At 43.2% G+C, this 144,079-nt stretch overlaps 4 protein-coding genes and 1 long non-coding RNA gene across 11 annotated transcripts; 3 read left to right on the top strand and 2 right to left on the bottom strand.

Moving 5' to 3' along the window:
• Positions 1–1,276: 1,276 nt before the first annotated feature.
• LOC111849523 (CMP-N-acetylneuraminate-beta-galactosamide-alpha-2,3-sialyltransferase 4-like) lies at positions 1,277–37,919 on the top strand. Of its 2 annotated transcripts, XM_023822456.2 has the most exons (13): positions 1,277–1,412; positions 1,547–1,628; positions 30,265–30,340; positions 32,724–32,799; positions 32,894–32,983; positions 33,190–33,287; positions 33,529–33,592; positions 33,711–33,806; positions 34,441–34,630; positions 34,946–35,083; positions 36,550–36,702; positions 37,037–37,148; positions 37,265–37,919. In XM_023822456.2, exons 3-12 carry the CDS (start codon positions 30,319–30,321, stop codon positions 37,124–37,126), a joined length of 1,017 nt encoding a protein of 338 aa, XP_023678224.1. In that variant the 5' UTR covers positions 1,277–1,412; positions 1,547–1,628; positions 30,265–30,318; the 3' UTR covers positions 37,127–37,148; positions 37,265–37,919. The 2 variants fall into 2 exon arrangements, with proteins under 2 accessions (XP_023678224.1, XP_023678230.1); XM_023822462.2 differs by lacking the exons at positions 36,550–36,702; positions 37,037–37,148; positions 37,265–37,919 and adding an exon at positions 35,837–36,501.
• A 4,239-nt stretch (positions 37,920–42,158) lies between these two features.
• Positions 42,159–56,188, top strand: LOC111849079 (uncharacterized). Its single transcript, XR_002839454.2, has 3 exons — positions 42,159–42,599; positions 43,883–44,291; positions 51,487–56,188. It is a non-coding gene; the product is annotated as an uncharacterized lncRNA (long non-coding RNA).
• Positions 56,189–67,611: 11,423 nt separating this feature from the next.
• Positions 67,612–86,667, bottom strand: kcnj5 (potassium inwardly rectifying channel subfamily J member 5). Its single transcript, XM_023821203.2, has 4 exons — positions 86,499–86,667; positions 78,037–78,119; positions 75,275–76,148; positions 67,612–69,979 (listed from the first exon to the last, which is right to left on the bottom strand). Exons 2-4 carry the CDS (start codon positions 78,097–78,099, stop codon positions 69,633–69,635), a joined length of 1,284 nt encoding a protein of 427 aa, XP_023676971.1. The 5' UTR covers positions 78,100–78,119; positions 86,499–86,667; the 3' UTR covers positions 67,612–69,632.
• Positions 86,668–95,907: 9,240 nt separating this feature from the next.
• Positions 95,908–99,759, top strand: LOC111849825 (ATP-sensitive inward rectifier potassium channel 1-like). 2 transcript variants are annotated; one of them, XM_072701451.1, is made up of 2 exons: positions 95,908–96,000; positions 98,321–99,759. In XM_072701451.1, the coding sequence occupies exon 2, from the start codon at positions 98,342–98,344 to the stop codon at positions 99,452–99,454; it is 1,113 nt and encodes a 370-aa protein (XP_072557552.1). In that variant the 5' UTR covers positions 95,908–96,000; positions 98,321–98,341; the 3' UTR covers positions 99,455–99,759. The 2 variants fall into 2 exon arrangements, with proteins under 2 accessions (XP_072557552.1, XP_072557551.1); XM_072701450.1 differs by having other exon boundaries at positions 95,939–96,000; positions 98,325–99,759.
• A 3,751-nt stretch (positions 99,760–103,510) lies between these two features.
• Positions 103,511–132,850, bottom strand: fli1 (Fli-1 proto-oncogene, ETS transcription factor). 5 transcript variants are annotated; one of them, XM_023822288.2, is made up of 10 exons: positions 132,705–132,850; positions 129,963–130,045; positions 117,683–117,894; positions 117,391–117,542; positions 116,583–116,786; positions 112,328–112,396; positions 107,565–107,624; positions 107,031–107,090; positions 106,881–106,928; positions 103,511–106,114 (listed from the first exon to the last, which is right to left on the bottom strand). In XM_023822288.2, exons 2-10 carry the CDS (start codon positions 129,999–130,001, stop codon positions 105,585–105,587), a joined length of 1,374 nt encoding a protein of 457 aa, XP_023678056.1. In that variant the 5' UTR covers positions 130,002–130,045; positions 132,705–132,850; the 3' UTR covers positions 103,511–105,584. The 5 variants fall into 5 exon arrangements, with proteins under 5 accessions (XP_023678056.1, XP_023678048.1, XP_023678085.1 ...); XM_023822280.2 differs by having other exon boundaries at positions 129,936–130,045; XM_023822317.2 differs by lacking the exons at positions 129,963–130,045; positions 132,705–132,850 and adding an exon at positions 125,771–126,226.
• Between the last annotated feature and the right edge of the window lie 11,229 nt (positions 132,851–144,079).

Here is a 144,079-nt window from a genome sequence, read left to right on the forward strand (position 1 = left end):
AGAAGCACGAAAGGAAGACTGAAATTTTTACATTTTTAAAACACGATAAACGACAAGGGTATGGTATGGTCGCTCAGCTGCTAGCACTGTGCATAACACTCCGAGCTGGCAGACTGAATCCTGTCCTGGCTCAGCGTGTGTTGAGAGTCTGCACATTCTCCCCTGTTTTTTGCAGGATTCCTTTGGGTACCTAGATTTCCTCTAAAATTCCAAAGAGATGCAGTTCATTTATGTCAGCATGTATACAGAAGAATTTTGTCTACGTAGGCATCAGTAACAGTACTTTAATAACAGGTCTAATAATAACTAGCTGTATGCATTTATTATTAGCAATGACTAAGTGACAATTAATATTTCTATTTATAAACGTGTTACTCGATTTGTCGGCACGATTTAAAAAACTTATATAGGTGCTTCGTATGTCCAGGAGGAAATTGTGAAACCGACTTTATTCATTTCTTTGAGATAAATGCATTGTCACTCAGCACAAAAGTTTGATTTGTTTGTGAATTAGTTATCGATAAATAGCGAACAAGATAGGGTCATTACTTTTGTTTCCATTTGGTACGTGGCTAATCATGTTAGTTCTTTTAAGCTGACTTTTAAACGCCTTGAAAAGAAAACGTGGGATTTAGGGTTAATTGTACAGTTGCTGTTGGAACCGCACCCGTCAGAATCTGTAAACGTAGACCTGCTATAAGAACAATGAAAATCCATACTGTAAGTTAGCATGTATACCTCCATTACCTTCCATAATCCACTAAACACGTGACACAAGTTTCATTGCATTAAATGTATGCATCCTGTAATATAGGCCTATACATATGTTGTAGAGAAGAAACCTTCATGATCACAGAGCAAGATCACCCAAAAACTACACTTTTACAGCAAATTAACGACCACATCAGTATCATCCACCCCTGACCTATAGGAAAATAATAAGACTCCATACATCCTGTAATAACAGTAGCGGTGCAAATCAGATTTTAACAACTTCCTTCAAAATTCCCATCCAGCCCATTTTGTAAGTAGGCGAAAGAATTGAGTTTTAAGCCACTATTTGGCCCCATCCAGAGTTGGGTTTTAATCCAGTGACCCGTCCCATTCATTCGGAAAGACCGAAAACATTGTCTTGACAATTTGTTGCGTGTTAATTAAAATGCTGTTGAAATCGCACAAAGAAGCTTTCAATTAACCGTAATATTTCCTCCTACATATTTTTATTATGAGTAAGGCACGTTTTCGGAACCACACCACCAGTACTTCATCACTCACATCGCATAAAGGCATTTCAGTTGTGCGTTTTAAATTTAGGTTCCCTGGCATCTGCGCATGCGCCAGAACATGTTCCGAAGGAGTGTGTCGTATGTGAAGCATATGGCACATTTATTTAATTGCAAGTATTTGTGATCGTAAGTATTTTTTTAAGTTGTTGCATAGTCGAATAACGTTGCGTTTTAACACGAACAGAGGTGAGGTTCCGAAGTTCAGCGTTGCGTTTGAACAAGCAAACATATCAAAGTATTCTCCTCCTCCTTCTTCTCAGTCTGGGGGACACTATGCACCAACTTTCTTCAAAGTAATACTTCAGCTGCGGCTCCCCTTCCATGCAAAGATGTGCATCGCCGGTGAGTTTGCTCAATCAGTGGAAGACACTGTCTTTTTTTTTGTTAAATAACGTGTTTTCCCGCGGACCGCCTTTAAACAGTAAGGAAACAAAGATGCGATGCCTTGTTACTCCTTGGCTCCGGCGCCTCTTGTGTGTTTCAGCTTGTAAGCGGATCATCCGTGTCTGTACGAGCAATTTCCGAAGAAAACGAGCGTCAAGCCCCTTATATATCGTTATATATATGTATTTTTGCGACGAAAAGGGTCCATTTTGGGATTTGGGATTTCGTTATATAACAGGCGATGCAGTTTTTGCAGTTAAACTGAGTCAGGTTTTCGTATTACGTGTCTATTGTGAAACGCTTTAGAAGTCATTTATAATCTTTTTTTTTGTAGTTTAAAAAGAACAACAGGCCGGGCATTCGTGCTGTATGTAGCCTTGTATATTCGGGTTTTTATTTTTTATGAGAAGTAACTTTTGCGGATGCAGGCTATAAGTTTACAGTAGTAAAGTAATTTGACATACCGCTTCTATGAACAGCACATTTAAACTTAAAAGGATACTTGTGTTTATGATGAGAGGGTTTAAGGGATTTCAATATATCTTTAACAATCGTGCTTTACCACAAGTTATTAGCGGATACCTTCACGCGTGCCTGAGTGCATTTTTATGTAACACTATCAGCTTTGAACACATGCTGCGCAGTGAGTGTTGCTTCACAGTCAGATGTTTACACACAAAATCAACTTTTTTGAACAGGACAGGACATTTCGTAGGACGGAGGCGTTTTAGACGCATGAAATACATGCCCCGATCAGCAATTTTGTGTTCCGGAGACCATATGTCGTTTATGCCGAACCCGACAAGTTGTAACTGGTAATTGTTTGTTTTCTTAAAAAAAAAAAACACAGCGTCGTGTACATCTGATGGCACCAAAATGGACACGCCGCTTAGACACGACCATGTCGTAGCAGAAACACACCTTATTCGTGGTTTTAATGAAAGATGAACACAGATTCATGACGTATTTATAAACTGGTTGAGGTAGGCTTATAACAAGATGGTGATAACGTTTTCATTTTTTAATTTAAAATGTATGGATTTAAAATGTACATATGCCTTGCTCTGAATGAATTCTTGCAAATGTGATTTGATGTTAGAAGTGTGTGTTAGGGAGAGGGAAGAGTGTGTGTTTTGGTCAGACTTATTACCTTGGGAACAATTATGTCAGTAGTTGGCTGGATTTACTAATCTGCCGCTCAGACTGTTTAATGAATATTGCTTATGAAAAGTGGAAAATTAAATGGCTGGTTTTCCTGCACTAATTTAATAGAGCACCCCTCATCATCTATATAAATATTGCCTGTAAAGAGTATGTGTGTGTGTAATATATATATATATATATATATATATATATATATATATATATATATATATTATATGTATTATATATATGTATTTTGAATTCTTTTGGTATTGTGAAAACCTCCTCTGTTTTTATCTTCTTTGTCGTAGTGCAATAACCCTGACTCTTGTGCATCCCCTGAATTTTGTAAGGGCTGACAGTGTTTACAGTAGATAAGTTCCCAAGATGTAAATAGACTGACATACAGGGTTCATGGGATACTCTGATAACAGTGTACTGAGGATCGCCTGCAAATATGTAGATACAGAGACTCTTAAATGACAGTTGAACGTTTCTGAAAGGGGAGCGGAGTGAGTAGCAGTCATTTGTGGTATTAGGAGTGACTTGATAGGGGGTGAAGCCTTCGGAACTACATCTGTTATGACACAGTTTCCTCCACCAGCTCAGCATTTGTTTGATGCCGAAGCTTTTTTTTGTCATTGCAATACATCTGTGTCACTCTATACATCGCCGTGATGTTGGATTGTGTGTCATGTCAGATCAGCAGTACATCGATTGCGCATTTTGAATTCCCCTGGGAATAAGTTCTCATTTCTCCTTTGTTGGAAAAAAAAATGCATGGTTTAAAACTGCAAGGTTATCTACTGCAGTGCACTTTAATGTAAGCGAAAGCAGAAAAGGTAGATATCCTGTTCTTCAGCATGTATAAGTAACAGTATGTATGTGAAGGCCAACATGTTTCAGTTTGTCTGTCAATCATGGTGAGAAGATGCAAGGTATGGTCTGGGTCCCACACTGCGCCCCCCTGATATAATGGTAGGGGAAACACTGAGCGTAGATCAGGGCAAGGCATCCCTGATCCTAGAGTCCCAGCATCCTACCCGGTCTCTGATGACCCTCACCTGATCTCAGGCTCATCTAGTAGGATAAGTTGGATCGAAAACCTCCTGGATTCCAGCAGTCCAGGATCAAGGTAGCCTGCCCCTGGTATTGCATCATAGAACAGCAGGGTCAGTAGACTGACAGACTCAAACAAACAAATGTGAAGTGACCAGTGCCAGGGGGACCTATTTGAATGCTGGGGTAGGTCGTAAGGGGGGCAGCATGGGGGACGTAGCTGTTGCCAAACCTGGCAGAACTGTCTCTGATGCTTCTGCTAGAGAGGAGCAGGAGTCTTCCACGATGCTAGAGGCTTTGTGGGTGCAGAGTTATTATTATTATTAAGTGCTGCATGCACTATCCATTACAGGGACTTGTGTTTTGGTCCTTGCAATCCCCAAACCAAACCATGATGCTGCCGCTCAGAACAGTCTGAAGGCATGTTGTTAGTTATTGGGGGGGGGGGGGGGGGGTGACAATGGGATAAGCTGTGTCTCGTATAGGTTGAAAATGGGACACAGAATTTTATTTATATTTTATTTATACATCCCGCGACATGTTTTTAATTTATTATGTTTGACCAGCAGATCAGTGTTTCGTTTTCCACAAAATATAAAACTATGTAACGTTATTCCAGTAGTCAGCACCAGCAACATAGCCAACACTGGCTATGGTAGACAAAAGTGTATTGGCTATCAGTATCGGTCAGAATTTCCATATCTGCGCACCACAAAAAACAAAATGAAAGCCTGAGCACACAAGAGAAGACCTTTACGTTGAATTCTGGAGATTGAATTTTCCGATGCCAAAATATGGTGATGCAAGCAAAAAAAAATAATTCATTAATGCATTTAGTCTGATTGATACAAAATAATTCCATCCAGCATTTTTTTTCCTCTGCAACTCCTTTTTCTTGTACTTCTGCTTTCAAGTTGGTACTGGGGACATGTGGTCAGTCAGTCAGCAAAGTTTATTGGTATGAGCCCCACCTCTAGTTCCTTTTTGAACAAATAGTTCCTACTATAGAGCAGAACTTGGAGGACCAAAAAAAAAGGACCATTAACTACCTCCTAGGATCTACAATCGGGTTGTGGGAACGATGCTGCAATTTCTGCTGCAATCATACTCATCACTTCTCTCCACCATAAAAGAGCAAACCGATATGAGAAAAGCGCCCATAAAAGAGAGTTTCTTCTGCTCTCTTGCATTTATCTGCCCACATAACTCATTATGCTCGATTTAACTGCTTAAGGATTGTAAACATTAGACTAGCATGATAACCTGTAGGTACAGAACAGATGGTAGGCCGCAGGAACATCTAACTATTTGTTTTCCCTCTTGTAACCAGGCAGGATTCTGTTCTATATATAATAACTTGGATTTACTTGGGAATATTGCATTATCAATGTCTGTAATAGTCTAATTAGTACCGGTACTGAAGAAATGTGGCACTTCAGTGCCTTTTCAGTACTAGTATCCAATGCAATACTACTTCAGACTAATTTTTCTACTGGTAGTACTGGTACTCCTCACTGAAAATTTTAGGAATATCAGCGCAAAGTTTTGGCGCACCACTTAAATCAACATCCAACGCAACACATTCATATTTTTTTCCCATCTTAACTGTATTACTGATAAATGCTTTGACAATGAATATACAATTTATAGAAATAACAATGTGTTATTTTATTTTAAAGCAAAAAGTCACAGAGTGAAGTAGTGCTTAAGAGAAAAAAAAGCATTAAATTAAATGGTGTTTTTTTAAACATCAAATAATACTTTATGTTTACCTTTGTAAATTTATGTGGTCAGCTGCTCTTCCGCCAGTGCATCTGTCACTGCATAGTTTCTGCTATGTAAATTCAGGCTGTTATTGTGCTGTTGAGTGTTTCATGGGGCATTTTTCCACCCAAATTCAGGAACCTAGTTCCTGGTTCTGAGTTCCAGAGCCATTTCGACTGGCAGCTTTTGTAGCTTCTGGCCACTTTCGTTTATTGCTTTTCCACTGTACAACAGGAACTGGGACCTTCAGGCTAAACAAGCATGGGAGACGCAAAAAGGTTGTAGGTTAAACTTCACACGTAATTTCATAGGAAACTACTCCGTCACCCCAAAACAGTGGAGGATGAGCAAGTTGTTTTGTTAGATGTTTATTAGTTACTAGGTCTTTTATTTATATGACCTGCGACATGTGTTTATAATTCATTATTAAATCTGGCCAGCATATCGATCTTTAATTTACCACAGAATAAAAAAAAAACTATGTAATGTTTTGATAATAAGCACTGCGAAGTTTCACTGTCGGCACCATGCGTTATTACGCATAAATATTTTGGTTATCAGTCAAATTTCAGAATCAGAATCAGAATCCTTTTTATTAGCCAAGTATATTTCCATACAAGGAATTTGCCTTGGTGGTGCTTTTAGAAGACATTACAAAAAACAATTATCAAAGGTATGTACAGAAAGTAATAATCACTAGATTGGCAATTGGGTAATGTGATAATTATATGGTAATTTTTAACAATAGCAGTAATGATGATAGTGATATGATTAAACATGTAATATGTATGTGTATGTATGCACATAGTAATAATTGTAGTATAAATATTAAACTATATTTTACAATGCTGTGAAGACAGTTTTAGACTACGCCGTGATTTGCGATTGAGTAAGTGATTACACAATCAGCTGAAATTTCATATCCTGTCTGATGCAAGAACTGTTCAGATCAGCAGTAAAATTGAACCATTTATTTTCGCAAGTATATAAAATGTTTGTATCATAATGTAATCCTGAAGCGTCACGGAGTGGTCAAATCACTCGTAGTTTATCTTGTTTTGACTGCAAAAAAGTTCATATTATGAACACACATTTGAATTTAATAACTGTAGTTTTAACAATTTTTTTTTTACATTTTAGGTATATTTTATGTAACATTACTTGTTACACTGTGGGAATCTGGGGTTTCACTGAGTATGAAGCCAAAATCTATTCTTACCCGTTGTTTAGAATTATTATTAGGCCTATATGGTATGTTTGGTATCTCTATTAAATTGATTAATTATAATCATGTTAATTCATGTATTGAAAGGAGTTTGACAGTAGTCAGTGTTTAGTACTGCTGTAAGGTAAACACTACCAGGTTACAAAATGGTTAACAATTGAGAATATTCATTCATAATTTAGAAAAGTAATCAAAAAGTAATCCAATGTAATTAGTTACATTACTTTCATATAGTAATTGAAATAGTTAAACTACTATTACATTTTAAATAGAGTAACTTGTAATTGTAACGAATTACATTTCCAAAGTAACCTTCCCAACACAGATGTGGTGAGCAGGGTGAGATGGGTCCTCAATGATTTTTTTATGCTCGTTTCCTGGTTCTGGTGATTAATCTTAGTTCAATTGAACCTTTATTTAACCAGGTTTGTCCCTTTGAGATCACAGATCTCTTTTTCAAGGGAGACCTGACCAAGGTAGCAGCAACACAGTGTTAGTGCAGAGTCTTACATAATATTACAAAAACATAATCAGAATATACATTTACATACAGACACCCTAGTCTCCAGAGTCTTTACAAGAGTTTTAAATTCCTTCAGGGGTATTAAGTTGTGCAGACGGAGTTCAGCTTGAAGTCTGTTCCATGTGTCAGGTGCTGAAAACCTGAAGGCTTTCTTTCCCAGTTCAGTTTACTTTAGGAACAACCAGATTTAGAAAGTCCATCGAGCGAAGATTACGACGTCCTTGCTTCCAGGTCAGGAATGATGATAAATAGGAAGGAAATTTACCCAGAGTGGCTTTGTAAATGAACATATAACAGTGAGTGAGGCGACGAGCTTGTAATGAAGACCAATTTACTTTGGCATAAAGCACACAGTGATGAGTTAGAGAACCGCTTTTTGAAATGAACTTCAGTGCTCCATGATACACACTATCTAACATGTGCAAACAATGAGCAGATGCATGCATGTACAGTACATCACAAGTGGATGATAGGTAAAAACGTTGATTCAACTAGTTTTAATTTTACATAGAAAGAAAAGCACAATTTGTTTCTATAATAGAATCCTAAAAGGGATTTCAGCTTTTTTTGTTATATACTTAATATGTTTCTTACAAGACAGGTGGTCGTCAATGAAAAGTCCTAGATATTTTAAATTAGACACCAATTCTATTTGTTGACAATCTCTTGTTAAAATTTTTCCAGCTAATGTTAATCTGTTTTTGAAGTGGTGAAGAACATGTTTTGTTTTGTCAGCATTTAAACTGAGTTGTAGATGACAAAGTTGTTCTTGCATTTTGTCAAAAGCATCTTGAAGATATTTAAAAGCCTTTGCGGGAGTAGGTGCAGAGCAGTAGATGAAAAGTTGAAAAGGTGAAAAGTTGAGTTTGGAATGTTCCGTCCCAGGTTATTTATATATATGCTGAACAATAATGGGGCAAGAATCGAACCTTGTGGGACCCCCTTACGAATATGCAATAAATCTGAGGTAGAACCTTCTGGTTGAACTGCCTGGGTTCTTCCTGTGAGATAGTTTGCAAACCACCCAACTGTTTGTTTGGAAAAACCAATATCTATAAGACAATTAATCAAAATTTTATGATCAACAGTGTCAAAGGCTTTAGATAAGTCTAAAAACAAAGAAAGGCAACATTGTTTGATATCAAGGGCTTTTATGATGTCGTTTATGACCTTCATCACAGCAGTGGTAGTGCTATGATTTTTACGAAAACCTGATTTCGTAATGTAAACTGTGATGTAGAGTGTCTGGAGGGTAGGCAGGTTACAGCCGATCATTCGCTCTGTTGAGTGGATGATGTGTTGCAGTCTGGCCTTGTCTCCTTCAGTGGCTGATCCAAACCAGACTGAGATGGAGGAGGTGAGGATGGACTCGACTGCAGCATAAAACTGGACCATCGTAGACTGAGAGAGATGGTGCATTTTTAACTGCCTCAGAAAGTAAATCCTCTGCTGGGCTCTCTTTGTGATGGAGGTGATGTTGAGCTGCCATTTCAGGTCGTGGGAAATTGTAGGCCCTAGGAATTTAAAAGATTCAACAGTGCTGACAGTTGAGCCTTGTATGGTTATGGGTGGGACACTAGGTGGGGGATTTCGCCTAAAGTCCACCACCATCTCAACAGTTTTTTGGGCATTAAGTTCCCGGTTATTTGAACAACACCATGTTGTCAACTGCTTGATCTCCTCTCTGTATGCTGACTCGTCGCTGTGTTGGTTTGAGAATGAAGCATGGATCCAATTACCTGATCTGTACCACCTGCCCAATTTGCACCTAGCATGTTTGCACCGCATCATATTTTCAGTCTATTTTACTGTCTATATTTACAGCAAACTTCGGGGTCCACTCTATTGTTTAGCGAGAACTGGTATTAATGATTCCACTGCCTGAAAAAAAATCTGTTTTCTTTGCTTGCCATTTTAAGTATTTACCCCCCAGTTGTTTATTTGCAGTTTTTGGATCAACAGGATTACGTAAGCATCCCATACCTGAAACTTTAGTATATATTTTCATTGTTTGAAATTGCTGCTATCCAGCGACATGGCTTTTTGGTATACTAACTTTGGTTCACTCTGAACTGAAGGGACATATACGGGCTCCCCACTGTGACTGGGTTTCTAACGAGACCCATAATCATGCACTCAGACAGAAGTGCAGGCGCTGTGCAGAACTTTTATTAAACAGACAGAGATAACAAAGTATCCAAAATCGGAATATCTGGCTTAATACGCCATTCTGGGCTGGTGGAGATCACTCACAAGCAGCCTGTAAATGACCAGTGAAAAGAAATGTTAATGGGACCGGACTAAGTTATGAAAATGTTGCGAAAGGGAGTGCTACAAATTGGGCAGTCATAAAACATGCTGTGAATGTAATGCTGAGCATCTGCTGATGTTCAAGGTGCAGACTGGGCTTGCAGTGTCAGAGGAACATCCCTACCGAGAACACAGACTGTACTTGTGGTCTTGGCAAGACTGGTCTTGCTAACTTGCCTTCCAAGAACAAACTTGGGGTGCAATGAATCATGGGATTGGTCTTGTTTGGTGGGGATGCAACCGATGTGCCCTTGATATTTAGGATGGATCATGTCCAACAACCAGTGATTTTTACCGTCTTCTGTACTTGTTCATAGTATTGGAACTTGTCTTTGGCAATGGAAGATGATGTAAAAACAGGTAGACGAGAACACAAGTACGGTTAAGTACGCATTGAGATTCGCCAACATATTTCACCTTCGCCACTTCTGGAGGTAACACGACGAATCTATTCAGCTGCCTTAAAAGGAAGTATCCGACAAAACTTTAAAATAAAAGATTAACTCAGGATTTGAAAACAGGTCTTTAATGCAATATTGTGGTTTAAATGGTGTTAGTAGATAAGTCCTTAGGGTGGTTTGAGTCTGGGTATTCTTGACGTTACTTTTCAGAATTGGGAAGAAAGATTGCAATTCAGATTGATTATTGCAGTTGTGTGTTAAAGTTAGCAATTTGATTTCCCATCCCTACTTAAACGTATCCTGTAGACCAGGGGTGCCCAAATCCAGTCCTGGAGGGCCAGAGCCCTGCACATTTTTGGGTTTCCCCTCATTTAACACACCTGATTCAACTGCTTGTGCTAATTACCACACAGCACTTGAGCTGAATCATTTATGGTGGAACAGGGAAAGAACTAAGCTACACTGGGCTCCGGCCCCCCAGGACTGGATTTGGACACCCCTGCTGTAGAATGAATGTGTCCTGCCCGGATCGTCCGCTCCTTCCGTGTGCCACGCCCCCTCGTTAACCCTGTGTGGATTCCCCGTGTTTACCAGCTCTTCCTGATTGCTGTCATTAGTTTCCGTTTGTTTCCCCAGTCCGGTCATTGTAATGTCAGCCTGTGTTTTGCCTGCTCCTTTTGTTACTGCTTCTACTAAACCCCGTGTTTGCCCCGACTCTTGGCTTCCTGCGCCTTTTCTACGCTCCGTGCGCCGTCAAGCGTGACAGAGTTTTTGAAATTTCATTTTCGATCACTCATGATTACTGGAGAATGTACGAGATTTTCTTACAATCATTAATGTATTTTAAAACATTTATATGGTGGTGTCAGCATTTTGTCCAGATTAAAAATGGGGAAAAATACAATTAGCTTGCAAATACTCAGTTCAGGTTTCTGCTGCAGTTCCGATGTAACCCAAAAATAAAAACCATATATTTTGTTAATCAATGTTGTAGATACAGGGGACATCTGTGGTTGTATAAAAATGCTTGATCCTTTGAACTTATACTTCTGTTGATTCCCTAGCAATACCACGAGGATTTTAGAGGTCCTATTTACTAAAAATTAAGGCCACACTCTGAGCTAGACGGTGTCGCTTCTTTTCAGTGAGTGAATTCATGACGTTTATCCTACTTCCTTTGATTCATACTTCCAGTGCTCTTTGGCTGTCAATACCCTTGACAGCATGGTATTGCTGACATGCATCATTTCCAGGTGAAACTCCATGCTGAAGTATGGCATTTAATGGAGGACAGACATTACAAATGAATGTTTGTGCGGTTTTTCGCAGTTGAGTTCATTTATGATAAGATACGTGGCTTTAGTCGGAATGTAGGTATTTAAATCGGCGTATTTGTTTTTGGGATGGTGTGTAAGTCTGGTGCTTTACTGAGTAGCAACCAAAGCCTAGTTTAAGGGTGATGTTTGGAAACCAGACCTTATGAACGTCAGGATCATCCATTTATGAGGCCACAGAGAACTGAGGCCTCTCTTCAGAAAGCACTTATGGTACAGATTTCTCTTTAAAAATCCTGGAGGACACCCCCGTTGCCTTGTTGCGGCAGTTGACAATGTATGTTAGCTCTCAATGTTTTTGCTTTTCATTCAACAAGGTGGAGAAGAGCCTGATGCTTCATGAGATACATAACCCTGTTTGTTGGAATATTTGTTGCATGTGTGGAGAAATATCAGCTTTATGAAGCTACCAGAATATCCAAAATACTGCACCCGATTGTTTATATTCAGGCTGAGGAAGAAGTGTTGAGCAACAGGCTGCAAAATGCTTGGTGGGTTCATGCACCCCTGGGGTCTTATCAGGTCTTCTGGATGCACTCAAAATGGACCCCACAATGACACAGGAAGAACATGCAAACTCCACACACATGATATTTTGGTCGGAGACTCGAATCCAGTTCCCACAAGTGTGAGGTGACAGTGCTAACCACTGCGCCCCCCCCCCCCCCAGCTCTGTGAAATTGTCATCATTATTTGTGTATAAAACTACCATTGGCCCGTTGCCCAGTACCTCCTAAAGGTCTGAAGTCTGTTTAAGAACACATAGTGTTGCGGCGTATATATTTTTTTGTAAGCTTGTACGCTGTAAAATGTCAGCGATATCAAACATTGAGAGCCCTAATGTCACAAGAATAATCACAAGGACTACAGTGAATGGTATGTAATGACAAAAGGACGTCTTGTTCGAAATCTGGTAAACCTGCCCCAGACATTGAAGCTTTTGTGTCAGTAGAAGATGTGATTGGTGTCTGAAGTTCTCAGCTGCAGTGTTAGGGTAAGTGAATCTTTGGTAGATTTAAACTGTGCTCAGAGTTTTAGTATCAGTTTCTGGTAGGCTTTGTCCCTCCCATCGATATTCCTCAGAGGTATCGAGTGGACTTGGTGTTAGATGTTATCTGTCTTTTACTTTAGTAAAACCCCTGGTTACGTTTGATTTGAAATGTTGCCGTTCACATGAGTTTATATGACCAGAGGTGAGAATATCGATTCCTTGAAAGGATAGAGAGCTTAAGTTCTGGATACTTTTTGTGTAGAAAACACAGGAGAGTCTTTGTCAGTGCTTTTTAATAATTAAAGCTTAATTATTTAAGAGCAAAAGTCAAACTCATGCGTGCCAAAGTGAGAGAAATCCACTTAGGATTTGCGTCACAACAAATTGAAAAATGAAGTTCACAGAAACAGAACGTACCTTACCTTGTCCAGGACATTTATTGGCATGTCGTATGACTGAATTAAATATCTGCTTCCACCGTCCTCTTGTTAATGTTGTCTTGCCTTGTTTTTTTTTGTGGGTATTGATCTGTTTAAAACTTCGTGGTGGGAAACTGAGGTTCTCAAAATAGCCCTTTTTGGTGCAGTGCTGGGTCTGCTGGCTCCATTGACCTTCCTGTTTTTGCGACAGTTGGTTTTCTGTTTTATCTAAAGGAAATGGAAAACGTGCAGCAGCTTCGGCATTCACAGATCAAGTCATGTCAAGTGGACTTAATGGTTGTGGCAGCCGCACTCTCAGAGCCACACAGTGGTCTGAGAAACGCCTCCGCAGACCTGCGGTGCGGCGTCAGACACATGGAGGGCTGCAGGGGGTGAGGGGCAGATTAAGTACACAAGTACAAACATGGGATTTGGACAGGGACAACGCATAGCGCAGGTGACACAATAGGAGGGCAAACTCGCAGCATATATATGAATAGCGTGAATGGAATTATGCATGTGGATCAGGGAACACAGCAGCAGTTGGCTTTGCATACTTTAACTCAGTCAGATAAGATTTGAATACTAAAAATGCCTTTTTCAGTTACGACAATGTTAAAAGGAATCCGTAAGAATGATGCTTTGTTGCTATATACAGAAATGGAGAATGAAACTGAAGCACATGATTTTAGACTACAATAATTTATTAGTATGGGGTAGGGCCTCCTTTCACAGCCAATACAGCATCAGTTCGTCTTGGGAATGACAGACACAAATCTTTCACAGTGGCCTGAGGGATTGTTCCTCTTGCAGAACAGTGGTCAGGTCACTATGTGATGCTGGTGGAGGAAAACGTTTCCTGACTCACGCTTCCAAAACACCCCAAAGAGTCTCTGTAATATTCAGATCTGGTGACTGTGCAGGTCATGGGAGATGTTCAATTTTAAGCTTCATTAAACCACTCTGCTACCATTCTTGCTGTGTGTATTTGTGCCTTAACACCCTGATAGATGGCACCACCTTAATGGTACGATGTTTGAACCACTGTGTGAACATGGTCCTCCAGAATGCTTCAGTAGTACTTGACAGGGACATGCCCATCTAGAAGAAGTACAGGGCAGTGTACAAAAACACAAGAATATAAAACAGGTTAAAATTAGACAAAGCAGTTGAATGCACAGCAGCCGTGGAGCTCACAGTGACAGCTTTGGTGGAAACAGAACGAAGGTGCACATTTAATTCTGCAGTGAGTTGGACAGCTGTGGTTTTAAGGTTTTTTGGACACAATCTTGGTTAGTAACCGGACATCCCTTTCAGACAGCTTCCTCTTGCATCCACAGTTACTCCTGTTTGATGTGGTCTGTCCTTCGTGGTGGTATGCTGATATTACCCTGGATACCGTGATATTACCCTGGATACCGTGATATTGCCCTGGATACCGTGCTCCCGATACATTATAAAGAGTTGCAGTCCTGGTCACAGATGTGCCAGCGAGACACACACCAACTGTGATATGTTGTGTGAATTGCTATATTTTACTTACAACTATTGCTTTGTGAATTCAAGCTTCACACTCTGCTCTTCACAATGGAATATGCAAACAGTGAAGATATATAACTGTGAAACCTCAAACACTAGTTTGGCCAGTATTTCAGTTTAATTTTCCATCCCCTCTATAAACATTAGCCTAATTTTCAAGTTCAACCAGCTATCTTAGGTTGTATGTGTTCATTGATGTGACCATCCCTTTCAGCTATCTTCCCTAAATACATCTCAATTACTCAATCTATCACAGACTTAATTACTAATTATTATTATTATTATTATTATTGTTCTTACTGTTAATTTATTATTTGTTATTTGGAATGATGCTGCCAGTGCATGTGTTCTTTTTTTTTTTTTTTAAATATTAATATTAAAGCCTTTTTAAAACCAGTATAAGAGAGGCAAGCTTGACATTTCAAAATTGAACTATTTACAAAAACACATGGTTCGTAACGGCAAGAAGGGACCTGCTTTCATGATTTTGAAGACGATCCTAAACTTCATGTGTATAATACTAATATATATTTATCTGTGCAGTTCAGCAGCATTTTGTCAATTGGGCAGCAACCTTATACACATAAGCAAGGCAAACCTAACAAGCTAGGGTCGTGGACTTGTTGGATTGCAAGTTCCACTCCCAAGAGCAAGAGTCTGAGGAGAAGAAGCCCAGAAACGTGAAGATATCCCCTAGTCCAGTAGTCCTTATGCGGGGCGAGTATGGTGCCGGGGGGGGGGGGGCTTAACGGTCCCAGCTGTCGAAAGATGAGCTGGTGCGTATGATCTGTGTTCCCTCGAGAGGATTCCGAAAGTGAACAAGAAAATAACGCGTATGTAAGCCATGATATTTTCATTGTGTGACAGTCTATAATTTGTGTGTACAGTCAGCAGCTACTGGCTGCGTTTTGCCTGCCTTACCTGTAATTAAACCCCGTGTTCCCCGATAGCCTGACGTCTGCACCTTTGTCCCCGTTCCGTCCCCGCTCCGCACGACAATATTATTATAATTAAATGTATTAATGGTTTATTATTAGTATTAAAATAATTAATATGAAATCTTTATTTTAAAATGCATTTTATTATATAATAATAATTACTGTTACCGTCTATCAATGTCTAATTGTATTTTTACCGTCGAAATATATGTATTCAGCCAGTGTAAACACGCACGATGCTATCACAGCGAATGCGAGGCTGAGACTGAAGCGTTACCCTTTGTTTCCGCTGAGAGACGTGCCGCGTGACTCATTTCCCTGCGCGTACAAGAACTGGTTGGTTCGACTTTTAAGAAATTCGAGTTCTAATGAGTTCGAGAACTGAGGTACCACTGTATGTGTATTTTGCCTGTTTAGCTTGAGTTGGCATAGAGTTAGTGAGCCTATGTTTTTCTAGTTGTCCTATTGTATAGTGGACATTTTACACACCCCTCGTTTTACACACTACAGGAAATGATGTTGTACAAGCATTACGATGAATACAGAGTTTACACAGGAGTGAAAGGAATGGTTGTTTATGGCGTGTTGATCGAATAGTGCTCACAATAATAGACGAAAGCTTCAGTTTGGAGAACGTGAACACTGTGATGAGTAATCACTCACACATGACACACTCTTCTCAAACTGTTGACTGAGTACACAAAACCTTGACTTTTTGCCTGTGGGAATGGAACCTGTTTCGTGGAATCTGTTTCAGATAAGATTCCTTTAATGTCAATGCAGTACCACGAAGTTTTTTAAAATATTTTGCGTGGTTATGTATGTGTATACATAGAATGCATACTATTGTAAACTTTGTAGCAGCTGATATATTGCCCTCCAGGATATTGCACAATGAGACCCGGGTTATTGTCACTATCATAGGAAATCTATATGTACGTCATTACAAGGTGAGTCATTACAAATGAAATGTAAGCATGGACATAGATATGAGAATGAAAGTCAGTGCAGTTTTCTATAGACACAGCTGTTACTGTTGAAATGTTGATGGTTACACGTGTCCCAAAACAGACTGTCGTTGTTTTCATTGTTCAGTTCTTGTTTGGCTGTTTTAAAGCTGTTCTAAAGTCTGTTTGTTAGTGATTTCATAGACCTGGTAGACCTGTAACGTCTTCCAGAAGACAGTGGGTGAAACAGATGATGTCCAGGGTGGGATGGGTCATTGATTTTGTTAGCTGCTCTACTGAGACTGGGGGGCTTGAATAGCACTTCCCCAAAGAGGCCAGTGGGCAGCCTTTGATCTTCTGGGCTGTGTTGATGACTCGCCGAAATGCTCTCCTGTCTGCTGCTGAACAGCTGTCATACCACACGGAGATACAGTACATCAGCACACTGTCCATGGCCCAGCAGTAATAGGGCACCAGCAGCTTCTTGTGCAGGTTTTTCTGAAGATCCTTAGGAAGTTGTGTCACTGCTCTGCCTTCTTGACTACTGTCAAATTGAAATATTTACAGAAACACGTCCAGGAAAGACCTTCAGTGATGGTCAAACCCAGGAAATGGAAAACAGGGACCCTTTCCACACTTCCGATTGTGCTATAGTGGGTTCACATTATTCTTCTGAAAGTCTGTTATTAGTTCTTTTGTTTTTGTGGCGTTCACACCCAAGATTGGTGTTCAGGAAACACATGGTCAGTTTTTGGGTGTCTCCTCCTGAGAAGTCCAACCACAGTCACATCCTCCACAAACTTGTAGGTGTTAGCTGGATGGATGGGGGTGCAGTCGTGTGTAAAGAAGGCATAGAGAAGAGGGCTGAGCACACAGGTCTGGGGGGGTGACAGTGCTGAGTGTAACGGTGGGTGAGAAGTGGGAACCAAGTCTGGCATTCTGGGGGCAGTTAGTTGGAAAGTCCTAAGTCTGTGAATTTAGCGACCAGTCTGCCCGGGATGACAGTGGACAGCAGAGCTGTCTTTGAAAAGCATCCTCACGTAGCTCCCCTGGTGTTCAAGGTGTGTCATTGCAGTGTGAAGAGCAGTGGTAGTGGCTGGCATCGTTTTGTAGGTAAACTGCTTTGGGTTGAAGGTGGATGGGAGGCAGGCATTGATGTGCTGCATAGCCAGTGTGAAAGAAAAATGGTAAATCGACCTCTCTGATAACTCTAGGTAAGTCACTTGGAATAAAACTCCAGACCGCTCCATTGGTTCACCTTGGCAGCACGGTACATCCACCCATTTTGCTCATTTTTCCAAAACATTTCTCAACTTCTAGACTCCTACTTGAGATATGGATATAGGTATTGATTCACTGTAAATACATGGTTAACATATGATTAACATAACTACTTATACATTAGTACTACCACATAACATACTATGTATGGCCTACTGCAACTATTTTATAACTACAACTCTTTGTGCACCAGTTGGGGGAGCTTTGAATTGCTTCCTGCCGGTGGTTTCTCCTCCCACCTTCTCCGCTGCCCGTCTCTCCAAGGTCTTCCGGGTCTGAGGGACTAACCACGTGCAGGCTACCATGAGGCAAGGACACAGAGTTCAAAACAATCCCTCCTTGCCTAAGGCCTAAGACATAACAGACCCAATATGCCTCCCCTCCCAGGCCTACCAATGTCAAATTTTCTTTCCACACCAGTTTCTCAAAGCATTTCATTGTAACTGGTGTTAGTGCGACCGATTGATAATCGTTGGGGCTGCTGATGACATTCTTTTTTGTCGGTGGAATGATTGTGGCAGACTTCAGCCGATGCGGGATGATGGGCTTTGATAGTGACAGGTTGAAGATCTTTGTGAAGATCTCGGAGAGCACAGTCCTTCAGCACCCTTCATGACACACCATCAGGGCCAGCAGCCTTTCCTGGATTCATGGCTCTGAGCACCTGCCTCTCTTCATGTTCCTGCACCATGAGGATGTGGCTGTTGGGGGGTTAAGGTGTCGGGTCTGTTTCCTTTGTTTCCATCTCAAAGCGAGAAAAGAAACAATTAAGTTCCTCTACAAGCAGGATGTCTGCAGGTGGGGGGTGTTCCGTTACTTGAACAGCATTTTGACGTATTTTGTCAAATATAGCAGAGTGTGTTTGATGTGTTAGTTCTCCAAGTCCTGATTTTCATAGATGTTCCAACTTATCCTTTCAAATTTATCCTGCTGTTGCAAGGAAGCTCCTTCAGTCCATGTCTTAACAGTCATTGTGGTGGTTCGAGCTTTTCTCCTCAGGGGAGTCTATGCTGCGGTTAGGACTAGGAGTATGGGTAAGTGGTCTGATCTACCTAAGTGAGGTAGTGGTGGTGACCTGAATCTGTTCTTGACGTTTGAGTAAACTTTAGCTAGTGCATTTGTTTTAAGATGATGTGAGGGGGATATAGGACGCTCCAAGGAACAAACAGGCACACTTAGGTTCGCTTCTAAAAACTATTTATTACAAGCAATACAAAATAACCTTGCATTAAAATCAATACCAAGACATGGGATCAAAGGCAATGCAACATAATCCTGTATCACAAGTTCTATCTAATAATTATGGTTTTATATATCATTAACAAGAATAAAATTGAAAATACAAGAGATTGTAGGTATATATAAAATGTGATATTATAGTTATTGTGATAATTGATTGAATCAAGACATTGACACTGCAAAGCTATTCACACTCGGATGTGCCATCATCACGCACCCTCACTCTTAGACTGGGGAGCCCGTTTCAGTCCTGGCAGGAGACCGACACGTGAGTTCCGAGAAAGTGCCGGACGATGTGCGCTCTATCACAGGGCTGAACTCCGGTCAGTACCGAGATCTCCCCCTTCCCCTCCCCCTTCCTTTATACGTGAATTTTGGGCATTACATGTGGGCAGGGGACGAGCTGGCCAGGCTCACCCCCCCCCCCCCGCCTCCAGGCAATGCGTTCTCAAATTTCCAGTTTTGTCCAAGCAATGCCGCCTGCAGTTTCAATCGGAAAGTTTCTATAATCAATGTATCCCCTCCTCCTAAGGATGGGGGTAAGCATTCTACACACACTGACCAGCTAGGTGCAGTTCCCAAAATAATTAGACGAGTATCCTTGAGCAATGATTTCCCTTCCCATGAAGATAAGGCAGGTGTCTCATACACTGACCAGTGGTGTACAGAACATATTGACCGACACCTTTCCCTGCCCTCAGCAAGCCCCCCCAAAACCCGGGGAGACATGGTAAGCGTTCTTGAGTACATCCCAGAACGAGGATTCTTTCACATAAGATAAGAATACTCTGAAACCAGTCAATTGTGCGAAAACAAGTTATATAAGTGATCAGAGAGGGAAAAAACATGCTTTTGCAGTCTAACCTTAATACAGTAATATTGCTGTAGAGGCTGCTGGGATTGCTGTAGAGGCTGCTGGGATTGCTGTAGAGGCTGCTGGGATTGCTGTAGAGGCTGCTGGGATTGCTGTACTGTTCGGCAGTGGTGTAGTCGCTGTGTGCACTTGTGTTGTGTTGTGCGCCTGTTGAAGCGGTTGATTTGATTTGAATTATCTGTAAAGTATATTTGAGCATTTGTGTGCCAGCACGGTTACGTGGGTGGTTGTTGTTTTCATTTTTTACTCTTATTTTTACGTGTGTACTTGTCTGTCCTTGTGAGTGTTACCGACAGCTGCGGGCGCGAGTGGCGTTTCTGTTTGCGTCCTTCGCATCAAACACCCGCGGGTAATATTATCGAACATCGGTAACATTAACTCTAACAGTATGAGGTGATGAGCTGGGTGGGGATTGGTGTCATTGGCTTTGGATACACTGAGGCGTCAGTGCTGTCACTCTGGCTCTACACTAGAGTGCTGATGTTCAGGGAGTCCCCATGCCTGTGTTCCCGCCTGTCTCTCCCTCTTTCTCATGCTGCTATACTCAGATCTGCCGGAGCCTAGACGAATATTGCACTCGATCATTTTGCTTGCACTGCCTCTGATTTCCTCAACTCTGGCTAATACACAATTTTTCTTACTTCCTCCCTCACCCCTTCTGGGGTGTGCTCCCTGGAGCACAATGTCGTTGAAGAATTTATGCCTCTGCTGCCTGCAAGACAACTACCTCCACCTCCGGCAACTACCCTCCAACCTGCCTGCCCTTGGCTCAACACGATGCCTCGCCATCCATCCTGCGGCTGTGTGTCTATTAATCCTGCCATCGTGCATCAAGCACCACGTGCCTGCACCGGTCGGCCGCTGCATTGAGACATATATTTCAACCCCTGTATTAGCTTAGTCATATCATCTTGTTTGTTTGACTCATCTGCCGGCCCCTGGAGGATGGGCTCCCCCTTTGGGTCTGGTTCCTCCCAAGGTTTCTTCCTCTTAGGGAGTTTTTCCTTGCCACCGTTGCCTTTGGCTTACTCAATGGGGGGTCCTTACGAGGCAGAAATGTAAAGCGCATTGAGACAATGTAATGTTGTGATAATGCGCTATATAAATAAAATTGAATTGAATTGAAAAATAAAAGGTCAGTTGCTCCGGAGCTTTGCTCGGTCGCCGGTCGGGGCCGGGAGGACATTTTCCACTTTTTTCCCCGCTCCGGCAGTAGCCTGCTTTGAGAGGGTTTTTGTGGTTTTTTGGCCTCCCTAGAGCAACTTCGCTTTAGTTTAGCTAAACGTGGTTCAGCAGGAAGTTAATCTCGGGTAAGTAATTGTAAATTTGGTTATTTTAAAAGTTAAATTTAAAGGTTGTTATCGCTGACGTTGCCGGATAATTTATAATAAAGTACCGATTTAACGCAAGTGTTAATTTAGTGTTTTAGTGTACTCGGCACTTTGTTTTAACTATACGTTAATTAGATCAACTAAAAGTTTAAATATTCTCTATTAATATACTGGGCTGGGAGTAAAGGACGGGGACATAGTGAGTTAGGTAATTATGGGGCCAGCTCAGTGTTGTGTTTGCAAGATGTTTGCCCTTCTGGATGCTTGCGTCCAGTCGGACTTCGTCTGCGAGCGATGTGGGTTAGTTGACTCACTCATGGTCCAGGTTCGTGACCTAGAGGAGCGACTGGCTCTCATCCAGCATAGCAATGAGTTAAAGGAGAGAGTTAATACGCCTTCTAGGGAGACTATGTGTACGTCACAAGCGGGGAGGGGGGAGAATGATGAACAGGTAGGTCGAGAGAGCTGGGTGAACGTAGGTCGTAGACGTAGAAAAGGGCGTACACAGTTCACAGAGGCGGCATCACCTGAAGTAATGGTTTCTAACTGCTTTCAGGTGCTTCCGGCTTTAGAGCCGGAAGAGACTGGGGAGGCAGGTGAGCCCTTGGGCACCAAGGAGCCACCTAGCCCCAGTAGGAGGGAGGTTGTGGTAGTAGGTGATTCAATTATAAGAGGTGTAGATAGTTATGTGTGCACCCGTGATAGAGGGTCCCGTACGGTGTCTTGCCTGCCTGGTGCCCAGGTAGGAGACCTTCCAGATCGAGTGGACAGGCTTTTGGCCCCAGCCGGGGTGGATCCAGTGGTCGTGGTGCATGTTGGCACCAATGACATAGGAAAGGGCAGAAGGGCTGTTCTGCAAGATAAATTTATAGAAGTCGCGGATAAGCTTAGAAGCAGAACATCCACGGTGGTATTCTCTGGAATACTTCCCGTGCCACGTGCAAGTCAGGCAAAATTAGCTGAGATAAGGGGATTAAATGCGTGGCTAAAATGGTGGTGTAGGAAAGAGGGGTTCAGGTTTATGGGGCACTGGATGACCTTCTGGAACAGGTGGGACCTGTTCAAGCCGGACGGGTTGCATCTGAACCATAGGGGAACCAGTGTATTGGGGAGGCGTATGTGCAGAATAGTTGAGGAATGTTTAAACTAGGGACTGGGGGGGCAGGGAGGTCACTTAAGAATTTATGTGGGGAGAGACGGAAAGCCCAAATAAATATTAAAAGTAGACACTGTAAAAGGCCTACCATTAGTGGTCTGTATTTCAATGCTAGGAGTATTAGAAACAAAATTAATGACTTAGAGGCTTTAATTTCTTCAGACAATTACGACATTATAGGAATAACTGAAACATGGATGAGTGACAATGATGGTGATGAATATAATATGGATGGTTATACGTTGTTCCGTAGAGACCGGATAGGCAAGAAGGGAGGTGGTGTTGCAGTATACGTAAAAGAAAACTTGCAGGCAAGGGATCTCACTGATAAAAATAAAAATTCAGAAGCTGTATGGATAAAACTTGATGCTAAAGATTCAAATGGCCTTGTTGTCGGGGTTTGTTATAGGGCACCTAATGTAGCTGTAGAGGAAAGCAGAATATTATATGATGATATCAGGATTATGAGTAATAAAAATGATGTGGTGGTTATGGGTGATTTTAATTTACCTGGGATACAGTGGGACACAGTCTCTGGCTCTTCTGTAAATGAACTTGAGATGGTGGAATTAGTACAGGATTGTTTTTTTACTCAGTTTGTTAATACTCCTACCAGGGGAGAAGCCCTTCTTGATCTCGTTTTTTGTAATAACCAGGATAGGATTGGAAAATTAGAGGTTTTAGACCCATTGTACGGTAGTGATCATAACATGGTTAAATTCGAGGTTAATTTTAGTGTCCGAAGAGCAAAGTCTAAATTAAAAGTATACAATGTTAGGAAGGCTAACTTTAATGGTATGAGACGGAAATTAGAAACTGTAAACTGGACAAAGTTAAATAGCAAAACAGTTGAAGAGGCATGGGAATTTTTCAAAAGCACATTGTTGCAAGTGCAAGAGGACTTCATACCTGTTTCCAGCAAAACTAAATCTAGGAAACGACAACCAAGGTGGTTTACTAAGGAAATTAAGAATAAAGTCAGGAGGAAAAGGGCTCTGTTCCACAACTGGAAAATAACTAATGATTTCAAAATCAAGCAGGAGTATCTAAGTCTACAGGCAGAGTTAAAAAATGACATTAGGCTATCAAAGAGGGATGTAGAAAGAAAAATTGCATTGGAGGCTAAGCATGACAGTAAAGGTTTCTTCCAATATTTTAACTCCAAGAGAGCACTAAAAGCTGAAATCACTAATTTGCAGGATAGTAAGGGCCTTATAATTGATAACGAAATTGATATGGTAAACGAGTTTAATGATTATTTTTCAAGGGTGTTCACAATAGAGAACACAAGTAACTTACCACCAATTAATACGAATACGGCATCATCTATGACCAATATATGTATAACTGAGGTTGATGTGATACTAAGCCTAGCTAAACTCAAAATAAATAAATCGCAGGGGCCTGATGGCATCTTACCTTTAGTCTTGAAAGAGATGAGGGATATTATTAGCCAACCTTTGACTTTAATATTCCAGAAATCGTTATCTGCGGGTGTGGTACCATCAGATTGGAAGCATGCTAATATAACACCCATATTCAAAAAAGGGGATAGAAGTAATCCAGCAAACTATAGGCCAATCAGTTTAACTAGCATTACTGGAAAAATAATGGAAGCTATAATTCAAGTGAAAATGGTAGATTACCTAGATGCAAATAACATTATAAAGGATAGCCAACATGGATTTAGGAGAGGTAGATCCTGCTTAACGAATCTGCTTGAGTTCTTTGAGGAAGCTACAAGTGAAATTGATCACAAAAAGGCCTATGATGTGATTTACTTAGATTTCCAGAAAGCCTTTGATGTTGTCCCCCACAAACGGCTCTTGTTAAAGCTTAAAGCTGCAGGAATTTTAGGAACTGTGGCAGCTTGGATCAAAAACTGGCTAACTGATAGGAAGCAGCGAGTAGTTATTAGAGGCACTATGTCACAGTGGGCCTCCGTTTATAGTGGGGTACCGCAGGGTTCAATTTTAGGACCACTATTGTTCCTAATTTACATTAATGATATTGACACGAATACATACAGTAAACTGGTTAAATTTGCAGACGACACTAAGGTGGGCGGGGTAGCAGATACTAATCTAGCAGCAGAGAGGCTTCAACGGGATCTGGATTTAATTAGCGAATGGGCTGATACCTGGCAGATGAAATTTAACACAGATAAATGTAAGGTAATCCATGCAGGGAGCAGAAATATACAGTACAGATATTTTATGGGTTCCACTGAAATAAAGGTAGCTGATTACGAGAAAGATCTCGGTATGTATGTTGATGCTTCCATGTCCCACTCTCGCCAATGTGGGGAAGCAATAAAAAAGGCGAACAGAATGTTGGGTTATATCTCTAGATGTGTGGAGTTTAAGTCAAGGGAGGTGATGTTACACTTATATAATTCCTTGGTAAGACCCCACCTAGAATACTGTGTGCAGGTTTGGTCACCATACCTCAAGAAGGACATTGCTGCCTTAGAAAAGGTGCAACGAAGAGCTACGAGAATGATTCCTGGTCTTAGAGGAATGTCTTACGAGGAGAGGTTAACGGAACTGAATCTGTTCAGCCTTGAGCAAAGGAGAATAAGGGGGGATATGATTCAGGTCTATAAGATTCTAACGGGTCTGGATGCTGTTCAGCCAAATGACTATTTCAATATTAGTCTAAATACTAGAACTCGTGGCCATAAGTGGAAATTAGCGGGAGAACATTTTAAAACAATTTTGAGGAAGCACTTCTTTACACAGCGTGTAGTCAGAGTATGGAATAGTCTTCCTGCTATTGTAGTGGAAGCTAAAACCATGGGTTCCTTTAAATCAGAGCTAGATAAGATTTTAACAACTCTGAGCTATTAGCTAAGTTCTCCCCAAACGAGCTTGATGGGCCGAATGGCCTCCTCTCGTTTGTAAATTTCTTATGTTCTTATGTTCTTATGTTCTTATTATAGGTGAATCATGGACGACATATCTGAATCAGTCCATACATGATCAGAATCAATCCACACCTCAATCACCTCATATGTATGACAGTAACAGGACAATGATTAATTCTAGGCAACGTAGGTGTCCGGAAATTCGTCCTAATACAGTATTTCTCCCCCTGGTAGCACAATTGATGTGTTGAGGAAATTTAGGGAGAACTTCTTTTAAATCTGCATGGTTAATCTCAGCAGCAATAATATGGGCTGCTTCTAGATAGGTGTTCTGTTGGGAATTTGTAGCACTCAGTAGGTAGCCTAAGGTAGCTAGCATTAGCATCCGGTGGAATGTAAACAGCTGTGACTATAACAATGGTAAACTCATGTGGAAGGTAAACAGGCCTGCATTTAACTGTCAGGTACTCCAGACCAAAAGAACAGCGCTTGTCTATGATTTCGGTATTAGTGCACCGGTTGTTATGTATGGAAATGGCCACCCCCAGCTCCAACTCCATCATCAAGTTTGCTGATGACACAGTAGTGCTGGGTCTCATCTCCAGCGACGACAAGACAAGGTGGAGTGTGGATAACCTGACATTGTGGTGCCAGGAGAACTGCCTCCAACTCAACGTCAGCAGGACCAAGACGCTGGTGGTGGACTTCAGGAGGAGTAAGGAGCGCCCCAACTCCCCCCTCTACATCAACGGGACTGCAGTGGAGAGAGTGGGCAGCTTCAAATATCTAGGCGTGTGCATCACTGAGGACCTGACATGGACAGAACACACCCAAGCTCAGTCTAGCAAGGCGAGACAGCGTCTTTACCACCTAAGACAGCTGAAGAAGTTCTGGGTTTCTTCAGCAATTCTTAGGACTTTTTACTCTGGCGCTGTCCTGGAAAATGTCCTGAGCGAGAACATCACATCCTGGTACGGAAACGGCTGTATACAGGACATGAAGAGACCACAGAGAGTGATTCGGGCAGCAGAGCGCTGCACCAGATCTTCTCTACTGTCTCTGCGGGACATTTATACCAGGAGATGCTGGAGCAGAGCAACCAGGATCATCAGAGACTCATCTCATCCCAGCAACTGTCTGCTTGAGCTGCTGAAATCAGGCAGCTGCTTTAGGAGAATTAAAGCAAAAACAGAGAGACTCAGGAGAAGCTTCTATCCCCACGCCATAAGACTTCTGAATCAGGACTCGCCACCACTACATCCTTAATGTACATCCCTGATATACATAACTCACGTCATCTTCTCTTCCTAATTAACCTGCTGTTTTCAATAATCCATAAACTACATTTCCATCCACCCTTGCTGCTTACATTTATATTTCTACTTATGTCACCTGCAACAAGGCACGCTGCACCTTAAATACAACAAAGTGCTGCACCTTAAATACAACAAAGTGCTGCACCTTAAATACAACAAGGTGCTGTACCTTAAATACAACAAGGTGTGCTGCACCTTAAATACAACAAGGTGTGCTGCACCTTAAATACAACAAGGCGCTGCACCTTAAATACAACAAGGCGCGCTGCACCTTAAATACAACAAGGCGCGCTGCACTTTAAATACAAAACTCTAGCATCACATGCACATGTACAGTTTTTAACCTTGATTATTTTCTATATTAGAACAACTTCTGTATTTCTGTATCTTATTCTGTACTGCACTGCATATTATTCTGTACATCTCTATATTATGTATATATTTTACTTAGTTATTGTAACTTTGGTTATTGTAACTTTTGCCTCACTCTAATTCTATTTTTGTCTTTCACAGTCTAAGGGTCGTTCAGGGTACATTTCACTACATGTTGTACTTGTTCAACCATGCATGTGATGAATAAAGTATCTTGTATCTCACTTGTATGTGTGTGTGAGCAAGACCATTGGAATTCGGTCTGATTCAGCTCCTCGGAGGCACTACTGAGGAGGCGCCCCCGGCGATAAACTTGCTGATTGCTTGACCACAACATCGAAGTTATGCGGAAGTGCAGAAAAAAGAGAGTAGAATGAATTGTTTTTTTTAGCACAATAAGACTGAACACCCTTTGCCTGCGTCTTCAGCTGGTGCCGGTGTTCTGACAAGTTGAGCTGCTTTGTCGTCATCTGAAGGTGTGGTACCTTCTGATTGGAAGCACGCCCATTTTCAAAAAAGGGGATAGAAGTAATTTGTCAAACTATAGGCCAATCAGTCTAACTTGTATAACTGGTAAAGTTATGGAGGCTATAGATAGATCCTGTTTAACAAATCTGTTGGAATTTTTTGAGGAAGCTACTCAGGAAGTTGATGATAAGAAAGCCTATGATGTCATCTACTTAGATTTTCAAAAGGCTTTTGATGTTGTCCCCCACAAGAGGCTCTTACTTAAACTCAAAGCGACAGGTATTTTAGGAACTGTAGCGACCTGGATTGATAACAGATAGGAAGCAGTGAGTAGTTATAAGAGGCACAATGTCACAGTGGGCCTGCGTTCATAGTGGGGTACCGCAGGGTTCAATTTTAGGACCACTATTGTTCCTGATTTACATAAATGATATAGACACCAATATATACAGTAAACTGGTGAAATTTGCAGATGACACCAAGGTGGGTGGTGTAGCAGATACTGAACTAGCGGCTCAGCAGCTACAGCGAGATCTTGATTTAATTAGTGACTGGGCCGATACCCGGCAGATGAAATTTAACATAGACAAATGTAAGGTACTCCATGTAGGGAGCAGAAATATAAAGTACAGGTATTTTATGGGACCTACTGAAATAAAGGTAGCTGATTATGAGAAAGACCTTGGTGTGTATGTTGATGCTTCCATGTCTCATTCTCGCCAGTGCGGGGAAGCAATAAAAAAGGCCAATAGGATGTTGGGGTCTATCTCCAGGTGTGTGGAGTTTAAGTCAAGGGAGGTAATGCTAAGATTATACAATTCCTTGGTGAGACCTCACCTAGAATATTGTGTGCTGGTTTGGTCACCATATCTTAAAAAGGACATTGCGGCCTTAGAAAAGGTGCAGCGTAGGGCCACAAGAATGATTCCTGGTCTTAGAGGAATGTCATACGAGGAAAGGTTAGTTGACCTAAATCTGTTCAGCCTCAAGCAAAGGAGACTGAGGGGGGACATGATCCAGGTCTATAAGATTCTAACAGGTTTGGATGCTGTTCAACCGAATAGTTACTTCAGCATTAGTTCAAATACAAGAACTCGTGGCCATAGGTGGAAATTAGCGGGAGAACATTTCAAACTGGATTTAAGGAAGCACTTCTTTACACAGCGTGTAGTCAGAGTATGGAATAGTCTTCCTGTTAAAAGCTAGATAAGATTTTAACAACTCTGAGCTATTAGTTAAGTTCTCCGCAAGCGAGCTTGATAGGCTGAATGGCCTCCTCTCGTTTGTATAGTTCTTATGTTCTTATGTTCTTTGTCGAGTTAGGCTACCGTAGTTCTAATCGATAACCCTAACCCTAACTCTTACCCTAACCCTAACCCTAACCTTAACCCCCCCAAAAACCCCTAAAACCCTTACCTGACCGTGAGACACATGGATTTCAACCAGTTCACACGCCACACCTTCTGTTTCTCACACTGAGAAGTAAGAGATAACATCCAGCAAGGTATCCGTTATATAGCATCATAAGCAGGCATACAGAGTGTCCCCCCCCTACCAGCCAATCAAAAAAATAACGCGTGTTGCTTGTGATTTCGCTGTAAGCACATTATTACATGGGTGTGAAGATATACGGAGTGCGTAATCCGATGAATGCGGTAGACAGGGCTCTAAAAAGAGACACAGGCTTTGGCCCTAACACGTGTAATCTCACTCCAAACCTTGGATGAAACTTGAGAGCCCTGGTAAAATGTAAATAAAAGGCTGTGTCCCGTTATGATCGTGATTAGTAACTAACGAGTAACTAACAAAACGACTTATTCGAATAAGATTAGTGCTGTAATGTTTAATGTATTTTTGTTGTTGTTGTTGTTTCGAAAAATGTATTGTTCAGGAACCGGTATCGAAATCAAGGTATCGTATATATTCCTGCTGTTCGCAGATCTTGGCGGCTGTAGGTGGGATTCGCACGTCTAAACCTAGCGTTGCTGGAAAGTCAAGCTGCTGCATCTGTGCACGCCGCCATCTTGCGATTTGTACATTTGAATGCGATCATTATAAATACTATTTTTAAATTCTACTTCATGTATTCCTGGTAAAATGTGCATCCCATCATTTTCTAAGCTCTTTAACAGTACAAGGTTGTGAGAACATGTCATTTTTACCATATTTAAATGATTCAATGTTTCAGGCTGTGTTTGATATGAAACGTTCAGCCCCCTTACATCTTTTTATTTGAATTCCATTCAATGTAAGTAAAAAAAACAAGACTGTATGATGGAATAGATGCTCACCATGCCAGTTCTAGGCCGGCGGTCATCTCTTGAAAGGGAGCAGTCAGCCTCTCAGTTTACAGGAGATGATTATTTCATAATTGGAGTCAAGCCTGATGTCCAGGAGTGATTGCTCTTTGGTTTGCTGAATGTTTCCTCCTTACACTTCGTAACTTTTCGGTAATCTGCTAAGAATGAAACTGCCAGCAAACCTGTACGGCTGAGAAGGCGGTACGGAGCAATAATCTTTATTAGCTTTTTGGTTTTAGGCTTTGGGTTCCTGTTATCTGAGAAAACAAAATGCTATGTTTTGGTTCTTGTAAGAGGAAATTGGGGAGGAAGGAAATTGACTGGAAAATGATAAACGTTTGCATTGTGTAATGAAATAAAATGTTCACAGTATATTGCAGTTTAGCTGTTTTTCTTTAATTTTTGAGTTCCTCTATACAGTACCTTGGCCTGAATTGTCATGCTCATTACCATGCTATATACAGTCATTAAAAATACAATACAACAAATGTCCAGTATCATGCATTTGTAGAGCCTTACCACCATATGTCACCGCAATTCTAGGCCAGCAGTTTCAGGATGGAAGTTTAGAGACGGAAACAGACCAGAGTCAATGATAGTGGAGTACACGACGCTTGCTTTTTTTTGATGAATAACAGTTTTGAAGTGAATCGATTTAATTCTGGAATTTGCACATGTAAACTTCTTCTTGGACAGGGGGTGGGGCTAACTAATGACTCCCTGTAGGCTGATATCTTGAGCAGCTTATCGCTGGCCCTGGTGGGACTGAGCATGTGGTCTTTCCCTTTTCCTTTACAGGGATGATGGTGATATTTACAGTCCAGAGATGAAAAGACTAAGGCTTATGTGAAGATGTCGATGGCACTTGCAAAAAGTAAGTTTATGTAAATGCTACATTGGCTTATTTACTGTATGTTCTGGATGCTTCACAGCTACAGTGGTACAGTACCTCAGTACTCGAACTTAATCCGTTCAGAACTCAGGTTCAAATCCTAAAAAGTTTGAGTTCTGATCAAATTTTCCCCATAAGAAATAATGGAAAAACAATTAATTGGTTCCCGGCCCCAAAAAATGACACCTAAATATGTTTTTTTAGCATTTAAACACAAAATAAACAGGATAAAACTAGAAGAGCATAAGTAAACACATCTAAGCACATTTATCAAAACAGTCATTTGTAAAGTAAAATAAATGTATCCAAACAATGTGTAAAGTTAAAAAAAAACAATGTGTCCTGCCCCGATCGTCCACTCCTCCTGTATGCCACGCCCCCCTCGTTAACCTCGTGTGGAATCCCCGTGTGATCAGCTGTTTCTGGTTGTTGTCATTAGTCCTATGTATTTTATCCGTGTTTCAGTTTGTTTCCCCAGTCCGGTTATTGTACTGTCCGTCTGCGTTTTGCCTGCCTTACCTGTAATTAAACCCCATATTCCCCGATACCCTGACGTCTGCACCTTTGTCCCCGTTCCGTCCCCGCTCGGCACGACAATATTATTATAATTAAATGTATTAATGGTTTATTATTAATGATATTAAATAATTAATAAGAAATCTTTATTTTAAAATGTATTTTATTATATAATAATAATTACTGTTACTGTCTGTCATTGTCTAAATGTATTTTTACTGTCTAAATATATGTATTCAGCCAGTGTATACATGCACGATGCTATCACAGCAAATGTGAGGCTGATACTGAAGCGTTACCCTTTGTTTCCGCTGAGAGTCGTGCCGCGTGACTCATTTCCCCGCACGTACAAGTTATCTTAGGTTGGCGTTCATGGTTCGACTTCTGAGATTCAGACTGAGTTCTAGGTCATTTTTTTTTCGAACTGTTTTGTTCGACTTTTAAGAAATTTCAGTTCTAATGAGATCGAGAACTGAGGTACCACTGTATCTCATAAGCCAGAATCATTGTTAAGGAAATCACAATAGCCATAAATTATTAATATTATTTATTTATTACTACTTAGTCATAGGCAAAAACTTCAAAATCAGTATCCTATGGCCTGTACTTGAACACAGGGACATTTATCTCTATAATAGTGAATATCTTGAAAAGATGCAGTTGATTAATGTTCTTTTGACTTATTCTGACATTACTTTGAAAGACCACACACATTATGTGCCTATTTGCAGTTAAGGGATTCATATGTTTGAGTCATGCATATATAAAGCAGGAGACTTGCTGAGTCCGTATGTTTAAGGGCCAAGCTGTAACACTGTAAAATCCCAGTGATGATTCAGACGGTAAACAAATGGTTTTTTTAAAGGTTTATCAAAGTCTCACCCTTACTCCTTAATTAAATATAAGCTCTACACAGGCCAAACAACATATACCATTATCTGGGTCCACAGATGCCCTGCTGAAGATTATTTTGCCAGGAGTTCTGGCCAAACGGGAAGTACTTCGGCAAATTTTCCATAAGATCTGAGTCATGTGACAGCGAATATTGAATAATATGGGGCAAAACACAGTTCCTCTGGTTATTCACTGTTTCTTGTGTTGAATCTTATTTCATTCAGAAATGACACAGATGTCGTTACTGGTATCTGTTTGTGTTTTTCACGGTCCCATTTCTGTTTCACAGTGAACACTGGCCGTGCTGTTTATGATTATTGCAGCTGTAATATTAACAGAAACATCAGATATCAGACATAATAACATCAGAATACTTTTCATAGGAAGCAGTTTTACAGGGTTTTTTTTTAATTTGGTGTTTTTGACTTCTGAATAAATATGGAAAAAGAAAATATTTTGGTGTTTCCAGACTACTGCAACAGATTGACCTAGGAAAATGTATTCCAAAAAAATATGAATTTACTTATTTTTTTGATGACATCACTAATGTGCGCTGTTGTTAGCACCAAAATGTGCATAGGATGCACATTGTAGTGCAACATTCCAAACCAATATCTGCGACGTGCACACTTGATTAATCTCCAGCAAGAAATAGTGATTTTGGCTATCATGTACTTTACAACACCCACAATGAGGATTTGCTTGCTAAACCCAAATGTTGTAGGTGGATGGTTAAGGATCCCAAATGTAAAGCAGAATACAAAGTATGTGTGTGTTGTAAGTATGGAATGTTTAAATAGAAATTTTGTAAATACCCTGGTTTTAGGAATGTCGAACCAAAGCTATCGGCTATCAGTCATTTCTATAGCCTTGAGATGCTTGAAGTTCGTTGTTTATAGAGTCTGCACATATTTGGCCTCCTGAAACCTTGCTCCTCTCTTCCTCTTCCCTGCAGCATGGGGTTTCAGACTGTTGCCGGTGGTGCTGTTCGTCATCTCCTACTACTACTATTCATACTTTGTCTTCCAGGGGTAAGGCTCCTACTCAGGCTCTCACCGTGTCCGTGAGCTGAGGTTCTTACCAATATTACGTCAAGTAATTTCATCTGATTGTCTGCCTTTTCAGTGCGGGAGTGACGGCAAAGTCTGTGGCTCTCAGCGTCAACCCATGTGGAAGCAGCCGTTTGTCAAAGAAATGGGTAGGACTTGACTTCAAGTGAGTATTAAAATCTGATTTCAGCAATTAGTTGACTGGATGTTATCATGTGTAACTTTAACAAAGCATAATTCCTACTCCTTTTTTTCTTTAAAAAAAAAAAAACTCATTGTGGATGTTTTACACACATTTCATTCATGAAAATAGCTTGGGTAGAATTTGTATGAATAATTTTTTCCCCCCTTTTATAATTGAATATTAAACAGCATCACCCGCAATAGCACACTGTTTTTGAAACTGGAAGATTACTTTTGGCATGAAAGATCATCGCCTCTGTCGTTACCCTACGGCATGAAGGGCAGTGGTAAGTCCTGTTTATTTTCATTGGATAACGTAAATTCCCAGGTACTGTCTGCAATTTTGTTTGCAATATAATAATAATAATAATAATAATAATATATTATCTCATGAAAATCAATTACTGAAAATCCTTGATCCACCCGAAACATATAATTCCAGAAATTCAGGGTAACAAACGTCATTGCTGATGTTGTCATGAAAGGTTTTGAAATGCCTGAAGCTGCTTATCTGTGTCTCCGCTACAGAGTTCCTACTCCTTAAGGTCTTAGCAGTAACTGCCAGTTATGAAATGCCAGAGAGCATCAGCAAGTGAGTAAAAATGGTGGTTACTGCCATAGGTCAGTTAAGTGAACTCGTAACGAAACAAAATAATTGTTTATTATCTAGCTGAAAATTCTAATGAATGTTTCTGTTGTCCCTTCTTCAGGCTGGACTGCAGGACCTGCATTGTTGTCGGTAATGGATACACGATCAAAAACAGCTCATTTGGATCTATTATAGACACGTATGATGTTGTAATCAGGTACTTTAAATGCTGTTTATGTAAATTGTGCTGTCTGAAAGTTATAGTGAATTCTGTCCCTCCAGTTTGGGCTGAAATGGTGCCTTTCCTTTAGTTGTTGTTTTGGGTGGGGTGCCTGGGACTGGTAATGAGACTTGCTACTGTGAGACTAAATAGCAACCAGATGAAAACACAGTTAAAAAAAAGGAAATGAACATTAAGTGCTTTCTTCCTGGGAATTCTTAAAAAAATTAGGCTGGGAGGAGCACCTCTTTGTACAGTTTCAGGTGCTTCATTAAAATGGCCCATTGAGAGGTACGAGTTGGTTTTGTTAAAGGCTCCTTATTGCCAGTTCACTCAGATTTGGATGCGGTTTGGCATTTGAATTTCTCCTTATCTGGGATTGTGCCTTCGTGCGGTCTCTGAAGGACTTTGACATCCCAATACGTGTTAATTGTAGAAGAGATATGAAGCGTTTACTGTATACTGAAGCTGTCTGGACCGTGTGACCTATTCTCCGTGTAACGGTAATAAAAATGACAGTTCTCTCTGGGCTGGTTATTCAGTTGCTGGGTGTGATGGGGGTTGTGAATCTGCAGCGGTACCAAAATGGCGGCGCTGGCTGACATCCGATCTTTGTCTCGTCCAATCGCAGATTGAACGACGCCCCCGTCAGGGGGTACGAGGCCGACGTGGGCAGTAAGACAACGCTGCGTCTCTTCTACCCCGAGTCGGCCTCCCACGAACCCGCCCTTCACAATAACCCCGATACCCTGATGGTACTTGTTCCTTTCAAGCAGAACGACTTGCGATGGCTCAAGGAGATCCTCTACGACGAGAAGAGGGTATGACACGATGACACGTGCTGCTCCCGTGACGGCTGCCTCCATTCGGGCCCCATGTCCGTGAATAGCTCCTGTTAAAAATTAACGACTGAGAAATCCTTTACCTGGGTCGCATTACAATGCATGGGGCATCTCGCCCGCATGATGTAGTGGGGAGTTTGGGACAGTCTGTGCACGCCTTAAGTTTCACTTGGGCCAAATCCTGCCATTTTCCCCAGTCCCACTAAATAAGAACCTGGCTGCGGAGATCATGTTGCTGTGGAGATGCTTGGGGATGTTCTGTGGTGGGATCTGACGCCCTTCTTATTTTTCCAGGTGAGGAAAGGCTTCTGGAAGCCCCCCCCCCAGATATGGCAAGGCAAAAGCAGCCATATTCGCATCCTGGATCCTTACTTCTTAAAGGAGACAGCAAGCAAGCTGCTGAAGATCCCCCTCCTGCCAAAGTGGAGTCAGGTGGGTGATCCCCTCAGCCCCCCCCCCCCTCAGCCCCCCCCACACCAAACCCTGTGCTTTTGTTGTCAGTCATAACTAATCACCCCACAGACTTGTAGTTCTTCAGGAGACGTAACTTTGGATGCTCCTGACTCTTAAAACATGACGCTGTATTCTGTTGAGGGCAAAGGCCTGCAGCAGAACTGCAATATGCCCCGGTCACTGCACAACGACTATTCTTTTGTTTTACGTGCCTCTTAGCCCGAGTCTGAAAAGAACCAAGACTGGTGACGTGGGCCTTCTGAGCAATTAGCACAGCTGCATGCTGGGAATCTCGCGCTGCTTTTCCCGCCAGATGACTTCAGACTTGGCAGCAGCCCCCTGTTTACCCAGGGAGTCTGGTAGCAGAAGCATGCCGAGTTTCTGTGGTGGGAGGGTCTGATTTCGGGGTTGAGGGGGGGGGGCTCAGAACTGGCATCGGCATGGACCGAGCGGTACCTGGCCTTGCCCCACCTCCTTAGACACAGCAGCCCCTGCTGAAAGGGCCAAACAGGCCCCCACCCCGGCTACAACTCTTACCGCTCCCCCCCATCCAATTAGTGCAGGCCGACCATCAGCCAAAGCTTTAGATTTATCCTGGCAGTGCTGGGGAAAAAATGCCACTTAATGCTGCGTGAGTTAAATGTGAAATTTAAAAGCAAGTAATAGTGGAAAAGGCATTAAGGCTGGCTGGGGTGTTTTTTTTCTCTTCTTCTTCTTCTCTCTGCTCTGTAGCATGAAATTCGGGCCAGACAGCTGACTGAGCCGTCGGGTTCCTCGAGAAACACAAGAGTTTCTTTCCCACACATGGAAGAGAGCTGCTCCGATTCTCCCCACAAAAAAAGGGGGCTGGACGGAGCTGGATGTAATTTTCGCATCTGCTGAGTAGCAGGCTGGTGTTCCGATCAGGCGGGCTAATGGTACCTTGCTGGTATTTCCGTGGCAGGATCCCGCAAAGAACTGGATCATTATTCCACTCCACGTGCTACCTGAGTCTGAGAAACGTGCTGATGCATTTAAATACTTAAAAAAGAGCCCAGAGCTCTCTGACGAATGGACTTTAAGCGTTGCTAAGGCATTCTGAGTCGATGCTGTTTAACTTTTCCAGAGAAAACATTCGCTTCCTGGCATTGCTGGGCTGGTATCGGTAGGCCGTGAGGCACAGAACCAAAGCGTACGGCCTCATGGAAAGCTTGTAAAGTTATTTTTATAAACAGGTGAAGTTCTCAGGCAAACCTAAGGTATTGTCTCATTGACAGATGAACAACGGTGTGGAGGAAAATCTTGCTGCCTCCATTTTTCTCTCTCACTTCATTCCTTTAAGAAGAATGCTGGGAGAGGCCGGCTCTGCGAGGCTCTCGGCGTGTCTGTGGAAGATGTGAGCCGCCACCTGCTGGCGGAAAACGGTATAACATTTTGTCAATGCATCATTCTCTCTCTGCCCACAGAGATCCATCCACCCCACGACAGGGATACTAGCTATATATATGGCGTTGAGCTACTGCGATGTCGTTCACATAACAGGCTTTGGGTATCCCCTCTCCAAGAACCAGAAGCACCCAATACACTACTACGGATCGGACACAATGACAGCCATGAAGGTACAACCGCTGTGTTGATGATTTCATTTAATACTTATTTAATATAAATCTTGGGGGGCTGCTATGGCTTATTAGGGTGTCCTCAACCTCCAAGACCACCCTCATTAAACAGATTGGAATATGACTTTGAGTTCACAACCTTTCGACTGACGTAAACAGAGCAGTGATTTGATTGGTAGATCAGTGTATGTTTGATCTGCTACCAGGTTTCCTCATGATGATGATTAAGTTTATTATTAGTTGTTATTTGTAACACAGTGAAATACAGGTTGTTAAAAAAAAAAAGAAAGTGTAAGTAAAACCGGGGTGAGATTCTGCTGTTTTTGTTATTCAGAATTCCTACCACGATCTGTCTCATGAAGCCCAGGCACTAAAGAGGCTGGAGAAATCTGGTGCTATACAGTATCTGCAGCCTCGCCCTTGACCACCCTGTGTCTACATTCTGTGTATGTGAAATATTTCCTTTTCGTCTCACAGAACTGTTTCATTGTTTAATTGGCACTGGATGATGCTCTGAATAGCTGTGTAAGAATTTATTCCTCTGCACATCGATGTTTTGCAGAGCCTTTGTCTGGTACTCACGTCTGACTTTATCAGACTGCAGAAGATCAAAGAACCTACGTGGGATTGTGGAGCTTGGAAAGCACTGCGATGAGCCTCGTGTTCTGGTCAACAAATCGTCCGAAGGAACATTTCTGCAATCGGACGCTTGCTTTCTTTTGAATGAACGCCAAAGTCACAGTTCCAACTGTGGTCACCAGGGGGCATTGTTAGGGAGGCCTACTCCATTTGGAGTTGCTGTAATACTGCACAGAAAGTCAGAGAAGGTGGGAAAAAAAATATTAAATACAGCAATGTTTGGGAATATAACATCCAGATGATTTTAAATGTGCTACTCGTGATCAACAAAATTGCTGTAATTGTTTAAACACACAATGCACTTAAGCTTTGAATATGAATAATATTTTGCTTGAATTTACTCAGTTCAGCACAGCAATAATATAAAATTGATCATGCAATATTTTTATCAGAAGGAAGTACAATGTCGAAATCATTGGCCTTATGCTAGTTAAGGGTATTACAGTTTAAAAATTACACTTTGAAGTTACACTGATTTTGGACAATGTATCTGGGGGCTGTGAATTATGAGACTGTGCAATTTGTTCCTCCCATAAGGTTAAACTATAATAGAATTTAATAAACAAGAATGGCAGAAATGTTTGCATGTGAGGATTCGATGCAAATTTTTCCTTCAGTTGCAATTTCTCAAGCATACTGCACAAAGATGAATTCTGTCCAGAAACATTTTTCCCCCCACTCCCAAAGGCTTGACTCTGAAGGCACGGTGACTGAATGCCCGAAACTGCAGCGCCAAAAATACTAAACAAAACTCATGCTGTATATCACCATAATATGGCTGCATTAGCCTGATACCCTTTGTATATATTAAACAGGCAGTCAGACAGACTGAATCTTCTTTCGAGCTGGCTTAAGGTTAAGCTTTTCCTTGCATTTGGAAGTGGTCTGATTTAGTGAATCGCAATTCAAATTTGTTCGGCCGGTCATATGGTCATAGTCATGCATAAACTGCATTGGGTCATTGCAGGTCTTAGCAAAAGTGCTATTGCGACATTCAGGAGACGGGGGGGGGTGGTTGACTGGGGGCTCCATGCTTATTACAGCACCAGCAAGTGGCCATATTCCCTTCGTTATATGTTCTGTGAGTTGCGTAACTCGCTGTCCGTCTGAGTGCTGTTTACAATGCGGCAAGTTAGCAAGGTCAAGCCTGCCGTCTCACATGGGGGGGGGGGGGGGGGCTGGTTGAAATATTTTCTTTCCCAGACCAATATATGTGGTGTGGCTGTTCTCTCTTGCTCATCCAACATCCATTCTGGAATAGGTAAGAGAAGAGGAACTTCATTGATCCCTATGGGGGGAAATTCCATTGCCCCGCAGCACAGAATGAACTACAGCAAGGAGCCTTCCAGTAGAAATAAATATAAAAAAGGTAAAATAGGTGAAAAGAATAGGAGAAGGAAAATTAGTAATACAAATAATAAAACAACTGTGCAAACTGTACCACTATAGTGAATGTAGTGTAAAATGGCGTTGTGCAAACGGGATACATTCAGAGTCGGTACAGTACAGATGCCTTTAGATGGCATTGTACATTGGTGTGGTGTTTTGATACACCAGCTATTGGTAGGTGAGAATGTGTGCTTATGCAATCCCTGAAATTACAGAACACGATCCCACTCTGTGTCTGGATAGGTATTTCGGCACGTTCATATTTCAGTTCCGCCGTTTTAATTTAATATCACATTTAAGTGGCTTTACGAGTTCATTATTCAGCTTTCCTTCCCCTAATGGGCCACAGATGTTCGCCTTTTGTTCCAGAACCTTCTTTCTGTGGCTGGATCATTCAAGCGGGGCTCAATTATGGGCGAGTCCCTGCTATCTGCTCCTCCTTTCCAGTGCTGGTGAGTTTTAATTTGCCTCATCGGCAAAAATATAAAAGCCATGCTGAATTGTGACCCGGATGCCCTCACTAGCATTACCCAGAATGAAGGATAGGCTATTAAAAACATTTAGCCGATAGATTTTACGAAGTAACGTAAGAGAGCACAAAATATCAGATGATAAAAGTGTAAGTGACGCGAATGAATGACAGTTACATTTGTACAATGCTTTCCAAGACACCCAAAGTGCTTTACAGAACCAATGGGGAACCACTTAAACCACCACCACTGTGTAGCCCCCACCTGGATGATGGTTAATCAACGGTTAAACGGAAGGAAAAAGGAATAGATTAGCTGAATACAGGCCTGTGAATGATGGGGACTGCTTGTTTTTGCATATTGTATAGAGTGGCACGGCATGGAGGATATTGTTTGGTGAACCGTGCACAGACAAATTTATCCATCTGTTCAGTTTTTGGCTGAAGACTATGGGATTCCAATAGACTACATATGGACACTGGGCCTATGGGGACGTTTAGGATTTCTGCATGCATTTGTTACGCGGGTTTCATAGCAGAATGAGTGGGACCACCAGACTTGGAGTATAAGGAGCTACATAGGAGAGGTGAAACTGTAGACGAGGGGAACGAGACATGGGTGTATAAAATGTATAAACCCAATGATGGAGTTAATGCATGCAGACTTGAATTTTACGGTTGTTACTCGTCCTTCAGAACAGAAGCCAGCTTTTAATAGTAGCATTTTATCATCATCATCATCATTGTCCCATCTAGAGAATACTCTAACTTTGTCCCCCATGCTGCCTGGGATAGGCTCCAGGCCCCCTCATGACCCTGACCGGGATAAACGGTTTGAGATGGGAGGGGTGGGTGTTTAGATGATGCTTAGATGCAAGTGTGGTCCTGCTTTATCACGGAGAACTGGGGTTTCCTGTAATATGAAAGGATGCTGTCTGTTTGCTACTTCCCAGTTATTTAAACCAGTGTTTCTCCAAACCAGTCCTCGGGGAACCCCAGATCTGAAACAGGACTGGTTTGGAGAAACACTGGTTTAGACGTAAAATCAGTATGCAGCTGGTTGCCGTCTTGCGGTTCTGTGGGATCTGTATCGACTGCATGAAATACAGTTCAGCACCTCGGACGGCACCTTCTACCAGCTGGGTCCCTGGTGTGTCTCCACCAGAAGTCTTCTGCTGACGACGGGGTGGTTCTGTACAAAAGGTCACCTCGGTGTACAACCTCCTTCGCAGAATCCCGCACATTAATCTGAGCTAAAGAAATGGGGGGGGTGAGAAAATAAAACAGCCGTGAGCTGGTGGGAGGCTGGAGATCAAAACTCATCACGATCCCTATTCCTGCACATGTGTCAGGGAATGAAGCCCAGCTGACGTGGACTGAACTTTGCCAGCATTTAAACGGGGTCAGCTGGGCAAAATGAAATGGGCTTTAGGTCAGTGCTTCCTAACCCCGGTTTTTGGGGACCCATGGATGGTTCCAGGTTCCTGCCAGCCAGTATACATATGTGCTCCCTCCTTGTCTGGGGTTCCCAGAGGACCGGGTTAGGAAAACTGGTTTAGGTGATAGATGCTTAGTTCCAGCAATTGCTTGACCTGAGTCTAAGTGGTAATGAAATCATAAAAGGCAGGTTTGGTGGTGGGGATACGTGACTGAAAATGGTTTGCTAAGTGGGTGTCAACACTGATTTCTCTAGCCTACTTGAAAACATTGTTTCCTATACTAGCAGCTTGCTGTCATAACACAGATCTGGCAGCTCCCTCCAACCCCATGTGCTAGATAGCTGGCGGACTGGCCATGGTGATGAAGTATTGTTTAAGTATGGCACCGGGCTGTCTGTCTGGCCGTCGTCCGCCCGGGGGAATCCTGCCAAGATATCTCAGACGGACTGGCATGCAGTCCTATCACCGCGACATTCGCTCTGGCTGACCAGATTATAGAGGAGGAGGGCCCAAGCAACAGCCGGGGGCAGGGCCAAGACATCTGATTGGTTGTTCCTGCCTCCTCTTGTTGCTTGGCCCCACCTCCTCTACAATCTGATTTGTTACCTCTCTACTAACCATTCTTCGTTCTGCCCTCAGAACATTTTTGTGTAAATAAAATTCCCATGAGTCAATTTTTTTTCCAAGTAGTTACTGCAGCATTTTATGTAAGGCCCCTAGCCCCATAAATTCTGGCCTGGTTATGACCATATCCATGCTGCTTTAGATGATTGGCAGGACAGGCATAAGCTCGTCCGTTTCAACACCCCCAAACTTACTGAACTTCACTTACAGCCCTCCATCTGCAAATGGACGCCATAATGCCTTGTTTACTCTCGACTGGTGCATTATGTAACCGTTTCCGGTCCAGGGAACCCTGATAATCTTAGTTAATGGCTTCCCAGAGTGGCCTTTGCCATCTGCTGCAGTTCTGTGTCAGTCCTGCATGCCTATGCTGGACATAAACAAATAAGAAAAAGTGCGGAAGATCTAGAAAATCTGTTCATAGAAATCTGTCTCACTCCCATTCATTCTGTGGAATGAATGGACTGTAGAAGTAATATACTTGTATCTAAACTTGAATCTACCTGCTTCAGTTCTCAGGCTCTCGGCATTTGCACATGGCTTTAAGACAAGCTGAACCTTAAATGCCTTCACTGGGTATTATTATTATTACTATCAAGAGCAGTCACACTGAACCTTTGCATCCCATGACTAAATGAAAGGCAACATGGTGTATATCCAGTTTATTAAGTTCTGTGCAGTCTGTTTGCTTGACCAAATCTAATAATGCAAAACTGTTTTTTTGGTATTCAGTAAAAATGCTTTTGTCAGCAAGTGTTGAGTGCCTTCATTTTTTTGTAAAACCGCTGGAGTCGGTGTGATAAGTTAGTCTGTGGTCAAACTTACCAGAATTTATCAAATCATTTTTTTTGTGTAACCAAAATAGCAAAATCCTGATTTAGGAACATTTAATGATTTAAATACATTACTAGAACTAGATAACAAATGGATAACTAATTCATCTATCTTACAAATCAGTTGTTTTGTGAGATTTGATGGTCAAAAGTATAGTCCAAGTTTTATTTGGGATCGGCAAAGACACTGAGTGTTTTGTACTGTGGTCACACACCACCCAGAATAGCTTCTAAGTGGACTCCTGTGACTCTATACTGACATCTAGCGCAGAGCGTAAAGCGCAAGGCGCAACTAACATTTATGGGCGTGTCCAAACCCATTTTGCTATTCGAACGCGGAAAAACAGGCTTTGCGCCAGAAGAAGGCTGTCCTCCCTTAATTAGTCAGAGGCGTGTTTGAGTGTAACCTGCAATGAATCAAACGGAATGGCACGTCACCTCACCTATAAAAGGCAGCGGCCCATGATGTACTGCGGATTGCTATTACAATGGTGTGTTTGCCCGGTAAGCCAGATCGCTTTCGGCTTGTGCGTGAGGTGAGAAAGCGTGAGCACGTCGTCTACGGGAGCACCACTGTTCCACCAAGCCTATCGAGGGAAGCGGGCGTGGGATGAGGTAGCAGCAGGCGACTCCTCGTTTTCTGGCATCAACAGATCAGCCGCGTGTAGCCGAAAGCGGTTTAAAGACGTCAGAAGATGGGGAAGCTCGATCGCTACAGAACGAGCAGGGACTCCGTTATGTGTGTGCGTTTATATTTTAATTTTGGATCTGGAGTTCGCAAAATTTGAAAAAGTGATCTTTGTTCAAACAAAACACAATCTACAGTTTTAAAAATGTTTTAAAATGTTCAAATAATAGGCCTTTATTGCCGGCAATAGGGCTGTTGTTTTTCTACTTTCACTATCGATATCTGAAACACATTTATAGCAATCCAAATGTCCTTTCAATTATAGTACGTGATTAATTCTGATAATGAGTTCGAAAGATTATTTTGATGATATTGTTTATTCATTGCTTATAAATCTACATTGGTGTTTCATTACACAGTATGATTAGGGGAAAGGACCAGATGTACTCTATAATAAAATGTATATAAATGAAATAAAATTAACAAAAAACTATTAGTGTCGCTTTTATACGTTGTCCGTAACGATCGAGCGCCATGCACCCACACGTTCTAAATCGCGCTGCTTAAATACCATTTAACAATGTGTCATTGACGTCATAGCCTACATAGTTTTTGTTGGTCAAAAGCGCAATGTTATTGCGCTGCATTAATATAGCAATGCGCCAAAGTGCCCGGCCACGCCTCATTTAATAAACATTGCTCCTATGAGCAGAAAGCGGGCGCAAAATCTTGCGTTATTTTGATTAGGTCGTGGTCTCTCTGTCCCCCCTATCCTGTGCAAATTGGGATAAGCTTCAGTCTCACTGTGACATTGCATTAGATGAATAGGCACACTGTGAAAAATGAATGCAGGTGGCAACCATGCTTGTCTTCAACCAAACTGCCTGGCTTTGCGCAAGTTTCAGGAAATAACAATATATATTTTCCCTTCTTTCCACACGGAATATTCAGATTTCAATTGAGCCAAAATATGTAGTCTGGGCATTATGGTCATCTGCCAAATCTTTTCTTTCATAGTTTATTCTAGGATTACAATTAGAGACTTATAGGAAGGTGAATGTAGGATTCCAAGTTGAAGAACCTAAGTTTGCTAAAGAGCAAAATAATTATGAGGTTTAGCGGAAGCTGAAGGCTCCATGGTGGCTGTTTTCGTTTCCAGGATCACAAACCACGTTCGGTGAGTCAAGGGAAGAGCACATGGACGTAAGGCGATGCTCCCTGACCATGCAACCTGCAGGGACCAAGCCCCATGATCCAGAGACACTCCGGTCCGCATCTGCTGTAATCCTCAAGAGGGACCGGTGTATTCATCGGTCCCAGGTGTTACTGCTTGGCCGGTTCCTAGGGGTGACCTTCTCTCTGCATGGATGTCATTGCACTTCTGATCCTTTCTACGTTCCCGCTTTTGGTAGAACATTTCCTCTTCCTGCCATTTCATTGACAATTCAGCTGAGAACTGAATGCAGCAGGAGCTGGAATATTCTGCAGGTCTGAAGCGGGTTGTCTAGGGAGTTGCACTGAGCATCTATTATATAAGCCTATCCCAAACTTTTGCTGTGCAGCAATCGGTGAGTGAACTCCGAGTGAATTTTTATGTCAATTTGGAAGGATGCTTCTACTCCACAGCTTTTGTTGTCCATTTTTCTGTCTCCCCTTCATCGTTTATCTCCGTACGTTCATGGCCAGTGTCTGCCGTGAAAAAGGGGCTGTCAAGACACGAGCTGCAGATCAGTGCAGTTTTCGCCGGCTCCCTCCCTGCCCTGACTCAACCCTTCTTAGCAGTGAGGGATTGACGCCGCCGTGCCAGCAAATGGATTTCTTCTCACGTTTTGTGCCGAGTGCCCCCCCCCCCCCCCCCCCCGACCATCACTGTCAGCTTGCTTTTCCTTTCATGTCCTCTCAGCACACGGCCCCTCGGAGCTGTGGTCTGCAGCATGTAGGCCCTGTAAAGTTGACCTCCTTGAGCTGCATTTCACATCAATCCACCCCCTCTTTGACTATCCTGGGGGGGCTGGTGGAATAGCTTATGTCTCCTGCACAGGCAACCGTCCAATGTTATGATCTGCGCCACATAGAATATTTAAGACCGGGTGTCTTGGGCTGTGTTTCACATCACATTTGGGGGGGGGGGGGGGGCGGTCCTCCCATTGACCCCCCCATCCTGTGTCTAGTCGAGTGGAGTGGTGAAGTCGGTGCACAGTACAGTAGAGTCAACGGGGAGGCAGGCAAGGAAGTGAAGAATCAGCAGTTAAGAGATTAACCCCAAGTTAGACTGGGACTGGGACTGAGACTCAACGTAGAGGCAGGATGAGAGGAAACTTAACCCCAAGTTAGACTGGGACTGGGACTGAGACTCAACGTAGAGGCAGGATGAGAGGAAACTTAATCCCAAGTTAGACTGGGACTGGGACTGAGACTCAATGCAGAGGCAGGATGAGAGGAAACATTTTCACTTTGCAACTTGGCTGGTTGATGTATTTGTGTAGATGGTCAAATAGACCAGTGTTTCCCAACCCAGTGTCCAGGTACCCCAGACAGTCCATGTTTTTACTCCCTCCCAGCTCTCGGTAGTAAAAATGTGGACTGTCTGCCAGGGAGCTGGGAGGGAGCAAAAACATGTGCTGTCTGGGGGTCCCCAAGGACCCGTTAGGGAAATACCGAAATAGTCATTTCATTGGTAGTCGAACGGGGAAACTGCAGTAAAAAATGCATAAATCAAAACTGACAAAAAAAATCATATGCATATAATTTTTTTGTTACATTGGTATTACAGATGTCATCTTATTGGGATGATTCCTAATAGGTCAATGACTGTATTTAGTTGACTATGTATTTATGCAATAAAGATACATATATTTCTACTTCTATCCTGAATTGCCTTAAATCACAAATGAATTACTTCTTTATTTCAGTTATTGAGAAAAAGTCACGTCCAACTCTGCTGTAGCAAATTAGAAACGTCTTGGTAGTTTGCATTTTCTCTAGTATTGATCAGGGTACGCTGAATTTGCCAGGGATATGAATGAGTAATAGGGACGCTTGAGTGACCTTAAGATGTGTCACCCTCATGTAACATGGCTCTTGGCTTCTATAACCGTATTCTGACGGTATAGAAACTGGGCCATGATGTGACAGTTAGGAAAGTGTGTTTCTTGGCTGAAGAGCAGCCCAAACAGAGCTGCTGCATAGCGCAGAAAGACTATTTTTAACTTTGCTCTTTTTGAGACCACAGAGATGCTTCTAGAGACTTTGGCCGTAGCCCATTGGCTGCTGACGTTGACGTTAATGACATTTAGATGTACACCTGCTTTTTCGCCTGACTGAAAGTTTTTGGTGATACAAACAAACCAAAACCATAAACAAGGTCTGTCATCAGTGTTCACTTACAAGGAAAACATAGCGCTGAAGATTCCCGATTTAGACATGCAGAATTTTGCCTTGAGATTCTTTATGTTAATATTGTTATTGTCAACAATGTTTCAAACAGTGCTGGAGTTGACCTGCTTGTAGTTATGTATTTTAAAAGTTAGGGCTGATGGCATAGCTGTACTTGCAAAAACATAAAATAATATGGCAAATTTAAGCAAACATCTGTTAAAATGAATATGTGGTTTTTAAAATGAACTAAGTCAACGCAGAGTGAATGTTATTTAGCTGGAATATGATTATGACAAACTGCAAGCCATTTCCCACAGCAGCATCAATTTGTAACCAGACCTATTTACACGGTCTGTATATATCCCCCCCTCCGCCCAGGTTAGTGTAGCGTAAACATCTGCATTGCTCACATCTCCCCATAGTTGTAATATGAATAATTATAAGGTGTGTGGTTATAGGGCTGCCATCCCTCACTGAGTTTTCCAGACAGGTAAACAGCTGGTAGCAGACGTGATTTTATGCTGAAGTTTCATTTTGCTATGGTAGAAATCGATGTTGGGTGGGATGGATTATGAAGACAAAAACAAGGGAATGAAATGAGCTTGAGGTTAAAATGGTCAACTACTGTGATGGGCTTCCATCTAGAATCCTTATGAATCATGAGCAATGAATTATAAACTTTGGAATCTCCTGAGTAAGGAGCTGACTTCCTTCCTTCTGGATAATAAGTCTCCTTATTCTTATTGTACATGACGTTTATATGTACCCCAGCAGTTCATAACAGAGATGTTCCTCCTCCTGTCGGTTCCTCAGAATCTATAAACTAGAGAAACTGACACCTGCATACAAACCTTCCAGCACCAATATATTTATGTGTCAACAAATAGCAATAAAACAGAACTCTGGTGTGACACTGGGGTGGAATCTGCAAGGATACCACTAAAGTATCTCCATCTTCCATATTGGTGGAAACACCGCAAAGGACATGGATTCCTCTTTACCAGGGTTCTTCAAACCTGGACCTAAATTCCAAATCCAGGCCTTGTTTTCAGTGCTCCCATGTACTTAGATTAATAGTTACTGATTCTGATTGGCCAGAGGTTTCACACCTGGCTCACACGTGAAGGAAGGCTGGAAAACCAGCAGGGCTCAGACCTTGAGGACCATGATCTGAAAAACCCTGCTCTGGACTATTTTCACATGGTATATGTCATCTAATCTCATGCTCAGGTCAAGAGCATCAAATTAGACACTGTAAAGCCGAGTTCATTCTACTCCTTTGCGTTATACCTTCCAAGGTATTCCATACTTATACAGCTAGCAATTAAACTTTGCCTAGGGTTTATGGAATTTACCGATGATGAAAAATAATGAACCGCAGATGGGAGGTGTGTAGGCGTAAATAGCCTAGTTGAATATTTGCTCCCCTCTAGGTTTTGTGGAATGAAGTGGAGCTGCAGAAACAGTAATCTGCTCTGCAGGACACTCAGGCGCATGGCGACGGAGGCGTTGCAGAACATGCGATTCTAGAATGCAAGTGTTAATTCGAGCTGGAAATGAACAACTTTCTCTAGTGACATCTCTGATGTCTTTACTTGCAAATCTTGCTTTTCATCAAGTAACTATTGAGCATGGATCTTGATCAGCTGAGAGGGAATGCTGGTTGTATAGTGCTGATATTTCAGCTATTCGTAACGTTTGTCAACTGATAACGTTACACGGTGCATGAGGATTGTACAGTTCCTTAGGAATATCTCACGTGTTCGTTCCCTTTCCTTGTCAAAGATTTCAGACTCTCCTAGATGTCCGCGTCTTTACCACAATCATCAGGACCATCTGCAAGTTGGCTGGCACACATTAGGAGATGATTCAAAGTAGCGTGACACTAAAAGGTCATTCAGCAAGCATCAGGATTGGCTGACCACCTGCCAGGCGTCCAGAAGTGTCCTCCTGTTCCCCTGGGGGTCTGTAAATCCTTCCGTGTGCAGGGCGGCTCATGCGTTAACTCTGACGGTGGCAGTACGTTTATCTGAAGCACCATGCTGTTCACCAGGCTGTCCCCTGTTAACTGAAGCTTGCCAAGAGATCCCTTACTGATTGTTGCAGAATCCTGTCACTAGAACATTCTGGAATGACCAGTGCTTGGGTGGGGAAACATATTCATGGTGAAGGAACACCTCTGTCTCAAGGCACATCAAGTGTAAAGAGAACAATTTGCTTTAACGCATTTATATAGGCTCATATAAAATGCAATGTATAAGTGCAGTGGTGCTGAACGCATATGTAAGAAATTCTGTATATTATATTGTGTCTTGAACCTGTTTAATACACAGTGATCCGTTTCTACATTTTCTCCATTGACAGCAAATCCATACCTCAAGCATTCGTAGCTATGGATTTTACTTGGGAACTTTCCAGCAACACCAGGTGCAGATCTGATCTTTCACATAAAGTACAGAACACATTATTCACCGCAAGGTAAAGTGTATCCATAACACTGCTGGCTTCAAGATTTACTCCATAAACAAGGAAAAAGAAAAATGGAATGGCAATATTCAAAACATACAAGCACAGCACGATTGATAGTTAATATTTACAGTGCAAGTATTTTGTCAACCTTGCGATAACCGTATGAAACATGTATGATTGGACTCATATTGTCAAAAATTTGTAATTGTTTTTTATTGTTCACCTGCAATTATTTCTATTTTTTATGATCACGCTCAGCTTCACTGTACATAGTTTCAGTTCAGAAAGCAAGCAATTTGCAGTGATGAATGGATTCAGAATTTAATGTAGCCTACATATTAGCGACACATTACATAATCTCCTATAGAGAGATGTGAAAGGCCCTCAAAACACAGTGCGGTTAATATTAAGTATGCGTGAAGAATCACCTACAGTAGCGTCTTCCGCATCAGAGCGCAATCCCCAAGTGACAATCGTCGGCCTATTTCACCCGTCTGCTGGGTAAAATGGCACTTTGAAAAGCAGCGTTTTTTTCCCCCGATGCAAATTACATCCTCTTGTTACTGCTAGACGCCCCCCCCCCCCCCCCCCACCCCCGTCTCACAATCAATAGTTCCCAAATGATGGATGCCATCGATGTTCTCGCGTACTGTGATGTTCTTCGATGTAGGCAGAGCCGATGTCACCTGCCTCAGTAACAACGTGCATTTTCATTACGGGAAAAAAATGAGATGTGATCAGGTGAAAAGCACCAATGCAAAGCAAATCATCTTGATTTAAAAGCAGAGCGTTCTGATCTCGCGCAAACACACCAGCTTACAGTTATTTCCCTTAACAGAGGACTAGCTGTGTAAAATAAAATTCCTTATAGATTATATTAATATTCCACTTGCTTAAGAAACTATCAGCAAGCTGTGGTAACTGATGATGCTCTGTATGTCTGTTTGGCAGCAATAAGAGACCTTGTACAGTATGCAGGTCTGAACCCAGGTGCACAGAAAGCAATCTTCACATTAACACCGTATCTGTAAATTCAACAGATCCCTGTATAAAGAGGATTCCGCCTAATATTTTTCTCTGAAATGCAACACCTCAGGAATTACTCCATAGAAACTGCCCTCAGAAATAGAAAAATTACGCATTTTGAAATTGCGTACTAGACAGGAGTCTGAGTTGAAGATTACTGGATATTTCCTATGGTTGGCTAGCGGCAGATTTAAGCAGAGTACAGGGTGTCCTTGTCATCATGTTGAAATTGAAGCAGACACCCCTCCCATACTCTTACAGGATGAGGAAGAAATGAGAGGAAAGACAGGTTTTAGGAGGAAATGCATTATCTTTGAAATGGTCTGGGTAACATTTGTACTTTTCACCTATTCATATCCCATCAGTAACACGGCCAAGCAGAATAATCTGGGAAATTTGAGTAAAATGTGAAAAATTAATGACACTTAGGTAATGGTATATAATATTCTAAATTCAGACTAACCTGATTTACTTTTCTCTCTTTGCCTTTTCACTTTTAAATACTTGCATTTTCCCCCAAGAGATGTCTAATTGCTAGCATAATTTCCCAATCACTGTCAAAATTAATTCCCAAATTAACAATGTGAAAAAAATTAAGATTAATAAATGACACTTCTAGGGAATGGGAAATAATAATAATTGTTCATACGTTTGCTTTGCTGGGTTAATTATTCTCTGCCTTGATTTATATGAAAGTGAAATCACGCCCATCTGTACGCTGGTGTCTGGTGTCCTCTGAAGCATCGAGCTTTGCTGTCTGAGGATGCCTTAGGCCTGTACTCAGAAATGGGAATTAGACTAATCGCAATCCTGAGCATCAGGATGCGAACCAGGTGTTGTTGTCTCGCACAATTTTGTACAGTGATTGTTAGCGCAGTGTCACTTTTGCACTGTGAAACCTGGAAAAAGTCTTGTGTTTCACTGTATACATGTGAAAGCTGAAAGGTATGACTGATCAGCCAGTCTCTGGGCAATCTGGAGCCTAAAGGTGACCAGCAGCATGCTAACAACACTGATCTCCAAGCAGTAAAGAAATCCAGCTCTTTCACATGTGTCACACCCCACCTGCCTTTTCCCCCCGTGTTCCCCGTGGTGTGGCGCTAATGAGCCACACCTGTTCCTCGTTTAACCCTGCCTCTCATTTCAGCCCTCGTGTGGATGATCCCAGGTGCCTCTCATTTCAACCCTCGTGTGGATGATCCCAGGTGCCTCTCATTTCAGCCCTCGTGTGGATGATCCCAGGTGCCTCTCATTTCAGCCCTCGTGTGGATGATCCCAGGTGCCTCTCATTTCAGCCCTCGTGTGGATGATCCCAGGTGCCTCTCATTTCAGCCCTCGTGTGGATGATCCCAGGTGCCTCTCATTTCAGCCCTCGTGTGGATGATCCCAGGTGCCTCTCATTTCAGCCCTCGTGTGGATGATCCCAGGTGCCTCTCATTTCAGCCCTCGTGTGGATGATCCCAGGTGCCTCTCATTTCAGCCCTCGTGTGGATGATCCCAGGTGCCTCTCATTTCAGCCCTCGTGTGGATGATCTCAGGTGCCTCTCGTCTACTCCCTCATCTGTGGTGTATATAGTGCCTCCTCGTCCTGAGCTCCTCAGTCCGATCATTGTATTGTTGCGTGTGTGACACTGCTGCCTACCTGTGCTCGCCAGTTTGTCCTGCACCCTGTCTTCTCTCCCGATTCACCCTAACCCCATTTTGACCTCTCGTGGTCCTTTTCCTTTTGCTCTACTTGTTGTGTTTTGTTTAAATAAAGCCCCCTTCTGCTTTTTCCCACGCCTGCCTTCGTTTCCATCCTTCCCGGTACATGACGACATGTTAACTGAACTGTTATCCCTCAAAGTGGGCTTTTCAGTTTTACACTTTTTTTTTTTTTCTTTTCTCCAGGACACCTTCCAGGAGGACTCCATACCTAAGGGTCCAGCAGGAGAATCGTGGGCTTGTGGAACAGCAACAGAATAGATGGAGGACACACGGGATGCATTTTGTGACCCTAGGGGGCTGCTTGGGACAGATCTACGTCTATGAGTGTGTTACAGGTACCTCTGTGTTCTGCTCCCCACAGCTCACGTGAAGATGAAGCAAGACGAGGGAGTCCCCTCTGATTAATTTGGTCCTTGGAGCGTGTATCTCGTGTCTGACACTGCCTGCGTGACTTTTGCTCTCTTCAGCATTGGAAAGGCTCGTGGGTCGACCCCCGCAGGCCAGTTTAAATCGTTTCCTTCCTTTAATCCTTTGCTCTCTGCGGCAGATCTCATGCTTGGTGTCTAACACGTCTCCTGGATACCCTAAGATCTCAGCTCAGGATTGATTATAGGTCCACAGATCCCACCTTTGACACTGTCGACTTGTCCTCTTTCTGCCTTCATAGGCACGGCAGCAATCAGCCATTCCTCCATGCTGATATAATCCCGGATCTGTTAAAATCCATCCCATTAATTCATGTGACAGCAAAACGATGTCGGCTTTAAGTTACCTTTTCAATTTTAGTTCTAGACAGGGGAAGAAAGAATTGTTAGGATGGGAAACCCTCTGAGATTTACTACATAATAGTAGTGTAAAAGAGTGTCTCTCTTGCCTGGAAGTTGGCCATTAATTATTTGAAGTGTGGCATGTCCGTAGACATAGTACTTTATTGAAGATCCGGGATAAATTCCAAGCCAATTAAAATTTAAAGGCTTGGCTGTAATTTGTATTTGACATTTGGATTCGCCACCCATCTCTTAGTTTTCAATGGCCCTACGTTCATCTGGGTATCCCCTAAAGAAGCGTGATCCACAAAGAGCAGGTGGACGAGTGTAACACCAGCCAGTTCAGCGAGGGCTGTGCCTGGCCAATGACCCAGCGTCTCTCTGTAAGAAGGAATGAATACTTCAGTACTGGATAATTAATTGTTCTTCTTCTGACATTCTCTCCCTCCATTAAAATTTTTTTTGTTACAGTGAACACATGAAGGAAAGCTATGAAGTGGAAAGTAGTAATTAAAGGCCCCTTTTAATTAATTTTTGAAGTGAAGTTACAATATATACTAGCTTCTCATTTGAATCACTGAATGAGCAGATGTAAATTTATATGCGGGGGAGATATGTTATATTACCCTGATATTATCTAGAGTTGAATTTACAGATGCATGACTCCAGTCTCGGTGATGCCAAATGACTGCAGTGTGTATGGGGGCGTAGTGGAAATGTAGATATAAATTATGTAGTAAGTTGTTACAAATATCTCCCAATACACACATCTATGGATGACTAAGTAAGACATTCGGTATAAGTAATAATTAAGTTCCACAGTGCAATTGACCAAAATGATATGACACACACACACACACACACACACACACACACACACACACTGTCCATTCAGCCCTAACCGTTACTAACCAAACAAAATACAGGTCTTTTGGCTTTTAAATTTTTTTTGATTGCAGTCTGAGGACCAGAAAATAGTCCCCACCATGTAAAAATAACATTTTTATTACATTGTGGAGACATACATAACCCACACACGCATACATGTATATCTTTTAGCTTACTGTTAAAATATCCCAGACCTTGACGCTCACTGTTTTTATGAGATAGTCGGCGTCATTTGGCTCACATGGGGATGGTCATAATGTTTTGGCTCATCAGTGTGTGTGTGTGTGTGTGTGTGTGTGTGTGTGTGTGTGTATATATATATATATATATAAAACATTCATATACATTTATGCAATATTCATATATACAGATTCATACATTATTGATATATATTATATAGTACTATTCACTTTTGCTTAGTATGAAAAGGTGCCACTGCACCTTGCCACTAGCATCAGCAGAACCATCATGGAAAATTCAAAAGCAAGTAGTCATGACATAATGCTGAAATTTTAAGTTCCGATTCGCTGATTCCCATTGTTTTGACGGTTTAAAAAAGGTGCCACGAGGAGACAGGGTAGCCAAAGCAGCAGCCCTGTTTGTTGTGGTAACACTGCCCTTCGCCCTCACTGAGGCCACGGCGATGCCCCAGTCGCCGATGCAGAACCTCAGTCACAGCTCATTCCGCATGGCTGGGAAATATTGTTAGCACAAAAGCACCCAAAACAAGATCATGTTTCTGTCCTCACTATTGCTTCATGGATCTGCAACAGGGAAGTGACTTACAACACATTTCGATTTAGATATTACAATTACAATTTATTATGATAATATTTCTTATGTTAGTAATTTGTAATTTTTTAAAGAACACTATTTAATCATAAACTGTTCATCCTGTACACAAAGTCCCTACTTGAATAATCCTAATTAAATATAATATCCATCATCATCAGTCCTCACTAATTTTCCTGATCAGGGTCATGGTTGCAAATAATATTATTATTTAGCATCATATTCATCCCTCAGGTCCATTGGGTGATATTATTGCTTTTTGTTTAATTTAAAGAGTATCTTTGTACTCTAACGGACCATGAGATTTGCTGTTTCATTCTGCCTCCTTATTTTTGTGAAAGAGGAGTGTTTCAGCGATGGAGCTGGTTAAAGATTGGATCTGACACTGAACAGGCAGAAACGGATGAGTCATCGGTAAAAAACAAAAATCTGAAGAAAAAAAATCAATAAGAGTCTACAGTTTCTGCATTTCACGGATGGAGGCTGACTGTGAAATAGTGTAGCGGCTGATTTTAGTGACACATACAAGTGAAACAGATTTTCGCAGCCAAGAGGTCAAAAGTCACCCAACAGCAGAACCAACATGGTAGACGACCAGGAAAAAGGTGACTGAGTTGACATAATCACAGCATTTTAATGCTCTATGTCTATCCCCTGCCAAACACAGCCTGTGTGCTATTTTTCAGATTAATGCAAAAAGCCGTGGCAATTACGTTCCCATTGTTCCAAAATGAAAACGTTTCAGTAATTCAGAATCAGCTTCTTATTTCGGGGGTGAGTATATCGGAACGTTGACACTCTGCTTGCAGAATTTGGATCTTACCCTTGGTGTCTTCTCTACATCGGGTCACATGTCATTGATTAGGCACAAGATCCCTGCACAGAAGCAAATGGAAATGGGAAGAATGGAGAAAAGGGAATGAGGCATTTAATTCAAAGAAAAATGGGGATGATGGCTCTTAACGGGGCTGGATAACACTCTTAAGCTGAAACCACGTATAATAATGCCAGCAAATAAATAAGTAATAAAAAATAAAATGAATAAAATATTCAGTCCATTTCATGCCCGAATCCTAATTACCAGCTTTGGGAAGATCAGTGGAGGAGGTCCCTAGGATATCATTTGAGTTTTGGGAGCAAGTGTGCCCAGTGTTGCAGTCTGCTTACATCAAACCTGTTTTCTTGCCTGAATTTTAATAAGCCATCTATCACATCCATACAAAACAGGCGGCCGCTTCTCTGTACCCAATCTCCTTATTCTTCCCAAAACTAATCCTTAGGAGGGGGGTCACCTGCACAGCCGACAGGAGGGGTATTAGTTACCGCTGGCTATTCGGCGCTCTTTAAAACTGTGGGCGGGTATAACATTATCTGACAAGGTGTCAGTCCTTCTTAGTTTAAGAGGGAATGGATGTGGTGTAGCTAGAGAATATATATACATCGCAAAAGTCTTAGGAAATCAACAAAAATCATGTGTAAATGATCTTCATGTGTAGAGCAGGAGTCATCAACCTGTCCATACACAGACAAATGTCCATTCGGTGAAACTTATCTGTGTCTGTGGTAGCCTACATTTCTAAATAGCATGTCTCTGGTAAAAAATTCATTTTGATCACAATGTCTGTCAGAATTCACCATGATGTTGACACCTGGTATAAAGCTGTGATATTATTACTGTCAAAGTATGTCAGCTTAACAAAACCTCCCCTAAAGTCACTCCAGTATCCACTGTTTCCCAAACTGGTTCTCGGGGACCCACAGATGACCATGTTTTTGCTTCCTCCAAGCTCGAGAGCAAAAACATGGACTTTTTGGCAGGGAGCTGGGAGGGAGCAAAAATGTAGACTGTCTGTGGGCCCCCGAGGACCGGGTTGGGAAACACTGCAGTACATCGATGTGTTTTTGACTTGACTACTAGCACACCATGTTTGGCTGATCAATAAGTCAATGAGTGACTTAACTAATTAAGTTAATCGAGCTGGTGGTAAGCTTTAACGAATACATGGAATGACTGAAGTGCCCCCGAGGAGAAGTTTGGGAACCAAAGCAGGGTTCATCCAGCCATCCAACTAGATATCAGTAACTTCTTGAAGAAAAAATTAAATTCTTGTTTGTGATATGCTTACTACCCCGATAAATAGCCATAAACATTTTGTTCGACTGCCTAAGACTTTAGTACGGTACCGTATATATGTGTGTGTGTGAGTATATCTCTTACACGCTCTGACAATAATTATGTTACTATGAGAAAAGCCTGACGTGCCTTTGGGTAGGTGTGAGAGTTAAGTGTGTGTGTGTGTATGTATATATAGACATACAGCAGGCGTACCACTAAAGTCTGTTCCTTTTGTACTGTTCCAGTAGCTGGCAGAATCTATGCAAAACCAGATTGCCAGCACTCCCCCATCCTATGGGTAATACCACTTCCTACCCGCTTTCCAAAGCATCGCTCAGCGTCGCCATCATCCGCACCCTTCATCCGCACCCCCCATCCGCACCCCCCATCCGCACCCCTCATACGCACCCCCCATCCGCACCCCCCATACGGACCCCTCATACGCACCCCCCATCCGCACCCCTCATACGCACCCCCCATCCGCATCCCCCATACGCACCCCTCATACGCACCCCCCATCCGCACCCCTCATACGCACCCCCCATCCGCACCCCCCATACGCACCCCCCATTCGCACCCCTCATACGCACCCCCCATCCGCACTCCCCATACGCACCCCTCATACGCACCCCCCATCCGCACCCCTCATACGCACCCCCCATACGCACCCCTCATACGCACCCCTCATACGCACCCCCCATCCGCACCCCCCATACGCACCCCTCATCCGCACCCCCCATCCGCACCCCCCATACGCACCCTTCATCCGCACCCCCCATCCGCACCCCCCATCCGCACCCCTCATACGCACCCCCCATCCGCACCCCCCATCCGCACCCCTCATCCGCACCCCCCATACGCACCCCTCATACGCACCCCTCATCCGCACCCCCCATACGCACCCCCCATACGCACCCCTGGCATTAACAGCCACTTGAAGTGTTTCTAGTGTTTAGCATTCTTTTTTTTTTTCTTTTGAAAAGCACATAAGTCACCTGACGCTGCTGGGTGCTGCGGGGGCTTGGTGGCGCAGTTATGGATTCGGGGGCCTTATTAAAATGCTGCAGAGAGCCTGATTCTGATTACATCAGTCTGACTGCAGCCGGATTCATTTAAATGAATGGAATCAATTTTGCATATTCCCTACATTTGTGATATCTCATTCTCTGACATTCTGTGTTACGAGACACCCCCCCGGCCAAACATAGTGATCGCTATGTGGCATCCTTATTTGTATAGCATATGTACTGCTCTGAGTACTTTTAAAAATATATACAAAGCATTTCTTATCAGACATTATATATCTGACCAAAACAAGATCAAATTATGCAACTGCATTTTGTTTGCGATTTGTTTTTGATTTGAAATGATCTCTGACTACAATAATCTGATTACATTTAAAACTGATTTATAGACAGATATTTCATTACATGGAATCTAAATGAAAGCTTTTTGCCTTAAAGGAAATGACTTTCATTTAATTTTCGAAACATTTCAGTGCAAGGGATCTGCAAATCGTCGACCTGCCACTTTCATCACTTGTTGGATTGTGACGTTTTTTTTTAACACCTCTGTGCACACAGGTACTCTTCATATCCATTTTTTCCCCTTCCCTACATTTTATGAGCTAAAACATCTAAGAAAGCATTTCCTGCATATTTCAGCTCCAGCGCATTTAAAACTGCGATTTTAAAAACACGGGGCTTTGTCATCTATATTGACTGAATATTTAATAAATTCTAATCAGCTATGATTAATCCAGCTAAGAATATCAGGAGAACCTACACCTGTTTATTTATTACTCGATAGTGCTTATAATGGGATAAGAGGAGCCAGAATCAAACAGACAGGACACTTACGCCTCTCTTTTCCATCAGGCAGCTACGTGGGCACCCGGACATTGATTAGTGTTCATTTATGCATGCATTACTGTATATGTCTGTTTCCCAAAGCAATCGTATTTTGACTGAACAAATAATGCTTGCTGTATATCAGCTGGATGGTACAGTGTTTCCTTTGTAAAAGGAACCCTTTGAAAACAGTTGAGTGTAGCATAAGTTCATAAACATTATTTTGTTTAATCTGCTTTCAGTTTTAATAGAAGGTTTTCGAAATGGAATTTTTTTGTGCTGGACTAAAACACATTATTTAAAAAAACGAATACAAAAAGAAAAAATATAAATAAATACAAGTGTTTTACTGTTTTCAACGGACAGGAAGGTGGTTAAACAGTAACCACATACACGTGGATGCAGTGGCATGTAGATTTACTCTGGTTACACGTCCTGTAAATGTTAAAGAAGGTCGATTGTTATTTCATGAAGGACGTTTTACTTTCAGCCAGCTGAGGGGGAAAAGGTAACCAACAGAAGCTATACATACTTACACAAGGGAAATCTGAACTACATGGCTGCTAAGGTCCAGCTAGCTTATATCAGATAAGAGTTTTATCATTAGTACTGCCTCAGGGGTAGATTGAAGGGTGTAGTTGTGTGTTCAGGAAAGCCATTCTGCTCTCTACTGCTATACCGAGCTATTATTTTGTGCTTTATTCATCTCACCCTCCACTGCAAACTCTACACACTGCAGTGCACCAAAATCCCAGACATTTCTGAGATGCTGGAACCACCATATCTGGCACTAACAGTCACAGTCCCTTATACCAGCCGTCTTAGCTGTTCGAATGCTTAATGAAACAGTAAGCGAATGTCATGACCCTGTCAGTGTGCTGGATGCAGCCCCATGATTCACTGTTTGCATGAGCAGGCAGGTGTACCTAATATACTGGCTACTGAGAATATCATTTAAACACAACATGCATTTTGTCCTCGATAAAATGAGTCCCAGGATTTGTGATGGCTGCAGAACCGAAGCAGTGACTGTAAATATCCTGCAATAGGAAACAGAAAAACGCAAAAGCTTCATTTACCGAATAGCTAATATTCAGCAGTTTTTGAAAGCACACTTGCGTTTAATTTATACACGGATTTTCCCAAGAAACTCACTGCTCTCTTTTGTACTGCAGATAGAATATATTCAGCCTGGTCAGTTTTATGCGAATATTGACATTTATTCGATATGTCTTAATTTACTCCATTATGAAGAAATTCATTATGAATGTGTGCTACATGATGTGATTTCTTTTTTCCCATGAAACATTAAAAAACAATTTTGTACTGGTTGCTTGAAAATGAATTCATTTCATTTCCATTGCTACAGAGGAGCGCGACCAGGTTCCCAAGCTCCCCCCGTCTCGCTCAGAACTTGTACCTTTGATTTTGGCTTCGTTGCTGTTCTTGAAGCTAGAGAACACTTCCCAAAATGTTGGAAAAGCTTTTATGGTTTGTTTTCAGAGCCCCAGATGAAAGTCTTTAGATAAATCATTTCGCTCTGAATTTTGATGTCACCTGTCCCTGAGTCGTATCTGATACCCATTGAAGAAAGAATGTCATATACTATTACACTGGGTATATATTTGAACAAACTACTTAATAATTCCATTTTAGTAAGATTAATTATTATTTTGGTCCTCTCCAGTTACGTTCCAGGAGATCTACTGTATATTGGATGAAAGGCTGAAAGAGCATTGAATGTCAGTTAAATTAACACTACGGCAATATGGTCTATCAACGAACTGCTTTGCGCCTGTTTCCAAAGTGTTTATCAGGAGAGGAATCACCGTTCATCTCGAAGGGACAGTTATGTCACCATGATTATTGTTGGTAATTCATTCGCCCTTGTTCCTGACATACTTATGACTTGTTCTCTGCTTTTTTTGGCCCCCAATAACCTGGACTGAACTCCCAGTGCCTTGATCGACCTCATTATATGAGGATAATTGCTCATTCCCCAGCCGATCCCCATGTCACGTAATTGTTCTGGTCACTCCCCCTCTCTCACTGCATTAATTTCCAAAATTTTCATATTCATACTTTTAATATTTTAATAAAAATAAATAGCCGTAGTAGGGAATTGGTTTTCCCTTTTCATAAATCTTTGAAAATCTGAAGCTTCGAATCACGAAGAACATTTCAAAGAAAAATCAACACATGCTTTGACATAGCCTGGCATAGCCAAAGCTATCCATCAACATCTATGCTTATGCATTTATAATCACTTATCCACGTTTATAGGCGATCGTTTAAATTCCTGTAGACTCCAGGATGTGATTGATTCAACAGGATACAGAGTTCTACTTCAACCATTTACAAAGCATCTCGCGAGGAATTCATTTGTCATTGTAGGTGAGATGACAAGTCAAACATATCCATTAGCAAAACAGCCGTAGAAAGAATCCTTCCTTTTATACTTCAGAGATGCACATTTGCACATTTTCAGCATTCAGAGCTTGTATGTCTCTGTCACAACACATAAACCACAGTGTGTCCATCTGATCCTGGTGGCATGTTTACAAGCTTTGAATATTCACAGGAAGACATAACCCACTCTTAGTAGTATTCACAGTTTGCATTGTCGCTTTGCGTTTAACTGAAAAATAAGGCTTACAATTTTAAAGCCAGCTGTTTGATAGAGATTGTTATTTTGGTGCATGGAAATCTGCAAAAAAAAAACTGGAGGCAAAGTTTGGTCGCTGTGGCTTTTTAATTTTTATACAGTGGGGAGAGAAAAGCTAAAGGTTCTGAATATTCACCTCAGCAGAGTATTTAAATCGCGTCAGCTCTCTGTTTTCTTTTTGTCAGGAAACACATTTACTTACTTGAGATACAGCCTACACACTAAAAAGTTGAAGCACTTTCTTGGATGAAAAGCTGTGGATCTCAGACAGCTCAAGTAGTAAATGACCCCTGATCTCATTCCCAGAAGTAGACAACTGGAGCTTATACTGAATTTTCAACATACAAATAAATATTTCAGATGTCAAGGGTATAGACAGTGACCAAAAGTAGATACCCAGTACGTAATATTTGTAAGGTGGGAGGTTTTACTGAATGTCATTACTGTATATATAGAATACGTTTAATATATTTTCATGAAATTAGTCCTTGGAAGTCCTGTCCTGAATTTATAATTTCATAAGCACATCTTATGCAAGATGTACCCCAAGGGAAATCTGAGGCATTAAATATTAGGAGGTGGTCTGATCTGGGGCAGAATCCATATCATGCATATGTTAGAGAAACAGCACACTGCAGCACTTTCTAGAAAAAAAACCTGAGTCTCCGCGTCTGTCAGCATGCCCACGTCAGATGGGGGCCGCGTCGCAGGAGACCTGCTGCAGGATTTCGAGTGAGCTGGGACGTCGGTAAACAAAGACGCTGGCACTGCACCCCCAGAGAGCAGATGCTCTTTAGCTCGGCCCACGTTAAATCACCTGATTAAAACTATGCGCCCACAGAGACTCTGCGCCCTGCTGAGGAGGAAGTCACTCCAAAGACACTCCTGATTGCGGCATGACACACCACGCAGGCACGACGATGCCCTGGCGCCGGGTTTTGTCTGCCATGCCGACAGATCACCAATCTCGGCCGACAAATGGTGGTGAAACCCAGCTGGCCCTGATTAGATGTGTTAACTCACTTAAGGATAAATAGGGTCAGCTAGGGTATGTTTGAGAGACTGCTTGGCAAGAGGCACGCTTGCTGGGTTATGTGCAGGCTTACTGATGACTTTTGTTTCGTTTCATTTTTGTTTTGCAATATACACTGATCAGCCATAACATTAAAACTGACAGCCTAATATTGTGTAGGTTGCCCTTGTGCTGCCAAAATAGCTCTAAGTCATCGAGGCATGGGCTCCACAAGACCTCTGAAGGTGTCCTGTGGTATCTGGCTCTAAAACATTAGCAGCAGATCCTTTAAGTTATGAGGTGGAGATTCCATGGATCGGTCTTGTTTGTCCAGCACATCGCACAGATACTCAATCAGACTGAGATCTGGGGAATTTTGAAGCCAAGTCAACACCTTGATCTCTTTCATGTTCCTCAAACCGTTCCTGCACAGTTATTGCAGTGTGGCAGGGTGCATTATCCTAACTGCCATTGTGGATTACCATTGCCATGAAGGGGTGTACTTGGTCTGCAACAATGTTTGGGTGGGTGGCACGTATCAAAGTAACATCCACATGAATGCCAGGACCCAAGCTTTGCCCACAGCATCACACTTCTTCTGCCAGCTTGCCTTCCTGGGGCCATCTCTTAGTTAGGTTAATTATGCACGTGCACCTGGCCATCCACATGACATAACGGAAAATGTGACTCTTCAAACCAGGCCAACTTCTTCTATTGTTCTGGTCCAGTTCGAATGCTGTTGTACCCATTGTAGGTGATTTCGGTGGTAGACAAGGGTCAACATGAGCACTCTGACTGATCTGTGGCTACAGTAGCTTGTCTGTAGGATTGCATCAGATGGTCCAACCGCTCCCCACATACATCAGTGAACCATGGGTGCCCATAACCCTGTCGCCAATTTACCGGTTGGCCTTCCTTGAACCACTTATGGTAAATACTGACCACTGGGAACACTGGGAACACCCTTCAAGACCTGTCGTTATAGAGATGCTCTGACCCAGTCATCTGACCATCGCAATTTGGTCCTTGTCAGAGTCGCTCAGATCCTTACGCTTACCCAGAACGTCGACTTCAGGAAATGACTTCACTTGGCTCATATATAATGGCACCCTTGACAGGAGCTACTGAAACCAGATAATCAATGTTATTTATTGCACCTGTCGGTGGTGTTTTATGTTATGGCTGATCAGTGTATATCTCATCATTTCTTTTCTTTGCTTGTCTTTTGCACGCTTTCGGGGTACTAGGCCCCAATCCCTGGTGTTTATTTATGTCATCCCTTGGTTTGACTGAACCCTGCTGTATGGTGTCTGAGGTCTTTTCGGAAGCCCCCCTGACCCACCTCCATGCTTCTTCTCAAGCTCCTTGAGATAACTACAGTACATCATGCTTTCCTTTACACTGGCAGAGTCTCTTGGACGCTGTCAGTTGCCGGCCTGAAATGTCGGGTGTCCATCAGCCCTTCACAAAAGGGCAAGCGAGGTTTTCCCAAGGGGGGACAACCTCATTTTTACTATCGCGGTCATGCTGATTCAATTCAATTTTACAATTCAGAGCAGAATAATGGTTTTTGCTGCATTTTAAACTAGTGTATGTACATGCATCACACAATTGTTGGGCATCCAACATGGATCCTGAAAATATCACAGCATACGATCGCCTACATGAGTGGTGTAATTCCCACAAAATCCCTTCACAACAACCTCAAAGGCTGTGCTAATGTCCAGCACCATGACTGCTGTCCAGTGCTGTTAGCAAAGGGCTATTAAAGGCATGTAAGTAATGGGGGCTTTTGTCGCCGTTAAAGCCTGTTAGCATTTAGCTGAAAGCACGCTCTTTGCCCAATGCGTGTGTGCTAACGTGTCATATTGCATGCCTGTAGCACTCTTATATGTGGAGAAACGCAATTCCCCTCAAAAGCAAATGTGATTTTCATTACAAATCAGGAGGTGATAAAACGCTTTATAAAATCGCATTTCATTCCATTTCTAAATGCCATAAAAAGGGCACCCATTACTATTTCATGGCTTACTGAACATGAAGCATGCAGAGAAGGTGGAATTTAAAAATGTATGTGTGTCTATTTGATGTGTAAACCACACGTGAGTCTGTAGTGAGTAAACAGGAGAGCCCAGTCCAGCATCGACAGCTGACACAGAGGAGGACTGACTGTGCAGGTAACAGATGCTGAATTAATTCTCGCACCAACTTTTAATTTATTAATCTTTTCTTCTCTTATGATGTCTGCTGATTGCAGATTTCCTCCATCTTGCTGGCCCTGGCCTCCTGCCCCTGTTTACATGCTTTTATGATTCCGGACAGGGAGAAGGAGAGCAGACACCCCCTTAATTACCTGGTTTTGGGGTCCCCGGGTCTCTTGTAGCATTGCCTTTTTCACCCTGTTTTCCTTGTTTTCCCCCCCTTACTGTTCCCAGATGCTCCATTCATTAGCGCCCGCCAGTCGCAGATAATGACGGCCGCACCATCTCCAGTAACCACAGCATCCAAGGCACCTGCAGGCAATGGAGGCCTTCCTGCACTGTAAATCCCTAACGGAGGCCTTCCTGCACTGTAAATCCCTAACGGAGGCCTTCCTGCACTGTAAGTCCCTAATGGAGGCCTTCCTGCACTGTAAATCCCTAAATTGGCTATTTGCATTATGCTCATAATGAACTGAAATGCATAACTGTAGTTCAATGCATTTTAAATCCCTGTTTATAAAAGCAGCTTAATAAATAATGCTCCGGGTTTCCGGGAATGTCGTCCCATTCATGCTATGGGAATCAGACACAGACTGCTCCGGGTCTCCGGGAATGTCGTCCCATTCATGCTATGGGAATCAGACACAGACTGCTCCGGGTCTCCGGGAATGTCGTCCCATTCATGCTATGGGAATCAGACACAGACTGCTCCGGGTCTCCGGGAATGTCGTCCCATTCATGCTATGGGAATCAGACACAGACTGCTCCGGGTTTCCGGGAATGTCGTCCCATTCATGCTATGGGAATCAGACACAGACTGCTCCGGGTTTCCGGGAATGTCGTCCCATTCATGCTATGGGAATCAGACACAGACTGCTCCGGGTTTCCGGGAATGTCGTCCCATTCATGCTATGGGAATCAGACACAGACTGCTCTGGGTTTCCGGGAATGTCGTCCCATTCATGCTATGGGAATCAGACACAGACTGCTCCATTTGCTGCTGGCAAAATCCACAAAACAGAACCTGTGTGAGTAACTGCATCCGGTTAGTGAATTTATAAAAATTTTAAGGTTTGTGTTCTTTGTTTACTGGTTGATCCCTACCAGTGACGCACCTGCAAGAAAGTTAGAATGCAGAATTACTTCCTTTTAAAGGCTTAGAAAGATACAAATATAGTGTAAATTCTATTTATGAATATGATGACTCTTTACGTTCCCTGAATGTTGTTATGTTGCACTTCTGGTCCTTGAATAGTCTTATTAGGTTTTTGCTTTGTTGGATGTTCCTCTGTAGCTCCTGCTCCTATAATGTTCACCCTCATACCTGTGGAAACTCGCCTTAGCTGCACTTATGCCTAGTTGACTCCTTAGCAGAAAGAACATTTGTAATGTGCTGTTCGCCTCAGTTGCATATTGCTTTGGACGAAAGCATATAATAAATGTGTGTAAAATGTAAATGTGTAAGTGTTCTCATTTGCATTTATGGATGGTACTTCAGAACAAAAATGCTCACTGTTAGGGGTCCCAGGTTGATAAGCCGTTGAATTAAGTGGGACCAACCATTTCGTAGAAGCGGGTAACAGGGAACTACCATTTACAATATCACCCGGGGGGGTTTGTTTTTTTTTGTCATTGTCAGTATCCTGCACATATGGTCAGTACTGGGGTGACAGGTAAACAACAAAACTGCACCAGCCTCCCCGCCTTATTTGAACCTCTAGTCATTGATGCATAATAACGACATTATATCTCAATAGAAATAGCCATCCATCGTACAGCCGCTTACTTAGTAATGGGATGGGGGGGAGCAGGGCTGCAGCTGATCCCAGACCGCGATGGGCACAAAGCAGGGGAACACCCTGGATGGGGTGAATGACAATATCATTCTAGTTACTTATTTTTTCAAGATACCGCAAAAACGCCATAGCCAACAAGTACAAAATAACAAAAGTTCTTTGTTAAACAACCATAAGTATAGGCCACTTTTTCCAACCTCAGAGACATTTCATATTTGCCTTTAAGTACCTCGAGACGGGACAAGATTAACAAAACTGGCAGCTTGGCAGTCGTCTCGTAACTATAAATGTTTTCATTTGGCTAATCTTGAGAGTGACTTTTCTGTATCAGACTTCCCTCTCTGTGGGGATCCTCCCGCTTGTCACAAAGCCCTTGATTTCCATGCTGGTTCACCGTCAGCTCGCTGCTGAGCTAATTGCTTTGTTTACATGCTGAGCGCTGCTGTGACCCTCTTACACCGATAATTAGAAGCCTTGGGGTGACTGTGTTGATTCAACAAGAGGGGGGGACCCTGGCGGGGGGAGATGGCAGAAATGTCAGCCTCTGCTTTCCTGCGACGAAGATGAAAATTAACTACCATCACCATGTTTAACCGCTTTTTATAGCCGCTGTGCTCACTACCCATTTTCCTAGAAATTTAAACAGCCCCACTTGTCTTTTTAACACCAAATGAATACTGATACAGCACAATAGCAGGCATGATTGCCTTAACAGACAGTGGAAGAAAGTGTTTATCCACTCTCAGTCTATTCATCATTTCTGAAAGTTTCTTTAAAATCTAATAACATTTGGAAGATGGATAGTATTCGTCGTGTAAACCATGCAACATCCATTCATATTTTATACATGTATTATAATTAATATGTCCTCTCAAGTAAATTTGCACACATATAATATGGGCAAATATGACATCATAATTTATTCATTCCTACAAATAAATACATGAAACATTTTAGGTATCTACATTCGTTGGACCGATGTGCCCATAAATTATGGATCAGTACCTTGCAGGTTTTACAACTCTATTTTCTTTTCGGGATGGAAGAATTATCGCATTAATTTCCATCACCGTCCCCGCAGACATATGATTTCTGCAGTTTTCATGCATGCTCGTGGACAACATAATTCTGCATTTCTGTTAGGAGAGCCGCTGTTAGTGTGACTCACCGATAGATTTTATTTGATCAGTATTTTCTCCCGTGTGCCCTCCCTTTCACCAGTGCTAGCAGCACCCATTAATTCCCTGCCTGGTTTTCAAGATCTGTACAATTTACAAAGAAGTGCTAATGGCCGCAAACTGTCGCCTGTCCGCTTTAGGGATTAGTTAGGATTGTCAGTATCGACAAAATCGAAGCGTATTTCAACTGACGAAAAATTATGGAAAACGCTAAAATCATGAATGTCACTAAGAAATTTGGATAACTATTTCTGATATACATCACTGTGGTATTCTTTTTCGGTAGATCAATAACGTACAAATGCTGTCGAGTTTAGTTGTCTGTGTTGCAAAAGTGCATTAAATTGAGCAAGGAATCTGTTTCGTTTTTAAATACGATTGTAGGCCTGTGTTTTACAACCGTGATTTAATATGTTGAAATCACGTTTCTGCAAAAACTAATTGTTTGCAAATTTAAGACGCTTGAATGATAAATCGTTTGGATGGCAATGTGACAAGCGCACTTTTTGCGCCATTTTTGTTTCTTGTAGCCTTGATTTTATGTACGAGTGCAGTGCGGGTAATCATACGTCGCCAAAGTTTGCAAAGTATTTAGCAAACCGTATAAAAACCTTCAGCCGTATTCAATCAGTTCTTTAAGGAGTCAGGTGTTACATTTTATGATTCCAAGCACAATCTGTTCACGTCTGTTTAACCATTCTTAGTCTAGCAGATTACTCATCCCATTCATTCTAAACCTCACTTTTAACTCCCTTCCCAATCCCAGCTCCCGTATTGCTAAGAAGCACAGGAATATCGGTCTTATCGTCATGGTTTCCCAGCCCTGAAAGCTGCCTTAATTTTCGTAATAATTCAAGGCTACACACCCTCAAAGAAAACTCTACAGGGAACAGTTGAGATGGTACCAAAGAAAATATTTCCTTACATTAAGGACATTATGAGGGGTGGGGGGCTTTGCAATAAGCTTTCAGAAAATGCGAGTTCATTTAGCTCCAGATAAGAGCCTGCTAACTTTTAGTTATTAAATCCAAAGTCAAAGAAGATGGTCTGAATTGGCTCCATTTATTGGTAACATGAATTGTGTTTATAATTACACAGATCAATCGGTTCATTCTCCCACAGTGGTTTCCAGGGCTAAACACTGTAAAACTAACAAAGTAATACCAAACTCCAAACAAATCGTACAGTTAAGCAAATGCAGTACATTTTCCATTCTGCTTTCTATTGTGAGTTTGAGTGATTTTGAAAGAACGTTTGCACCCCAACTGGGCTGCACTCGATACAGTGATTGCATGTTAGTTGCTATTCTGCTGATGTTTAAGTTGTGGTGCCGTGACTCTTTTGGTTCATAAAAGTAAAGACTCGAGTACCTCTATTCCGCATGCATCTATTCAGTACTCCATTCATTAATTATTCATCTTCGCCGTTTGGAAATTTGCTTAGAGATTAATTACGGTGTCACGAGAAGGAAAAATCTATTTTAAAGAGCACAGTAAGAGCAGCAGGCTGGCGTGACTGGCTCTGAGATACACAGTCGTGGTGGTTCCTTGCATTATGATACCTGAGTTTTCACCTTTGAATGTAGCTACACCTCAATTTTGCTGCCAAGGGTGGAAAAAAAACTGCTTCAGTGACTAAATAAAATTGAATTCTGTGATGTGCTATCAGATTTTTTTTTTAAACCTGAAATTAGATTTCTGAATGTTACATCTGTCAGGTATATGTGTTTAAGTCAGCACAGAAATATCCTCATATGACAGACACTTAAAAGCTCAGTTACATAATAAGCCAATGCCCCGTTTTAGATTTAATTTTCATTGTAGCACACAGCTGACCTTACTGTCACATTAACTATATGTTTCAAATGAAGGAAGACCTTGCAGTAGACATAATTTTGTGATGACAGTGTAATTGGGTACAATGGCAGAGCAGTTGTCTACATAAACATTAATAAATATTTTAGGGTCTGCAGAACTCTTAAAGTACCAGAAGTCTGTACCGAACACTCACTGACATGAGGTTTCCCATTCCAGATGTCCTTTAAGAATAGTGGTAGAACGCTTTCACTGCATCTGCATGCTTTAAAAAATACCCTGTATTACTAGTGCATGAAATGTGCTTGGGGGCTTGGAAATGGCCGTGCAGGACATGAGGGATTAAGGAACTGCAGCTGCTGCAGGGACCCAAAGAGACTGCTGAACCGCACTGAGATACGGAACCCGTGAGGTACGTCGCACTGTAGAGGGAGGTGATGCAATCACAGAAACAGGCGTCATCGGCAGAAGCCCGAGGACTCGGTGTACAAACAGCCTTCCCCTGCCTGTCACCTCGCCAAAGTCAAACTTCCACCAGCATCGTTTGGCCCGCGGGCTACTTGTGCTCATGTACCATGAAAATGGAAAAACCTACTGGAATTGGGCTGGGGGCTCGATAATTAGCTAGTTACTCGATATTTCTCTCAATTTGATGACTCTTGACTCAGCCATCATTCCACCTTATAGAAATGTACGAGATTCAATCCCATGTTCCAGATTCTAGAACTATTTGTGTTGATAAAAAGCTAATTGTCGTTCATTTTTATTTTTAATCTAAGTTATCTTTTGTATTCTTCTGGGGAGTGTTTGAGGGGAGGGTTTAAGATTTGTATGACTATTGCTTGATTGGGTTAAGGTCTTTGGTGTACTACAAAACAAACTAAAGTAGACTTCAAACTCAAAGGGGTCAATATGTGCAACAGAACAAATTTTTCAACTGGCCACTTTCGTCTGTTTCACTTCATGAAAGAAGCTCTGTCACACTCACTTTCTCATCATGCTGCCACACCTCTGTTTTGTAATGCAGTCTTTCCTAGCTGCAAGTTGACTTGAAAATCCAGGATATATTAATGAAAATACAAAATGTTTTTATGAGCAGGTTTTTCTATCAAACCCACCTCTCAAAATCACAACCTACATAGGTGGACAGCTGGTCCAATGTGAGGTGTCTGCTTTTTCTGCAAGAAATGTGATGAAAGAAGCTTGCTATGGGATTAGCATCGTCCTACAGTACATCTGTCCAAGAAGGTTCAGGCCTGTTCTTCTAGTGCTGCTGCAGAGCCATTGGTTTCTCCTCTGTCCCCCTCCTCTACCTTGTCCTCTTCCTGAAAAGTGGGGTCCGCAGTGGATAGTGGACTCAGGGTGAAATTTTTGGGCTCCGGGGGGAGTAGAGAGAGCTGCGGGAGTAGCTGTCCTTCACGGAGGGCTGTGGCCAGCTCTTTGGCGCTGCAGGACGGGGTGTTGGTCTCGTAGATTTCGTGGAAGTTGTTGTAGTCCACCTCGTAGAAGCCGTTCTCCAAGGAAAGCACAGGTGTGAAACGGTATCCCCACAGCACCTCTGTGTCCAAGTAGGAGCTCCTAGCCTGGCAGGTCATCCCTTCGGGGGAGAGGGAAAGCGGAAAGGGAGTGTCAGGGTGGGGCATGGGGAAGGAGACACAGGAAGGTTCATTACCCTCTGTTGATTCAGGCCAGTCTGTTTCAGTCTCTACTAAGGGAACAACTAAAGATGTAACATCATAAAACATGTAGCTAATTTGCAGTAAAGCAAATACGCATTTGAAAACATGCATGTTTTATAAATTAATATTAATTTATGGAAGTGCTATAAATGGGTGGGTGGATGATGCATTAATTAAATGACTCTTTCCATAAGGTTGTTTCATGCTTGAAGAAAGTGAAAGTGACATCGATATCGCAGAATTACAGAAAGTGGTGATATTATTATCTTTGGAATCTGTGGCGATTTCACGCTGTCGTTCGCCACAGACTTTTGCACATCACGGCACACAAAGCTGGTGGATCACAGATGTTTGAACATGCTGGAGCGTCTTGCAAGACCCATCGATTTCATGCTGATAGTCACACTTTGGGGATGCCGCACGTGTCGAGGCTTAATGTGTTTGGGTCCACGTGGGCCTGAAGGGTCGCTCGGATGTGTGTCGTCACGGAGCGGCGCTAACAGGATAGTGCCTCTTTCGACAAAACACTGGCCCGTGACGACTTGCGCCATGTGGCTGCATGTTGTGAGGAATGTGTTGTGACAACAAATATGGCCACCATGGGGAAATGTGAACATACGCAATGATTCATGGCTATAAAACGGCACGTCTCCAAGAAAGACGATGCCTCAAAGGGCAGAAAATTAACAGACGCCCTTCTATGAAACAAAGACCTAGCACAACATAGAATGTTCTGGAACACAAAATCACACATCTCCTTAGGAATGTCGTTTAAAATTTTTGTACCTCCTTCTGTTGGCCTTTGATGATAACGAAAACATTTATCACCATCTCTTGGTGTTACTTGTGTCAAATGCACAATAAAACAATTTCAGTTGTGAAAATTTAGTAATGTTGATATTTTTGTAGATGAATCTGTGTTAGGCTAAAAGCTAAAACTTATATAATTTAACCTTTATTGTCCCTCATGGGGAAATTCTTTTTACACCTCCATCAACTTGCTCTCTGTAGAACAAGCTGTCTGTTAAGGGCAACCACCTGTTGGGGCACCCAAAGAACTGGGGGTTAAGGGCTTTGCTCAAAAAGCCACAGACATGCTGAGGCTGGGTTTGAACCGGCGACCTTGTGATTACAAGCACACAGGCTTAGCCCACTGAGTCACACTTATATATACACTTGCTTATATATATAAGTATATATATACTTATATATATACTCAAACAGGTTCCTAACAAGTAGCATCATAATAAACAACTCAACTAACATGATGTGGGGATTATCTGCTGCCAGAAAGTAAATGAGGAGTAGACCTGTGGTGCAGCAATAGTTAGGGGATTGAAGTTAATGAGTTTGCTAATTTAAGTTAATTGCTACAGTAAATAATCCATCAATGTATCTGTATGACTGTAGGGTGCACTGTGAAGCTGTCGAAGTCTCTGCATGTGTCTCCTGTAAGCAGCTAAACACGGTCCTAGTGTCTACTGATATAGTGCCGTGAGGCTGTTGGCACTCTACATTCATCCCTCCTGAGAATTTTCCAGAAGAAAACACACAAGACAATTAATGAAAAGTCAGAGCAGGAAGTTTTACGATGTAAACCACGGGGAATCATTTCATGGACAAGGGTTTGCAAATGCTTTAATGACTTAAATTACACATAGGGGCTAAATCCAAACTGTGAAGTAAATTTCATTTATCTCATTTAATTTGAGTTTTTTTTTCTCCCTCGCATCTGTTTTCTTTGTTTCATACTTTCAGCAGCTGAGGTCTTGAGGTCAAGATTCATTTAATTATACATGCAAAATGGGTCTCAGACATTTTAATCGCAATAAAGGAGTGATGAATATTCCAAAGGGGACATAAATGCGGTCATATAATAATCTTAATTATTTCTTTATTTATTTACAATTTCCAAACTAGTTATTAAGCCGGGATAGTTTCTCAGACCTGAGAGGGTACCTGTGCTTTCCACTGCAAGCTATCAGTTCCAGAGGCAGTCAGCAGTACAACCCAGCAGCATCAGTCACTTGTGTAGCTCTCAGAAGGAAATTAGCAATACGCCGTTTGGCACCAGAGCAACAGAAATGGCACATTCAGCGTCGTCCTTGCCGTAAATAACATTGAGATAACAGACTATATAAACAAGCTTGTTTGTTCCAGAAGACAAATGAGAGCTTAGAGTCTAACATTGTCCTGCAAAAGGAACCCAGCTGTGACCTCATATGTCACATGACCTCATATGATAGTGTTGAGTCTTAATCACATTTAGAAAGGAAGCTGTTATTGTGGAATAATAACATAATGGGAACCCTGAGTCCAATTCATCAGTTGCTGAAGCGCTGTGCTCTCTAGTACTGTGGTGACCTGTTATTTCAGCTGTGAGCAAACTGGTAAAGGCCAGTACAAATGCTATTGCAAAATTGATGCCTTTGGCTGTAATCTGCTGTTTTTTTTAAATAGATATTTTAAATAGAGTTATTGAAATAAATGACACACCACCGCCGGGACCAGAGTTTGAGTCGCCACCATGGCTCCATGTGTGGGGGGTCTGTATGTTCTCCTCGTGTTGTCATAGGGTTTCCTCCGGGTACTCTCGGTGCCCCCCCCCTCCACGGTCTAACAACATGCCGAGGTTAACTGTAGTTACCAAATTGCCCATAGGTGTGTATGTGAGGGTGAATGGTGTGTGAGTGTGACCTGTGATGCGTTGGCCCCCCATCCTGGGTTGTTCCCTGCCTTTTGCCCATAGGCTCCAGACCCCCATGCTACCCCCGAGTGTGTGGACTTCCTGTCACATGATGAGTCATTCAGTTTACCTGTTACTTATGAGAAATCCTTACACAAGAGGCATTTTTTTATTTGTCTCTTCTGCCCAGGGAAGATGGGCGGACTGTATGCCTGCCCCAGCTTGGCCCCTGTCTCGTCTTGAATTTGTTTTGTGTGTTTTTTCTCCTGCTGAAATGACACTGAAATGTCTGTCTTTTGTCTTGTCTCCATCTCTAAATCAGGGGCGCCCAACTCCAGTCCCGGGGGGCCAGAGCCCTGCACATTTTTGGGCTTCCCCTCATTTAACACACCTGATTCAACTCCTGGTGCTAAGTACCACACAGCTCTTGAGCTGAATCATTTATGGTGGAACAGGAAAAGAACTAAGTTACACAGGGCGCCAAACTGGAGTTGGGCAGCCCTGGATTAAAGCATCTCTACCCCCAGTCCTCGGGGGGGGGAGAGAATGCAGTGCCGGCTCTTTAAGGTCCCTGCATGGGTAACTGAGCGGTGTTTGGGCTACATGGAGACAATGTCCAACTTGACATTCAAGCCATGGTTCAGGTTTCCTTATTTATAGTGGAGAATGCTTATTATTACTATAAACTCTTAAAATGATTAAAAAGCAATGAAAAGTTAAAGCCAGAATATTCACAACAAATGATCTGGTCTTTTCTTTGTTTCTTTGCAGTATCTCCTTGGAAGAAAACCGAGAGGAGGCCATTCGGCCCATCAAGCTCATTTGGGGAGAACTTAACTAATAGCTCAGAGTTGTTAAAATCTTATCTAGCTCTGATTTGAAGGACCCCAGGGTTTTAGCTTCCACTACACTAGCAGGAAGACTATTCCATAGTCTAACTGCACGCTGTGTAAAGAAGTGCTTCCTCAAATTAATTTTAAAATGTTCTCTCACTAATTTCCACTTATGGCCACAAGTTCTAGTATTTAAACTAATATTGAAGTAGCCATTCAGCTGAACAGCATCCAGACCCGTTAGAATCTTATAGACCTGGATCATGTCCCCCCTTAGTCTCCTTTGCTCGAGGCTAAACAGATTCAGCTCAGCTAACCTCTCCTCATAAGACATTGTGTATTACACAGCAAAGCTAATGAAAAAAATGATTGTGTATATTCTTTGGTAATTTGTTTAATTATAGTGATTAATTACTTGCAGTATGACTATTTGCACCATGCTACATCGCAATGTGACTATTTGCACCACGGTGTTTTTGTTATTTGCATATAACAGTCATTGTTGTTTTTTTGTACTGTTGTGTATTATTTATTTTTTAAGTAACTAAAACTAGTATTTATTGATCAGTGTTTATTGTTCAACTATTCCTTGTTCTAGTTCTGATGCTTTGAAGACTTGCAATGTCATTTCATGTTTGTGAAATGACATTAAAAAGTGGCGACTTGATATTTCGATTAGTGGCAAAACAGAGGAGAGGCAAAACAATAGAATGCGATTTTTATTTTTTTGCCTGGCAAAGTTTGTGTCCCACTTTGCATGGGCCTAATACTGCTTTGAAGGGTTAACATCATAAATTATCTTTATTACCTTGGGGGCTCTGCAAACAATAAATATCTCCCTTCAATCAATAGTCTGTACAAGGCTGCTCAAGGGTTCTAGCACTGATTTGGGATTTCACAAAAGTAATGAATTTCTCCATTCCCCTATGTACAGTATGTATACTTTCAGAGGAGGGGTGGGTTCCTCTCCACATCATAGCCTGACTGTTCCAGCTGTATGTTCCCAGTGTTGTATGTTATACAAATAGCACATTCTTTTCAGTCACATCCACACACTTCCTGGTTTGATGTCTAAATATATAAACACATAGGAGTACAAGCCTCTTAATGCACCTCATGGCATTGGGCACCAAATAATATGACGACGTCATCCATGCTGAAGAAGAACCTTGTTGCATTCAGAAGTAGTATTCAGCTAAAAATATTTCCACATATACATAATCACCATATTATGAACAAAATCCTAGCCGAGTGTGAGGCTCTCATTTGTATGATTTTTGTACTGTGAGACTCAGTGGTTAACTACTTGACAAATTGCTTTTGTGCAAAACTAGCTTATATGGATACTTTTATCTTTGCACTTTTTGGACACATTTCGTTCTAGGACAAATAGCCATATGCCTCTTGCAATATGGGCCTAGGTGTCCCAGCTGAGGAGATAAGAGGGAATGGGCCCTGGATATCTCTAGTGTTCTTTCATTTATTTCTTGAGAAGTTTCGTTGATGACTGGTGGGAACAACAAAGTCATAGTAAACCAGTATGCATTAAAATGAATAAAGCTGAATATGATTGAAACAGAGTGAAAATGGCTGGTGATTTTAACTAAAACCACCTTGTGTCAGTACCTCATGGTTTAGAATGGTTGCTTTACAATGAAGTAAAACGTTAAAATGACCATAAGGAATAACTTTACCTGTGGCCTCCACCATGCCTTCCAGAATGACGACAATCTCAAACTCTTCCTTTTCCATCTGAGCCTGGGACATCTCCCAGAAGGGGCTCTTCTCATTGATCTCATGGGAGATTATGAGTGGGGACACCAGGAATAGGCGGTCATCCCCCGTGTCAAAGCCGATGTTGATGTCCGTCTGGTTGAGCGGTATGAACTCGCCCTCCTTGGTCTGCTGCGAGCGGATGAGCTTGGCACGGATGGAGGCCTCTACGATGTGTGAGTTGCGTAGGTCCCCGACCCTGAACATGAGGCAGAGCTTGTTGTCTCTGACCGAGATGACGGCCTTGTGCGAGAACATGAGGGTCTCGGCCCGGTTTTTGGGCTGCGAAATCTTGACAAACATGCAGCCCACCATCATGGCATTGACTATGGAGCCAAGGATGGCCTGGATGAGCAATAGGATGATGCCCTCTGGGCATTTCTCCGTGATCACGCGGTAGCCGTAGCCGATGGTGGTCTCCGTCTCGATGGAGAAGAGGAAGGCAGAAACGAAGCTGTTGAGGTTCTGCACGCATGGGGTCCAGCCCTCCTCATCTCCATGGACCAGGTCACCCCGGATGAGTGCGATGAGCCACCAGAGCAAGCCGAAGAAAAGCCAGTTGACCACATAGACCAGGGTGAATATGAAGAAACTGAAATGCCACTTGAGATCTACCAAGGTGGTGAAGAGGTCACTCAGGTAGCGGTACGTCTCCTGCACGTTTCCGTGGTGGACGTTGCACTTGCCGTCCTTCTGAACGTAGCGTTGGCGTGGCTTCTTCGGTGGCTCAGCGATCAGGTGCGTGCGGTCGGTGGCTATTTGGGGCTCTCGCAGGTACTTAGGGAGTTTCTTTACCTGGAAAGAGAAGAGCACCAACATAAGCCAATCGAAACCTTTTTAGAGAAACGATGAGCTGCCTGGTGCGGGCTCTGCATCTCACCCCTCATCTCAGAGGAGATGCAGAGTGCTAACCAACTCCACAGAACCAAATCAGACGTCCTCTCCGTGTGCCGAGGCTAGTCTGCAAGCGCTGCAGCCCACCAGGGCCAGGATCTTCTAACCTAAAATGATTTTTTGAGTGACCTGCTAACACAATTTTAATTGACCAACTATTACAGCTTAATTGCCTCTGGCGCTTCAGTAGTTTTGATTAAGCTACTGAAATGCAACAGCTGGGGGCTGAGAAAGGAACCGGCAGAGTGAAACGAGCTTGACATTGATTCGCAGGCTTGACTGCAGTAACTCGCCCCTAAGAATGCAGGTGCGTTGTGCGTCTTTTCCTGGCCGGGGGCCCGATGAGGCGGGCTGCCCCCACAGCTGTGCTGCTCCCTCATTAATGTTCTGTGCCCTGTGAAAACCAGCCTGCCCACTGACCTCCCCCCCCCCCCCCCCTAACACACACACACACGTGAGTATTGATTCACCCAAGAGCCCTGTGAGAGCTTCCAATTCCTAATGTCCTAAATGACTAATTCTATACAGAAACCACCTGCCATGACATGTAGATCCTGGCACTGAAAGATCACAGGTTTGTTGCCAATTTATTTTTAGCTACACTACTGCACATTGGGTAATTTACAACACTTATTGGTCTATTGTTTTTTTTTATTGTTTTTTCTTACTGTTTATTGTAATATTCTTGTACTACTACTTGCTTACTTATTTTTTACTTTACTTTCCCCTTTTCTCCCTTAACTGGTTGTTGAGCAACTGCAACAAAATAATTTCCCTCTGGGGATCAATTAAGTTTTTCTGATTCCGATTCTCACAACAACTGAAGATGCCCAGCCAGTGGAATTATTCATTTACTCATTCAGTCATTTTCCAAACCACTTGCCCTATACAGGGTCACAGGGATCTGGAATCTATGCTGGAAACAATGGGTGCAAGGCAGGGTCAATTGATTTAGATGTGTTTAAACCATACACATATATATTCATTGGTAAGTTCTTTGAGCAAAAAAACTGGGAAGTAGTGTTTGAAAAATCAACCATCTTACTGGGGATGGTTGGACTGACCTGATTCAGGCATTAGTGAGAGTCAATAAGTCTGGCAGTGAGAACAGTGAGAAGGGAAAATTAATGAGGCCTAGGGCCTTCACGGCACAACGCAGGCCTTCACGGCACAACGCAGTCCTTCACGGCACAACGCAGGCCTTCACGGCACAACGCAGGCCTTCACGGCACAACGCAGGCCTTCACGGCACAACGCAGGCCTTCACGGCACAACGCAGGCATCTAGCAGTACTTCAATGTATATTATCGAATGACACAGGGAGGTCAAACATATCATTCAGAAAGCTGGTCTCTCGGTTGATTAATTACCAACCCTCTAAAACAAGCATACATATATTACATTGTTTATTTGTTTGTTGTATGTAACAACATACAACATGATAATCCTCTCAGACAGTCCAATTTATTTCTTTTTTGAAAATCCATTGCACGTTTAGTTTTAAAAACGATTCTCATTTTGTTATTGCAAAACATAAGACTAAGGAAGCTATTTTAATTGCATTGATGAAAATTCTGTTTTGGACCATAAGGTTTTAAGTCAAATCAGTCCCGGCGGGAGTCATGTGGATTGATTTGGTGGTGATGAGTGGTTTTCTTCACTCTCTCTGCTGGTTCCCAATTCTGCTGCGTTTTATCGACGCCCTAAACCCGCTGGCAGCTGACGGAAACCCTTCTGTGGGACTCGATTAATTTGCAACGGCCCGGCGTCAGTGAGGAACTCCCCTGACCTCCCTCGGGTTCACGCCTATCTCCATGTCGTGGTCCGTGTGGACTCGCGAGTCTCCTGCCATCTTCAGCTGGAGCCGCAGACCTGGGGAGAAAAAAACAAGATCAGATGAACTTTATTGATCCCAAGGGGGCTACTCTTTTGCCTACAGCAGCCAATTAGGTGAAGTGCAGACAAACAAACATTTTGTGGCGAGCTCATGGGTCATGTTGTAGAACAGGGCAATTTTCAACCGGAAGTCCCGCCTTTTATTGGCCAGGCATGTGCCAATGCAGCACAATATGCAAGGCAACTATTTACAGTAAATGGCACGTAAACTCGGGGGGAGACACTAATAAAGCACATGTACTTACAGGGGAATAGTAACCAGCTACGACGACTATTATGTCCAAATACACACATGCACACATTATATAGCATAATTACATATATGAGTGGGGCCACGCAAGGCTCAGACGCCACAATTTTCATTTGTCCCTCAGTAAACATGTGGGAGGGGCTTCAGTTTCACTTCTTCTTCTTTAACTTACTTCAGTCAACTACTTCATTGCATGACATCGCCGGATTGGACCATTTTTTTTTCTGTTACAATTTTGTCCAACTGTTCAGCCAGTAGTGGTATGTGGCTTAGCAGGGGAAGCCTCTGTGCTTGTGATCAGAAGGTTGCTGGGTCAAGTCCTATTTTTATTATTATTATCCATCCATCCATCACTGTAACTGCATAATCCCAACTGGGGTCGGGGGGGCAGAGCCTATCCAGGGAACAAGGGGCACAGGCGGGAAGCAACCCTGGGCAGTTGCCAACACACCACACACACACACCCACTCACACACACACACACACACACACACACACATCGATCGAACCCAGGACCCGCTACCGTGCTGCTCCATCATTATTATTATTATTATTATTATTATCATCAACATCATGAAATAATGATGCACTCATATCGCTCTGTACAGTCTTTGCAGGTAAGCATATTCCTGTTTCGTCTATGTTTATCTATGACATGCCCCTTAACAAAAGGCATACACAATAGAATGGGTGCTTTAGAAGTCTGTGCACTTTGCCTCTTAAAATAAAACATTGGTTAGAATTAATGTGGTGGTGATGTCATACAATGAAGACTGTGGTTGGTTAAAAGAAATTAAATGCAAGCCCCTCCTTCATTGGCCCAGGGACACATCGAACTTGCCACAAGGCATGCTGGGAACCTGCATAATCAATTCGAGCTGACTGGCCCCACAGCGTCACGTTATAGTGTAAAATAAGGCAAAGTGCAAGAGAGTGTGCAGAGTGTAAGCCAGCTCTATAAAGGTCACAAGATCATATTGTGAAAAAGTTAGAAAATTAATTCAATAATTAATTCAAATTCTAAATAACTTCGTTCCAGGAAAAGCTGATCTTTGTATTATTTCTCTATGTGTGATTTCATTTCTTAAAAAGAATTGTTATTTGCCTCATGCATTTTTATGAAACTGACAATAATGAAAAAGGATTATATAGTTAATAAAATGTTTTAAAATGATGAAGTCTTGCTGAGGTATTTTAACAGCGTACTGCTGTTGGGTTTCACCATCTTTGTGAATCAACAGGAGCGTCGATGCCACATTTGGGGCATAATGATCAATTTTCCCCCCAATATCAATGGTAAGGTGCTAAAAATTAATCAGAAACAGCAGAAGCTCACAAATTATTGAAATAATATACACCTTATTTTAATAAGCCAGTTTTAAGTAACCTTATCTGAAAAACTACCTTACAACAAGTAAATAACATGAGCTCATGAATGAGAGTACCGTACATTTAAGTATATTGTTGGTTGTATTTCACAAAAGTAAAAGTTACAAATGAGCTGTATTCACAAGAAAAAATACTTTTGTGCAGTGTGATACAGTCCTGGGGCTGGCAGTCTGCTCCCACTGTCGGACCCCAGGGCAAGGCTATTAACCCCCAGGTGCCCCAGGTGCACTGTGACCCCCCAGGGGCGCCGCACGGGGGCAGACCTGCACTGTGACCACCAAGCTTTCTCTCTGCCGTATGTGTCTGTGTGTCTCGTGTAATTTACCGGGGACAAGGTAGGCAAAAAGACAATTTCCCCATGGGGATCAACGAATTATCACTATTCTATTCTATTCTATTCTATTCTATTCTATTCTATTCTTTCCAATCCAAGTCAATCACTAACAACCAAAGTTTCCTAATAATCCCTGGCCAGCAGTGGTAAATCACAATGCAATAGCCATCTCCCCTCAGCGTCTCCTCCAGACAGAGAGCCTCCTTTTCCCGTTATAAATGTTTAAAGAGACATTATCTGTGCGGATTTTCCACTGACACTAATAAATTAACGGAGCCTCAGTCTTGGCTGATATAGCAGTTGAACTGCGGCTCTGCAGATATTTGAATTGTTAACAAATGTATAGTTACATTTATTATACATCAGTCACATTCTTATTGTCATTGATATTCTCACTCAGACACTAGCACTAAGTGTTCTGGGCTCAGCACCTAAACAGCGCACCCTTAGTCTCTCATCTGAAGGGCTGATCGCTACTCTGATTGGTCCCCCCCCCCCCGACATGGCCACGAAGTTCCTGCTCGCTAATTTTTGCCCATAAAACAATTAACTTCAGCTGCTTGTCGCATCTGGGTTCATCTTTGCACGTCTCCCCACGGAGGCGCCCTGCGAGGGCCGTTCCTGATCCAGCTCTGACGCAAGCGGGAGCGCCCTGTCGGATCCCTCGGCAGAGTAACAGAACGGGCTTCGGATATTAGCGGAAGCTCCGGGGCGAGAACATGACTCAAACAAGAGTCAAAGATGCACCTTCCAGTTGGCTTTCAGCCACATCATGAGGAACGGAACGTTGTCCGCAGACTGGGCTGATACTGTCACTCCTTTGCTACCTCCCGCAGCAAGAGAAACATTCCCATTTGTGATTCCCACAACGCCTCTCTCTGCCGTCTGGCTCGGTCTCATTTCATTTTCGCCTCCCTGACTCGACGCTGAGAGAGACAGGAAGTAATATTTTAACTGCTGTTCCCAGTGGGTCCGACGCTGTACTCTATGCGGCCGGGTGACAGAGAAAATGAAAAGGAGACATGCAAAGACAATAGGAAATTTCCATTCTTATTCTTATTCTTTCAGTTCTTATTTCACTGACAATTTCAGGACTATTACAAATATTCGAAGACAAAGAAAGAGATGTGGTTTGTTTTGAATGCCATTGGGGTATCAGGGTGGGCTTAATGTAGTTTACCGCGGTGAAAGTAACAGTATATGAAACATACAGCGATGACATGAAAACCCGTAAGACCCTCTTAGCCATTTAATAATAATCCATAAAATCACCTGGAGAATATTACTATTACTAAAATAACAACCAACAACAACCACATGTAAATTAATCAAGCGAACAGGTTTGTTTTCAACATGGGTAGGGACCAAAATCAACGCGGAACCCCCCCCCCCCCCCCCCCAAACATGCACGGTACTCCTACAATACTGGTAAGGACCAATATCCCTGCCATCTCCAAACTGTCCATGTCCAAATCTACGCCCTAGAAGTTAATCATCCATATCTATCAAATATCTATACTGCGTATCCTGTTCAAGGTCAGGGGGAGTCTGGATCTTTTGTCAGAAATGACAGGACATCATACCCTGGATGGAGTGCAAGCCATCAAAAAAATATGCATTTTAAATTATGACAGGTAACTGAATATAAGGAATTTTAAAGAAATGCTATTAATATGCATTATTATATATTATATATTATTATATATTAATATATTTTTTAATTTTCCCAATAATGCATTCATATCCCATATATATATATATCCTCCTGAGACCCCACCCATTCATTTATGTCCACTGTAGTGGACATTTTATTTTTCCATCTATCTTTTCACTGGTGTTAGAAAACATATTTATTCCTGTTGTGCACTAAAGAGGACATGCTGTGAAATTAAAAATAAATTTGAAAAAATCTAAATTGTAAGATGTCTTATTTCCTCCAAAGACAAATAAGTGAAAGACTGCGGGGAAGCAGAGGAGCAGCAGGGGAGGAGCAGCAGGGGAGGAGCAGCAGGGGAGGAACAGAGCGCTAAAGCCATACGGCAGAAGCTCCTCGCACGTTTACGGGGCCGGAGTCCTTATCGAGGCCTTTTAAGAAAGCGAGAGGCGTTTATCGGGCCGCCCTCAGAGCAGCAGCATGTTTTAGCCGCCGTGCTCAAGGGGCTCGATAAGATCCCAGTGGCCTCTGTTTGCTCTCTCACGCCTGGCACCCGGGCAAAAGTGTGGCGTCGCCAAGAATAAACTACGCTCCTCAACAAGACGATCGCAGCGTAATCTCCTGCGATAAAACAACACGTGCCCAGTCTGCCTGGCAGGCCGCAGACCCCAAATGCCAGCCGCCTGGCCAGCCGCCGGGCGACACCCCGATAAGACAACAGCAGATCCCTGTATCTCTGTCCCCATTTTTGCAGAATGTCGCTTTTGTCTCAAACGATGTCTGATAGCTTTAAAACCAGGCTTGGCATCTGCGTGTTTTTCCATGGAGATTAGAGCCGGAAGCGCAACCACATTCGTGCCATTGGTGCGGGACAAGGGGGGGCTCCCCATACCACTTTTGCACACCTCCCTGGGACCAGCAGGAACGGCAAGGTCAAACAAAGCAAAGTAAGAAATCAAGGTTACACAAGGCATGACTAAAATATCAAAATACCATTTTTTCCTCCTGCAAATAATTTCTTTAAATAAGGAGCATCCAGTAGTGTAGTGTAGCTTAAGGTAATGAATTATAACCTTAAGGTTGTTGGTTCAAGTCCCAGAATCAGGCTATATTAATGCAAGACTCATAAACGTTCTAGAAAATTCTTTCTAGAATTTTTCTAGAAATCTTTCTAAAGGAGTGTTTCCTGTAAGCTGTCTTGGATAACTGTGGCTCATGCACTGGCATCATATGTTATTTCACCCTCCTGTTCTATTCTTGCTGAGGATAATCGTGTGAGAAGCTTGTGGGATTTGTTTTTCTGTGTAAACAGAATCATATGCTTTTTCACATCGCTTTTGTACAGCAGTGACTGACTTTCGGAGGCGAATGTGCATGCTGCATTTTCATACGCATTCTGATTGTGGCCAAAGCGATCGTCTGGCTTTTGGGGTTCTGTGTATGCATGATCTACCAGATTAATGCGATGGTCTGAGGGGGGGGGGGGGGGTGCTGAGGGAGAGAAGATGGGCAATGCATCCTTCCTGCTCAGGTCAGACTGGGCAAGCAGGTTGGGAAGCATCCGGGCACTCCGGGGGTGCTTGCAGCACAACCCCCCCCCCAGCTTGAACCTAACAGTTCCCACCCACTTCACAGCTTTTGCGATGGCACTCAGAGCTTATCGGGTCCCGGTTCCGACGCCTTAAGGTCGTCCGGAGGTAAGTGGCTTCTCGTCTTTCCAGCGCAGACGCTGGTGAACTTAACCCCTGCCCCGGTTTTGGACCAGATTTGGACCACTCCTCCCCCACCCCACCCCCCCACCACATGCAGCCAACCTTTTGAAGGTTACTGTGCCCCATGCGACTTTAATAAGGCACACGCACCGTGCAGCGGTGGGCTAAGCTCGCCGGACGGATCCAGTGAGGAAGATGATGAGTCGGTGAAGGTTTTGCTCGCTCCTGGACCCTCTCCTCTCCATCCAGGAGAGCAGGGGGTGCATGCGTGAACAAAAAAATGCAAAGAAAGCAGTCCCAACGCAACAGTGATGTCAGGCGGGGGATGTGGGGGGCTTGTTGACGCCCATCTGGACTGTCACAGTAACATACGGGGGTGGGAAGAGAAAGGAGGGGGACTCTATCATCTCGAACCCTTGTATCGGGTGCCTCGTCAGCTGTTTACTGTGATTTATGGCCAGGGGCAGAGACTGTGGATGTCTCGGGGGAGGGGGGAAATGCGTGTGGGACAAGCCAAAGGTCAAACCGTCCCAATTAGAATTCCTGACGCGCTCCGTGCAAGGCTCATCCCCAAGGTGCTGAAGCACCCTGAAGTGCCGTCAACACGGCTACCAGATAGCAGAGCACAAAAGCCACTGTCATTTAATGAGCCCAGCCCTGCTCCGTCACACCTGCACCCATCTCCGTCTCTCTCTAATGGTCAGATGCGGGAAGCCGCGTCTCTCTGGGTGATTTGAATCTCCGCCTGGGACGCAGAAGTCTTCGTTAAGAGTGGACAGACGGTGGGGCCGCCGGAGCTGGAATACGTTAAGCTCGGTGGCTCGTTAAAGCTCGTTAAAATGCCGACATAATGCGGTCTCGGTTTGTTTGGTGAGCTTGGCCGTGCACGATGGCTCACAGTGATCACATTTGACAAGGTGTGACACCCCCACACTGCGGGACCCCCACACTTCAGTGCACTCACACTGCGGGACCCTCACACTGCAGTGCCCCCGTACTGCAGCACCTGCATACTCCAGCATGCTCAGCCTGCAGGACCCCTACACTGCAGGACCCCCCCCCCCCACACTGCATGACTCCCACACTGCGGGACGATCACATTGCAGGACCCCCCTCACTGCACCCCCACACTGCAGGACTCCTACACTGCACGACCATTGCCCCTTCTGACACTCTCTGAGTCTTGACGCAATAGACATATCTGTGAACACCCCCCCCCCCTCCCCCCGCATAGCTGATCTTGCGTAGACCATTTAAACCAGGCAATGAACCTCTCTGCCACCTCCATTCCATTTACTGCTTATCGTTTATTTTTTTATTTTCATGCTTATAAATTAGTGGCTGAGCGATGTGAAGCACTCTTAAGGGCTTAAACAGACGGCTCCCTGCCTCGAGTGCCGTCCTCGAGGACGCTAATGGCCAATCGCACCTTCCTGGATCCGAAGCCCAGTTGGTAACAACTAACCCCACTGCTGCTCTGCTTTAAGGGTCGTGGGAGGGACGGGGGGGGCGGTGGCTCAATGGCATTCACGCCAGGCGACATACCAACTCCACAGGGGGGTGTTCTCGTGACTTTGAGGGGTCTAGCGAACAGAAAGGGCCGCCTTTCAACATGCATTTAATGATTAAGTATTTCAGATGCTTTGTGGTTTCAATTACCACCAATTTAGTATTTCAATTACAGTCTGATCTATGGGTTTTAAATAAGAATGATACAGTTCGGTACTGCAAAATGATAAGATAAGTCATAGAACATTTTTGTATGTAATATATTCTTAATACATGTTGGCTTCCCCTTAAAGAAAAAGTGGTAAGTAAATCAAATTCTTCATATTTTTTGTTGTACAAAATAAGTGTCAAATTTTCTCACTTGGAAATTTTATTGAAGTACGGATTACCAGCTATCTGTAATCAGTGCCTTTTGTTCTTGAGAACAAGGAAACCGTCAAAACCACACCACTGATGAAAGAATTAAATCCATTTAGCTAAGGGTCTGTCTTTGCCACACAATAGGAATGATCCTCATCTTTTTCAAAACAGGTAAAACTGCCTCTGATGTCATTTGCAGATACGGCTCGGAAAAACGAACACTGCAGTCATCAAATCGGGCGATTAAGGACAAGGGGGGGGGGGGGGGGGCTCAGCCCAAGCAACTCGCTTTAACTGTAATGTAGTTTACAAGGTCAAGCGCAGCATCTGTGCAGAGCCGTTCCAGGGGGCAGATGCATCAGTGCTGCCCTTTAACAGGGTTGGCGGGGGCTTCTGTCTGCCCCATGTGGGCTCATGCTTGATTAAACGCATCACACGCATCTCCAGAAGCTACCTAAATACCGCCTCTCTGCTGGACACTTGCAGAGGTGACTCCATAGTTTACCCCCTCTGACTTTTTTTTCCCAGAAAAGTCCACACAGAGGCTTCCTCGGTGAACAAGCGAGAGAAAAGTTTAATAGTCATAACTACTAGCTATTCCCATTCTGAGCGACCCCCATATTGAGAACGAACTGTCTTTTAGGGCTCTATTGGGGATAGCTGAAATGTAACTTTGGTGTGGCAGATGACGCCCTACCCAGATTGGACAACAGGGCGGCGCTGTGTGAATTCATCACAAGTCACTAACACCCCTCACCCTCACATAGTTACGATTACCCCCTACTTTCTTCACCTGGGCAGCGGAACCAAAAAGCCTCTGATGGTAGCGAGATGCTAAAATGGTCTCGGAGCACGACGGGATCGACTGTGAGAAGTCCTGCGTTATACCGCTGGCACCAGAGTAGCAGCTCACATTTAAAATTCCAGCAGCCGCTGGATAATGGGGACGGAGCGAGCGGAATGATCTACAGAAGGGAGCGAGTGGCGCTGGTAGGACAGGGAAAACAGAGTTACACTGCTGCCTGCACTACACCATCCTGCACACGCATCTATGAATCACCGCCACCGTTACTGGAAAGTGCATAATGGGAACACAATTCCCGTTTCCCGGTGCCACCGCCGTTGCCGCGGCGCTGCTTCACCTCACCTTCAGTCCCCGAAGGATGCAGCGTCCGGGGGTCTGCATCTCACGGGCGCCGGGCTGGCTTCTGCGCGTCCTTCCCCGGCTCGGATCCTCCTGCCGTTCCCCCCCCCCGAGCTTCTCCTCCGAGCCTCTCTGCTCGTCAGCGTGCGAAGCGCGCGTGTGTCTGAGCCTGTGTGCGATTCCTACAAACCCCCCCGTCCCTCCCCTGCACCCCCCACCCCCTCACTCATTCTCTCCACACTTCCACACAAGAGCTCTCATCTCCCAGGATTTGTCCTTTGTGGCTGAGTGTGTGTGTGTGTGTGTATGTGTGTGCGTGCCTGTAAGTTTGTGTGTGTGTGTGTGTGTGTGTGTGTGCCCTGTGCGCGTATGTATGTGTGTGCCTCCTTGTATGTTTCTGTATGTGTGTGCACGTGTGTGTGTGTGTTTTTGTGTACACCGTGTACACATGGAATGTAGGGGGGTTTCAAAAAGGGAGGGAAAGGACAGAGAGAGATAGCAAGGAAGACGTAGAGAGAGAGAGAGAGAGAGAGAGAGAGAGAGAGAGAGTGAGAGAGAAATTAGTTTATTACTTTGCAATAAATCACTGTAGCACTATAGCTGAGCACGAAGCCCCAAGGTTAGGAAGATGGCGGTCAGAGTACAATGAGTGGAGGTGGAGTGCAAGACAAAAACAAAAAGAAGGGGGCTGGAATTGTGAGGTTCCTGCCAGCTTCATGCAGGAGTAGATGTGAGGTTCTGTGATGGAGGAGGCCCTCCGTCCTGCAGGCCTTGACTGCGACATTTATGACTCAGCTCTGCTCTCTCTTCCGCGCCGGGTCACCAGGCGAAAGGTTGGCATCAGTGAGCCCAAGTCATTCATCCGGGCCGGATCTGCATTCGATCAGAACTCTGGTGAACGACTCCCTAACTGACCAGGTGTAATCATAGACACACACGGGGAGATGTTAAATGTAAGCTTTCTAAACAAAAATATGTCATACTATCCATATCAGTTCTTAAAAAATTTAAGATAGCTCCACAATTGGTATTGCAGGACATCGTCACTATAGACGTATTCACTTGATTGCTCTGACATTTTGTGTGTCTTCTTCCTGGTAAGATAAACAGTGATAAGGGACAATGTTTCTTGAGCTCATGGACTCCCATGGATGAAATCTTAATATTTTAGCCTTTGATCTTAATTGATAATTAATATCTACAGCATTGAAGAAATTCGGTGATAAGGTCCACAACCATGTCCTGGACGAGCAGTTATGGAAGACAGATGGTAGAAGGAAAACAGAAAATATGAATGACGATGAAGCTCCTCTCTGGGTTTTCCAGGAGCCAGAATCATTCATTATGGCGAGGGAGAATCCATTTGGAAGGCATATCTGAAGTGGATCTGATCTGAATAATTTATCAGATGACATGCAATGATAGCTAAAGTAACGGTGCCATAGGACAACCCCCCGTATGAGGAGCATATATGTATCTCATGAGAGACTCTAATGTATCATTTGCAACCAGCAATCCCTGGAACATCATGGAAAACCAGCTCAAGAAACTGGATGAGTGACCACCTTGCTCTCTTCCCGCTCCCCCCTCCAGCCCAACCCCCCCATATGCAGGGGCCGATTTACCTATATAGGGGCCCTATGCCAGGTCCGGGCTGGCCATCTGGCATGCTGGGCATTTTCCCAGTGGGCTGTTGGCTTTGTGGGCACTGACGTGTGCTGGGGCCCCAGGATATAACCTACTGCCCACTGTCCACCCAGATCTACTGGCTGACCCCTACTCTCTTCCATCCCAGTGTTATCACTTATTTATATAGAACACCCCCCCCCCCAGAGGGAGAAGAGAGCAGCAGAATGACACACAGATAAATGACCTAACCCTAACCCTAACCCTACAGATATATGTATATTTATTCCATTCATCCACCTTCTAACCCCGTATTCTATACAAGGGGGGGGGGGGGGGGGTCAGTCCACCCCCCAGTCCATCACAGGGCACATACACCCTCACACACTATGGACACCATCCCATTTAACCAAGTTTCTGTGGACTGTGGGGGAAACTGCTAGATAACAAGATAAGTATGAGAACAACTACAACCACAATAATCATAATCATAATGACAGCAATAATAACAGCAATAATAATAATCATCATAATAACAGCAATAACAACAGCAATAATCATAATCATAATGACAGCAATAATAACAGCAATAATAATAATCATCATAATAACAGCAATAACAACAGCAATAATCATCATAATAACAGCAATAACAACAGCAATAATAATAACCATCATAATAAGAGCAATAACAACAGCAATAATAATGACAAAAACAATAATGTAATAATGTAATAATAGCAATAACAACAACAATAACAATTATAGTTTTCTATTTACTTTTAAGGGGATGTAAGATTCACTTAAAAGGCAATTACAGACAGTGACACCGTGTGGTGGAATTGGGTATAACAGCAGATAAATGTACAGTCTTTCCCTGCCTTTGAGTTTAGACCCCCATCATGGTGAGGACACCATTAGTTATGTTTCTTTGCCAGCATTCACTAGGATGCCCACATCCTCAGCTATGCTAGCAGGGTGTGATCAGGATTGAAGGTGGGCTGCTGGCCGCTAACGAGGCCAAAGCTAATTCCTCCACAGCCATCTTTACTGTTTTTGAGCAGTTCTGTTGCTGCTTCCTTCCATGCGCCTGTTCATATATTGTCAAACAGCTCTCGGAAGAGGGGGCTGTGTTTGGAAACTCCCCTATATTAAAGCATATTCTTCGGGGACGCCGCCAGTACACGGCCCGTTCAGGTTCTGTCCACTGTTCTCCCTGTCTGGCCTCACCAGCATCTCCAGAAGCTCCGAACGGCAGCCGGCGTAATTCTGTGAGATCTGTGATGCGATCATGAACCTTTTACCCTTCAGTAGTTCATTCTGAGTAATTAAACTGCAGTAAATACAATGCAGCACCAAAGGAAAAGCTTAAGGTCCTGCGTCACAGACTCAAAACCTCATTCCCTTCTCACAGTTTCATATTACTACCTAAAACTTAGATTGCAATTCACCTTCTTATCGCCTAACACACAATTAAACCCTCACAAAAAGAATTAAGACACACCGAGCATTACTGAGTGCCAAAAATGTTATCGGTATCCAACTTTCAGAGAGGATATTTGACATCCGCTAAATCCAAGGCTGTCTAATCGCGTCAGAGCAGAGCAGGGTTAATCACCGTGAACTTTTCGATATGAGATATGAGACCTTCTTGTTTAAGCATCAAACGATGCAGCATCACACTAGGAGGGGGAGACTGGAATACAAAGGTGCTTTGAATAGCATTCCAAGAGTCATGTAAGGCCTTGATGGTACTCAGGATTTTTAATTTGTGTGGTATAAGATTATAATTCATACAAAGGGGTTAACCTTATTATTAGCTTGTATTGATAGGTTTTGAATCTGTGATTGACAGGGGAGGTGGAATTCCAGGGGCCAATCAGCTTTCAGCCTGGGCCAGTGCCCCTGTGGCCCCACCCCCGTATATGTCCCTGGGTTTACCCCTTTTGTGCCTCTTTTTTGGGGTCCATGAAATGTGGAGCAACATCACCAATCACCAAGGCTTGTAATTTTATTCTGTCAGTAGCAGAAGCAGAATTTGTGCATTTTCATTTTCACTGAATCATAAATCTAAAAAATACAATATCTGGCAATCTGAAGTACATTTTTCTCAGCTTTCCGGTTTCAATATTAATACATCTGGTATGTAAATAAAAAAAATGTCTGTGGCTTCCTCAGATTGATTATCACCCCTGTCAATTTTATACACTCGAGTAGCTGAATGGTATTGTGAGGATATTCAGATCGCACTGCAATCCTCATCTGGAGATGCAGCCCGACAGTGGGTGGATAGAGATTTAGCTACGCATCTCCCAATCACATACCAGGCAAAGGTCACAGAGAGCCTATCACAGGCAGCAACAGGCAAAAGGCTAGGAGGCATCCTAGACAGGACACACTGGGCATTTTGGATATCCCACTCGAAGAAGGATTCCATGAGGCAGGATTCCAACCCACAACCATGGAGGTGGGACCCATCTCATCAGCTCAACTACCTTCTCTACTAAATTCACTGTTGGTTCTAACATTTTATAAACAAAATGAGTCTCTTCCCTATGATACTAATGCACATCAGGGCATTGATTCACACGCGGGTTTACCTTGTGCTGCATTGTACACTGTAGGAGTATGTGTACAGTTACAGCATCATCTGTAATTATTCATAAACACTTAGGCTGCAAAAACACCTAAGGAAAAGCCCAGGTATCCGATTCCGCTCCCTCTTCACATTCATCCAGTTGACCCTATAAAAACAGATCGAGAAAGTATTCCAACCAGGGCCAGCTGAGTCTCACTGATTGGCATTCCCTAACCCTAATCCTAACCCTAACCCTAATCACCCAAAGAGTGCTGTATCTATGCAACCACAGCGATGTTTCAGGTAATAAAAGCATATAGGTAGCGAGCTTGATTCAGCTCACCCCAGTCAGGAGTCATGACCAGATGGTTAAAGGCACCTTAACTTAAGCAAAGCGCTTGACCCAAAATAGATCTACCAACAAAACAGATCTCAGCTTTGACAAGCATCTCAACAGGATAGTAAATCCATCCATCTTTCTCCTGCTTCTTTAGTACAGGGACACTGAGAGCCTATCCTTTGTGGCATGGGGTGCATCCTGGATGGGATGCCAGTCTACTGCAGGGCACAAATATGGCCAATATAGAGGTGCCAGTTTACCTCACTGGGAGCATCCACGAGAAACCCACAGAAAATGGGCGTATGATTCCATCCCCCGGCCCCACTGTGCCACCTATCACGCTGTGTAAACAGACTGATCTAATCTTTGGCAGTTTTTAATACTGCATACTATACTACTAGTACATACTGACAGTATATGCTACTAGTATATACTGATTTTTCATAACTAATTTACCAAAAATTCGTTATGAAAAATAAGAAATTTGCAGTACGCCCAAATCGCCCTCAACTACTGCATCCCATAATGCAACGCGGAAGCATGCCACGGCCTTGTCTTGACTTTAACATGGAAAGAAAATTCCAGACTGATGGCCACCAGAGAGAGCTCAGCCTTAGAATAAAAATAACTGTTAAAACTTTAATTCAGTTTTTAAAAAGGAGGGTAAAGTACAACAAACCCACAACAGACTAATTGGACCAAACAAGTTAACAGCTCTACATAGATCAGCAAGCTAGCTAATGTTAGCTGCTAACATTTTGCTCATGGGAGTTTTACTTGCACAAAAATGTTCTGAGGGCATGATGAAAAAAATGATTGGTTCAGAGAGATAACCAATCAGACTGTAGAGGAATGTGGGTCCAAGCAACTAGAAGAGACAGGATCATCCAATCAGATGTCCTCTAGTTTTTTGGGCCCACCTCCTCTACAATCTAATTTATTTGTAATTCGTGATTTATTTATTAAAATGTTACATTCTTTGTGTATATATAGTTGTTTGCCCTGATTGCCTTTGTAATTCTATTCAATCATGTCTACACATCTCAATGTACCTGTTCTTTCAATAAACGCGGGGCTTAATGGATGTGACACTAAGTGAGTAAGCTAATGGTTTAGTTAGTATTTTATTTGTAATAAGCTTTTTTTTTTTTTTTTTAATAAGTATTTGATTGTTTTCCGTGGTACACTCTCCGTGGAGTTATTTGCTGCACCGGCTGAAAAATACTGCCTTGTCTGTGGGAAATGGTCAGTAATGATTTAAAAAGGCTGACGGGGAAGTCAAACGTACCATGTTACAAAACTCTTACAAAAAAGATGGCATGCTGGATACTACACTGACTAACAGCACACAGCATACAGTGTTTGCAATATGCAGTGTTTGCAGTATGAAGTGTTTGCAGTATGCAGTATACAGTGTTTTCAGTATGCAGTAGGCAGTTTTGAAAACAGCTATTGTCCCCACAATTCACATTTTATTTATTTAGCAGATACCTTTAGCAAAAACGACAATCCTTTTTCTTTCGTCTTTTTGAGAAAGCAGGGAAGACTGTCCCTGTCAGGGGGAATTCTATGTTTTTTTTTTTTTTAAGGTGAGGGGCATACGGCTGGCCAAAATTCATAGAGATACAGAGAGAAACGTCTCATTAGTTAATGCTATGTTTTGAATTTTCAGTGACTGGGGAGGGAGAACTCTGACAACCAATCAGCTTTCAGCTGGGGCCAGAGACCCCACCCCCAAAGGAGTAATTGGGGGTCATGGGCCTTGCTCAAGGGCCCAACGCTGAAATTACTTTGCCAAGCTTTGGATTCAAGCTTTTTACTTTCCAATCACAGGCATAGCATCCGATCCCACTGAGCTGCACACAAGCCACACCAACGTCGCAGAAGAAGGTGTCTACAGCCTAGCTTCTGTACTCCAGGATAAACTGTAATGTCACAAGACCTTCTGTCAGGTTTGAAACTCCTTCCCAGCTTACGGCACACAGGTCCCTTCACACATCGATGCCTTCAGTGGGTCAGGGCAGGACATGCAATTGGAAACTTATCAAAATGCTGAAATCCAGAGGATTCACATTTAAGAAGTGGGCTTGAGACTTTCAAGCGCAGATATTTACATTGTAGAGATTCTTGAATCTTAATTCCGGACTGTGAAAAGTGTTCAATATTTATTTTACACCAAACACTGAATAATACATTATTTACCCCAGTCGTGCAGGACATCAAATATGAGGAAGCTGGGTATTTTGTAAAAGAAACGGAGACTCAGAATAATGGTCAAAGCAATTTGAGGAACAAAGGATCTGATAAGCTTATCCCTGTGAAGCAAACCATAGCTAAGCAGCTGTTGTGGAAGCCATCAGACAGAAATGAAATAGGGGGAAAAACAAGAGGTGACAAGCCTGTGGTGCTTAATTTATTGTATCTGACAGACAACTCGGCTCTGTCGAGATCAGAGGTTTCAAACAGGTCCTCGTTTGGGTCCTTTCTGGAACATCTTGTCCTGACGAATTAGCTCCTTGAGACTAAACCTCCTCAAAACGTTCGAGGAAAACCCTTGATGAACCAAAAGATTGAAGTAGCTGGTTGCCTCACACTGACACTTCTGCATACTTAGCAGACACTTCTGTCCGAAGTGACACGAGAATCATATTGCAGAGTCTACCAGCATCCCTGGAGCAGTTGGGGTCAAGGGCCTTGCTCAAGGGCCCAATGGTTATATGACTACTCTACCAGCCATTGGAATTTGAACCCACACCCTCCTGGACATGGACATACAGTAACTCACAGAGTATTTTATAGACTTATAAAATGTACATATAATACACCCATTTCATTACTGATTCACGACGTGGTAATAAGTGAGACTAGCTTATACATTTGTTTAATTTATGGATTTATCATTTAGATTGATTATTATTGTTTTGTTTCATTAAAACAGCTTCTTCTTGGTGAAAAATGTCACTCTAAATTCAGTGTAAAGTGTTGTAACTCAAATAATGATTTTTATATCTTTATAATGCAAGTAATTTTATGTTGGAGGATCTAGTCATGGTCAGGTAATGTTGACAGCGTCTTCATATTTTACTATGAGAAAGATTTTTCTATTATATATGAAGAGGTGGCACTTGCTTTATGAGTTTAGGGTCAGGGGTTCGAGTCCCAGTTATGTGTGTGGAGTTTACATGTTCTCCCTGTGTCGTGGGGGGGGGGGGGGGGTTCCTCAAAGTTCTTTGGTGTGTGGCTGGCACCATCACCCTGTACTGGATAAGTAATTGGAGGATGGATGGATGATCACACATGACAAATCTTGCTAGTGAGCGATTACATCACAGTAAGTGCCATCAATGGCTTGTGTGCCGGATGAAGCCTACAGCCGGACGGATGTAAACGTTCCTGTCCTCCACTGACAAGGGACTCCATGTCTATTTTTGACAACAGACCTCAGTTCTCTTTATCTGGGTTCCTGGTATCAGACGCTGCGATGGGTTTCTTAAGAAGGCTTCCCCGTCTGGTGTCTCGCATTAATCATCGCAGGAAGTGAATCGCGGTATTGCTGGAATGCTGGAATAATCTATAATAACAAAACAATGACTTACATAAAATAAAATTCGACAAAAAGGTTTGTACACCATGTTTCCATGCTTTTTGCTGATAAGATCACCTAAACGTATCATATAAAAGAAGAAAAATGATGTAAAGCAATTTCACAACATGGAAAATGCAAACTTAGTCTCACAGAATAGCAGAAATATGAAACCCATTTTGATGTTTTTATAGGGGGGGCAGTGATTGGCTGAGTGGTTTAGGAGTCTGTGATAAGAAGGTTGCTAGTTCAAATCCCGTGGTCTGCAGAGTGATGTCACCACTGGGCCTATGAGCAAGTCCCTAAGCCCCCAGTGGTTCCAGGGACTGGCTGATCCCACTTCCTCAAAAAGGCATGTTGCTCTGGAGAAAAGTGTTTGCTAATTAAATAAAACATAAATGTGCCTTTACACTTTTGTTGGACGCTTTCCGCCAAGTTACGCGTGTTCCTCATCATCAGCAAGGTGTAACGTCTCCTTTACTGGTTTTAGGGCAACAAGAATGTCAGACAGTGTCTTCCAAATGATGAAGTGAACATTTCACCTGTAAGCGAGGACATCGATCTGCCCGCCTTGCAAAACGCACCTCCATCGATCCCTTCACCTGCCCTGCTGTTTTTTAACATGTAGCCACAACAAAACACCAATGTGATGAGAAAAAGCACCGTTGTATTTAGGTGACAAAGTGCAAAGGAAATGAGGAGATTCATTTCTATAGTTAATCCTATGTTTAATTCACCCACGTTAAGGTTCCTTATTCGTTGTTTTTGAGCACAGGTTTGGAAAAAAATGAGTGGAAAGAGCGTGTCCAGGATTATATTATAATCACATCAGGAGTCTTTAAATTCAGATATTCATACTGTCTTTGTCTAGAAGTGAAATTTCCAGGCCCGTCATGGCATTTGGTTTGCTCATTGCTCAGGATCTCCCCCTCCAGGACCCCCCCCCCCCCCCCACACACACACACTCCTGCAACATGCATCAAACAGAAGTCTTCATTATTTAATCTTTCAACAGAACACAGCAGTGGGTGTATTGATTCCAAACAAGGCCATTTGATTCTGTTCTCCCCAAGGCATCCCAGGTGGGGGGTGGTAGGACGTGGTCAGTGTGGTGGTGCTGCTGCTGCTTGGGTTGAAGGGTTTGTAGGGTAAACACAGCTGTCCAAAGCTGGGGCGTGTGGGGGTGGGGCGGGGTCTCGAGATAAGTTACCGCAACCTGGAAAGTTTGTTATAAAAACAGCAAAAGCATTTAAAAGGTGACAGAACGCTCGTGACAGTGCCAGGGCGTACCTGCAGTAGGTGACACTCCTGAGGGAGAAATCAGGCACCCTACACTCACCTGAAGACTGACGACTTCTCCAGCAGACCCTCCAGTGAGGTAGGCTGTTGGTTCTTCTCCCTTGGAGACTCTCTAGCACGTACCACGTTTCTCCTTCTTCACACAAAACTGTAACATCTTCCCTCCAAACCTGGAGATTCCAACAGTCACCAAGCGTCCTGTTGGAAATAAAGAAATGTCTGAATGCTCCTTTACAGTGAGAGAATGACAAAGGGCAGAACTAGGCTAGCAGTCAATTGTCACCCGTAACATTGCCTAACGTGTCTCAGTAAAGCCTGTTTTTTAATTGCATGGGAATTTGCTCTTTTTTGTCTCTGTCATACCCAGTGAGTCAGTGTCATGCATCAAACATCCGTTTAGCGGTCATGTGTGTTTAATAACATATTAGAAAGTGTGGTCTGTGTTTTATCACAAGTCACAAACATGACAAGATCCTCTTCCCATGTATTGTTTCCTAGACGATGCCGCCTTACCAGAACATATTTTAAATCAAATTTTATACTGCTTTATATAACAATACAAATATAGGGTTCAAATATACCACATATTTCAGAAAGTAGAAAACTGTACCTACACTAGCAGTGACTAATGTAATACACTGCCCTTCAGTGATAAGTGGGGGCACAAATTGAATTAAGTGTTTTTTTCTTTTTATTTTACTTTTTCTATATTTTTCTTCCAATAAAAATGAGACCCGGCTGGTGTTAAATGGAAACAGATCCTGGTGGTTTGAACCCAGATCTGTACCGGAAAAGGTCCAGGAGTCGATCAGGTTTAAATCTCATACAGAAGAAGATAAGTCTGCATGACATATACATAATTCAGTTCCTTTGCAGAGCGTCTACTTTGCATTTGTGTAACAGTACCTCGATGTGTGGAATTTATACACGTTTAAAGAGCACTGCTGCAAATTTGCTGTGGGAATAGAGCAGTGTTCCCCCCAACCCAGTCCTCAGGAAACCTCAGCCAGTCCACATTTTTGCTCTCTCCCATCTCTTAGCCAATCAAGAACATCGAATGCCTGGTACTGGTGCGTTCGGAGCTGGGAGGGAACAAAAACATGGACTGGCTGGGGATCCCTGAGGACTGGGTTGGGAGACAGTGGTGTAGAGGGTGCCCTGCCAAAATACCAAGAAGGTCACAGTTACTTGGTGGGTTCTGTTATTTCATCCTCTACAGTTCAATCAGCATTTCCAATATCATCGACATTTCCTGGGAAAGCTGGACTGAATTTTATGATGCTGTAGTTCAGGGTTCTTCAACTCTGGCGCTCGATTCCAAATCCAGGCCGTGTTTTCAGTTCTCCCAAGTAGTTGTTTAATAATGACTGATTCTGATTGGTCAGAGGCTTCACACCTGACTGACAGGTAAAGGAAGGCTGGAAAACCAGCAGTGCTCGGACCTCGAGGACCGTGAGTTGAATAACCCTGCTGTAGTTCCTCGTCAGCTCTAAATCTCTCTCCCTTCAAAAGGTGCAATGAGGAGGGTTATGATCTCTAAAACCACAGGAATTAAATTTTTGAAGTCCATTGAGCAAAAGCCCAATGAAACAAATCGACAGCGTTTCCCGGTTCTAGCAAACGAACGAATTTTCTCGGTCAGGTGCGTTTCTTTCTTCTCCGAATGTGAGAATTTTCTCAGAATGGTGAGAAACATGGACTGTTTTTGTTGTAGGGTTTGGAGGGCGGAGGAACCGTGTAAATAGACTGAAAAGCTGACAAAACATTAAATGGGATTAGAGAAATTCTTTGTATGAGAAGCACAATGTTTTTTTTCGTGGGAAGGCAAAAAACAGCAAGGTATTAAAACATGGAATACATGCAGAAAAATACAGTTTAGTGAAGAGGAACTGTAACATCTAAACAAATTTCCTGACCAAAAGTCTTGGGTAGCAGGTAAGTGGATTATACATATTGTCTGTTATGGCCAACTAAAAGTTCAAAGAGCTGCCAGTTAAGAAAAGGGTTCTAGGAAAACATGGATCTTCCTTCTTCTAGGTATTTGATCTTATACATATGTTTACATGCAACAGTACAGCATAATGTATTTATTAGTTCCCAGGTTTTATCCAGGTTCGCAGCGGTTCTGAAAAATACTGGGAATAAGCTGCTAGGATACCATCCACTTTAATAAATCACCATAATTAGAGACTAGGTCGTGAGGGAAATACTTTAACGCATAAAAAAATTATACTAATTAAAACCTAGAGTGAATATTGCTAACAAGCAAAACATTAACTCAATCTCGGCTGGAATCTTAAAAGAATTTAAGTGCAGTAATTAACTGGCGAGGCGTCTGAGTTGCAAAGAATTTTCAAAACATTAAAGTATCTCAAAACCATCTTCTGTTTTTGTGTCAGTCAGATTTGTGGAGTTAGAAAATGATGCAGTTCCTGCAGAAATACCTTCATGAGTACCAGATTCACCGGAACCGTCTGGTAACTAAGGACGGCCACTGCAACATTGAGTTTGGCCACGTAAGTTACCGAAAGTGCTTTGCCTTCCTGTTTGACTTCTGGACCACATTTGTGGAGATCCGGTGGCGCTATCTGCTGCTCTTTTCAACCATCTTCTTCATAGGCAGCTGGTTCATCTTTGGGCTGCTATGGTACTGGATCGCCCAAAGCAACATGGACTTATGGTGGCAGACTCCACCCCCTGATCATATGCCGTGTGTGAACAATGTGGATGGACTCATCACGGCTTTCCTTTACTCACTCGAGACCCAGACGACCATCGGATACGGGGTCCGACTCATCACGCCTCACTGCGCTGGAGCTATTGTGCTCCTCATCGTCCAGATCATAATAGGCACCATCATCAACAGCGTTTTGTCTGGTGTCATCCTGGCAAAAATGTCCCTACCCAAGAAGAGGTCTAAAACTATCACCTTCAGCAGGACAGCTGTCATCTGCATGAAAAACGGCAACCTCTGCCTGGCGATTCAGGTGGCGAATCTGCGTAGGACTCTGCTGATCGGGACCCAAATTTACGGCAAGTTGCTGAGGACTACCGTCACACCCGAAGGGGAGACCATTATCATGGATCAAGTTAACATTGACTTTCTAGTGGATGCAGGCAAGGATAACCTCTTCTTCATCTGTCCAATGACACTTTATCACGTCATCAACAAGACCAGCCCGTTCTTCAAGATGGCTGTAGATACCCTACATCAGCAGGACTTCGAATTGGTGGTCTTCCTCGAAGGAACGGCCGAGTCCACCAGCACTTTTTTCCAAGTACGGACCTCCTTCATCCCCCGGGAGATTCAGTGGGGCCGTGCCTTCCTGCCTATCGTTTCTCGAACCAAGGAGGGCAAGTACTGTGTAGACTTCTGTAACTTATCCAAAACGTTGCCGGTGCCGACTCCACACTGTGCTGATTGCTGTCACAACGAGAAGGTGCACAATTACCATGACAGGAGAGGCTTTGACAACCAAGGCTTCGAAATTCTTGAAATGCCTTCGGAGATCGCCTATATCACCAAAATGTGAGCCCATGTGGGCTTTTAACAAAACAAGGGTTTGTTACTCGCAGATTCAGAGGCCCAAATATTTTATTATGGAAATGGCTCCATGTCTGTGGATTGAAGTCTCTATGTTTCATACACATATTAGAGAAGCTGTCATATTTCCTGCACTGGGTATAAACTGCAAGACGGTTTTGATCTCAGTTTCTGCTGATGAAGGTAATGAGATATCAGAAAAAGGAGGGAAGGGGGTCCTGATCTTGAATTAGATTTCTTCATTGAGAGTTGACAGACAGAAGAATGTTCCCTGTAAAGGTCAGAGGTGGAAAGTTCAGGTCCAGAAAGAACAAATTCAGACCAAGGTTTTGTTTCAACCAACCAGTTGAGTATAAAGATTCAGTCACAGAGTACTCAAGTGGTTGGTTGAAGCAAAACCTTGTTCTGGGTTTGTACTTTCTGGATCTGAATTTTCCACCTATGGTAAAGGTCACATGATGAAAGCTGGCATATTTATTATATATATATATATATATATATATATATATATATATATATATAGTAGAGAAATGCAGCTTCTTACCTCATTATGCAAAACATTGATGCAAAATGATTTTAAGCAGAATAACGAATGAGGCTTTTTCCATAAAAGACATGAGATACGAACATGGCAGGGCTGTAGTTCAATGAATTTCCTATGTAATAGCAGCCAAACAGGTGATTATTATCAACTTTTTATAAATGACTGATGTTCTAATTGATTTACATTCCGCTTATGCTTTTATGGGACAAAACACTCACCAGCTACACTTCAGTCCATTTACCAGAGTGCACACACACACACACACACACACACACACATGTCAGGTGTACCTATCCTTATGGGGTCCACTCATTCACTTCTATGCACACACATTCACACACACGCACACACACGCACACACACACAGACAGACGCACGCACGCATAAAACACACACGCACACACACAATCGTGTAATCATATCTTTAGGGGAACCGCTCATTCATTTCTGTGGGAAAAATGCTAATGCTACTTTAACCCCTACCCAGCCCTAACCATAAACATAAGTAACCAAACAAAATAATTTTTAGTTTTTTCATTGCAGTCACGGATATTTATAAAATAGAGTTTTCCCATATGGGGACCAGGTAAAAAACGGGTATTCATCACGTTGTGGGGACATTTGGCATACCTGGAGCACACACGCACACACACACACACACACACAAAGTCCCTCAAGGCTGGCAGTTCACTCACCTGCCAACAATGCCGTCTATGGAAAATGAGTTTAAATCCATAGTTAAATAGAATTAAGGTCAGGTACCAAAGACTGTGAAAACTGACCCCTGTGATTTGTCCCAAGAAATGCATGCGTCTGTAATGAGAAATACAAGAGCTCTGCCGCTGTTCTTTTCTATTTCTGATGCTTTGTATGATACAGGTTTAATTGAACGTTGAACTATAATAGTTTGTAGAGTATTTCAGGTGAAAATAACGCGGTTTTTGTGATTATTTCAAAATAATAAGTAAATAAATACAGCAATCTTGTGCAACAAACTCAGCACGCCTCTTCAATGACGTTTCAGCCATTGTAATGCACACCTTGCCCTACTAAATCAATTGTCCATTCGTCTTCGAATGGAATTTTCTGGACGCGAGGCGGGGCTGCCTAATCAGTTGTTTTAAAAACGATATTTTAACTGTGCGTCTATGTTTCCTTTTTATTGTCCTCTATTGTCCAGGGTGACAGAATGACTCCCCAACACCCATGAACAATCTCAGATCTGCGGGAATGTGCATGATGTTTATTTTAATTTTGCTTCTAGACATGAGCCATCAAAGGAACAATGCAAACGCAGCTGGCAGGAAGGTGGTGGGGGGGGGGGGGGGGGGGGGCAGCGTCCGGTGTCAGGGTTCCCCATTGTTTCACCTCCATCCTGCCACTATGTGACACAGTCTCCGACTTCGAAGGCCAGAGAGAACCGTAAGTGTGGAACCGGGATCACCGTCTGTTCCCTCAGCATGTGCTCTGTTGAGGAATCACCTGAACAGCATTGGAATACATTGACATTAACTTTATTCAGTGGACATTATAAGCACGCGTGCTGTCGAGCAGAAGTTACGGTGTAGCTAGAAATTCTGGGCCCCCCCTTGACAAAATGTCCTCATGTCTCTCCAGCTGCATATTCAAGGCCCCCATATGGTGCTGGCCTCCCTGAATCTGCAGGGCATACATGTCGCGAAGCCCCCGGCTGCAGCCCTTCCACCGAAGGCCCAGGTACGAGAGATAGCAGTTTGGGAGCAGGACCGAGGGCGGAATCAGACTGGTAGAGATGTTTCTGGAACAGTGGGTCTTCAAGCTTTTTGTGAAAATGGAGAGGGAATCCGATGATAACATGCTTCAGAAGAAGAATAATTCATAGCATATTTCTTCTGCACACACGCTATAATCATTAATTTCTAGTATTATTTTTATTATTTATATTTATTGTATTTTTACTTCAGTAATGTAGTTTATGTCACATGACTAAAATAGTTTTTATACATATTTTTTTCTTTTTAATGATGCGTGCGTTTTTTACATTTATATACTTAAAGAAAGCACATATTCTTGGGAGGTCTATACAGAGTCTATATGGATCCCATATGAAATTAGAATATTTCCCTTTATAAGTCAGGCATGACCCTGGAGACGTCACACAGCGGGAGCTGTTGAAAATGAGGCTGAGCCAGAAAAATCATTTTTAACTTGCCTCCTATTCATGATAAATGGCTTTTCTTTGGGCCCAGTCATATTAAAAAAGAAATATCAAAGTTAATGCATCCTGTCTGTCTCCGGTCAGAGCGAGGCTTATCTAACGGCCATCGCGGCCAATGTCGAATGCGTTTTGGCCGTCATTATGAAAAACCTCATCCAGTCCAATCAGGTGGGGTTTTCATCAGGCCGTCTCACTGGCAAAACTGCGGATTGGCTTACACCACATGCTCCCCGCGTGAAAAAAACGAGCCCAGAGGCGTCCAGCTGGAAATGTGTTTCCATTCAGGCATCAAGCCCCCAACCCCCCAGGCGTGTCTGGTGGTGAATACAATACCGCCTTTCTGGGGCTGTAAGGCCTGTTATAAAGTGGGCCCTGGATGCGTTGGTGCTGGCAGAGAAGCAGCCTGCAGTAAGTCAGGGGTGAAGAGGTGGGTATGAAATATGCCTTTTCGGGGAAGATCGTTTACCAAGCCTATAACTGGCGAGAATGAAATAACCTCAGTGCTTCCATCCATGTTGTGGGAGATGGATCATCTTGGACGGCAATGTTCCAGGACCTGCTTTAAGGAAGTTGAAGTTCCATATTCCTCTCCTGTGGGCCCATGAGATGATGATGCTACTGCAAATAGTTTTTAATGCTTGTTATTTTTCGGGTGGCATTTTATTTTTGGTTGGATGTTGGATGTAGGGCTGGACTGGGAAAAAAATCCGCCATAGACCTCAAAGTACCCCATGATAAATTCTGCCGGCCCACAAACCCACAGGCCCAACAGGAAAATGCCTGGTATACAAGATGGCCAATCCAGGCCTGGAGGTATATACCCTGTCCAGCCGACATTGTGTGAGTGTTTTCACATGGAAACTGACAGAACATTTTGATAAAGTTTGTTTTCAACAAGGTTCTTTTGTTCCTGTGGGGTTGCAGTGAGTTTGGTTCACATTCCGGAAGCCTGAGGTGCTTGGAACACATGCTGGACAGGACAATAGTCCATCATACATTCGGAAGAATTCTGCATAACTTTGGGCTGTTGCTGTTTTGTGGAGAAACCAGAAACCCTGTGTGGAAAACGCTTGTTCACTATAATTCAGAAATCAAGAAGTGTTTGTAACAGTAATTATTATTGCAGAACCTAGAGCAATGGCCACCAACCAGTCGAGCGGCATACACACACACACACACACACACACACGCGCGCACACAGACACACACATGCACAGTACTCACCAAAATATTGTCTTTGTAAAAGTAAATGTTTGTAAAAAAAAATGTTTGGAGACCTGTGAGCTAAAGAATAAAAATATATGTTTTGAAGAAAAAAAACATTTATTTTTTTCACATTTTCCTTATACGACAGCCCTTTTACAATAGGTAATAGTATACACTGCAGGATCGTTAAAAATACAAAAAGAATACTTGCAAAATTTTACATATATATTTATATATATTTAATATCCTAAGTAAATTGCATAATATGGAGGAGCAAAGCTCCTGTATGGCTGGGAAGGATGCAGAAAGCGGAAGTTCAGTAAATGTCAAAAATTATTGCTCTCTTGCTCCTTAAATATTTCGTGGTGATTTAAACCTCAGCGGTAAAAGCGCTATTAAATGCAGATCAGGTTTGATGATCTGTATTTACTGTGTTGCTGTGATGCTGATCAGGTGCATGAGATGTTCAGTCCGTTTGGTCACAGGAACAAAAGCAGCTAAATAGTCTGTTAGGCTGAGTAGTCTTTGGGATTCTGTTCTTCCTGCTACATTCAGATAGAATCCAAAATGGAGGCATTAAAAAAAGTGTGATTGTCTCGCTTCTTAAGGCACAGGAAAACAGTTCAAACATATATAATTTGCTTGGGAAAATAAAATATCAGGTAGGATTGTCTATTGATTTGTCACTGAAAGGTAGTGAAAGTAGCAGAAACTTTCTTCAATATAAAAAACTCCATACAAGCTACTGCCCAAATGTACAGATATAAAAACACTTCATTAAAATGCACATACTACACATCAGTAACTGTTATTTCTTTTTTCCAAACAATTTGCTTTTTTGGACCGAGGTCAACTCGTGTTAATTCTCTTGACTTTCAATACTGCTTCACATATGAAAATAACTCTGCATAATTTATACAGTAAGATGCTTTACCGCATGGTTGACCAATGTTAAAAACAAAACTAGAAAATAGATCTGACAAACGCACAGCGTTCGTGAATCCGAGGAATGCTCTGCTTTGGAATCGTTAATCTCCGTCTCCGCTTTCCGTTTTAGTTACAGGTTTACTTCTGAGAGTTACTGCCTCCAAGCCTCTTGTTGGAGCTGTAGAGAGCTGCTTCAAAATGCCTTGAGAAATTTACTGGATGTACGATAATGTTAGAGTGTGGGATAAATGTATCAAGCAAGGGAATGGTGAGTAATGTGTTAACATAAGAAACAGCTTTGAGAAGTCGTCCCCTGAGCCGAACAATAGATGTAACTGCTCTCCTCAACCTGGATGTCCACTGTACTGAAACGAACGAGGCCGAACCGGACTGAACCGGGCTAAGGCTGCTAAAACCAGAATGGAAAAGAGAGTCGGACATCCAGGGTAGGAAAAGCGAAAGATGCCCGTGGAATTGAGCTTGACGAAAGGGTCTCAGAACAACAGCTGAATGTGGGCCGAGAGACCCACAGATGGCAGTGCATTCACATTAATACTGGTCTGGTTCCATCACGGTGTCTGCCCCAACTGGCTTCATGCGAGGCCTCTTGAAGGCACCACGACTCCTCTGGCTTCTCCAACTTCCAGTTTGGAGGATAAAAGTTTTGTGTGACTGGCAACTCCCAGTCACTAGATTGCCTCCTGGGGGCTGAGATGTCCTTTGCTTTTGAACTCTCCCAGAGTTCCAGAAGATGCTTCAGATGCACACACACACACACACACACACACACACACACACACAGAAAGACTGATCATACAACACAAGACAAACATCTTCTGGAGTCCAAAAACTGGAGCTAGAATTTGGGACCCAAGAAAGCTGAGTCCATGTCTCAAGAAAGACAGCGTGACAGCCTCGGTTTTCCCACAATGCCCTTGTCTGCTTAGATATTGGTGTCCAGCTCTGGGGAGGGTTGTGGGTCCTTTTAATATACCCACAGATGCAGCTTTCAGGGTAGAAAGGCGGAAAAAAACAACAAAAATGACACACAAACATATACAAACCAACCATCAGGCGTGTAAGTAGTACTTCATTATAAGTGGATAGCAATATCCAGTTCTTTTCCTTAATTTAGCATCTGAGAAATAAATCCAAGAGTTTCAAATCCAAAATGGGTTTCAGGAGTGAGGAGTCCATGTCCTCTTGTAAGAGTTCAGGCCAGGCTGGGTGAGCATTGGAGCAGGTTTAGTAATAGCTGCCCAGGTGAGATGGCACATGGGAGCTGGGGTGTCGTGGCACGCTGGAGCTGGGATAGATACCACCGGTTGGCGAACTCCAGTAGGGGGTAGCTGGTCCAAAGAAGTTGGAGGAGGTAACTGGCATGGAGGGCGGGTGCGGAGAGACGAAGTTGACCTTCTGCTGGTGGGCATGGTATGGAGGTACGTAGGCTAAGTCCGAGGGGTACTTGTACATGGAGGACTCTGTGGGATGAGGCTGTAAGGCCTGGGCGATGCCGTGGAAGTCGAACTTGTAGGCGTAGCGCTTCCCGTGCACCTTGGTCATGATGTTCTTGTCGTAGTAGTAGCGCAGCGCGCGGCTCAACTTGTCGTAGTTCATGTTGGGCTTGCTCTTCCTCTCGCCCCAGCGCCGGGCCACCTCGTCCGGGTCCGTCATCTTGAACTCGCCGTTGGTGCCCTCCCAGGTGATGCAGCCGGCGTTTGCGCTGTCGGAGAGCAGCTCCAGGAGGAACTGCCAAAGCTGAATTTGGCCGGAGCCTGCAGAACACCGGATGGTAATAGTACACGCACGTCAGGCCCAGAGTCACGGGTCAGAATTCTGTAGGGCTAAAATGAGATCTACATTCTTCTCATACTCATAGAATTCTCAAAAAATACATAGACTACAAACAGGATCCATTGCCTAAGTCTGTCTTTCAGTCTAATTTGTAGGTAAGTCGGAACAATAGTAATGCAGTATATAATAATACAGTAATTCCTAGGTAACTACATACGGTACTGTACTGTACCTCGAGCCAACGAATCTCAGAAGCTGTACAATGTTGTCTTGAGTGTCAGTGCATTAGTTATTATGAACCATTGTATTCAACTCAAATTTTTGCTATAATAGGCTTCATGGCTGTCTGTTGGTAAGTATGAATTGTGCATGTCAGGCATTTTTAACCCAGAGACTGCCTGTACATCCAGTGTGGACCAAGCAAGACCAGCAGGTCCGAGGGTAGGGATGCATCTTCCTGTTGTCGATTCAGAAAGTTCATCCTAGAAGTACCTAGGATGTATTATAATCCCATTTGAACTGTCTTTGTGAGGACACTGCAAAGTATTTTTGTGTGCTAAAATCATTTCAGTTATTTCAGGTTTAAAATGGGTCGAGACATAATTTTCAGGGGATTTTAAAAATTCTTTTTGGATTTTAATCCCAATAAAAATGCCGGTATGGATGATAAATGGAAACCAATGTGTAAAGAATGCTAGACTGACTGTTACACATATCGATATAATTTTGGACGGGATGTGTGCTTACCTGGATTGGCCAGCCTACTGCTGGTAGGTCCTAGTATCTGGTAGGGATCTGAGGAGAGAGAGAGAGAGAGAGTCAGCGTGTGAGACTGTGTGGGCTAATTCTGTTCTCTTTCATTGCGGAGATGGGAGGACGTTCCCTGTTCTTGTTTACCTGGCTGGGATCTCTGTTGCTCAGGGGTCTTGGACATGCTCTGCGAGACGGCTGGTGAACCTGTGTGCGTGAAGCAGGAGAGGTGGGTTGGAGGGACGGAAAGCCAGGCGGGAGCTGGACCACCAGGACAGAGAGCTTTACAACAGCCTCTGACAATTCCAAGGAAAATAGGGCAGGAGCAGGTCATGCTTCTAAGTGCTTAATGGAGTTTTAAGCATCTGGTTTCCAGGGGCTGGCTGCAGAGTTCTTAATCTCTGGAGTGCTGCCCTGTCTCCCTCGGCTAAGAACTGGCACTGAACCCGCCCTTAAAACCGGACCATCAGCACACAACAGCAGGCTCTGCTCACTGCCAACGAGCGCTGGGTGGCCATTTAGAATCGTGCTAAACCAGGTGTCCCACTCTGTGTCATTATACTGTAATATAAAGGTAAGCCATTACTCAATAGCATTAGGGGGTCTGTCTATCCAGGTGCTTGGTGTAAATCAAATCAAGTAAGTCCAGACGAGTGCAGTAAGTGAGTGTTTTTCACTCACCTTTTCCACTGTGCATGTTGTTTGACCACCCACTGCGTCTCACTGCATCATATGAGGGGTCTGCGAGACAGAATAGGAGACTTTTAATGGGCGGCCAAAAAAACAAAACAAAAACAAAATAAAAGGTGATCTTTCCACACACGCCAGAAGAAAATAATTATATCAATAGCGTTCCCCTGAAGCGTGTCGTAAAACAGCACTAGGAGCAACGTGGTTTTCCCGAGAATGGGAAAAATTCACGGCTAAATGAGGCACCATCGCCCACAGATTCGCTTCCTATCAGCCAAAAGTAAGACGGACACCTTCTCTTTTACAGCAGATGGGGACAGTGAGCCGACTCCGTCATTCTCATCCTTTCAAAGTAACCGGAATGTTGTGGGAACAGGGAGGAGACACGCTCCATGCCAGTAGACGGCTATAAAAAGCTCCCCCTGGTTTGGATTCGGTCCAAGAAGCCCGCACTGGGATGTGCTGTGTGTGCTGGCATGGAAACATCAGGCCCAGAAAAAGGCTCATGAGCGCCACATAGTGGTTATCAGGCTGCAAGGGTTTTTTTTTTTTCTTCCAATTTGCACCTGCTCATTGCCAACTTGCGAGATCACAGAAAAAAAAGAGTCCCTGTACATTAACTTATGCTGGATTAAACGTGAGGAGGATGTACTTCGCTTCACTGTTTAAAGGCCCTGAGAAGGCAGTGACACAATGGGAGTGTCATGGTAACCAGCTGTAAAGAAAACAAGGTCCATCTTAAACTGAACCAAGATCAGAAGCTCAAGTGTGCATCGTTAATATTTGTCGGAACTGAGTCGATCCTCTAATGACCTGTGGACTGACAGTGCCCCCTTGTGGAGGAAAAAAAAACTACAGGAACAATGCATCCTATATTTTATGCGTCGATGGATCCTCAATTTTATTAACCAAGCAAGCAGGCATATAAAAGACTTTAAAATTTGATCCTAATAAGCATAACAACTAAAACTAAGATAAAAGATAAAAATGATACAAATTAGGTATTATACATAAGCATAATGTACAATTGTGGAATTATTATTTTTTGGTTATTATAAATTAGAAAGACTGGTGGTCAAATCATGAGCATCATATCAGGAATGTAACGGACTGCTGAATCTCACACTGACGTAATGACCTTTGCCATCTGGCTAAGGGCGGGTGTGCAATGAATTGTTAGGTTCAAGGAAAAAAAACCCCAAAAACAGAATTATGCTTATTACCTAACAAAGAAAGCACTGGCTTCATGCCATTTTAAACAAACTCACTTCATTTAACTTGTGAAAGAAGTACACTGTATTATTGTAGCGAGGGGCTCTGCTGTTGTGAGGTCCGATTCGATAGCACCGTTACCGAAACAACTCACATTCAATTTAGCTCAATGAAAGCAGGAATGTCTGAATTTTTTTCCATTCGCTAAATGTTCACTTACTCCCCGGTAAAAAGGACCCTCTTTATTATTTTACTCCGTTTTAATGTATCCCTCATTCCTGAGCTGCCGGCTTCGGATGGGGGAGGGGGGACAAAACCAGAAGTCAGTCCCCGTCCCAGTCGGGTGGGGGGGGGGGCAGCCGAGGAATAACAAGCAGGCAGCCGGGACGCGGCAGAGCCTGTCAGCTCCAATACGGGCCGGGCCAGGCAGAGGCTGTGGCACATGGGCCGGGTGCGGTCCTCAGAGACCTGCGTTTCCTGCCCCCGCCTTGCCTGCAGACAACCCCTCTTTGTCTAAATGGCCCCCTCCCCCCCCCATGAAAAAACACACGGGGGCTGCCTCCCTCCAAAAGGGAGGGAAGGGTCAGGAACAGAGGGAAATTCGGGGTAGGGGCGTTGGGGGGGACGGTCGAGCTGGGGGTGGGGGGTTTGAAGAGGGAGACCCAGGCGGGCGAAACACAACTTCGGAATTTGAAAGGAAAACAATCGCGACGGATCCGGCTACTGTCGGGGGGGGGGGGCATTTCGCTGGGGGCTGGACGGGGCTTCCTCTCCCTCGAACCCTCACGACTGTCCGAGGGGCCGTGCGGTTTCTCCGAAAGGCTTCACACAGCATAGATAGACAGATGGGGCCGACAGCCGCTTTCGGGTCCCCGTTCCCCGTCTGGCCGAGTCCCGCTTGGGCTAGTGGTCTGTGGCTTCTCTTGCGAAAGTCAGGTCCCTGATACGTGGGGCCACATATGGCAGTTCCGTCACCACTGCCCGAGATAATGACAAAGCACAAACCCGGCGTAAATCTCACCCCGTTAATCAGCTCTGCAAGGAGCAGAGGCCCAGCGTGGCATTTGTGGAGCTGTCATGGCTCGTTCATTTCCTGCCATTCCATTCCAGTGACTTCTAGAGACTCAAACATGTCATTTTATCAGGCTGAGTAACCCTGCGTTCAAATTAATACACCCAAAATCGGCTATTTTCAGTATCTATTTAAAGTCCTACTTCTCCATAGGTTCCTTTAAGCGAAAATGCGGGAAAGCCTTTATTTTCCTTCTATTTATCCAGCTGGATATTTGCGTTTTCGGGCCAACTATGAGTGCACCCTGATGAACCTCGCGTTGGTAATCAGCCACGGCGCGTCTCGCCAGCGGCGTCTGCGAAAGACACACATGAATGGCGGTTTTCGGTGCCAGTCCTGCAGGCCTCACGCCCCGTGCGTCAACGAGAGAGTGACATAACCCAGCCGGACTGAGGTAAAAAAGAAAAGGACTGTCCACTGCTGGGAGGGTGCCGGGTCACCCTGTGTTGTCGGATTTGTCCTCTGGGTGGAGACAAACCCCCCCCAACAATCTACAAGATCAAATGCCTGGTGTTGAACTCCAGTTAGACGGGCAAACTGGCTCCTCCACTATCTTATCCAACTGCCCATTAGGCTAATTAAACTGATGAGAATGCAAAAGGCAGAGGGCGGGGCTTGTGAATGAGATTTTGTGGTGGAGCGATAGGGGGCCGACTTGGGCCCTTATCATGGGGTGGTGGGGGGGCAGCCCTGTGAGTCAGTCCCGATAGTGCTGTTCCCAGGGCCTGGGCCTATCTTCACGGCCCCTCCCATTTCGGCCACCCGGAGCCCCGAGACACATTGGGCCGCAGTTTGGGCCGCGCCATGCGGAGAGGAACGGCGAAGTTTCCACCCTCCTCCACTGGGAGACGGCAGGATGGCTGTGTGGTGGACGGGGAGGGGGGTGCACTGTGTCTGAGTTTAAGGACGCAGAAACGCATCCCTTAGGGTGACACCTAATTCACTAAGCCTGTGCAGTCACACGCATGTATTGCGGCCGTTCTGAGTATTTGAATGTATCTCATACTTCATCGCAGCTGTACTGCGTAACGCGTAGCGCAGCATGTCTTATGTTGCCGTCTTATTCTAAGACGGAGATTTTTCATTTTACAGCGGGATACTCCACTATGATGCACAATCCCTCCACTCTGCATGCTAAACACCGTTAATATTAATTATGAGCTGGGCCACCCCCAGGTCCAAGAGCAGAGACCATCGGTGGATGTACACCCTCAATTTTTTCAGAATCTGGCGCCTCATCTCTGCTCCTGGATTCCTAGTTTTAGATATGCATTCTGAGTGTTTAATGGGACTGCAACCCGGAGCAGTGAGGGCGGGGTCTGGGGTCCGGGTGAGGGGGCAGTGGGGTTTGTTAGCCCCTGCTCGACAGGCCATGAAATGTTCGGTAGGTTTCATGGCCAAAGAAAATGAATTGAAATAGATGGCAGTCCTGCAAAAAATGTGATACATGGTGGGGGGCACTGCTGCCCCCTCCTTCCATACCCCCCCAGAATGTCATTTGTGAAAAAATAAAAACGATAAACAAAAGCCAACTCCTCTCCACACACTGGCCTTTGTCTGGCATTGCCACCTGTCTTCCAGATCCCCCCCCTTCATGCCCGCCCCCCAGCCCCTCTCATAGCCCACCTGCTTTTTTGTCTCTCCGAGCACCCAGTCTCCAGTACCCCCCCCCCCCCCCGCCAAGCCCCCACCACAGGAGCAGGTAGACCCTCAATGGGGTGCTAGCTTAAGTGGGCTAGCTGCTATCAGCCTCACAAAGACACACCTGTCATGTAGGGCGCTCGCCATCGCCGCGGTACCCGCCATCGCCGTAGCAACCGCCATCGCCATGCCACTTGCTCGCCGGGATAGAAAAGGCACTGGCTGCCTCACTGGCACTGCGGTGCAGTGCTCACGATCAGAATGCGACCAGTGCCGGCTGCATCCCTATTTAGCCAGTAGCTCTCTGCTATGGGACCTTCCATTCCACAAAAGCTGGTATTTATATAGACCCTCCTACTCATATAGTGGCCAAAGGCCCTTTAAACATCCCAGCCAAGCCAATGTATTAATATCCTTTCAAATATGGCTACCGTAACACTTATTTCTTGACTATATAATAAATGATCCATCCATCCATCCATTGTCCATTCACTCTTCCAGTATTGGGTCGCAGGATATAATTTGTGAAATTTTATGTAGTATCACATGTTTTGACTGTACTGGAAAAGTGATACAGAAGATGGATGGATGTTTTTACACTCACACATCGTGGTATTTGGTATTTTCCCCCCACAAAGTACTTTACAGGATTTTTCCAGATGGAATACAAAAAAATAAAATAAAAAAAAAAACACAGAAAATACCAAAAAAGAAAAAAAATCGAGAGTCGGATTAGAATAACTCCCTGATGCTTCTCACGATAGAGCTGTAGGTGTGACCACAGTGAGGCCCACTGGGCCAAGGCTCTGAAAATAAACAGACATCATACCTTCTTTGGTGGCCAGTCGGGGTGACTGCTCGGCGTGGGACGGGGTGTTGTATGACGATGACGAGCTACCTGTAGGACACAACAGAGTGTGGCCATCATCACAAGCCGGTTCATTTCTGGCTTTATTTAATGCACATTCTTCAGTAGAACAGACATTTCTATATAGATATATTGCATGAATGAATGGAATACAATGTCAGTGAACCTTTACCCAAGGCTGCATTGCACACAAAAATAATAATACACTGAAAAGTTCTCTACAAATACATAAATGAAGCAATTTCTGAAGCTGATAAACAGCACACATTCTGACATGTTCATATAGCTTAATTTTAAAAACTGTCTCCTTCAGTAGAAACATTAGTTTGGTTCATCGCCTACATGTCCCACTTTCAGTCATTTGCAGTCATCCAGTATGCGGCTCCGTATGGAGAACAAACTGGGTTCCACATACTTTTCCTTGTTCATGGTCCAGCTGAATGGCTTACTAATTAAACCGCTCAGGTCATTCTTTGTTACTGAAAGTGGTTCCACAATTATGCTCATCCATTTTGAAAACTATGATTACTTTAGGATAAGTTTGGTCTTATACCATAAACCACAATTTGTATGTGAAGTGAACCCTAAAACGAAGCCACCCTCACACACACACAAAAAAACTTCTGAGCTGCCATTCTGATTTTTTCAGCCAGGGTGTCGAAAATGCCGGTTAAGTTCAGCAATCACGAAAACCACAAATCAACTGAAGTGTGCTAAGGAAACAGTGTAGGTAGTGGGTAGAACTTCCAAGAGAACGAACGACGCGCCAAAAGAGACACGAGAAAAATCTCTTTCTCCCTAGAATCTGCAATGAGAAACATCACGCGCTGTTTTTATTTCAGGAACGTAGGACATGTTCCGCTCACTTTGAGATTCCGCAACAGTGCTTTGTCCCCACATTTGAAGGCCGGGGAGTGTTTTGCTGTGGTCAATATTTCAAAAGGCCTTGCCCCCCCCCCCACCCCCCCGCCAAAACTCTGCTGGACCTGCCGAACAGGACTTCCATTGTGCGAGCGGTGAAGACCCGACGCAGCAATGAAATGCAGGTCCTCGCGTAAAAAAATAATTCCACACCTAAAGAGTGGGCAGGCGGGCGGCCTCACTGTCGCGCGGGAGGCGGAGTTAGTGCTGTTAACCCTTTCTGGCTGCTATTCATCGTCCCCAAGTGCCTGGCTACTGTGAGTGAGCCGGCGCCAAACTGACGATCTCCTCGCTAGAAAGACTGAGTGTCTCCACGCAATCCATGTTCTGGGTCTGAACAAATAAAACACGCAGACTGTGGCCCAGTTCCTTGTTATTTCTTCACACAATGGTTTCGTTAAATGACAGATGGAGCACTTTGCTTTCTAAGAAAATACAAATCTTAACTGCAGCATTTCTCGGGTGACTTTACTGATTGTTCTTCATTCTATCACAGTTTTCACAGGAAGACCAAGACCTGGAGGCAAAAACTGAATCAGCAAAGTCATTCCTGGGCCTGGACTTCCTGACTGCCTCTCCTAATTCTGGGCCTTGCTTTCTGACACATCCTCCCTACCACACTGCCCCAAAAACTGATCCCAGATCAGGAATACCCCCCCCCCCCCACCCCCACCAATGGTGGAGGTCTTCCTCTCCAGCGGTAATCTGCTATTAGGAATGGCAAAAGCATAGAACTGCTCCAGACAACTTTCACCTCACCGAGCAGATTTTTACGGTCGCCTCACCAAGCCACCAGGGGGTAGAAAGTACCCCCCCTCCCATTCCAGGTGAGCGAAGCCAGGGCAAAAAGTTCTCCCCTTCACAATTCACCTTGTAAATCCACCCGTCGCATTCGACCGGGGACATCTGGAATGAAAACTGAAATCCGTCCCAGTGGCCCTCAATCACTGCCGTTTCAGCCCATTTTTCGAGGTCTGGAAAAAAAAAATCCTCTTTTCACAAGCGCTTTGTTACAAGATACGTTCGCTCATGGCTTGAGTTTCCCCATGTGGCACTCCGGCGCATATGTGGTACGAGAACCAGCATGCATGGGTGCGATAAAACAAACAGTCCACGGGCTCTGCCTGACAGACTAATTTGAACAAATTCTCAAATTGCACCCAAATTGAAAGCACATTGGAAAAGAGGTGGTCGCTTACAAAAATCTGGATAAGTCACCAATGTTGAAGAGAAAAATAGCGCATGGACAATCGACTTATTGCTCCTGCCAGCTGGAGAAAAAAAAGAAAATCCCGCAAATACCTTGCGTGTGCCCGTTCGATGGCCCTCTCGGCGCGCTCAGAGCTTTACATCCGGCACGCCATTAGCCTTTGGGCCAGGAATTCTTCATGGTCAGTGCTAGCTTAAGAGCAGCAGGCTTCGCTAATCAGAGCTCAAATAAACAAAAAAACCCTGCGTTTGCTCATGATGCATGCAGATGTGGGGGATATTATTGCGGGGCACGTACGGCAGCCCGAGTGGGGAAGCCAGTGATGGACACCCAGCGGCCGCTAATCACTAAACACTTCCAGCTCCTGCTGCCCTGTAACCAGTGAAGTGCAGGAGTTTGTCTCACCTAGACCCCACATATTTTCACCCTGAAGGATTTGGTCCTAGTCCGCCTAACTCACTGCCTGAGATCGTTTTTGTTTTTGTTGATGGGGGTTGGTGGAGAGACGGGTCAAGTCCCTCTTTTTGCGACTTCCAGAAGTCGAGGATTCTCCAGCCGCCGTCTATCCCCAGTTCTTGCTGACGCAGGGCTCATTTGGGGCAGAAGCCGACGCTAATCTACACGCCTTGAACATCAACCTCATCGCACTTGGCCTGTGAGGCAAAGGACTCTTTTTTCTGAGGCACTGGACAGGATCCAGAGCAATTTAGAGCGCAGAGCTGAGGAATCTGAAACAACTCTTCTTCTTCCAAAACATACAGCTAAATCGCAAGCATTGCGAATGAACAGCTCCCTGCCTCATCGTCCCGTAATCCGGTAAGTCCTTTTGCAAGTGTTCCCAGTGAACGTTCGACTCCAGGAGACTCTTTGTGGCTGTCCTGGATGCTGACCTTAGCGTTCAATGCACAAAGGAGCCTGTTGTACTTGTAGCAGTAGTGCTCTGACCCAAACCCATGTGGGAAGGGGGATTTCTACACCTCCCCCCCCCCCCGCAAACAAAGCTACCATTGCATCACAGCAGGACCTGTCATGGTTTTCAGGGAACACCATCAAACGGACAGGCTCTGTTGGTACCCCACCCTGTTACTGTCTGTGACATAATATCTGGGAGTCACAGCTGTAGCTCATTTGCGTTGATGCCTCACAGATCCTCCCCTGCGTAACAGGGAGTTTGCTTGATCATTCTGCACTGCAAAAAAACTGGTCATGGAAAGTCTGGGTCCATGAAACAGAGTCTGGTTTTGGAACTAGCCTCCAATCCACCAGCCAGTTCACAATAAAGGAACTAAAATTCCAAGCACTAGCTAGCAACCGAAATGCTAGTCATCAATGAAAACGTTAGCTGCGGATCCAAGCTCTAGCCAGCAATCCAAGTACTGGACGACCACCTAAATGCTAATCTATAAGGTTAGCATTAGCCTGAAATCTAATTGCTATCCATGCAGCTGAAAATCCAAGCACTACCTGAAAGTGCTAGCCAACAGTTCAAGTACTAGCTGACCATCCACCACTAGCTAAATACCCAAACGCTAGTTGACAGTATTAATGCTAACTGACAGTCATTTTCTGACAATCCATGAACTTTTGAAAGCTGTACTTGCAGATGCTATGCTTTGCCTTCCAGTCATTGATTGCCAGCGTTACGGGCAAGCAGCTCCTCTAGCCGCGTCTTAATGCCAAAAACACACTAAGCCACATGTCTGAGAGCCATTCGCTGTAAATCATGCCCTTCAGTTAAGTTAAGGATACATTTCCTGTGCGTAGCTTCTCAGACGTACAACATTGGCTTTGTTCTATGACAGAAAATGCACTGAGCCGGCGCGTTTAGGGGTTACCGTCATTATAACGATTCTTTGTGGTCACACTGACTTAACTATAGCCACAAGCTAGGCCACTGTAGGGAAAAGAAGTGTATAGAGCATGGCTTCTCATGTTATATTACGACCTTTACATGCATTTTTTCCCCGGGTACAAACATAAAAGGACGAATGGGTCAAATTTTTGCTTTTCAAATCCCAGCTAAAGCCCCATCGATCACAAATGAGAGGTCGCTGTTGTATGAGCTCGGGGGGAGAGATTACTTACTTTCCCTGAGGTAATTGAGATGTGAGAGCAGGACCTCAACATTATATATGCTGGTGAGCCTCAGAAAGTCCTCCTTGGTCATCTTGCACAGCTCCTTGCCGTCTGTGTTCTGGAACATGGACGTGTCAACCTCCAGCAGTCCGTACTCTTTGATCGCCCACTCCAGCCACTGCCGCACGTGGTCTTGTGACCAGAGCAAGGGATCTGCGGGAGGTACAGAAAGCGGACAGTCACACGAGAGGCAGCAGACCCAGAACACCTGGTCAGGATCTATCCTTCTAAATGTGGTAGCTGCACAGACCTCTCAACGTCTATTTTGGTTTTAGCAATGCCGGAACCTTCCGGCTAACCGGCACTGGCAGCTCTGAGACACGACTAAATTAACTTTGCAGTAGATATAAAAGTTAAATACAAACGCTCCCCGGGTTACGATGGTCCGTGTTACAATATTTCGACTTTGCGATGGGTGTTTTTCACTTTCAGTACATAATTCAATATATTACATGTGATATTCAACATTTAATTATGAAATAGGCCTTGTGTTAATGATTTTGCCCAGTTGTAGGCTAAGTGTTCTGCACATGTTTTTCAGGTAGGCTAGGCTAGGCAGTGATGTTTGTTAGGTTAGGTGTACTATGTTAAAATGCATTTTTGCTTTCCAATATGTTTGCCTTACGATATTCTCGCCTTACGTTCTCAGAACGTAACCCCATCGTAACCTGGGGAAAGGCTGTATAGCATTTTATTACCACAACTGGGCATTTTAATGAGGGCTAACAAGGGAATAATCTCCTCTCGGCGCTCGTACCTGCAGGTACAATGACCCTCCTCTCATTGGTGGTCATGTTTGGGGGCGGCCCATTCTTCTCGTCCATGTAGCTCCCGTAGGCCATTTGGGAGGGGTCTGTCCCACTGACCATTTTACCACACTTCCCCACACTGCAGTCCACCGGGGACTCCCTGTGACGCACAAGCAGCAAGAAGACAGCGAGCAGCTATTAGTGGATAGAAAGTGGGACGTGATTGGTGCAAGAGCAGGAGACTCAGAGGGAGTGTAAGAGATGCACAAGTAAAGGTGATGTGAGCACCCATTCTTGTACCTAGATCCATTTATGTGGTCGTATTCCCGCTTAACATTCACTCGCACAGGCTGGTTGATCCACTCTTGCTGGGGGGGTAAAGGGTTGATTTTGTGGGGCTGAACATAGTCCTGTGTGCTGGATGCAGTCATGTCCGGCTTAGGTAAAGGCGCGGCAGCAGCGTACGGTGGCTCAAACAAGGACTGGTCTTCGCTCACCACTGACAGCGCCTCCTAGGGGACAAGAGGTGGGACTACATCAGCACTGAGAGAAATCTTTCTGGTAGGTTCCAGCAAACATTCATCTTATAACAGACACTTCATAAAGGCTGTGATCAGAAACACTTCCTGTGATATCTAGTTTAGCATTAAGGGCTGAAACTAGAAGTTTAGCATTAAGGACTGAAACAGTTTGACAATTTAGACTCCAACATAACTGAGGCTGTCTTGTACTTCACTGTTTACTATTTTAATATTATTTTCTTGGGGAACCATTTGTAAAAACAATTGCAACCCGACTCCTAACTCTACCTCTATTATTTTGTTCGAAAGTTAGCTTTGATGGAACAGGGAAGTACAATTCAGCTTACAGGTGCTTAGTCACACACAATGAAATAACCAAATGCTACAATAACTAATATAAAAAATATTTTCCAGCATTTTATTATGTGTTGAACATGGATAATATCTGTATTAGCATCTGGCTAACAGTTGAGTTTTCTGCGATATCCATTTGACATTCCAGGAGTGTCTGGGTCTTATGCCACGGGGACATCTATAAAAATGTGTCGTTATAACAAGACCGAACTGTGCAGAGTGTCTTCTGTTATACTGAGGAGGGAAACAATCACAGACAGAAGAGCGCAGCCAAGAATGAAGGCAATAAACGATTTAACCACCGATAAGTGCAATATGTCGTCCACATTCTCCACAGGTTGTTAAGTAGGACCACTCTGTGTGCTACATTTTATAACCCCAATGGTTATTGTGTTCTTATTTCACTTCTTGATCATCATTATCTCTAAAATACATGTATTCACACTATTAAAGGTTTTTATAAGCATCCTACTAACCCAGAGTTTCCCAAGCCGGTTTTCAGGGACCCGCAGAAGTACCACATTTTTGCTCCCTCCCAGCTAAATGTGGACTGTCTGCGGGTCCCCAAGAACCAGATTGCAACACTGCGCTAACCCATGTTATGAATACCCAGTATGAACACCACTACTCCACCAGAAAACGTAGGCTTCGTTCCAATAAAAAAAGCTGTGAAAATACACAGCCTTGCAATGCTATTTGGACCCTTGACAAAATCACACATTTTACTGGATAACAAAATGAAGATTTAATATTTCTTTCCATGGGGTATTTTAATACGAAATAATAGTACTTTTACATCACAAGAAAAACAAAAGTTTCCATTTAGTATTTAGAGCTCTTAACAAGCCAACTAATTAACAAGCCAACTAATTAATTAAGTGGTTTACGCCAGTGTACAATAACAGTGGCTTGATAAATGATTACAGACTTGAAATTAATTAGAAAAACACCTGTATATAAAAGGTCCATCTGAAAGCAGAACATAATGAAGTCTAAGGAGCATTCAGAGTAAGTCCGTGATGAATTTAACGGTAAAAACAGTCAAAGCCTCCACGCTTCCCCCTGAGGAATCAATGGAAGAAGCAGCAAGCCAACACAAGTTTTCTTAACTTGTATGTCGCTTTGGATAAAAGCAATATCATAAATCATACAACAGACACTGGCTAGATCAAGCCGTCCCTCCAAACTGAGCACCCAGGCAAGAATGATACGGATTAGGGATGCAAGTAGGCTGTGCCCTCAACTGTCTCCCAATAGTACCCTTATCTGTGAGTAATTGTACCTTTTAAGGTATAGAAATGGACTCTGTACCATTGATGGTATATGAATGCTGTTTATACCTTTGTATCACTTCTGTGCCTTAAAGGTGCAATTACAAGAATACAGCCCCAGTGATAAGCAAAGGTACAAGTTTTTACCCTATTTTTCTGAAAGTGTAGAGTTCATTGACTGCGATGGGACAGAATGTGTATGAGTAATTTCCAGAACACTATATAAAAGGTACTGTGGATTTCATTTGAAGAATTTATGTTTGGTGCAGACCCAATATAGTGCTTCTCCTACGGACCACCACCCATCTGGTAAAGCATGGTAGTGGCAGTTTGATGTCACAGGGATTTTTCATCCACATCTTCAGTCATGTGAAGATTGAGGGAAGAATGGACAGTGCAAAATGCAGACAGATACAAAAGCAAAACCAACTTCAGTCTGCTAAAGACTTAAAACAGGGGTAAAAATTCATATTTCAGCAGGACGGTGATCTCAAACGCGAGGACAAATCTCTCCTGGAGCAACCTCAGAAGAAGAAAATCTGTCTTACTGTGACCCAGTCAAAGTCTGGATCTATTTCCAGTTCAGAGTCTGTGGAGAGACTGTTGTCCTCAATCTCCAAGAAACATGATAGAGCTTGGACATATTTACCAACCAGAATAGGTGAAGATTGCACCTACGGCACGTATCTCCCTTACGGCAAGTACCTCCCTTACGGCACGTATCTCCCTTACGGCACGTATCTCCCTTACGGAAAGTACGTACACCAGTGTAAAAAACTGGTCATCACTAACCCAAAAAGTGACAGTTTGCCTTCACCAAATATTTAGATCATGGGTTTAAATACTTATGCAAATTGAATCTTTCATTTTTAAATTTAAATATGTATGTAAAACTCATGCTGAATGAAATAATACATTTCGCCTATTATTATATTGAATCAAAATATGACATGGAAAGAACTAGTGAAGTATCATTTTGCTATCCACTATGTTTTTTCACGGTGGTGCATGCGTGCGCACATATGACTGCACGTATCGTATTGGACTGTCTTTGCCCCTGCTTGGGAAGTACGTGCTGGGCCACATAACAAAAGTAAATAATGAAGGGGTACCCTTGGGTTCCTGTCAGTGACACTCTCTGGAAACTGCTACCAACTTATTTTTCTCTGAAGGCTTCGGGAAATACACTCAGCAAAACATCAAACACAGTCTTGGTGAGTATAGTACCAGTGGTCTTCTTTATGATCCCCTTCCCCTAGCCTGATGGTATGTAAATAGCCCTATTACTTATATCTATACCTTTCACATACTGTACAGTACTTTATTACAGACATATAATGTATTAGGTAAGGGAATGAAAGTCATGTGATCATAAAATGACCTTTATTATTCGAAGGATTAAAGAGTCACGCTTGTTGCGCTAGCTATGTAATTCAGAACATCGGCTAGAGCGAAACCTTGTATACACGTGGATGTCAGTAGAGTTCAAGATCCCTGCTGAAAAAGCAAACGGGTCTGAATCCCCCACCGAACGTGTGATTCCACAATCCTCCCTTTCAAACAGACAGCCTGGCCGAACGCCGGCAGGAGATGAAGCTTATTTCTGTGCGGATTCCTGCCGTGAAGTTTAGCTGGGGCAGCGTTAGGGTTATTAAAGCAAACAAACGGAGAGGCGCAGGAAGACCTGGATGGCGGCTCCCTGTCCCCCCCCCCGCCCCCCCCCCCCGCTTTGTTGTGCTAGCATGCGATGCCTCTGATCCTGCGGCAGATGCCTGTGCGAGATAAGAACCCCGGGATTGTTCCTCAAAAATAAGACAGGATATTACTGCGTGTCCATCCCTATCGGCGCTGCCTTTCTTCCACCGGCCTCCTAAAATGAAAACAGCCCCCTCTACCCTCTCTGACATCACTCTCCCATCTCAGACTTTGCTGACAAAGCTAGGCAAGGATCGCCGACCCCTGCGTCAAGTGCCGAGTGGCTTTCCAATCCGAAACCCCCCAGGTTTCCTGAGGCGAATTCGCACCCTTCTCTGCAAATCAGTTGCAGAGGTTCCCAAGACTTGTCAGTTAGGCTTATGGGGTGCTAATAGCGGTTATGACACTTTGGCTGGGCTTACGGAGAGCAGGACTGTCCACATCCCTGACGGAGTTAACTGGTTCAGTGTGGCCCAGAAGGAACTACACCGCCAGATTATGGACATTACAACTTTTGAGTTATGATGAGCTGTGTTGGAAAAAAAAGGGAAAAAGATCTGCTCTTTAAGACTTCGGCTTTGTTCACGGTATGGTGAATATTGTCTGTGGGGTTAGCCGTCAGCCGTAAAACAAATACTTCAACTCCGAAGTCACTAACTCCCAGTTGCCAGAATTTTCTAGACAGATGTCATAAATCGCCCGAACTCCATACAAATAAGTAGCACATTTTAAGATGGCTTTACAAATGTTTTCTTCATATTCACAACTATAAAAAATACTGAAGAATTCCCTGCAAGAAAAACAGATTGGGCGCAAATTTCCCAAAAGCATTTTACTGATGGTGCAGTTATTAATTCCCAGAAGTTCTGAGCTTCTGGGAAATTGAACCCAATCTAGTCTTAATAAATCTTATCAGGCCATTCTGATTTCAGTATCAACACCAACAACAAGCCAAAACTAGTAGCTGTTTTACAACCAATGAGCAGGCGTTCAGTCAGGAAGAATGGCATTCTGCATCGAGAGCACAAAAGAGGGTATGCTTGGGGCAAGACCGATCCTCGAACCGTCGTCGGCACCATTTTGCTCAACATCGAAGGACATAAATTGCATTTATCAGATTTGCAAGAGTGGTCTTGTCAGGGCACCGCTGCTCATTGCTGCCTATCTCTAAAGCCCACACGCTCTCACTAGTCACTGATAAGGGCTCAGCAGTAAAGGATCTGCGGCATTGCAGCAGTTAAAGGCATTGTGGCAGTTACGTGTGACACTCACGGTGACATATCAGCCCCCTGCGTAATTTGTGACTGTCAGGCTGAAGATTCTGTGAAGACCACTGAGGTCGTTCAAAATGATAATTATTTTTAAAACAAGTTACCACAAATGCACGGCTAGGTTCTGAGATACTAGTAGCTAATTTTTGTCATACAACCCAACAATATGTCAATGGTAAATGGATGATAACGTATAGGCCTGTCCTGTGGTTGTAAAGTCTTTAAAAGCCTGTTTTTCAGTTTCTACGAGTACAATTGGAACGTGGTGAAATCCCTCTTAACCATTCACAAAATGGCCAGAAGAGCCATCTGCAATTATTAAAAATAAAAAAAGATAAAGGCTTTTAATAAAATTACTGTAATTCAGCCTACAAGCATACATGATCGCTATCAGTATATTCAAGGATAGGTAACTAAGTAATGAGTTTAATGTTTCTCTTAGATTGTAATAATCAAATTACTTGTATTACTGGTAAACTAATGACATAAACATAAATATAAATGTCAAGGTCATGATAGCTTGTTATAATGTGCCAGAGGGAGTACCACAGCCAGACGGACAGGGTGTGCGTCAGAGTTTAAAACTTGGACCGCGTTCATAGCACCGAAATCCCAGACAGCAGCGCTCACATCTGCTGAGACGCAAACAGCGTTCACACGCCCTAGTCGCTGCAGTGTTAGTGGGTATTTCTGCCTTTTTAATTTCATTATTTATTTAATTTTTTTTAAAGAGGAAAGGGAAACCTGTGGGGGAACCAGATTGTGTAGAACAGGAAGGCTAGGATGACTCGATAACCCCGAACTTTTGATGAGCTGGTCAGGATACGGTTACAGCTCAATCAAAAACTGAGCTCCTCGACATCCTGCATTCATTTTATAATCTGTTCTAGGCTGAATGTAGCATAATATTAAATAATCATTTAAGTTTTTCATGAATGAAAAAAGAAAACCTGTTTGATTAATAATACTATGACCAATACAATGTGAACGTAATCGATTTAGGCAGAATCCTTAATGAGTTAAACAGAATTAGAATTATTTTCAAAATTAATAAAAATTATTACTGTTAACGGGGGTGCGTTTTTTTTCCAAACAATGCTTCTTGCATTTTTGTTTTTTGTTCCTAAAGTGTTTGTCAGGACGTCACTTTATCGGACAATTTCATCAAAGGCGCGGTCGCTTGTTAACGATGCACAATTAAGTGTGAGTTTCTCCGCCAGTTAAAAATACACTAACAGATCAGGAGGCGCACATTTTAACCTGCACCTAACATGCAAAAGCTATAAAAGACAATTTCATTCGTTTCCACCCTCTTACAGGTCCACTTGCATCAGATGCACTTGCTGCGCTCTCGGTCGAAAATGATTTAATCCTCAGTAAGCAATTAAGCGGCATTACATGATCTTGTGGACCTCATAATCGCAACACACCCAGCGCTGCAATGACACTATTTCAACCGCAAGAAACCCGTCAGGGAAAGAGCAAGATTTGCTTTTGAGAGACTTGTAGACCGTGTAACTGCAGCATATGAAAAACACATCGTCCAGCCTAATCGATAATACACTACTACTTGGTGTTCATTATGTAGCCTAAATTATTTAATAATTTTCATCTTTGAACTAATACAATGTATTAGGCCTGTGCAATATACGCAATCGGTGTATATAGCATATATGCACATATTTAGAAAACTACGCACCACTACAGGCCTCTAGCAGTAATAAATGTTTTTTTTTATTACCTAAATTGGCATTACTTCAGTTGTACAAAAGCCGTCGCGTTGTCTCAATCTTTTGAATAATTAATAATTGCAAAGAGTTTTGTGGTTTTTTTAGACTAGATCTGCTTCGGCTCACCGCGTTACTGGCAGCTGCGGGTTTTTCGCAGATGCATGAAGTCGGGTAAGAAGCATCACATACACGGATGCTGATCTGCGTGCAAACTCGTGAACAAATAAAACCAACAACACGCAACGTACACTAAATACCACGATTCAGGAAACCAGCCTTTTTCCCGGGCTATTTGAAAACTTCAGTATGTATTGCGATGACACTTTTTGGGTAAATTGGGCGCAGAGCCATCACTGTTGCGCAGCCCACAGTTTGACACTTACAAATAAGTAACAAAGTACTGACCATCTCTACCTCCTACATAAAAATAACACTGTTGTTTTTTTTTAAATCAACATAGTCACAACGCATATCCAAGTATAACAATCACCACCGCATAATAAGCCGTAAGTGTGTCTCAAACCAAAAATAACCAAATCCCTCAACTCCTTGCCTCGCGTCTATTTCCAAAATCGAAACCTTTTTCAAGTTCAAATGTTCGGTAGGCGGATGAAGGGTTCTGCCCTTTTAGCAGGGTTTCGATCGCAAAGGAAAAAGGAAACCTCAAAAGAAAAGAGGAAAAAAGAAGGAAATCTGGTTACCGCTTTGGGAGCGAAGGAGAAAGGCAGCCCGGGAGCATCGCATGGTCGGTGCGCAGAAAGACTCACGCTGAAGGGAGGCGCGACTGATAAACAGCAAGGAGACCCGCACTCATTGCTCCCCACCCTTACCTTAATAGTTCCGTCCATTTTGGGCAATTTTCACCGGACCCGAACAATATCCCAAACATGACACGCTCCTGAATTAATTCCAGCCCCGGTTATGTGGCGGAGAGCGAGAGACAGTTAGCCGGATGGTTTCTTTTTTCTAATTTTGGGAAGTGAAGTCACTGCTTTTGAGAAGGAAGCGTTGTGTGTCACATCAAGCCCCCCCTTTCGTTACAACACCAAAAGCAGGATACTTGTCCCGAGGAGATAAGGAGAGAAAACAATGGAATTTTTTTCTTCTTAAAATGTTTTTGCTTCGAAATGTCCACAGCATTGTTCTAATCTGTTTAAGTGCGATTAAGTTGCTTTTACATCGGAATGCAGCGTCGGCTGCCGGGTAGGTTTGTATGATTACTAACAAATTAGGAGACTTAATTTCAAGGAATAACAACGGCGATGTTGTAATAACTTTAAAAGCACCTACGGCGTTTTTTCCTTTTGCATCCAAATCTATACATCAGACATTAAAACGCCTTCATTACGCTGATTTTATCTATCTCAGAGTTTAAATTGTCTGTTTTCTTTGATCCTTTTCTCGTGGGTCCGATAAAAACGTGTAAGTCTGACACAGTACGAAATAAATAAAGTTGAAACTTCCATAGCAAACAGCTGCGCTTCATTAAAATACCAATATCCTGACTGTAAATCAAACAGGAGAAAATCCAATAGTGGGATTATACCTGTTACAGGGAATTCAACAACCTAGCGTTTACGCCGCTTGTCCAGGCCTCGGCAGTTCCTCTAAAACAACCATTAATAAAATGGGACCGGGGTAAACCCCCGCCGCAGTGTCTGCACGGGCTGCACTGCACGTGTGCGCCGTTTCTCCAAGTTCACAGTAGCCGCTCAGATCTCCCCCCCAAATTGAAACAATATCTGCTGGACCCAAAACCGGAGCCCTAGCTATGAGCAGCTCCTACCACGCACAGCTTGAGATGTCAACCAGTCTTTGTGCCAAAACAAAAATTATGCTTAAATGAAAATGGAATCCGAGCGATCTTCCGATTGTCAGTCATCCAGATGTTGATACTGCTGCTATCATTGATGTTAATACATATTCTTCATTCTCTTGTTAAAATAATGTTACTTTGCGTTGGTGGTGAAGCAGTTACAAAGTGACCGCTTGCTAAGTTTTACCCGACTTAGTGTTTGTAGCGGCCGGAGTTCCCCTCCTACAACCATTTTTCTTGTTCAAATTACCCTCATCAATTCAGCCGCAATTCCAGTGACATGGAGCCAGCAGTGAACGTGACCAGACCAACAGGGCTCCGCCTCGGGGAGCGGCTGCAACTGAGCGAAGCGGAGCCCGGGCCGCCGTCACCGACAGCAGGGGTCGGCCTGTCTGCTCTCGACTTGGGGGTCTGCCCGGGGGGAGGCCCCCCTTGAGACCTCCACATCTGGATCCTGCTAGGGGTCAAGGCTGCTCCTGCCTGAGGCCAATTCAGTGTATTCTAATTAAGGGAGACACCTTGTTTAACTTTTTGGTGGCGGTCTCCTTTTGCTCATATTAAATTTAAGTAAAAAAAAAAACGGTTTAACTCAAAAGTAAAATTTGTCGAAATTCTGGCTTTCGAAAATTGTTTTGAAATAGCATCTGCTCTGGACAATGCGTATTATAAGTCTCTTGTGTTTAGCAGTCGTTATTTATTTTGGACCCTAACCGATATTAACAAAGAATATCCGTCCTAAAATAGTTATGTACTACAGACATGTGATTTGCAAATGCACCACGGTTTAGTCATGGCAAGTTAATTTACCTTCATTGCGTTTATAAAATCATAGACGGTTTATAATTATATCGGTAATGTGATTTGGTGTTTGCAAGAAAGAAAAAAATTTAAGCAGAAGGATAATTTTGCTCCGTTACATAATGCTCCCGCCGATGAAGCTTAAAAAAAAACATATTTGTAATGATTTCTCCGAAGACGAAATAAGACATTACATGCAAAATTAACTGCAACTGATGCAGGGGTTTCACGTTAATAATGTTATAACACGAAGACGTTAAAGAAAGAAAAAGTTCCACAATCATTTAATTACTTCATGATATATATATAGTCATATATATAACTGACTGCATATATATATATATTTTTTTTTTTTTTTTTTTTTGGGGGAGGGGGGGGGGCGTTCCACAGGCATGACTTGCCCGGGCCTAATGAATACCAAACATTTTCGAAAGGCCAGTAAACAAATGAAAGTTGGTTTATACAGTGCACCACAGAACATCTGGATCTACACTGGAACTTCACTGCCAGACATTTCTTCCTACCACGAGCTACAGGAGGCCAGGAACTACTCACCATTGGGAATGAACAGCAAGTGGGAGGGAACAATGGGACACTGGGGGGGGGGGGGGGGGGGGGGGGGGGGCGTTTCACACCATTTCTCGTTTTGTTTAAGAAATATCTTTCGGTATTTTTTGGAATCAGATACACCTACATTTACAGGTACACCTATCATCATCAACCAAAACATTTACCATACACGTATCATAAAATATTAACATGCAAAATTTACAAGTACTTTATTTTATTGGTATTTAAGTTGCTGTATACCTTATATAATTAATTTGCAAATATATGTCATTTACAAGACCTACATCCAGAAACAGGAGAAATAGTGCATATTTATATAAATACACCTTCAATAGGATCATATATTTCCTCCAAATGTCACTGTTGAAACTGTGGTAAACTAATGTTTAACCAGGAAGAATCTACAAATTTGCTCTGGTTACAAACTTTTGACATATTTCAGCCTGAACGTGGTGAGGACTATGGCCCAGGGCTGTATGTTAGACTGGAGAGCCCTGGTTAGCCCCTTTCCTTCTCATGGGTAAAGGCAAAGCCAATGTGAAAATAGTAAATGCAGAGAGTGGAGGCTGCTGCACACAGACTCAAACTGTCTGGCCTCTTGCTTGAGGCCATAATTAATTTGAGATTTATTTTTATTGGAGAGCTGCAGTCTCGCCTGGCCTTACCCAAACAAAACTACAGCTAGACTGCAGACTCGCCTGAATGGAGCTGAATATTTCTTTAAAATTTCTCCTGGGGTGTGTCTGGTTTGCATTCTGAGCAGAATAATGCACATTCTTCATAACATGACCGAAATTCTGAATGACAGATGCCACGTTATATGAAAAATAGCCCCCCCCTTGAAATAACTTCCCTTTTCCCAGATTCTATAGTTTACACAAATGCAAAAATGTTCGAAAATGACACAGAATACTTTTTATGGAAATTGACGCCAATGGATAGAACACATCACTATGACGCATTTTAATGTACATACATTTGTGTATATGTATATGCTGTAACACGTATATACACACACACTCAAAAAATGTAATAATAAATGAATCATGTTAATAAATATTTAATTTTGAGTTTAGATTAAATGTTCTTATTAGGGAAAAGGAAACTGTAATATTAACTTTCATTTTCCTGATGTTCTTGTCCTCCTGGTTTGCTGCAAAAGAGGTTTTTTTTATTTCAAAGAGTATTTTCTCCTCAAACATTCCACAGTGCTAAGAAGCCCTGGAAACAGACAATTGTTCATAGTGTCCAAGGCTGAACCACTCTGAGAACTGCTCTTTGTGTGAAGCAACACAAACGATACTACTGCTCTGTATATCTCAAAAGTCAAGGGTGATAGGTCTTCAAAACAGAGCAGCATCCACTGGAAAAAAAAGAGTCTAATATGGAGAAATCATGAATTCCCTGGTCAGGACGTTTTTGACGTGTCCTACAATGCAGGCACACATTTCTGTACAGCGGATTTGCTAAACACTAAGTATTCTCTAAACGCTTCCATTTGGGGATCTTTATAATATAGGCTATATTTACACAAGTGTTGGTAACACGTTACTCAAGGGGGCACGAATACAGCAGTACATTCTTACTTTGTATTAATAAAGCAGAAATTAAGTGTCAGTTACATACTGGTCCCATGTCCATCATCAATCAGTCATTAGGGTTCATGTATCTCATGCAGTTACTATATTTTTTTGCAGTTTGTACTTGAGTAGTAACTGAGTTATTAAGTTATTTGGGCCCTTCAGGCAAAGTGTTACCCATTTCTTGAGCTACATATAATGCAAAAGGACTACATTTGCATCTGTGAAAATACATTAAAGTAAAAGGCATTATTTAATTAGGATAATTATTGTAAAGCATCTTAAAAGTTAGGGTCTGACCTCATTATTGCTGAAACCATTATTATCTCAATATCAAGCTTTGTTTCTCAAATTAGTGTATTTAAGACTTCTGTCATATATTAATGGAGATAAAAGAGAAAATAGATTTCACGATCATAAATCAAAGCTTTCAAGGCCTTTTTGTCTATACTGTTCCTTATGATTTTATGTAAAGAGTTTTAAAACGTGTATCCCAGATGTTGGCTATTTGGTTTGTTTACATTCTTTAGAGACTGGCGGATGGGTTGGGGGTGGGGGGAGAAAAACTGTATGATGTCAAATATGATAATATGTAAAAGTAATCAGGGCGCCACACTGTAGAAGCCAAAAACCTTAAATTTATTTTGACATTCGCGAAAAAAATCAGATCGCACTGTTGAACGTAAACACTGACAGCAAGGCTCTGTTTTAAATGAAAGAAACTGGAGGATGTGACAAGGACGACAAACTAACTCCCGAAACCCTGACGTCAAAGATAAAGTGAGGATTTTTTTGTATTTCACAGCATACCAATAAAACAATTAATTTTAAAAATACAATTAGAGTTTGATCCTAGTTACATTCAAATCACAAATCGCAATCATGACGCTAAAGCAAAGCTTAAAGTTAAATTTAACGAGAAACCCAAACCCTTTCCCAAGTATTACCTGATGGAAGAGACGATGTTGTCTTACCTTGACGTAAGACGCGGTGTCTGGGACAGTCTGGAACATTGTCAAAAGGGCCTGAAAATGGTGGGATGTTCACTTTACAGGCCCTGGAAAAGCCGGCAGAATTATAAATTATGTGAGGAAAAACTACTACCACCACCACTACTAACTACTGCTACTAGTATTACTGCTACTAGACCTACCACCACTACTACTACTACTACTACTACTACTAATAATAATAATAATCACATTGTGTCAAAATGAGGATGATATCAAGCCAAGAACATCAATGATTTCGAACCCAAAACAAGATATTTTAACAATGGCATTAACAATGACAGCCCAGAATTATACCCCCCCCCCCCCCCATTTGTTCAGTCGTTACAATAAGACCAGCCAGTTGCCCTCTTATACTGAGTTAGCACAGGGCCCACATTAAAGCGGGAAAATATGCGCAATGGCTTTGCGGAGCCTTTTTTGTGTCCATTTAATAAGCTATTGAATAGGTCTCTGTCCACCATTTAATAAGCTATTGAATAGGTCTCTGTCCAGTACTGAAACTGTGACGCCCCAGGGGTATCTCCGAAGTTTCTCAGATATTTATCATATTATTTGTTTAGTTTTATTATTCCAGAATTGCACACATTTTTACCCTTTCCAAACAAATACTGCCCTTTCCCTACTATATTTGATGCCTCGGGTTATAATTTCTGGCACCGATCTAATTCCAATATCTGTTTTGTTCCATGTGTCTTCATAATATATTGACTTAGTTTTAAAAATCTGTAGCGTTTTATTCTATCGGGCTCGAATTTAAATGCGGCCGTATTTCCCGTAACTAATTATAGCCTAAGCAATGAACGGTTTTCTGTATTTACTTAACTTTGCTATGTTGCGACACCATATAGAGTTATATAGCAGCTTCCTTTCTATGCCGTGCGAAAGTAACGAGTGAGATCGGTTGTCGGTCTACTACACAAAATACAGCAAACGTCACCAAAGAAGACGAGTCCGTGCTTTTAACGGCATCTCAGTATTTAGTGCCAAATCTGACGGCAATCTGACTGCCAGCCGATAGGGACAAAACTGCAACAATTTCCCGGTATTATTTGTTCAGTATAGAAATTTAAACGAGTTTTAAGCATTATTATTATTATTATTATTATTATTATTATTAGTAGTAGTAGTAGTAGTAATTATTATTGTTGTTGTTGTTGTTGTATTTGTCGTGATACAACAGCAGTAGGTTGCGAAATAGAATTAGATTATGCCATCTGCTTCCACCATCAGGTTGTTGCAAAAGCCTGCCGCATATTGAAGCACTTTCCCGTTTAATAAGTGCGGCTTACAAAGTCTAGGGTGAAAGGGCACTCCGGGGACTGCGCCTTTACCCTCTGGATCGGCCTGCAACTACTGAGCCGGCTGGCATATGACATTCAGCAATTCCAGTCACAAAAAGGGGGCTATTTAGAAATTTCAGCGTAACTTTAACATTGATTTTTGCATTGCTTGACACCCGGCTATGATTTATTAATAATTATTTTTACACTCTTCCTTTGGCGATGGGAATATTATTTACCTTGTCGAGTGTGTTTGTTTATTCTCTCATTTCATTTTATACATGTTTAAACGTGCCATAAATGTGCCAGCGAACGGTGATTAAATTAAAACCTCACATTAAAAACCGGTCTATCCGATCGTCAAGGCCTTTATCCCTCTATTTGACTGACAAATTCGTTTAAATACATTGTCATCCCTTAAAAATATTGGTCTACATTAATCCACATGAAAAGTGTATTATTACGTAAACAGTTAAAGTTATTGCTTAAAATCCCTGGTCTTTGCAAAAGACCACGAAAATAACGACAAATGTGCCGAAACTGCAACAAATTATTACTTTAATTAGGTTATGTGGCCTAACCAACCACAAGAAAATGTTTGTTCATAAGTCAATAGGCCAATGCACTTAGGTTAACGAAAACAATCGGTGACCAAGGGAACAAGACAGCTTTTAAAGAAAAGCAACTCTCATGAACGATAAATATTTTTCTAGTGTACTTCTTTTGAGTATTATTATAAAAACTTAATGCATTTTGTCGTACTACAAACTGTACTTGAACGTGAACAGTATTTGTAATTTCGGATAAATGTTTCATAATATAAACTTTTATTTAACTCTTTCAGGCGGCTGATGGGGTTCGCCTCATAAAGTTTCCCAAATGCATCCAATTCCTAAACATAAAGGGCATACATGTTCGCATCTGCACTCAATTAGCCGGTTGGAGGCTCCGGTGGACGCTTGGGTAACAGCCCCTGCTTTCCTGCAGCCTGTAGGCTGCGGCTCGATTATGTTACATTTTAAGCATTTAACCTCGCGCTAGAAATTATTAGTTGCGCACGAAAAAGTGCATACCAAACCTATTTCAAACGATTCCACATCCGTGTTTTACACGTGTCTCGGCAAAAAAATAAAGCAATTGAAATCAATATTCACGATATAAAAACATGAACAAACGTATCGTTCGCAATTAACTATAACGAAACGAATGAAATTTCAATACACATATTGCCTGTGGATAACGCAATGAATGGATGACATTACGTGCAGGGCACCAAAAACGTAGGAATGTCAGTCGACAGACAAGGAAAACTGGAAAATACTGAAACCGAAGCATCGGAATAGGACTGCCTTCTCAGCTGCGGCTGCAATTTAGTAAAGTTACGGGGTGGAAAAAAGCAGAATAGCACTTTTCCTCCACTCACCTTTCGATATTTTGCTGACAGCTGGTAAATATTTCTCTGAAATTATTATCCAATTTAAATAATGAGATCCTTCTAGGGAAAAAATAGTTACCATGGACGGCTGTGCGTTATTTTGAAAGGCACGGGGAGTGCGGGGTGTATGAATGGGAATGGGGGATGCCACAGAAGGTGCAACCAGCAGCCAATGAGGGACGAGTGACGAGTCTCCCGTTGCATCCTCGTGTAGGAGGGAGTCCGGATTGCAAGACCACTGAACCGTGAAATAAGGGAAATTTAGCATAAATGGGAACAGCACCGTAAAAAAAGCGTGTGGTCCATTTTTATATAGAAAACAAGCGACCTCCGGCCCATAACCGGTTTCACCTTCCCATTAGCGTCTGGGAACGCGTAATAGTGCGTTCAAATGATTGTTGTGAAATTGCTCTCATAACAAATTTAAAATTGAATCACCTGATTTTAGTGCAAGGTTACAAATTACAATGGGGGGAAAAAGTTCCAAATACTGGAAAAAACGTCACTTAAATACAATAGGCCTATTCGTAACGTTGTGTATAATATCTCTACAAATTTTACCATTAGCTACCACTGGATTGAACTGAAGAAAAATACCAAATATTACATATACAAATACTTAATGAAAACAAAATATCTTCCCGAAATGCACAGTTCAAAAATAATGTTTCATATCAAGCATTTAGAAACATGCAAGGTAGCTAAATATGCAGGTGTTTTCAGGTTTCAAATAAAATCATTCTTTTTAAAGTATCGTGTTTTAAAGCAGCAATGATTATAGGAACCAGCTGAAGTAGCAGTAGAATAACGAACGGCAATAAACGGCGGAGCAGTGATATTTATTGTTTTTAAACGAGACTGTATGGGGCTCTGTAGCGGCGTGACCCGCTTGCTTGATGGGTCTCTGGGGAAACAAACCAGCGGGATCCGAGCGGCTCCGGCTTCGTGACAGACACACGCGTTTCCAGCGGGCTTGTCTTTCCGTTGACCCCTCTCAGCTCACTAACTCCATTTCCTATGCGGTGCCTTCATCACACATGGAAAGCGTCTCTGAGGGAAGTCAGTCGTGTCACCCAGAGGTGAGATCACCGAGCATCCCGGCCCTAAAACACTACCGCTTCTGAATCAAAATGTTATAAGCTTCAATATATTATCCACCAAAAGCAGAGCATTACCTGAGTATAACTGTTTGCAAAAATTCAGCTGAGATGCGCCAAAACCTATGAAACAACATTAGGAATTATCCTTAGAAAATCCCACGACTTATACATTTGTATCAAAATATATATAGATACAATAAATAAATAATAAATAAACAAGTGAGCACATAAATGAATAAACAAAAAACTAGCAACTAATCGATATTCACATTTTGCGAATGTGGTAATAATGCTAATATATTGTTCGCAACACAAATATTTTGAGAAACCGTACAAACTCCTACGAATGACAGACATAAAATTAGGAAACACAAGATAAAATAAGAATAGTTGCGCTAGATAAAATAAGAATTGTTAAATGCTGAATCGGATTTATTTTTAGCGTTAGAATGGACATTATACATTTTACAGTGATTAAACAGGGGACCAGAATCGCCCGGGATAAACATTCCATGCTTTATGGAGCGCGGGCATTAAAGTGCCTCCTAGCGGGAAATCGGGAGAAGAAAACAAAGCTATAGTCGGAGATACGGTTTGATGACTGGGAACTTCAAATGGATTGGAATCTTTGCATCTGTGTTATTTGTGACATTTCGAGTTAAAAAATCAGCGAAAAGAAATATCCATTAAGGTTCGTAATATAAAATAATACGTTAAACATACAAAAAGCAGCGTATTCCAAATTCAACGTCTGTTATTTGTTCCGTTATTCCATGTAGTCTGTCGTTCTGGCCAATATTATGACATACAAACTTAAACGTAATAACATAAAAGTGTGGCACAAAAAAATGAAAAAGAAAAAAAGAAGAATTGCTTTTAATAAAACGCTTAAACAAATTCTTTAATAAATTCTTTTTAATCACCAGGCTAGGTTTATATATAAGCCATCATATATGTAATATTGCACATAAACAAAAGTATGGTTCACACCCTTTGTGGAATGCCGCAAAAATGTAAAATATTTGTATATTTAGGAGTTTATAGCAATATACAGACAGCTATGATCACATCAAATGAGGTAATGGAGGCTCTAAGTGAGGTATAATTTTTTATTTGTTTAGCTTACAGAGTTAACAAAGAGATGATCTTGCGATGAGGAAAGTTCATTTTCCAACTGTGTCCTTGGGGACGGAAAATGGGCAGGCGGCACCAGGGCCGCGAGGGTGGAAAACGGCGACTGTTCACGCCACTGTGGCAGTCAGAGCGCACAGCGGTGCAAAGCTAAATATCAAAACCAAAACCGTGAACTTTTGAAGCCGGTTCTAGTTTTTAGGGAGCCAGGGGGTAGTGTATAAAACAGCGCCAATACCTTGTCTCTATTTAGTTCATCAAGACATATTGTCTAGAATAAAAGGTCTGCAGATTCGTGGTTTGCACGATAAATTCACGGACAGTAGAAATCCTCGATATTATATGACCCACAAAAGAACATAATTTACGCACGATAATAATTTCCTGAAGGAAATAAAGTAAATGCCTACAGTTGTTTTAGGAAGGTTATAGCATGTCAATAAATTACAAGAGATTAATCACGACCACTTTATTTGCCTCAGCTTGTCAAAGTCGAATAATCGTAATATCACATAACCGGTTATAATGGTACGAAGGCCTATTTTAAACAGAACAGTGTAAAATTATACAGATGAGGAAAAAAATGGAAATTCTGGTGTCCATTGACATTAAGTGGTGCAAAGAATAAATACAAAACGTTTTCCTGTCAGGGACCGTATTTGTAAACGCCAGAATGGCGGATGCGTTTTGTTTTGGCAAATTTCTAACGAAGGAGGTCATCTTTGGATTTCACATGTTCTTTGTGATTCAGATGAATTGGATTTTCTATAAAATAAGTCACATGTCTTTGTTTACACTGCTGCAGTGTCGTTTTTCATTCGTCCTTCACAAGGGCGTCGGAGAGAGTTTGATATTGGGGGATACAGCGTAATATTTTAAATGCAAAGTTTTTGGGGGGTCGGACGAATGAAGCCAAATCAAATATTGCCGGGTACACCCCCCCCCCTTCCCCCCCGCGCTCCCTGATTTGCTTCTACGTCCTTAGTCCTTTAGTCTCTTTAAGGTGTTAAGTTACGTTAGCAGCAGAGACAAATAAAACACTATATATTACAATGAATGTGTATTAAAAAAAATCAATGCAAAGTATTTTCTACTTGTGACCTCAATGATTTTAAAAACAAATTACGCAACATGACGCGATCAGCACGGGCAGGAACAGTAGCGAGAGCAGCAGCCGCAACAACAACAAAAATAATGAACAGTAATGACAACAGTTCATTGAAACACTGAAAAAGTATTAAATGAAGTTAATGAAACTGAGCGAGTGTATTTATTTCTACCCTGGTTTTGTTCGCAGTGTCAAAGCATCAGCTTAATGTCTGTTGCGAATTCACTTTGCTGTGCCTCGTATGCTTATGCATTTACCTCGAGGCCCCTATCCTCCATATATGTCTGACAGCCTGAACCCAGTGTGGGAGACTCACTAGATTACAAATTCATTTATCTGCGCTTTTAGACAGCCAAATCTGGATTTAATAAAGAATTGCACTATCGACGCTGCGCGATAATAAGTGTCTTTTTAATGTCTGCCCACTAGAGGGCTCTCTGCTCTTACGATAGCATGGGCGTCAAGCGCTACTTGGGAAGTTAAACGGGCAACTTTCAGCTTGAGAAGCTGCCTTCTGGTTTCTGTGACGGACAGATTGCGCCCTCTTAAAGCCCCTGAAACTATGTGTCTCAGTGGGCCTCAGTAACTGACTGCTTAAAAAAAACTATAAAGAATTCCATGACTTTGGAAACGTGAATGTTTTTTTAGAATACTTTATGAAATGAGTAAAAAAGAATATGTTGATGGTTGTGTAGATGAAGCCATTCAAAAAAAGTCTGTCGATTGAACACGAAACCTCATAAAGATGTGAGAATTAGGCTGTGGTCGCTATGATATTTAACAGCAGCTATTTGATGTAGCTGTGAATCCACATTCACTGCATATAGTTCGACGCTGGGTTCGGTTGGCCTCCCCAGGGTCTCTTTGGGTAAAGCCGAACGTGTGAAACCGATTTGGGGACACGGGAAACGGCCCGGCCTTCCACAGCCAGACACAAGGGCCGGATGCTGTTTTTCAAAACACTGGAAAGGGGAACGAAAATAGGCCGACACAACGAGACACTGGCCTCCTCAGACAAAGCCCACAGACTTCAAAGTGTGCTGGCAATATGGGTCAGACCCGGGGCTCCTGTTTGCTCGCCACGCCACGAACCCTACCCTGCGCACCCAGGAAAATCTGCTGCATTCCTCCATTCCTTAAAAAGCCAACTTCTCCATGTCGATATGGAGAATGCTAGCCAGCTAGCTATGTTAGCCCCCGCGGAAGACTTTCATCTTTTTGGCTCGTTTGTTTGAAACGGAAAGCAAGGCCGGAATGCATTACTGTTACAACCGGGGTACTAGGACTCAACTGTAGGCAAAGTCTATACTTAGAATGGAAAAAGTGTCCTTCTGCACTACTTATCTTCTCATACACTTGGCCCAAACACCTATGGCATAAGCCAGGCAATACATTATTCAACAGACCTTTCAGTCAGAAGTATTATACTAGGGGCAATGACAGACTAATGGATGCTAAAAGAAAGAAATTAAGCCAGTGGCTCTTGGGGGAAAAAAATAAAAAACTTCACTTGGTTATTTTCCCAAATGTGATTGGGTGTTGATAAATGTGGTGTGTTGCTGAGACCTGATATTGCTATGGAGGGCTTAGGAGGTAAGTGTACTGCAGCAGCTGACTGATAGAGGGCGCAGTTGAGCTGAGGAACCACCTGCAAACCAGCATACAGACTTGCTGAGTTTTAATATGGGCAGTCAGGCTAGCTGAAATATTTTAAAAAGTGAGATGTACAACTGACAGCTTTTTTTCCCAGACATTTAAGGTAATATTCTGAGGAAAATTCATATTAATCAGATCAGCAAAACATTTTTAGCAGCCCTCTAGTAAAAGATGCAGAATGCGTCAAGATCTAGCTGGTCCTCTCTAGATCTTCATGGAAAGTCATGAACTTTAAAATGTTTGACTTCTAAAGCTGAACTATTTATAGATGATAACACAGAGAATGTTCTGAGGAACACTGTACACTTCTCTGCTGGAAATACTTTGTGGGTCACATTTCCATCATATTCTGCAGACTTAAGTTTCTTCGGCTGGTAAGATTGCAGTGTTATGTCAGTATTCATTTCCTTTTATGAAGCTTGCCTTGTCACTCTTTCCCCCCATTTACACAGCTGGGTACATTACCGCTCCAGCTGTGCATCCTCCTGTAACAGAAATGTGCTTCATTGAGAGTTCCTCTACAGCCCCAGTTTTATAGGATTGCTGTGGAAAGAGCTTCACCCAATTGAGAGCTAAAGCTCCTCACTGCAGCCAATGAAAAATCAGCGATGCCTTCACGTGATCCATGCCAACCATTAACTGTTCTGGCGGGGGTCACTATGGAATGAACCATTAACTGTTCTGGGGGTTCACTGTGGCATGTACTATGAACTCTTCTGGGGGGTTGACTATGGAATGATCCATTAACTGTTCTGGGGGTTCACTGTGGATGTACCATGAACTGTTCTGGGGGGTTGACTATGGAATGATCCATTAACTGTTATGGGGGTTCACTGTGGAATGAGCCATTAACTGTTCTGGGGGTTCACTGTGGCCTGTACCATGAACTTCTCTGGGGGATCACTGTGGATTATTTTTGCTGTGTATCCCAGTGCCCTGTGCCTAAAGCTGGGCAGATTATGGTGGAGGGGCATGACGGAGCTGGTAAGACGGGCTGCAGAGGGGTTTCACTGTTGTGTGGGGGTCGGCCCTAGCGGCTCCAGGCTGCCGGGGGTGGGTCGCATCACAGAGGATTGATGGGGAATCAAGATTAAACATGGGTTGGGAACAAAACGTGCTGACACAATGGCGATAAGGGCCCTGAAAAGATATTTCTTTCTTTTTTTAATCAGCAACAGAGAGAGGAGAGATGATGAGAGACAGAGGAGAGAGTGGGCCTGGCTGTTTCCTCGCAAGAAATCGCAGCACGAAGTAAGAGCAACATCCGTAAAATGTCAGCGCCGGGCTAAAAATATTCAAGGAGTTTCACGCCAGTGAGCAGCTCCGGGAGCAAAGGGGCATTAGCAGGTTTTTTTTGAGGGGGGGCGGTAATGGGACGATGTGACTGCGGAGGATAGTAATCCGGTGATGTGAATCACGGTGCGGGGGGAGCAGGGCCAGAGGGTCAGGCCTTATTTACACAGTCATGATCCGGCCTCTGGCTGTGCCCAGTGCTCCACAGGCCTACTGCAGCATTCCAGCTATTAATTACAGAAGTGGCTCTCTAAACATGTCTTAAGCCAAGCTTAAAGAGGATGAGAGTTGTCTTGAGGTTTATGGGATTCTGCTGTTCTCAGGGTCTTGCCACAGCCAGGTTTCTGTCGCGGGGAGGGGAGGGGGGCCGGGAGGCGAAGGGGTCTTGGGAAACGATGGCACAACACTTCTCCAGCGCCTTCAGTGAAACCTGGAGCTCACGGCTGTGGGAATGGGATTGGGGCGCTTTGGGGGGTGTGATGCATCTTCAACTGTTGGATATAGCACTGCCCCCCCCCCCCCCCCCCCCCCTCAATCTGTGCACTGCCCAAACAGTCCTGAAGGGGGCGCGAGATACTTCCACCATAATCTCCATCATCCATGTATCACAGTGTCCTCAAAGTTTAAGGTCTCACAGTTGGCATGACACCGGTAATACCAGGCGGGGGGTCCGTCCCGTCGTCTCTGGGCTGACCACACCCCCCTCCCCCCCCACACCCTCCTTCCACTCCCCCCCCCCCCCCCCACATCATTAACGAGCCTGCTGCAAAAGCACCCAGCGCACTCCCTTCCTCATTACCAGACAAGCATCTTGCTCTCAGTGGCTAATTAAGAGGCATAGCGAGTGGCAGGCCGAGGGGGGCAAAGGGGCGGCTTGGTTTACTTTGGCTGCTGCCCAGCAGTTTATCAGGGCCGAGCTGGACCACATGTCTTCCTCAACTGCAGATGTGGAAACGCTCGTCTGTTTTCTCCCGTTTCTCCGTTCCTTCCTCCTCCTCTGTCTGAATCCTTCTTCACCTTCACTAATTGCACTGCAACTCTGCTGTATGTGTGTGTGTGTATATAAATATATATTCATTCACCATTCTGTCAGATATCTTTTATTAAAAGTATACCTATTATTAATACCATGGTATTCCAAGAAGGAATACGGACGCTGGAGGTTCTGGGTAGATGCATTTATCCAAAGTGACATACATTTTTTTTGAGAAAACAAAGGATGTCAAGGGACCAATGGTCAAATAACTTTGTTGACCCTGGGATTTGAACCAGCAACCTTTCGATTACAGGCACAGCCTGTACCCCCCAGGACTTACCTTAACTCGCTCGGAAATCAGAACCGGCGAATTTCCTGCTACGGAACTTGGAGGGAACCTTGAGTGTGAACACAGGGGGAACATCTGTGCACAGCTGGCAACGCGGGAGGCCTGAGGTGACGTGTCGCCTTCAGCGATAACACAGACCCTCTCCCTGCAGTCCCACGGATGGTCACGTGACACGCCGATGCCCCCGTCAGAGTGGGTGGCTGCATTCTAAAATACGGCGGGGGTCCCGCCGTGTCGTGCGCTCAAAATGAAACATCTGGGCCTGGTGGACGCTTGGAAACCATCAAACGCTGGAGATGTTTGTCCAATTTAGCAGGACCCACGCAGAGGTGTTTGGACAACTTGCGGAGGGATTCGGCACAGTATTTAAAGATAACATGGGCTGCTAATGTCCCCTGGAGGAACTCAAATTCAGCATTGTGTCCTGCAGTGGATATCCGGCTTCGGGACAGGTCTAATAAGGTCACGCAGATTTATGTGAAATCAGCTAGAGAGATCGACCGTTATAACAGCACTGATGTAGATCTTTCTCTCCTGCTTTATCCATTACATTATATTACTGATGACTGGTATTTTAATCTGAAATCAGTTTAAGAATCTGTTTAAAGTCAAATAAAAGAACTCGAGAGTTCTGAATAAATAAATAATTGAAAATATGGTGCAGGTTACATTTACTGTGAAGCATAATGACGCAAAATGTAGATTTAGATTCGTACTCTGAATTAGTAATGTGGAAAATAATAATGAGGTCCACAGCAAAACCCAGAAGTTGATACTGTCATGAAATATTATATCTTTATGCATCAGTTTAACGTAGCTTTAATCTAAAAATAGCCAGGCAGAAAATAAAACAAGACTTGGCCGCAAAGCTGAGACTGTTACCTCCGAGAGCATCACGACTTGGAGAGCCGGGCCCCCAAAATAGACCTTCCACTCATAAAGGCTTCCTTCTTTGTAGTCGGTGAAGGAACATCTGTGGGGCACTTTCTTCTGGGGAAACGCTGGGCAATGTATCAAAGGAAGAGAGCAGCCAGAATTGGGGGGGGGGGGAGGGGGGCGACATCATGCTGGGAAGCACAAGCAAACCTATAGCAGAGTGAAGCAAACCCTAATCGAAAAAGAAAAAAAATCAATTAAATGCATCCCAGTGGAGAGAGTTTCCAAAAATAAATAAAATAAGGAGGTGAGTGGGACAGAGTCCGAAGCCTCTGCGTCTCGGCTGGGTGGGTTTTGCCCCAAGCTGTCAAATACGCCTCAGGCACATAAAGGCTCATGTGGATTAGGCCTCTGTGTCTGTCACTGGAAGGTCGCTGGTTCGCATCCCATCCTCAGCAAAATAGTCACACATCCTCTGGGCCTTAAACAAAGACCTGAAATACACCAGATAAACGGCCTGACCCTGTGCTCAGAACCCAAGCTCCACTCTCACCTGGATATATGCGCTAGTATGTCTCAGAGAGCATGATGGGATATGCCCAGAGAAGCATTCCAAGGTACCTTTCCCTGTTTTTGTATTATTTTGTATAAATGATGTAAGAATGTATTACAACACAGCGCTGTAAAGCACCCAGGGCTACTCTGTCGTCAAATGCACAATATAAACAAGACACTGAATGGAATTACATGAGATGGGGCCCCCAAAAAAACGTCACCTCTGAGGGCACGGCTCCAGGTTGGCAACCACTGTGCTACCTGATACTTCGTGATGTGAGGAGATGTGAACGTTTGGAAAGAGGACTGGCTGAAATCGCCTGGAAGCTATCAGCGCCTTTAGAGATGCGTACTCTCATCGGCCGGACGGACAGACCTTCTCTTGTTCGCTTCTGCTGGGGGTCTCGGTCCCCGGAGCAAACGGCAACTTTTAACGGAACGTCAACAAAGGAAGAAGAATAATGCCATTGTGTTCGGAACGCTAACTTGTTAGCATCCCGAGGATGGATGTAGCTGACAGAGCATGAGAGCAACATGGGCCCAGGCTGCACGGTGACCGGAAGATGACCCCGGCGAGGTCCAGCGAGGCTCGCGGCCCAAATCCGTTCTTCGTGCCGAGAGGAGAGTGGAGCGCGGGCGTGCCGTCGAATTCACCGCGGCCATCCATCACGGCATCCTGAGAAGCGGTCGAGGCGCTGGGGCGTTCAGCGGCGGATGCTGGCGCGTGACGTTGACGGAGCCTCTACGATAAAGCAGCGGCATTTAATGCAGCCACGGCTGCCTGTTCAGTACAAAGCGTGACTGTGGGTCGACCCCGATGGGGGGATGGGGGACAGGGAGCAAGGGCCGGCCTGCGATGGAGAAGCGAATCGCAAGAGGAAAGTGATGAGAGCGACCTCGTGAGAAGCAGAGGCGGGCGGGAGCCTTGCCTTTGAACTTGTGTAGCCGACTAATTGAAACAATACCATGGCATCGCGGGGACCTGGATCCCATCCATCGCCTCGATTCGATTTGGCCTGTCAGTCCGGGAACGCTCGAGTCCTCTGCCTGCCCATATCTCATCCCCTCTCCCTGCTGCCCCCCCACAGGCTTCAAACAGTCCCTTGGGAAAGTGCGGACAGATGCTGGGGGGGGGGGGGGGGGTTTGGGATCGTCTCGGCACCCGTCGGGCTTAACTTCTGGACCTATGGGCGCTTTGAGGGAGCCGTCACTTGTACCTTTGACCGTGTGTTCTTTAATTCGGGGGGGGGAGGGGGGCACTGCTGCACTGGGGTCAGGGAGCGTGGGGGGTGTCACAAGGTGTTTCGGGAGAAGAAGCAAGAGCGGTGCTGATAGCGAGGGTCTACCCAGAGAACACCCCCGACAGCAAGAAGAAAAAAAATCCAACACCATGTTTTTTAAGCTCCCCCTTCTCTCGTATCTCGCTGTAGGATCGGGCCTGACGAACCGGGCCTGACAAACCGGGCCTGTAGAACTGTAGATCTCCAAGGCACGGGGTGCCGCCTTCTCATTTCCCGCAAGAGCGACCCAGAAGCACAGCAAAGCGTAATCGGCACGACACACCCGCATCTTTTCTGGTGAATAAATTGGGGGGGGGGTGGGGGGGGGGGACTCGATGACTAACCTTGGTGGTTGCGGCGGGATCCATCGCCATTCATGGGCATCTTGGTTCCGCAGCACGACTTCCGTGCCCTTTCAGTGCTGTTGCCATGACGCCGTGGGCTACACACAGGTCCCCCCCCCCCATCATGGGGTCTGAAAAACAGGCCTTGACCATTGTGTCTGTGCTGACCACTCCCACCCAGAACACCCCAGTCCGGCCTCACACGGCGGTTTCTGATCCTTTTTTCTTAGCGAACGTCACAGGAAATCTATTCATGGGGTCCCGATTGTCCTGCCTTCACATCCGTCTTTATTTGGACATTTTCCTGACTAATGGGTCCTCATGGATCTGCTATGGACTCCGCAGGATAGTGATGGTCCAGTCAGCAACTTCCTGGAATGTGTGACTTGGTGTGTCATTACATGTGAACATGTGAGGGGTCACACAGATCACACCGTCATGTGTTACAGGGGTGGGGGGGGGGGGGGGGGGGGGTCTATGGGGGTCTCCCATTATGAACAATATTTGGCTTCCATAGTGATAAGTAGGTTTTAACAACTTAGAATTTGTACCTCCTCAGGGGTAACAATTCTAAACAGTTTCAATTTAAAACTCGCCTAAAATGTCCTCTAACTCCACCAAAAAGATTACTAGCAGCAAAAATAAAATATAAAGTCCATGTGCACTTTTTATGACAAGACAATGAAATATCTAAA

The sequence above is a fragment of the Paramormyrops kingsleyae genome, chromosome 17, assembly GCF_048594095.1.
Source record: "Paramormyrops kingsleyae isolate MSU_618 chromosome 17, PKINGS_0.4, whole genome shotgun sequence".
Lineage (NCBI taxonomy): Eukaryota > Metazoa > Chordata > Actinopteri > Osteoglossiformes > Mormyridae > Paramormyrops > Paramormyrops kingsleyae.

Bases quoted from the DNA above. Each gene is read 5' to 3' on its own strand.
- LOC111849523 (XM_023822456.2), top strand. From the start codon at position 30,319: ATGTCGATGGCACTTGCAAAAA. The intron at 34,631-34,945 runs GTATGACACGAT...TTATTTTTCCAG, and splicing joins TCCTCTACGACGAGAAGAGG to GTGAGGAAAGGCTTCTGGAA. The intron at 36,703-37,036 runs GTACAACCGCTG...TTTGTTATTCAG, and splicing joins ACACAATGACAGCCATGAAG to AATTCCTACCACGATCTGTC.
- kcnj5 (XM_023821203.2), bottom strand. From the start codon at position 78,099: ATGGCAGGAGACTCGCGAGTCCACACGGACCACGACATGGAGATAGGC. The intron at 76,149-78,036 runs GTCAGGGGAGTT...TTCTCTTTCCAG, and splicing joins TAGGCGTGAACCCGAGGGAG to GTAAAGAAACTCCCTAAGTA. The intron at 69,980-75,274 runs GTAAAGTTATTC...TCTCCCCCGAAG, and splicing joins AGGCATGGTGGAGGCCACAG to GGATGACCTGCCAGGCTAGG.
- LOC111849825 (XM_072701451.1), top strand. From the start codon at position 98,342: ATGATGCAGTTCCTGCAGAAATACCTTCATGAGTACCAGATTCACCGG.
- fli1 (XM_023822280.2), bottom strand. From the start codon at position 130,001: ATGTTCCAGACTGTCCCAGACACCGCGTCTTACGTCAAGGTAAGACAA. The intron at 116,787-117,390 runs GTACGAGCGCCG...TACCTCCCGCAG, and splicing joins GAGGGTCATTGTACCTGCAG to ATCCCTTGCTCTGGTCACAA. The intron at 107,091-107,564 runs GTGAGTGAAAAA...TCACGCACACAG, and splicing joins CAACATGCACAGTGGAAAAG to GTTCACCAGCCGTCTCGCAG.